The sequence below is a fragment of the Pristis pectinata genome, chromosome 7 (assembly GCF_009764475.1).
Source record: "Pristis pectinata isolate sPriPec2 chromosome 7, sPriPec2.1.pri, whole genome shotgun sequence".
Classification (NCBI taxonomy): domain Eukaryota; kingdom Metazoa; phylum Chordata; class Chondrichthyes; order Rhinopristiformes; family Pristidae; genus Pristis; species Pristis pectinata.
The window spans coordinates 73,241,806-73,362,626 of record NC_067411.1 but is presented as its reverse complement, the minus strand read 5'-3'; the positions used below and the strand labels follow the sequence as shown (position 1 = coordinate 73,362,626).

The 120,821-nt window shown below is 39.1% G+C and overlaps 1 protein-coding gene across 1 annotated transcript; it reads right to left on the bottom strand.

Annotated features, from left to right (window-relative positions):
* Positions 1 to 1,525: 1,525 nt before the first annotated feature.
* On the bottom strand, positions 1,526 to 70,536 carry LOC127572910 (terminal uridylyltransferase 7-like). The gene is given in 33 exon segments (XM_052020637.1): positions 1,526 to 3,043; positions 5,879 to 5,912; positions 6,090 to 6,172; positions 8,688 to 9,046; positions 12,701 to 12,816; positions 14,192 to 14,283; positions 14,369 to 14,416; positions 16,330 to 16,507; positions 16,690 to 16,767; positions 19,058 to 19,171; positions 20,394 to 20,483; positions 20,768 to 20,871; positions 23,134 to 23,191; positions 23,972 to 24,075; positions 25,271 to 25,357; positions 36,420 to 36,570; positions 36,781 to 36,809; positions 36,811 to 37,114; positions 37,116 to 37,330; positions 37,669 to 38,061; positions 41,024 to 41,204; positions 41,296 to 41,409; positions 41,812 to 41,931; positions 45,544 to 45,670; positions 47,450 to 47,518; positions 48,613 to 48,668; positions 49,411 to 49,499; positions 50,109 to 50,140; positions 50,142 to 50,284; positions 51,553 to 51,669; positions 52,651 to 52,805; positions 58,056 to 58,590; positions 70,397 to 70,536. Coding segments are annotated over 32 exon segments (4,422 nt in total). The 5' UTR covers positions 58,567 to 58,590; positions 70,397 to 70,536; the 3' UTR covers positions 1,526 to 2,972.
* Between the last annotated feature and the right edge of the window lie 50,285 nt (positions 70,537 to 120,821).

Sequence of the window (120,821 nt, the reverse complement as noted above, 5' to 3'; positions counted from 1 at the left end):
AATAAACATCATTGCTCCCTTTTCTTGGATATATTTGTGTTACGGATTTGGCCTCTTCTGTGCTTCCAATGCATAAAATTTAGAAAGAGACTATGTTACAAAACAATTTTCACATCCTTGGGATAGTCAGTCTTTTTCCCAGGCAGGGAGTGTCAAATACTAGAGGGTGTAGCTTTAAGGTGAGAGGGGGAAAGTTTAAAGGAGATTTACAAGGTAATTTTTTTTTAAAACACAGAATAGTAGGTGCCTGGAAGATGCTGCCAGCAGAAGTGGAGGCAGATACAAAAACAACACTTGAGGCATTTAGACAGGCATGTGAACAGAAGGATACAGACTGTGTATAGGTAGATGGAATTAGTTTAAATTGGCATCATAGTCAGTGCAGACATGGTGGCCCAAAGGGCCTGTTCCTGTACTCTACTATTCTATGCTGCATATAACAGCAGCCAATTTATGCACAGGGAAGGCCTACTAACTGCTAAATGTTGTACAGGATATGAAAGAGTACTAAAAGCAACAGATGATGGAAATGCTCAGCAGATTAGACAGCTTCTGTGCAAAGAAAAACTTTCCCCAGATGCTGCATTGCCAGCAGTTTGTATTTATTTCAGATTTCCAGCATCTGCAGATTTTTGATTTTCACTTACAATGGAAGACTCCTCAGTCTTAGTAAGATTTGAATATTCACTCTTCTGATTTAAAGTGCATGTTCAAATGCAGAGTTCCAATGATTTTAATAAAGTTTATTATATAAATATTATTACACTAGTTGTTTTCAAGCTCAAGACCACCACCAAAATTGGTGATAAATGATTTTCCATGAATATTACACAGCATTTGAAGAGTAACTGAAGCTAATTAATGTAAATTTCAAGTTTACAGGTTTGACATGATCAATTAGGGATAAGTGAACAGACAGCTTCAGCATCTGGTAAAATTGTTCATTTTTTAAAATTAATTTTATTACCATATTTGTATATGGTAAAATTATTTCCATTGCATACCAAATTTTGTTTAACTGTTTGAAAACTACAAATAAAAATGATACAGGCTAAGTTTTGGAGAATCAACGCCATACTAATGTGCCTAATAACTTCTGTATTTAAGAGACAAAAACAAAATAAATGAATCTAAAATTTAAATTATACAAGTTTTGTCAAGAATATAAATTAATTATCCAGCTGCATGTCTGAGGAAAAAGATAAGCTAATGTTTTGGGTGAGGACCCTCGGTGGACCAAAGGTCCACAGGCTGTGTGAATGAGATAGATTGTTGATTATGAATAAGCAAATAAATACTTTCCTTTAATGGGTGTGGTCTGTACATGTGGGGGCAGGGTGAGGGACAGATAGAAGGATCACAGGATCAAAGTGCTAATGTATTAAGTACTAGACTGGAGAGCCATGGTCAGAGCATAGATTTAATAGACATAGCATACCATGCCTTGCATTTGAACATTACTTCAATTGACTTGAAACACAAGGTTAACATGACATTTAATTAATTAATTTGCATAATAGTAATCAGAAAAATCTAAGCAAGTTTCCAAACAAATCTATAGAAATGGTCCAATGACAGAATGTCTGTGGTACAATTAATACTGTTGGACCTACTTAACATCCTCTTTTTGCCATTCAATTCAGGTTTATGGGAGAGTATCTCTTGAACCCAAAGAAATGTGTGTTCCCTGTTCACAGGACTGATTTACAACCTACTGTATCCCCATTGAGAAAACTAAAATAGCCAGTCGAGTATTTATTCTAGAAATAATATTTATACACAAATTGTTCATTATAATTCAGATACTCATGTTTATAACAAAAAGTGTGAATATAATTCAAGATTATATCCCAACTTTTCTCACAAAAACCCCACAAGTTTAGGTTTTTCTAAGAATTTTATTTTTCTTCACAAGACTTTACGCACAGCAGTTGAGAGATTTTGAATGTACATTTACCACATATGTACAAACACAAGGTACCTGTCCACATTTCTTTTATACAAGCATTGTTTCAAACATCTCAGTAATTAAAGCAGCAAATCCTCAAAAACATATCTATTCCAAAGCAACAAATCACAAATATCACAATCAAACAGTTTCAAGCAGATTCAAGATTCCTTTCTTCTGGTGTGCCACTTCAGTGGATTACACAAACATGTGACTGTATAATTTTCTTGGACAGTACTTCTCCACCCCCCCCCCCCAAAAAAAATCCAACATCACAAAAATACCACGGATAAAATAGTTCAAATTATATATTTTTTGGCTCAATTTGTGGTTCAAGCTGAATCAATGGAAATTCATCAATTTGGTCTTACCAAAGAAGCAATATTCAAGATTGATATTGTTAATAAACAATGATGCATTTATTCTGCTTTGCCAATTCATACCAATTAAAGAACTATTGAGTAACTATTGTGATATTTATGTTTTTATAAATGTACCAAAATGACTTTGTATAAACTGCCCCTCCTTCCCCATCACAATGATATGCAAATATGGCACTGCAAAACAAGAACAAAATAAAACTCTGAAAATTTAATGTTTTCCCATAGAACAATATGCATATTTTCCTGAACTATGCTATTACATTAATTGCTTCGAAATAATTTAACAGTTAAGGTGCCAACTTATCTATTTTATTTGAACAATGATTAGTAAAGTTGGTGATTTACAGAAGAAAAGGCATTAGGTCGGTCAAAAGATTAAAATAATACTCAAAATTATGCTTAGTATCACAACAAAATATTTTAAACATAGAACATGGTCTAATTAAAAACATTTAAACTCAATAAGATCAGGGACATGTGACAACATTTTATGGAACATAAAATCACTATTCTTTCAAGAACAAGCATAAAACATTTAGTAAGTTGTCTTAACTATGGGAGAATTGAGGATTTGCACAAAGGGGACAGTTTATTATCAAACTAAAATACAAATTAATCAATTTTTCAGCATCCTTTAATATTCATTCTGATTGCATCTTTTTCTGTGGAGATCTTCCCTGAGTTGAATTTGTTGAGACTTTGTTAGCAAGACCTGTAAATAAATTTACTTTTTATAGAAATATGATAATTCAAACAATTATGGCATCAAAACTGTTACCCAAAGGAAAATCCAGTGGTGGTTTTGAGTGAAACATGGGGTACTTTGTGATCAGAGCATACTTCACGTCAATGGAGAACGCAAGGTTATAGGTTACAAATATCAACTTTACAATAAAATTTAAAAAAATTAATGTGGGCATTTCAGCTGAGTGAAAGAAAGTCAACACCCAAACTACAGCTTCTGTCCAGTCTGGGTGGCGAGCCAGAGCTATACTTTCTCCTCAAAACACACTACCTAGGAATAATGAGCATTTTTATAAAACTCCCAAGTACAAATACTCCCTCTGCCTTCTGTTGGCTGGATTAAAGTATTAGCTATGAAAGCTAATGGATTTTTGTTTGGAGCATCGGAGGCTGAGGGGCGACTTAATAGAAGTATATAAAATCACGAGAGGCACAGAAAGGGTAGATAGAGTCTTTTTCCCCAGGGTAGAAATGTCAAGTATTAGAGGGCATAGTTTTAAGGTGAGAGGGAGAAAGTTCAAGGGAAATTTATGAGGCAAGCTTGTTTTTTTTAAAAACACAGGGTGATAGGTAGATGCTCCTGTATGTATCAATTTTGCTGAGGTGGAGATGTTTGAGAGGTTCAATTTCCTAGGTGTAAATATAACCAGTAGTTTGTCCTAGTCCAACCACAAAGATGCTATGGCCAAGAAAGTACACCACTAAGGAAATTGTTCATGTCCTTGATGACCCCACCAATTTTTACAGATGCACCATAGACAGCATTCTATCGAGTTGCATCATAGCTTATGGCATCACAAGTATGGCAACTGCTCTGCCCAAGAATATGAGAAATTGCAGAGAATTATGAACACAAACTAGTCTATCACGCAAACCAGCCTCCCTCCCATTGAGTCTGTCTACACTTCCCAATGCCTTGGGAAAGCTGCCAACATAAAGACTCCTCCCACCTCAGTCATTCTCTCTTCTCCCCCCAGCCCCTGTTGAAAACACACCCCCAGGCTCAAGGAAAGCTTCTATCCCAGTTAGAAGACTCTTGAACAGACCTCTAGTACAATAAAGATGAACTCTTGATCTCGCAACCTACTTCATCATGGCCCTTGCATTTTATTTGTCTACCTGCACTGCACTCTCTGTAACTGTAACACTATATTCTACATTTTGTTATTGTTTTTCCCCTTTGTACTACCTCAATGTACTTACGTTTGGAATGATCTGTCTGGGCAGCATGCAAAACAAAGTTTTTCACTGAGTACTTGTGATAATATTAAACCAATTACCAATTAGATACCTGGAACTTGCTGCTAGGGCAAGTAGTGGAAACAGATATGATAATATTTAAGAGGCATTTAGACAAGCATGGAATGGAAGGTTATAGACTATGTGCAGGCAGATGGAATTAGTTTAAATTGGCATCATGGTCGCCACAAACATCGTGAGCCAAAGAGCCTGTCCCCGTGCTGTACTGTTCTATGTTGTGTGTAACACAGCCGATTTGTGCACAAGGATGTCTCTCTAACAGAATATGAAAAAGGACTAAAAACAACAAATGATGTAAACATGAAGCAAATCAGGCAGCTTCTGTGCAAAGGGATACAGAGTTAACTATTTCACTTTCCACCGATAGTGCTTGATCTGCTGAGCATTACCAGCAGTTTGTTTTTATTTCAGATTTCCAGCATCTGCAGAATTTTGATTTTCATTTACAATGGAAGAGGATTCCTCTGTTTTAGTAAGATTTAAGTCTTCATCCTTCTGATTTAAAGTGTATAACTGCAAAGCCAAGGGCAAGTATAATTAAGTTCAGAAATAGGTATGTTCAAATGCAGAGTTCCAATGACTTCAATTTGGTTTATTGTTTTTACATTAATTTTATAATTATTATATTTGTATATGATGAAATTATTTACATTGTGTACCAAATTTTGTTTCAATGTTTAAAAACCACAAAAATAAAAATTATATGGGTTAAATTTCAGGTGTTCAACTTTACACAGATGTGTATAATAATATGTATTTAAGAGATCAAAACAAAAGAATTTGAATATACAAGTTTTGTCAAGAATATAAATTAACCAGCACCATGTCTGAAGGAAAAGGTTACATGTTTTGCGTGAGAACTGTTGGTGGACCAGAGATCCACAGGCTGTGTGAATGAGATAGATTGCTGATTATGAATGAGCAAATAATTACTTGTGTCTTAAATGGATGACCTCTTATTTTTAGTGAGACCCATATTTCTAGATTCTTGTACAAGAGGAAACATCATCTTCACATCTGCTCTGTTAAGGCTTCTCAGGATGCTATAGGTTTCAATCAAGTCACTTCCCACTCTTTATCCATTAACATCCTCCCTTAAACAAGGAAATCAATACTTCATCCAGTATTCCAGGTGTGATCTTACTAACACCTTACTAAAGATCATCATTCCCACTATTGTATTCAATTCCCCAGCAATAAACAATAACATTGTTTACTTTCCATAATACTTGCTATATCTACATACTCGCCTTTCACAAGCCACGAACTAGGATACCAAAATCCCTCTACATCTCAGAGTTCTGCAACTATTTAGATAATGTACTTTTTTTTTATTTTTCCTGCCAAAATAGACACTTTCACATTTGCCTCACATTATTTTCTATCTGCCATATTTTGAAATTGAGGAAGCAGAGATAAACTAAAGAAAATGTATGATAATGAAGAAAAGCCACCAGTGGTATGTAATTTAAGGTGCACACAATCCTATTACACATTTTGATGCACTATTCAATTAGTAACATTAAAAACGAAATGTCCGAACCTGACTGGGAATTTCCTTTTTGTTTTTTCTTCTTCTGTAATGAGGATAACAAAAAAAAACAAGTTAGCGGACAGTTAAGTTTTCTTTCTAAGCTTCACCAAACCCACTCCTTTCTTAAGCTGGCATTTTGAACTCTCAAATCTTTGGTATCAAATGACAGCTTAAATTTTTTGCAATTAGTGTATTACCCACCATTTCCTCTGTCACTTACCACATTTCCTTTGGTGTTCTCATTCCCAATGTTGGATATTGAGGAGGAGGATGCACTTGCAGCAAATTCAGCACTTTTTTCTCCTGTAGCAAAGCAGAACAAACAACTCATCAGGCAAATATCAAATACAAGGACGTTAGTTCTATATCATGACATCATCACCAAAGGCAAGTCTCAAATGCAAATTTTTCCTCATTAGTTGATTACCACTTAAAACCAAACCAAAATTACCCTAAATAGGTTGAAAAATTATTTCAAGAAAGGCAAGTGGTGACAGTGCAATCCAACGAGGCAGTGTCATTTTCTCCAGAAATGGTGACCCACCTTGAAGTGGATTACTGCAGTGCCATTAGTTGCCACTTACACTGGCAATAAGCTGCTACAATGTTTTCTAACATTTGGTCAACTCAATGGCTAAGCCTTCCATAACGAATGAATTATCTATATAGATTCTTCATCATCTGATAAGTAAAACGAAGTTGTGATCTGTGACTTTAGAAATGAATATGAAAGTGTAGTTAGTCATGTTGCAATCTTACTGAATCCCATTGGTGCTGTATTATGGTTATCTAGCAATCAGTGGAATTGCTAATGACAGGGATTCAAATTTCACATGATAGCTGGGGAATTTGGATTGTTACTTAAATAAATATGAAATAAAAACAGCATCAGTGAGAGTGACAATGAAACTGTCAGGGTTGTTGTTAAAAAAAAACCTGTTTGATTCTTTAATAACCTTTGGGAAAGAAAATCTGCCATATTTGATCTAGTACTTATGTAGACATGCAGCAAAATTAAACATCTTTCCAAGTCAGTTGTGTGAAATGATTACTACAAAAATAAAACCAAATGGACCACCTGGCATCAAACTTGGCAGTGAATTTGAAAGAGACATACCAAGCCAAACTGATCCTGTTCATTGACATCAGGTGACTGTTCCAAAAGCTATTCCATGGTCAAGTGAAGCAATTAACACATTGTACTCAGAGAATACCATTTTAATGTTCCAAACTCCTGCAGCAACATTCTGTTCCATAGCAAGGCAAATCAAACAGAGGTGGTACACAATTCTTTTGATGACTAAGCCCCATATTCAGGGAGGACAATCTTCCAACATACTATGGGGTTCTACTATTGTGCTAAATGGCAGACTCAGGATAAATGCCACAGCTTCAATGAGGAGTGTCAGTATTGTATTCCACCAAAATCAGTAACTCGTGACCTTTCCCTCATTCTATATGCATCATCAACCCAGATACCAATTCTGATTCAATGAAAAGTATAGAAGAGAACATCAGGAGCAGCAACAGACCTAGCTGAAAATGAGGTTCCAACCAGACGAAGCTTCTATATACGATGATGCAACCACAACAGTAGAAGGACAGCTAAGTGATCTTACAGAGATGGATCAGATAAAATGCCAGTTCTCTTCCCAGCCTCTTTAAATCATCAGCAAACTGATCAAAAAGGTAATTGACAATACTATAAAACACCACTTAAATCACCAATAAATCTCCATGACAATGCTCAGTTTGTGTACAGCCAAGACAACATAGCTCCAGATATTCAAACACAGACGAGAGCTGAATTGCAAAGGTGGAACGCAGTTTCAAGGAGGCAATGGGAATCAAGGGGAGAAGTCATACACAGGTTGAAATCATACACAGGTTGAAATCATACACAGGTTGAAATCAAGGTCAAGTAACCGGTTGTAAGTGTTGGAGGGGAACCATCTCAGCCCCAGGATGCTACTAGCAGTGTTCTTCATGACACTATTCTAAACCTTCAATCTTCAGTTGCTTTATTAATCACAACCTCCCCATCACGTTAGATGCAAAGATTCTTTGGTGATAACTGCATATTGCCGCACGTTATTTGAATACATGCTTCACTACAGCAAGAACTGGACAAAATTCAGACTTGGGTTGACTCTTTAATGGCGAGTGCCAGGCAATTATCATCTCCAACAAGAGTCCAACAATCTTCCAATAACATTCAACAGCATTAACATTGCCAAATTTATCATCATCTTTATCCTTGGGGAGGGGGCAGGGGTGGAATTACCATTGGCCAGAAATCTAATTGTGGCCAGAGAAGCTGGTCAGAGATTGGGGAATACTGTAGCAAGAGACTCATCTCCTATCCACTATCTGCAGGATTTAAACCAGCCTGGAGGAGAGCAGTTCCAACAATACTCATAGAACTTGACACCATCCAGGACAAAACAGTCCCCATTCATTCATCCTCTCCACCACCAACACATCATGGCTGATGTGTACACCACCTACAAGGTGCACTTCATTAACTCACTAAGGTTTCTTTCACAGTATCTCCCAAACTAGTGACTTCCACCAAGGACAAGAGCAACAAATAAATAGGAACAATGTCTGTTCCCCTTCCAAGTCATATCATTCTGACTTGGGTAAATAATCATTATCATTGGGTCAAAATGCTGAAGCTCACTGACTAAAAATACTGAAGATATATTTAGAATATTAACGTGGCAAACATGCTGGCCTTTCCACAATGCAAAACAAAAAATTCACTCAAGCTATAAGCAATAACAGCTAAAAATGAACCTTAATTTCACATCTGTACCTTTGTGCCGAGGACATTCTTTTTTGATGTGGCCTTCCTTCCCACAGATAAAACAACGTTTATCTCTCTCCTCCTGCTTCTTCCTTTGTTCGGGATACTGCCTGGGAGTTCTGTCCCTGAGCATTTCATTTGCTGCTCTTTCTTCCTTTGACTTCCTAGGTGTACGAACCTCTGAATGTGACTCTCCTCCTTTTCCCGGAGTATCTTTTAAAGCTTGCCGATGCAGCTTTGGCACTTCCTTTTTTGGAGAATCTTTTTCGATAATTCTTCTTGTCTGTTCCAAGATTTTTTCCCATTTGCCAACGTTTACAAAATGGGTTTTAAGATCATCGAGATTTTGTCGTTGCCTTGCTTTGCTGCTAACATTCAAAAAAAAAGTTACAAAACAATTATTTTTGGCAAATTGAACTGACTGTATCCAGTGCAAGAAAATTACTTTTGCAAGATTGGTGGTAATGTAGTCTTTTGTCTCTGAGCAACACAAAGATTAAGAACTGCAATCAGGAACCAGATCTGCATGGGCAAACACCCTTTAATTTATTACTGAATGGGCAAAAATCTATTTACTATGGCAAAACTTATCTGCTCCCATGTGGAAGAATGTGAATAACATTTTAAACATCGATTGTAACTGCATTTCCATACTAGAAATAGGAGGAGTAGGCCACCTGGCCCATTGAGTCTACTCAGCCTTTCATCAAGACCATGGCTGATTTTCTCTCTCGGCAACATTTTTCTACACTATTGTCACATCCCTCATTTTCCTAATATGCAGAAATCTATTGATCTCTGTTTTGAATGAACTCATCTAAACTGGGCCTTCACAGTCCTCTGGGGAGAGAATTCCAAAAATTCACACCCTCTGCATGAAGAAATTTTCCCAAATCTCAGTCCTAAACAGCCTACCTCTTATTCTGTGACTGTGACCTTCGGTTCTAGACTCCACAGAGGAAACATCCTCCTTGCAACCAAATTACCAAGCCCTGTAAGAAGTTTCAAAGAGATCTTCTGTAAACTCCTGAGAATATAGGCCATGTCAACTTATTTTCTCCTCATTCAGCAAATCCACCATTCTTGAAACAATTCCACTCCCTTTATGGCAAGAACATCCCTTCTTAGATATGGAGATCAAAACTCTATACTTAAGGTGCAGTCTCACCAAGGTCCTGTACAATTGCAGCACAACTTCCTTACTCCTGTATTTAAATCCTTTCATAATAAAGGCTAACATACCTTTGCCACCTCAGGTTGACAGGCTCCAACCAGTGGGGTACTGCAGGGACAGATGCTTGAGCCCCAGCTATTCACAATCAATATCAACAATTTGGCTGAGAGGACTAAATGTTGTATTTCTAAATTGTTTTTAATTTTACATCATGATCCGCAGTGCCAAGATCATTACCTGCAACCAGACCAAACTCCTCCCCTATTAATAAATATCATTCCAAAATATAAAATGTCAAAGAAAGAGTAAAGCAATTTTGTGACCATTACACGTTAAATTGAAAACCAGTATGATCTCCCTTCAATCTGCGAAAATTAAGAGATGTATAAATGATTGATGAGATACTGCCCTGGTTCTATTTCTTTCAAAAAATAAAATTAGCACATTTTTTCGTGAATGAGTCTAATCTCCTACTTGAGTCACGTTCCCTGGGAACCCACTCCAACTGTGACACTTGCATATATCTGTTCGAAGGTTGGCATTCATGACCCTGAAATTGTACCCTTTTATGTGGCTTCTGGAAGTAGCATTGTATGATTAAATTTCTATCCTCCTATCATTTGTCTATGCATCAGAAAGTTTGGCTTTGCAATATCTCTTTTGAAAGTTGAAGAGTTCCAACTATTAATACATTGTTTATTGTCCTCCATGTACGGCCTCAGACTACAGTATTCAGAAAAGACCCAGGACATCCATCCTTTCTGCTCGGTATACCATTGCAATTTCAATAATTTCTTCAGAGATCTCATCTGCTCCCTTTCCTGTACCTTTAGCTCCTTTTGGTAATATGGCTACCATTACTGTACAGAGCACTTGAAATGTGGTAATAACTAAGATTCAACATATTTAATATAACTTTTCCACTTTTCAATTCTACCCCCTCTAGAATTAAACTCTAGTGCTTTTGTTTTAGCATTATTTACCTGTGCAACAGATTTTAGTGGTTTGCTCATTTATACTCCCAGATTCCTGTGCTCTTACACTTAGTTTTAGATTCTTATTTTCCAACCTGTTCTAGTAAGGCTTCACAATTACTGATTGGGCTGCAGCTGGAATAATGTTATCAGTTTTGTATCCTAATTTTAAAAAGGATGTCACAGAAATGAAGTACATCTAGGCAATACCAAGGTGGCACAGCTAGTAGAGCTGCAGCATCACAGCTCCAGCATTCAGGGTTCAATGAATCCTGACCTCTGCTGCTGTCGGTGTGGAATTTGCACTTTCCACGTGTGAATGCATGGGTTTGCACCAGGTGCTCTGGTTTCTCCCATGTCCTAGAGATGTGCGAGTTAATAGGTTAATTGGCCACTGTAAATTTCCCCTAGGGCATAGATGAATAGTAGAATCTAGAGGGAGTTGATGGGAATGTGGGGAGAATAAAATGGAATTAGTGTAGGATTAATGATAATGGGTGTTTGATGGTTGGCACAGAGTTAAAGTCGAGTTTATTGTCATATGCACAAGTACATGTATGCACAGGTGCACTGAAAAACTTACTTGTAGCAGCATCACAGGCACATAGCATCATATAAGCAGCATTCACAAGAAAAACATAAATTACACACAAATTATACACAATTTTTACAAGAAAAAACACAATTAGAACAAAAATAAAGTCATTTTAGTGCAAAGTTATCAGAGTGGTCATAGTGTTGCTAAACTGTGGTGGTGATTTGGTTTTTGCCAGTTGGTTCAAGAACCGAATGGTTGAAGGGAAGTAGTTGTTCTTGAACTTCAGGCTTCTGTACTTCCTGCCCGATGGTAGCTGTGAAAAGATAGCATGGCCCAGATGGTGGGGATTTTTGACAATAGATATTGCCTTCTTGAGGCAGCACCTCATGTAGATACTACCAGGAGAGATGTGCCTGTGATGCATTGGGCAGAATTAGTGGCTGAAGGGCCCATTTCTGTGCTGTTAATTTATGACATTCTTGAGGATGCTAGGGATGGGACTTTCTATCATGTATAGAGACTAGAGAAACAGGGACTGTGAACAGAACAGATGTGGTTAATGAAGGAAATGGCTGTATAGCTTTTATGCTCCCTGTACTATAAATTGAGACCTGGATTAATAATTGAGTGAACACAAATTCAAATTTCACCATGGTGCTCTAAAGATTTGAAAATTCAGTTTAAACAAAATTCCGGAAATAAAAAGCAGCTATTGGTAAAAAAAGTAAACAAGAAATTATTGGATTCTGAAAGTCTTAATGGGTTCACCAATGTCCATGAGTGAAGGAAACAAGCTATCCCTGATGCATTCAGTATTCAATTCCAATTCATTGCTAGCATTGTTAACTCTTAATTGTCCTGAAAAGAGGTCTAAATAACCATTCCATTCATTACAACACAATTTGTTCAAGTAAATAACCACATATGCCTACTCAATCATTGAGGTAATGAATTTTGTACTTGTCTACATTTGAGGAATAAATTTTTAAAGAATGTTTCCCAGCAATTTCTTTGTTGTTGGTGACATGAGATTTTCAAATCATCGCCATAAAAAGAAAGTGAAGAGAATGGCTAGATTTGTCTTTAAGCACAAAGATGTGTTCATACATAGGAAGTCCTAAAGAAAGTAGTAGAAGCTCAATGTGTTCACAAGTATAAAATATTTTCCCTCTTAAAATGAGAAATTCTTTGATTTGTATAATCAGCCATTATGCATTGAAACATAACATTTAAAATCAAATAAATTAAACAAGAATTGGAATTTTGAAAGAACTCCATTAATAACAAATGTGCACTTGAACTCCACGGTAAGCAATCCAATTTATTTCTCTCTTACCCTCTCCGCATTGGACAATCTTTCATAAAATGTCCGATTTTTCCACAAATTCTGCAGCATCTGTCATTTGGAGCTCCCTTCCCCTCAGTCAGAATTTCTGGATCAAAGAAATACTCCTTCAATTAAAAAAAAGTTAAGTTACACATACTGACAATCATAGCATCTGCAAAACTGGCAGTATTTTTGGTAACAGTGCTTCTGGTAAAAACCAAAATGAAACTACTTAGAAATTAATGAACTGAAAATTTCAAACATTTTCCTGAATATCAGATAGGCTTTTTGTGTTAAGGAAAGCTTTACAGTATGCTCATGTTTGATCTTCTTGGAGTTGTTGCCATGATTACCAGTATATTGCACCATTCAACTGTATTGCAATTCAATACATTCATGTGGATTCAAGCATTGCCACCTAGTTCCTCTTTCTATCTTGCAGATGTTCAGTCACTTCTCTTACTGCTTGGATTTTCAACTCTGTGGCAACCATCAAGAACCCATTTTCATTAATCCTACACTAATTCCATTTTATTCTCCCCACATTCCCATCAACTCCCTCCAGATTTGACCAACACCAGGATTTTTCTATCTTTGTGAAAGCAATGAAGTGGTGGCAATTACTTTTCAAGCTAAGATAACTTGAGTTTGAATGCAAGCAGCAAGGGACCATCTCGGCATACAGCCATAGTGGATACACAAACGTCCATGAGCTCATGTCAAAGAAAAACTGTCAGCTGTTGTCCCACATTAGACTACACTGTTTTCTCTTAAACATTTCACAGAATTAAATACTACTCAAACCCTTCTTATCATTTTAGGCCAACTGTACCTCAAGGCTGAATTCCCTCTAAGGCTGAACTCTTGCTGAGGTTAAACTCCATACTCTTAGCCTTTTGCACTTCCTTGGTCTCTCGCTGCTCAATGGCGAAAGGACTGGTGGCATACCAGATGGCACTAATTAAAAATTAGGATATTAGAAATAAGAAGGGAAATGGAATGTCTGCTTTTAATGTCTAAAAGATTTGTGCATTTGGTTACCAAGGAAGGCCACTAAATCAGATACTGTATAGTGCTTTTATGGAAAAGGGATATGATCAATTTTGTAAACCAGGTTGACCAATAAAAAATGGATACATGTGATGGTTTTCAATAGCTTACAAATCTTTGCATTTCTTTTGATGCTAATGATAAATACTCAGCTGGAATTTTGGGAGAGGATATTTTTGTTTAATTTTTAGATTGATCTCTAAGAATGGGCAGTGAGTACAAACAATAACTTTTTGAAATAAAATAACATCACTTTTGAATTAAACAATGATTTTCTTCCCTTTTCCAAATTAAAAACAATAACCAATTACTTTATTTAAAAATTAAAAAAACTTATCTTACTTGTAACTAGATTGATATCATAAATATGGAATAAATTTACTCCTTAACAAAAGCTCAAGTGATGTTCAGAAAGTATGCGAATTACCAGACACAAATATAATAACATACCATAATCATGGGATATTGTACTGGGATGTGTTTAATTGGTGTTCCAAAAACTTTCCTCCCATTGATGAAAGCTTTCATGATAAAATTTGTCACTGAGAAAACAGAACAATCAGCTTTAAATCAGCGGCACATCTCTGATAATGGAAATCATTTGATGAAGGGCAAAGTGAAACTTACTCTTTCGAGACAATCCAGCTCCAAGATTATGGTTGAGGTCAAATGGATCTATTTTAAACAAAATCTATTGATTACACTTTGAGAAAACTACTTGGAGTTTATAATTAAAACAAACTCTAGATTTTAAAAGTTCAGTATGAATATTACATGCTGAAATACTGTTCAAATAAATTATGAAAAGGTCAGAACTACTTAGCACATGAAATAGTAGAACAAAAGAAAGAGGGGCAATTAAAGGACATACAGCTGGTCTCAAAAACAACAATAACCTGTTTTTACAAAGCATTTTTAATGTAGCAGAATGGCCCCAAGCTACTTGGCAGAAGCATTATTAAATTAAAAGCAAAAAGTGCAGAAAAATCAGCAATAAAAAAAACAAAATGCTTTCAATACTCATCAGGTTAGACAGAATCTGTAGACAGAGAAACACAAACAAATCCATTTCTCTCTCTCCAGATGCTGTGTCGCCTGCTGAGCACCTCCAGCAATTTCTATAATCAAACTAAATTTGATACCGAGCCACATAAGGAAACATTAGGGAGGACAAACAGAAGTTTGGTCAAAGAGGAGGGTTTTAAAGGATCATTTAGTGGAAGAGAGAAGCAAACATTTAGGGAAGGAACTTTACAGCTATATGCTTTGGCAGGTGAAGGCATGGCCAACAGTGGTTAAGTGATTAAATCTGAGGATGATGAAAAGGCCAGAAATGGAGTCATACAGCTACTTTGGAGGGTTATAGCAAGAGGTTGCAGGATGTCAAAGAACAATTACTGGGCATACTAAAGGAGGAGTATAAACAGCTAGTGGTCCACAATGGTATTAACAACAAGAGATTAAAAAAAGACATTATGATCTGCAACATGAATTTAGGGAGCTACATCACACATTAGACAGCAGGATCTCTAAGACTGTCATCTCTAGACAATTTCCAGTGCTATGTCCTAGTAAGTGAAAGAATTGGAGGATAGGTAAGGTAGGTAGGTAGGTGGTCAGTTAGGTGAAGGAGCAGAGGTGGGGTGCTGTGGGGGGGGGGGGGGGGAAGAGGAAGGAGAAGGAGAGGGTAAAACTGGTAAGGCAGGGATAGAATTTTCCATGAGAATGAAAAAACATCATAATACAGTCATATAGCGCGGAAACAGGCCCTTTGGCCCAACTAGTCCATGACGACCAAGATTCCCATCTAAGAGCAGGAAACACATCATGGTGGGTCCCATCCAAAGTTGAATGGCAGCATGAAATTTCAAATACCTACAAGAACCAAGAAAACATCACCTTGCCCTGTCTGATTGCAGCCATTACCCAGGACAAGCTTGTAATGTTCTAGCCTTCTCTTTCACACCTATCTATCTGCTGTGATTTTTGGCCTGGCTCTGTGCCATCTCCACCTCAGCATCTAACTGGCGAGACAGGGAAGGATGCAATGTAGCAACTTTGCAGTCAGTAGACTATTTTGCCCACCTGCACAACATGGCAGCTCAAGCTATGCTCAAGTCACAAAATTGTAGATTCCAGCATCTGCAGTCTCGTGTCTCCCACACTAAACTGAAGCCTTTACTGCTACAATTCCCTCAGCACCTTGTTCAATTCCACAGTGGATCATAATTTGCAAACATAGACAGTGTGCTCCATCCAACTCCACCGCTGGTTATAGGATCACCACTGAATTGCTTGGTACAAATCCAGCAAGAAGGCAATACGCAGATAATTTATCTTTTAAAGCCATATTTATTTGCCATGGTGCATTAAAATAGTATTATTAATGCAAATGCCAAATTGGATATGTTAACAGCTACTAATTTACAGCCCTACTTTTAACTTATTTTCCCAGTGCTGTTCGAATAAAATTACTATCCACGACATTTTCCAATATATCTGCTCCTCAATGAACTGACCAACTAGATTAACTAAAATCTATTATGTAACCACACAAAATGACAATAAATCATACTTGCAAGTCTTACCTTCTATTACAATATATTTAGATGTCCACTGCTTCTTAAAGGTTGTGAGTAGAGACTTTCGCCTGATGCTAATGACGTGTTCTTTAAAGTCAAACTCCTCTGTGTAGAATCTGAGAAGCCCCAGCCACAACTCTCCAAGGGATTCTTTATTCTTTCCATAGTCCGACCATTTATTTTTCTACAATTGTAAAGTAATAGGACATCATTAATTTTCAGCCATCTACTGGGCTTCTTCGAACACAAGCTTAACAACAAGCCCCACCAAAAAAAACTTGAGATGTCACTGCACAGGAACACCGACTGAAGATAAGAAACTGAATATAGTTTGTAAAAATAACCTGACTGTTTAAAGTGACTCACCAGTTCATCCAGTTTATCAAAATAATACACATTCCAACCATCGACAAACTGTTCTGGCTTTTTTATCCCATGATATATCTGAAAATTAGTGAAATGTTGAATTGTGTTAATTCTATAAAACAAAATTAGTTTCCCAACAGGGATTTATTATTACATTAGGCGTAGCATTTTATGAGCAGTAAATCGGATGCTTATTTTATACAATTTCAAAAATATAAACTACATATATCCTTTTGTACTCACTACAAGGTTTTTTGGCCCATTGGGTCCATGTCAGCTATCACCAGGACAATCTCTGCACTCCCATTACCCCCTTACTCATTTTTCTGTATCCTGGAACCTATTCTCTCACACATGCCCATCAACTTCCCTTTGATTCCTCTGCCCCTTAGCTTAGATCAAGCGTTAATTTACAGTAGCCAATTAACCTACCAGGTCACCTTTGGGATGTTGGAAGAAACCAGACCATTCTGTGGAAACCCACAGGATCACAGGGAGAATATGCAAACTTCACATAGACAGCAGCCGAGCCCAAGACTGAACCCAGGTCACTGGACGTGTGAGGCAGCAGTGCCAACTGCCACAACATTATCTCCCGATTTATCTGTCTTTTTAATATACTGCTCCACATATCTATTGAATGTGTCCACTGGTGGGTGGGAAGCGAGAACAAAGAATCCTATTGTGGTTCTGGGAAAGGGGGGAAGGGGAACAGCAGTACAGGTAATGATGTGGCCATTGTTGAGGGTTCCGTTAACCCTTCAGGAGTGAAATCCTTGATTAAAGAAAAACACCCCATTGATTCCATTCACTTTTTCCAAAAAAGTTGTTTTTGGAATCCATATGGGTCCGAGCATTACCCACCTTTCATTCTTTATTTCAATCTTTTTCAGATTCTGCCCTTCATTTTACATCTGGTATAGTGAAGACATTGACAGAGTGTTTTCCATTTTTGTCTCAAATGAAAAATTTTACCAACTTTGCTTAATTTTCACCTTTCAAATAGTTAAGTGAAGAAGGGAAGAATCAGAGTTGGACTTGCTCTCATTCTGGGATTGGCCATTGATCAAATCCACCATTAAGCCCACTGACTCTCCTATTCGTCTTCGTTACACTTCTATCCACCCATCTTTCCCCATGGACTCAATTCCATTCACTCAGTTTTTGCTACCTCTGTCATATCTGGTCTGCCAATGCCACCTTCCAGATCATTGTCTTTCATGTCGTACTTTATCCCCATCGAAAGATTCTCCTTCACCATGGGCGGTATTGGTTATACCTCATACACTTCCAACCTTATTCCTTCCCCTTCTTTCCAGAACCACGATAACTTATTCCACAATGCTCCGGTCCACTCTCCAATCACCCCAAAATACCCCTTCTCTTTGGTACCTTCCCATGCAAGCACAAGAGATACAAGACCCAAATACCACTTCCAGCTGAAACAGCAATTTACTGTAATTCTTTCATTTGCTGCTCAAATGTTGCCTCTATAAATTGGGGAGACCAAACACAGACTATGTGAAATAGACCATCTGCAAAGGGATATTGAGATTCCAGTCACCTAAAACTTTTAATATTTGTAACTGCAGTTTTTCTTTGCACCAATACTGCCTGATCTGCTTGGTGTTTCCAGCTTTCCCTTTTGTTTCAGATCTCCAACAACAGTGCACTACATCTCACAGTTCCAGCATGTCCTTTTTTTTCTCCCATTCATCTGTTAACTGAAAAGCACTGAGAGCAATAATGTTACTTGGGCAACCTTGATCTGCATCCGATTGCAGATAACCATCTGTTTGTACCACCCATCAGACTCTCTGCAACTTAAAACATATTTTTCCAGTTTTATGACGGGTCATTGACCTGAAATATTGACTCTCTTTCTCTCTCACTGCTGCCCAAATTGCCATGCACTTCCAGCGTTTGTCTTTGTTTCACTTTACCCTTTTCATTTACCTTGCCCTATCATTTCTTCTGTTCTGTAATCTCTCCTGCAATTTACTGCAACACCGTTCTTTCTCCACTTCCTCCTTTTTATGGACTCCATACCTGCTTAAAACTGGGTACATTCAACATTTGTGTATTTTATTCAAAGGTTATTCCCTCAAATGTTAACTTCTTTCTCAACGGACTAATCTGTTCTGTATTTCCAGCATAATCTGTACATATTGTTCAATTAATTCCAGTTACATACACAATTCAGCTTTGCTCTAATATACAAAAATTCAACCGATGTTCACACAGTAAGATACTAGTGACACCTTGCAATAAACAAAATATATCCCCCATACAACAGTTTGCAGCAAAAAATTACATCTAAAACACAAGCTGCTTGTTTCGAAAATAAGGCAAGTTCATTTTTGCATACCTCTTGAAGGACAGGAATTACTGGTGGCTTCCTTTGCTGTAGGAAGTAAAGTGCCATTAAAGTATATGCATACGATGAAAGGCTGCCTCTGGATGCATCACCAATATCGCACATCTATATAAAATGAAGAGAGATTTCTTGTACACTACTTGCAGTCTTTTGACACCAAAAACAATGGCTCCAAGAGAAATAAAATGTAGGTTTATACAATGGCTTCCAGACAACATGCATAATTCAACTGCCCATAGATTCCATTTGTCTACTTATGGAATGTGGGCATCACTAACAAGCAGCATTTATTGATGAAGACACGAGAGACTGCAAATGCTGGAACCTGGAGGAACTCAGTGGGTTGAGCAGCATCTGTGGGATGAAAGGAATTGTCGATGTTTCGGGCTGAAACCCTGCATCAGGGCTGACTACTCAGCCTTTGAACTCCTCTTGCAGCCTTTAGACTGCAATATCCTGATAGTTAGCTACACAAATGTTTCAGCCTCATCACTGACATCCATGTTTGGGTTTGATAAATAACATCAGCAGATTGTTTGCCCAGATGCAGGGTTTCGACCCAAAACTTCGACAATTCCTTTCCTTCCACAGATGTTGCTCGACCCACTGAGTTGATCCAGCAGAATGTTTGTTGCTCCAGCATTTATTGACCATCCTTAATTTCCTTTGAAAAGCTGAGGGTAAACAACCTTCACAAGAGGAACCTATGACGGTGCTTCCACAGTACTGCTGGGTAAAAACTTCCCACAGTAAAGTAGGAACAGCAATACAATTCCAAGTCAGCATGATATGCAACTTGATAAGAACATAAAAGTGGTAGTGTTCTCATCGGTCTTCTGACCTTGTTCTTCTTGGTGGTAAAGGTCATGGTGCTGGTAAGCAGCAGTAACCAAGTTGAGTAACTACAGTGCATTTTGCAGATTTTATACACTGCAGCCATAGTGTGCATGTGGAGGGAGTTAACATTTTGGATGCCAATCAAGTATTTTTCCTGGACGATAAGTGGACAATATTTGATCAAGTGTTAAGTCATCTGCCACAGGTTACACAGCCTTTGAACTCCTCTTGCAGTCATTAGACCATAACATCCTGATAGTTAGCCACACAATTGGTTCGGCCTCATCACTAACACTCATGTTTGGGTTTGATAAATAATGCTATTATTTTTTGCATTGGACTTAAAATATTTGCATGGAATACCATTCAACTAAGTAACTAATTTTAATATTTAAAGCACAAATATGTCAAATGATATAGAGCCTCAAAGTTCCATCTCTAAAAACACACAAAATTTTAAATCAGTTCTGATATGCAAAAAACCACTTACCTTGGCGAAAACCTTCATAGTATAGCCTATATATTTCACCCTTGGATCAATTCCTGCATAACAAGCTAACAGTCCAGTGTTGTGCAAGGCCTGCAGAAGGAACATACATTTGTTGAATCAACCAGACTGCAATCAACTAAGATTGCCTCAAACATAAATACGAACGTGCATTGTACAAAAATGCATAAGGTTGGTTTGTCCTAAAAAAAAATGCTAATGGTGAAAATGATTAAAATCCCAAATTTATTTTAATTTCATGGTCTTTCGTTAAATGCCTAAGATCAAATGTACAAAAATAAAGCATTTAAACCTTTAAAGGACTACATAACACTATTTACTAATATTGCATTTAACTGAATTGTCACATTTCTTACCAGAGTGTTATATAAACTAATGTCTCCCTCAAGGCCACTTCTTACATGGTAAAATTTAACAATTGGAACTTTTGCAGTTGTAATGGGCAGAATGTTCTTTAAGCCTAGTGTTATAAAATGAAATCAGAGATTAGAATTTCAAAAAGCCAAACAATGCAATTATCATAATTGATAAGGTGCCAAAAAAATGAGTGCTTGAAATCTGATCAAAAGCATAGATATGTAGAAATATACAGAAAATCAGTTTGAATGTAAAGAACATCAAGCAAGTCTATATTTTTAGATAGATCTTTCAGTAACCAACCAGCCGAGCACAGTAGAATACCTGTGATGGGTAAATACAATAGGTTGAAATGAGATTCTTGGTTGCAGATGAATATGCAAGTAGAGTCCCTAATAAGCAGAATGATCCTAGCCAAATCAAGTGACATAATTTGACAAGATATGTGCTACTAGCAAGCTACACTACAAAATGCTCAGAGGGTAACATACAAACAAGTTAATGGTACACAGAGGAAGACTTTAAGGGGACCAGATTTAAGAGCTAGATGTAACAAGCAAGATTCTTAGAGTAAAAGCTGACACAGGGAAATGACCTGTCCAATCGCTTGTTTGATTGTCATGATTAGGAAGCCTCAGGGGAATGAAGACACAGAAAAAGACAAGATTGAGGAGCAAAACTGTGGACTGAAAGTTCAGTTTGGAGCCAGTAAAAAGCTGAAAGTGGTTAGCACAACACAATGCAATCAAGCAACCATCGAGGAATACAAGGATGCATTAAATGCTGAAGGAACAAACCCACATAAGACAAGCAAAGGAATGGAGGTTGGTCCAGTAACATAATAGCACATTCTAATTTCAGAAGGCATTGGTGCATGTTCCACATTAATGGAAGTTCAAAGTTTGACCCAGGGGACCAGCAAAGCAAAGCCAAGCCCAGGAATTCACAGTCAGGATCTAGTCCAGAAACCAAAAGAGCAGAGCAAAGCCCATGAACTAGCAGTATGGTAGTTCATGGTATCACACCCCAAGAGAAAGATCAAGGAATGGGGAAGAAATGGGATCGAACAAGGGGTTGTAGAAGCCAACCCAAGGAAACTCATGGGCAGTCTTAGAAAGCACTTAGCAACAGAGATGTTGATGTCCTAGACTTTATTATGAGCAATGAAAGCATGTCAGAGCTTGGGACAATATTTCCCAGTAGATGAAATATCAGTCAACAGATGAGTGCAGAGTCTGAGATTGAGTTGGATTAGCAAAGATCTTTGAAAGAGCTGCAAAGCAGAAGACAAACGTGTTCTGCTCCCTCCAATGGTAGAGGCAGCATTTCATTAAGGGCTATAATAATACTTCAAACTGCAGGTAAATTAAAATTAACTTGTTACCTTTACCTAGAGGCAGAAGAGCAAGGGCAGAGCTCTGGGTGTGTGGTGCAGGGGTGGCACAATGGAGGAAGACATAGAAATACTAACAGGTAACTGCAAATGTTCTACAGAAGAGGAATTCCATAAAGTTCATTCATCACAGGCTGTGAAGTTAAGGTGTTATTTTGTTTCTCTGACAAGATTATGTATAATTTTACAAATTTAATACAGGTTAATGCAATGAATTCAATCGTATTTGCAAATAGTTTTAATGCATAGGCTTTAGCAGACAGAGAGAGGATTTTAATCCAGGTCCTAAACAGGAAAAAGTAACTAAATTCTTAAGTTCTATCCTAACTGAGCCTAATGAAACGATTATGGTTTGTGCACTGAATTTAGGATTTCTTTGCTTTCTTGGCCCTATGCATCCCATGTGGCAGGATGTGCTCACATGACCTATCAAAACCAAGTAGAATTTTGGCTATCTAACCCTCAGTGAAAATATTTTCTAGCATTGTGAGGGAACATATTGAATTTGATTATTCTAATCATGAGAAAAGATTAAAGAGGCTTGGCTTATTCACACTGAGAAAGAGGGACCTTCAAGATAATGTGCCAGAGTATAAGATTAATGAATAGATTGACAAAGTCCAAATTTAAAGGACAATGTTAAACATTAACAGCAATAAGAACATTTTATGAGGACATTTCTTTAATTGTGTCATTAATTTGTTTTTTTTTACTTTAAATGGGACATTTGATGAACCATTTCTGCATTAAATATTCAAGGTGGAGAGTCTGGCCCATTCCAATCCAACTTGGGGGAGCAGAGTGAAAGTAGATTTGTTCCGATAACCTGACAACACTATACCAGAACTACAGAAATGTAGCTAAAATTAAATGAACGACATTTCATTTTCCACTATAGAGCTCTCTCACATGGATGAGTAAACTTTTCTTATTGAAAACAGCATTTTAAGTATTAACAGATCTGTACAATACCTGGATTCTTTCTGAGCACTCTTGCCAGATCCTCAATAATCTTGATACAATTTAATCCCTGCAAGATATTAAAAAAGATTAGTTAACTTTTCCCTTTTGTCCTTTTCTGCTATTTTTCATAACCATCACTAACATGGTTCTCAGATGTTCAACATTATGGATTAACAGGTATGTGGAGTCATTTAAGAGATAAAATATTATGGTCAATTAATAATTTTTAAAAATATGCACTTTTTATAGATGCAACCAGCATAACAGCCAAAACAAATAATGAGAAAATGCAAAGCAATTCAGGTTATTGCCTTATTGATGTAAATGTAATTAGTACAGGAGCAAGAAATCAAAAGATGGAACCTGCATTGAATAGACAACTACACCGCATGCAATTATAAACAAAGGGTTCGGGGATATTTTGGATAATGATTGACTGCAGTAAAATGCATAATACAAAAATATCAGGTTACACTAGCAGAGTAAAATACAATTCCAAATGTAATAACACTACTGGACAATGCATTGGTCATAACCCATCAAAACTGTCCATATTTCTGGTCAATTAACCTGATGGAGAACATAATCCAGCTTTGGGAGGTATCACATTGAATTTGATTACTCTTACTATGAGAAATCAATTCTGAGCAAAGATTAGTGAAGCTTGGCTTGTTCTCTTTGGAAGAGCAAAACCTTCAAGGTGATATACTGGAGTTTAAGATTATGGAGCAGATTTATGAAGTTCAACTTTAAGGATAAAATTTAACATTAACAGCAATTAGAACTTTTCGCCAAGGCAACTACTCTAAATGTATTTTTAATTTAAGAAAACCATTAATAAACATACCTCTGCTGTTTCCCGGTCTTCAAACGTCATACAAATGTCAAGATCACTTTGCCTAAAACCAAACCCATTCTTGGAAGACCCAAACAAGCAGAGTTTTGCCTTAGCTGTAAAATAATAAATTGCACTATTTTTTTTTCAAAATAACATTTGGAAAATTGAAAATAAGATGTCTTTTGTACGAAATACCACCACGAGGAATTCCATTACTTCTATTTGCAGTATCAAGCACAAGGTAAAGCAAATCAGGACAGTTTCTGCTTTCAGCAAAATGTGCAAACACATCAAGCATTACTTTTAAAGATAGTATAAACATACTTCAATAACATACTTTCCAAGAGAACTTTATTTTATTGAAAGACATAATTTCTGGGTCTTATTCAACAAAAAGATTCTTAACTTTAGAAAATATGCACGGGCCAAATTTGCTAGTTCATGCAATAGGGGAACTTGATCTTTTGCAGAGGCAAAGATCAGCAAAATGGACAGGCACAGATTTCAAAAGGAACAGGTCAGATGAAGCGATCTCTATAAAGCAGGAAAGTGTTTCTACTCTTTTCACAAATGCTACATATATTTGATGTCCAGGTATTTATAGGATAAATGCTGCAGTGTGTCTTTATATCCCTGTTTGCTGAGAGTCCAGGAGTATGTTCAGACCACAATCCATTTTGAATTTTTGCATTTCAAGCAGTCCCAATGTCCGAGATCAAAAAGACAAATGAATGTTGGGACTGCCCTAAAGCATTTTATAGAAATGAACTGTGAATGTTCCTCTTCAAGTCAGCAGCCAGACATAAGGGGCAAGAAAATTAAAAATCAGTTGCCTCCATTAAGGTTGACATTTTTCATGAAATTATGTTAAGTTTACACTGCAGCAAACAGTACAACTCCCAGTATACCTTGCATCAAAATAAGTTATTTTTCATATTATTTTCCAGTAGTAACTGCAGGAAGGTTAATTTGCTCTTTTATTAAAATTCATTCATTGGTTTCTGGCAAGGAGAGTCTGACAATACACAAATTGAATAATGATGGCAGAATTACTTCCCTGAAGAACCCAAGGAAGCCCGATGTATTTTTAAATGACAATCCAGTGGTTTTGTGGATAGCATTACACTAGCTCTTTATTCCTGATTTAATAACTTCAAGTGAAATTTTCCAGCAGCCACAGTGCAGTTCAAACCTATCTGCATCAGGCTTTCGAATTCCAGTCCAATAACTGAAATATTATGCTGATGAAGTTGCCTCTATTATGCATACACTTGGTGCATAAATAAATAAAATGAATTATATTTATACCATCAAGTTCTCTCCTGATAAACATCTGCAGGTCCACCAGAATATGTTCACGTGCCTGAATTTCCAGACGATCTGGGGAAAAGTCAGCTGAGTTGAAAAAGCAAGAGGTTTAGTTTCAATTAGTTATTTGATGCCTTGACAAAAATCTTTCAACTTCCAAGGTTATCAATTAAAGACATATTACACTGCTGATACCTCTTAACAAATCCAATTCCTCTGTCAATGCTGGCACATTTCTACAGATGTACAGTGGAGAGCATTCTGACTGGTTGCATCACTGCCTGGTATGGAGGCTCCAATGCACAGGATCGAAAGAGGCTGCAGAGGGTTGTAGACTCAGCCAGCTCCATCACGGACACAACCCTCCCCGCCATCAAGGACATCTTCAAGAGGTGGTGCCACAAGGTGGTGGCATCCATCATTAAGGACCCTCACCACCCGGGACATGACATCTCCATGTTACTACCACTGGGGAGGTGGTACAGGAGCCTGAAGACCCACATGCAGCATTTCAGGAACAGCTTCTTCCCCTCCACCATTGGATTTCAGAACAGTCTATGAACCCATGAACACTCTCTCGTTATTCCTCTATCGCACTATTTATTTATTTTTATAACTTATAGTAATTTTTGTCTTTGTCTTACACTGTACTGTTGCCACAAAACAACAAATTTCATGACATATGTCAGTGATAATAAATCTGATTCTGAGACATGCTTTAATAAGCATTAAAAAATGTTTATTTTGGGGAAAAATGTTTAACCAATAAAATAGTCCTGCTTAGCAAATAGGACAAGTTTTAAAAACAAAAAGATCTTTTAACTCTTTTCCGAGAATCATGATCTTCATTGTGATCCTATAATACATGTAGCTCAGATCAAATTCTTATTACTTTACATTTTAAGGAGCTTACTGAATTCATCCCACTCACACAGCTAAAATTATAACTAAAGCTGGTGAAGTTGACTGATGTCTCATTCTACCATACAATCAAGCTGGGAATCAACCCTTTTTAAATGAGGGGTGCAGGAAGGTTTGGTTAGGCCACATTTGGAATATTGTGCGCAGTTCTGGTCGCCATGTTACAGGAAGGACGTGGAGGCTTTAGAGGGCGCAGAAGAGGTTCACTAGGATGCTGCCTAGATTTTAGAGCATTAGCAGCAAGGAGAGGTTGGATAAACTTGGATTGTTTTCTCTGGAGCGTCACAGGCTGAGGGGCAAGCTGATCAAAGTACATAAAATTATGAGAGGCATAGACAGGGTAGATAGTCTTTTTCCCCAGTAAGGAAACGTCAAATACTAGAGGGCATAGTTTTAAGATGAGGGGGGAAAACTTAAAGGCAAGTTTTTTTAAAAAACACAGAGAGTGGTGGTGGCTGGAACATGCTGCCCTGGGAGGTAATGGAAGCATTTATGATAGCCACATTTAGAAGCCATTTAGATAGGCACATGAACAGGCAGATGGAATTAGTTTTAAACTGGCATCATGGTCAGCGCAGACATGATGGGCCAAAGGGCCTGTGGCTGTGCTGTAATGTTCAATGTTCTATGAGTGCAGAAGGATATGCCACGAGCAGCATTAAAATCCAAGGGTCAACGTGGTGAATCTGTCATATTAGATTATTACACGTGCAGTTTTTGTTGAAAACATACAAATTTTGTTGAAAGCGTACAATAGACAGAGCAAAGCTATTCCAAAACCAATGGTTCAGATCAAGGCTCTGCAGTGGAATGGTGGTGGAAAAATAAGCAGCTGACGTGAGTAGAAAGACTTCAAGAATATCCCCCTTCTCAATGAATTTAGGACTTAGCAGAGTGCTGGAGACAAGGCTGAAGGCACTTGCTACACAAGATCTGAATGGATGATCATCTTGACTTCTTCCTGAGATCCCAACCATGAAATAAATCAGACTTTAGTCAAAATGATTCAATCCATGTGTGGTATCAAGAAACAGCTAAGAACACTGGATATAGCAAAAGTTATGGGCCAGACAACATCACAGCTGTGGTACTGAAGATATCCACTCCAGAACAAGACATGCCACTTTCCAAGCTGCTCCAGCACTGACATCTGTCTAACAACAGGGAAAATTGTGCAGGAATGTCTTGTTTACAAAAAGCAGAACAAATCTAAACTGGTTATTGCCATTCAAATATTAACCAAAGAAGTGAATTCAGAGGTGGGGTATAAGTGACTGTTTTTGACAGCAAGAGAGCATTCAACTAAGTGATATCACAGCTCTCTGGTAAAGATGAAGTGAATGGACATCAAACATTGGAGTGTTTACCCCTTGAAGTCACAAAAGACTGTTGAAGTTGTTGGCAATCAATCACTGATTTGAAAATATAATCACTATTCTTTAATCATTACTCAGTATAAATCCTAAAAAAAAATCCTACCCTTTAAGATTGTGTAAGCACCTTCATCGGAAAGAGTGCAGAGGTTTAGATGGGATCCACCACCACCTTCTCAATGGCCATTAGGGATGAGCAATAAATGATAGCCTTATCCATGATGCCCATATCCCAAAAGAATAAATGAAAAAACTGCAAGGGTAGAATAAAGCAAAGCCACAACAGTTCTCAATGATGGAGTGGGAAATTCATCTTGAGGTCCAATATGGCACCAACATAGTGAACAATCAGATTCAGCCTTATACGGTTACATTTTAACATGTAATGAAACAACAATGAAACCAAGCATGGCCACAAGACATGATTGCTGTTCATTCTGGTAGCTAAGCTAATTAGACCAATAATCTGGTGCTCAGTTGTGTCACTTGATATGTCCAGGTCCAACTGTTGTATATTCATGAAGTTAAGCAGAAATTTATAAAATTGCAGAGCACTCAAAAATTACCTAAGTGGACACAGAAAAGAAGCAAATTAAGGACAAAAAGTTACAAGCACATACGGCCATTGAAATTCAGGTTAACAATAATTTGATTGCTTCCCCACCTCCCCCCATACTCATATTAGGATAATGCCATATTACTACCAAATTTGACAGCATCAATTATGATTTAATTTTGAAAGTTTGGCTTAATTTAACATAGACCACATTTTTTTACACCATTAGAAGTCAGAATGATACCAGAAAGTATAATAAAGTCTTGGCTGGTTCATACGCTGATTATAAACTAACAAAAAACATATTCCATCTAAGTTAATAGGCTGCCAGACAGCAACAACAAATTACTGGAATGTTATTTAAAAAAACTACACAACTGCCAATAAGCCAACCTAAATATATTTCCAAAAATATATCCAAAATATTAATAGAATGACGGAAGATGACGGAAATGCCATTAATTTCCAGCATTTTCTACCTTAATTTGAAATTTCTCTTCAAAGGCACTCTTATAATGTCTGTATGACTGCAAAGACATGTAGTGACTGTGTAGTTCAATACCAAGCAGAAGTCAATGAAAACATTAGTTGGGAATTTATATAGAAATAAAGTGTAAAGTATTTCCTGTTGCCTTCCTCAGGTTTTAAGGCCAAGCCTTCGACATTTTCTTTTAATTGTAATTTGAGGAGAATCTATTTCAGCTAACATCAGCAGGTTTGATTGGAACTTATCCCAATTCTTCTAATGGTCTGTGTGTCCTCCTCCCATTTGACCCCTCAGACAATGGTCTTCTGTCTGATCTCTTTCTCATACAACTACAGTGGCATGCAAAAGTTTGGGCACCCCTGGTCAAAATTTCTGTTACTGTGAATAGCTAAGCGAGTAAAAGATGACCCGATTTCCAAAAGGCATAAAGTTAAAGATGACACATTTCTTTAATATTTTAAGCAAGATTACTTTTTTTATTTCCATCTTTTACAGTTTCAAAATAACAAAAAAGGTAAAGAGCCCAAAGCAAAAGCTTGGGCACCCTGCATGGTCAGTACTTAGTAACACCCCCTTTGGCAAGTATCACAGCTTGTAAATGCTTTCTGTAGCCAGCTAAGAGTCTTTCAATTCTTGTCTGGGGGATTTTTGCCCACTCTTCCTCGCAAAAGGCTTCTAGTTCTGTGAGATTCTTGGCCATCCTGCATGCACTGCTCTTCTGAGGTCTATCCACAGATTTTCGACGATGTTTAGGTCGGGGGACTGTGAGGGCCATGGCAAAACCTTCAGCTTGTGCCTCGAGGTAGTCCATTGTGGATTTTGAGGTGTGTTTAGGATTGTTATCCTGTTGTAGAAGCTATCCTCTTTTCATCTTCAGCTTTTTTTTTAAAGACAGACAGTGTGATGTTTGCTTCCAGAATTTGCTGGTATTTAATTGAATTCATGCTTCCCTCTACCAGTGAAATGTTCCCCGTGCCACTGGCTGCAACACAAGCCCAAAGCATGATTGATCCACCCCCGTGTTTAACAGTTGCAGAAGCATTCTTTTCATGAAATTCTGCACCCTTTTTTCTCCAAACATACCTTTGCTCATTGCAACCAAAAAATTCTATTTTAACTTCATCAATCCACAGGACTTGTTTCCAAAATGCATCAAGCTTGTTTAGATGTTCCTTTGCAAACTTCTGATGCTGAATTTTGCGGTGAGGACGCAGGAAAGGCTTTCTTCTGATGACTCTTCCACGAAGGTCACATTTGTGCAGGTGTCGCTGCACAGTAGAACAGTGCACCACCACTCCAGAGTCTGCTAAATCTTCCTGAAGGTCTTTTGCAGCCAAACAGGGGTTTTGATTTGCCTTTCTAGCAATCCTACAAGCAGTTCTCTCAGCAAGTTTTCTTGGTCTTCCAGACCTCAACTTGACCTCCACCGTTCCTGTTAACTGCCATTTCTTAATTACATTACAAATTGAGGAAACGGCTACCTGAAAACTCTTTGCGATCTTCTTATAGCCTTCTCCTGCTTTGTGGGCATCATTTATTTTAATTTTCAGAGTGCTAGGCAGCTGCTTAGAGGAGCCTATGGCTGCTGATTGTTGGGACAAGGTTTGAGGAGTCAGGGTATTTGTAAAGCTTTGAAATTTGCATCACCTAATGATGACTGTGAACAAGCCATAGCCCTAACAAGCTAATGAAGGTCTAAGACCTTGGTAAAAGTTATCTGAGAGCTCAACTCTCTTAGGTTGCCCAAACTTTTGCATGGTGCTCCTCTCCTTTTTTCCCCCACTCTAAAATTGTACAAAACAAAAATAATACACTAATCTTGCTTAAAATGTTGAAAAGAATGTTTCATCTTTAACTTTTGGAGATCCGTTCACCTTCTACTCACTTAACTATTCACAGTAACAGAAATTTTGACCAGGGGTGCCCAAACTTTTGCATGCCACTGTATGCCTCATTTATTTCTTCCCTCTTTGATAATTTGCTTCCATCTCCCTATCCATCACAACTTCTCTGTATTTCTACACTACTTATTCATCTACCATCTGTGCCTACATAAGAAATAGGAACAGAAGTAGCCACTCTGTCCCTCAAGTCATTCAACAAGATCCTTGATCTTCTACCTCAATATCACTTTACTAACCCATCCCCATATCTCAATTCCTTTAATAACCAAATAAAAATCTACCCTCAATTTAAATGAAATAGAAAAACTCACAACATGAAGAAATTTCTCCTCATTTCAGTCTTAAATAGCTTCCACTTTATTTTGAGACTGTGGTTCATAAGTTATCTTTATTAGTCACATGTACATCAAAACACACAGTGAAATGCATCTTTTGCGTAGAGTGTTCTGGGGGCAGCCCGCAAGTGTCACCACACTTCCAGCCCCAACATAAGCATGTCCACAACTTCCTAACCCGTATGTCTTTAGAATGTCGGAGGAAACCAGAGCACCCAGAGGAAACCCACACAGACACAGGGAGAATGTACAAACCCCTTAGACAGCAGCCGAATTGAACCCAGGTCGCTGGCGCTGTAAAGCATTACACTAACCGCTACATTACCATGCTCGTTCTAGACTCCTCAGCAAGAGGAAACATCTTCTCTGTGTCCACCTTGTCAAGCACTCCAAGAATTTTCAATGAAGTCACTTTCATACATATAGCTCTCATGAATAGATGCCAAGCTTACTCAGTTTCTCCTCATACAAAAGACCTATACTGATCTGAGAATCTTCACAGCACTCTTGATAGCAAGCATATCCTTTTTTAGGTAAGGAGATCAAAACTCTACAAAATACTCCAGGTGTAGTCTCACCAAAGTTCAATATGATTGGAGCAAGACATTTGCCTTCCCAAGTCCCTGCCAAGAATCTGCACATTAGCTTTCAATGAGTGATGTGCAAGGAAGTGCCTTTGAACGTCAATACTTCCTCGTCACCTTTCAAAAAAAATACTCAGCATTTCTATTTCTAATCTACCAAAGTGGATCATGTCACATATCAGACGTGTACATTGTTGCACACTCGCTTAACTTGCCTATATCATCTTAAAGCTTTTTTGCATCCTCATCACTACTCACATTCTATCCTAGGTCAGCCAACTTGGAAATATTATGTTTAGTCCCCTCACCCAAACCATTGATACGAACTTGTAAACAGTTGTGGTCTAACCACTCATCCCATGATACCCCATTAGTCACAGCTTGCCAACCTGAGAAGGACCTACTTATTCTTACTCTTAGTATCTATTAATCCACTCAAAATTTAAGCCAGCATATTACCCTCATCAGCAACTTCCTGCATGGTACCTTATGATGAGCCTTCCAAAAAATGCTAATAGTATCAGACTGTTCAGAGAAAATCTTGTTAATTTGGCATCTGGCTCACTCATTAGTCTGGAACGTGAGTTGGGGTGGGTTCAAAGTACAAGCAGGGAGTGCAGCCAGAGTCAGGGGCCTGGACTGTAAGTTGGGTACATGGTTGGATCAAGGTTTGGGATCTGGAATACTGGCAGGTTTACAGTCAGAGCTGGGATCTGGAATGCTTGATATTTCCTGCTCCCTTTATATTCACTGGGTTCACTGGAAAATTTACTATACTACTTTATGTGGAACATGTAAAGAAAATTAGCTAAAAAAAGTGTGCTTGTGTGTTAATAGGGCTAATATGCAATAGTCTAGAATATCAGCTAGTCCCAAGGGTGCCAGATGATCAGTTTGACTGTACACCTCATCTACTGGCTCCTTCTCATCCACTCTACTTGCATTGTCAAAGAATTCCTATGGATTACTCTAACATGATTTTCCTTTCATAAATCCACCTTGACTCTGCTCAGTCATTATTATTTTCTGCCAGATAGCATATCCTTTATTATGGATAGTAATACGTTCTGCAATCTCCAATATCAAGCCAAGAGTTGGTAGTTCCCCATTTTCTCACTCCTTTCTAAAAAAAAGTCACATTTGCTACTCTCCAATCTGCAAGAACCTTATCAGAATCTACTGAATTTTGGAAAGTGATGACCAGAGAATCCTCTATACCATAGCCAACTTTTTCAAAAATCTTACATAGATTAGGATATTCCTTGGATTTATCGGTATCAGACTCATCAACTTCTTTCTAGTATTTCTTTATCAATACTACCTTCTCTTACTTCCTTGTTTGCCAGGACTTCTAGTTCTCCAGTATTTCTGGGAGGTATGTCTCTCTGGGCATTCTCTAGGTATTGTCCAATTGAGGTACTTTTTGTCATCTCCTTAGCAACAGCCCAATTCTCCTCACTTATGAAACTTCCTGTGATCACAACATGCACAAATATTCCCTTCAACTGTTGATCAAGAATAATCATCCCTTGCCATATTTAGATCCAACACGTTCTCTTGCAATCCAGACATTTGCATTCACTTTCTAACTTTGACTGAAACTTTGTTAAAGGGGATGAGTGGGGATGAAACTATCTTCCCTTATTTGGAGAAACAGTGTCCGTTTGTATTTCCCATCACTTACTCCAATCAAAATATCAGGTTGGTAATGTGTTGCTTATCATGAAAATTGCTCCCTGATCACTTCTCCACTCCTGTGGCTCTTAAAACTGCATTATGTTGTTCAATCATTCTTGACCTACTCCTCCCTGGCTGCATCCTGATTTTGCCACTGATAGATCTGTCCCATCTTTAGCATTGTACTGAATGACTGACTCCTTGCACCCTTGAATCAATTAAACTTCCCATGCCTTGTTTTCGCTAAACTCACTGCTCTCCTATCTTCCTAAAACCTCTCCATTTATATAAACTTGACTATCTATATTCAAAGCTATAATCTTCATCCTGCCATTTTTTGTTTCCCGTCTAATCCCTCGATGGCAGCTAACACTACTTAACCCCTTCCTTGCGCCACTCACCATTCCACTTCTGGACTCAACTTTCTTCAGCATCCATGCCTGGAAAAAACCTCTCCAATTTAACTACTAACGTATGTAAAACTCTCGTGTGTCCAATCTTTCACCTTCTACTTGCCAGAATAGGTCAACTTATTTGAGTGTTCCCTCATCTCGACAGACTTGCTCTAATCCAGTGCAGTACTTCCTACAGGGTATCAGTGAGCAGGGAAGAAACAGCAAGGCTATTCAAACTATCACATTAAAGAATTGTCACATCAGATTTTGTGAAACTCCATGGATGCTTTTGTTGCGTTCAACACTATAAATGTAAGAAGTTATTGTTGAAAATGCAGTCTAAACCAAAAACCATATGTATAAATTAGATTTAAATTATATACAGAAAACAAAAAAGGGTTTGGAAAAAACAGCATTAAAAGAGAACTATAGAAAAGACAAAAGTAAAAAATAAACATCTTAAACAAAATTTAAAAATTAATTTCTGGGAATTATATACAATGCTAATAAAATTATGTTTTTAATAAGGTCAGGGGGGTTATTTAAAAGTAAATATCAATTATCATGGCATTAAAAACTCACTTCCCCGTGAAAGCACTGACCTCAAATTTTTTTCTGTTAAATCTAGACACTTTACGACACATTGGATTGATTTCAGTGTAGTCTATTGGTGAAGACAGGTAAAACTTACCTCAGGAAATGGAAATTACCCCCGGCAGCTACTCCTAGAATTCCAAGTTTAAATATGCACTTTGCAATTGCAGAGGATGCTGCCCAATTCACATCATAACAAGTGCTCTAAGCCTCACCACCATAACTGATGTAAAATCCAACCCATAGGTCTACTTATTACTGTTGCTGCTTTTAAATACAGCTCCTCAATTAGCCTTCAATCTAACAGAGAAACGTTTTATTTTACAGATCTGTAAAATAAAGGCAACATTAGGATACTAATTTTAATATTCTGTTTAAAAATCTGAACTCATGTTTTTTTTTCCTGTTAGATAAAATTAGTATGGTCAATTAGAACAGACATACAAAACCACATCTTCAATCCAGAAGGGTAGTAGTACTATGAGATTACAGATCTCACATATTACAGATCATCTGTGAAGAATTATGCTCTGGTTTTAGAATTATACAATTGTTATGGCATAGGAGGTGGTCATTCAGTCCATCAAATTTATGCTGGCTCCTTGTACAGCAATCCTGTCAGACCCACTTCTCTGCTCTTTCTCCATTGCCCTGCACATTTTCTCTCCCAAGTCCTTATTCGATTCCCTATTAAAGCATTGAATGATCTGCTTTCACCACCTTTACAGACAGCAAAATTAAAATACAAATTACTCTGTGCAAAAATGATTTTCTTCACGTTCTCCTTTATCTTTTGCCCAAAATTTTAAATTTTTGTCTGTCTTTTAATCATCTGCTAATATGAACAGCTACCCTCTCTTTACCCAGACCAGTCACAATCAGGTAACTGCCTTTAAAATCTGCTCTCAACCTTCTTTAATCCAAGAACAACAACCATCATCTCCATTCTAACCTTATAGATGAAATCCTTCATTGCTAGAACTGTTCCACTACCCCTTCTCTGCATCCTCCCTGACATTCACAGCCTTCATAACTGTGGCAACCAGAATTGGACGCAGTGCTCCAGTTGCAGCTAACCAATGTTTCTGCACAGCACTGGCATTAGTTACGGGCTTTTGTACTCTTATGCCTCTATTTACGAGTACCTGGATTACATGTGCTTTACCAATCACTCCCTCACCATGCCCTTGCACTTACAAGGATTTATGTACACATGAACTCAGATATCTTAGTTCCTACACACACTTTAGAACAGCTTCATTTGCCACATAAAGACATATGAGGAGGTAACAAATTAATGGGAATACAAATATTTTTAATCAAAAAAAGGGTAAAAATTGCTTTTATCTATTTTATCTCGTATATCATAGAAAACCAAATAATGATAACTATTTTAAAAAAAAGTGAGAAATTGGAGAAACTGGACTCTCTCTCCTGAGAACTTTAAATCCTTGAAAATGAAATGGAGCAGGAGCAGGCGGGTTAACCAATGAAGAATTTGCCAAAATAACTGGGTTAAAGCATCACCATTCTGACATATAGAACTTGAACATTTTCTATGGTTACTCAAGATTATTCTCCATAACCATCCACTGGGTAATCAATACAGCTTTCAGAGAATATTGATATATGGTAACTTTGAGCTCCATTTCAGTCTTGGGTTTTGAGGGCATCAATTGCATCTGCTGCACTAGGCTGGTTTATTTTGGAGGAGAGTAATAATGGAAGCTATTTGGATAGCACAGTGGCATTGCACACTGTTGCCTCCCAGCTCCAGCAACCCAGGTTCTATTCTGACCTCTGCTATTGCATACATGTTGAGTTTGCACATACATGGGATTCTGCTGGCTGCTCTGGTTTCCTCCAACATCCCTAGATGAAATGGCTATTAGTTTAATTGGCTACTTAAAATGCCCCAGTGAAGATGGGTAACAGGAGATTCGGGGAGGGGGGCGGGGGGGAAGAGGAAGAGAAGGGGTTGTTAATGGGCAATTTGAGAGAAAGAGGGAGGTAAACAGGGCACTGGGATTGTTCTGGGAGTGGTATGGACTTGATGGTCTCCTTCTATGTCATAAGAAATATGAGAAAACAAGAGATAACACTTTTCACAAACAAAATTATGACAATAACTTAAAATATGGAGATATAATTCTATGATCTATTTACCAACAATAAACAAGTGGAATGTTACAGCATGATGGTGATACACTATGAATGATGGTGCACAGCTTTAAAATGGAACATTTTTAAAATGAGGAATCTGAATTTTTTTGAAATTTTGAAGAATATTTCAAAAAGAGGAATAAAAATATTATATACTTACAGTAACACTGGATACAAACTTTGTTAAGTTCTTCCAGAAATTCCGGTGTCATTTGTGGCAATGGATCAAGATCAACTTTTTTGAAGTCCTCTGGACAATCATGCTTTAAGTGGCCTTCTCGCTTGCATAAGCTGCACACAATTATGGAAGCCTATTTATGAGAAATTTGATAGTAATTTTTTTCTTAAAATAAACACAGTATACTTAATTATTTAATATTCAGCAGTTGATTGCAATGAGCTTAACCAAATGGTGAAGGTTTATGCAGATTATTTTCATGTTCTAACTCTTCTGATAAATAGTTTCCAATGTGATTAAAATGCAGCAGTTTTGAGAAAAAAAAATCTGTAGGTGCCATTACCTTGCCCTTTGTAAAAGCTGCTTTACTGAAACACATAAAACATGTTGTCCTCGCTCCACCGTGATTCGCATCCATGCAAGGTAGGGTCAGTTTCTCCAACAGTAACTTCCTTATTTATTTCACTTTGAACTTCTTGTTTTTGTTTCTTGCTTGGAGCACATTTGATTGTTTGAAAAGTCACATCAGTTAGGCCATCAAGCGCATGTTCTTTCCAGTTTAGCATTTCATCATCAATTATTCCATCTTCTTCAGACTGATTATCCTCCTCACTAGACTCTGTTGATAAAGTCACAAATTCCTCTTCAGCTGTAAGACTGTCAAGAAGAACTCGGAGATGTGATGTTCAGATCCATCTCATCATCATCAATGTCATCTTCCTCCTCATCCTCTTCATTCCTGTTTAAAGTCCTTTTCTCGTGCTGCATTGCCTTTTTAGGGAAATTGTGTAGTTCATCGGTACTGTTAGAGCTTTCTCTAAATTCATTTAAAGTGTTTTCTTCATCTTTCATTTCTAGTTGATGAGAATCTTCAATATCAACATCATCACCTTCTATTATTCTGAGGATTCAGAAAAGTCTCAGAGTCTGAAAGACTTCTGAATTAATAGTGATCTCTGTAATAATTCATGTGGTTCACACAAGAGCTCATTTCATCATCACTGGAGGTCTCATTATCTGCTTCTATTGATTGTGCAAATTTGTCTTCATTTAATATCCTGGCTGCAATTGTTGAATTGTCTTTCTGTTGTCCAGACATATTTAGCAGTTCTTCATCAATTCCACTTTTAAAAAGTTCATTACCATCTTTATCTTCACTTTCTGGTTGATTTCATCATCCTCAAATAAATCATCTCCAGTAATTCTAAACTTTTGTATATCAGATATCAGCTCTTCCTCTGTGAAACTTTCACTCTCACAACTCTTGTAAGGTTTCCAAGTTTTCTACAAGAATTTTCAGAAGATAGTTTTTCACCATCATTACATGGAGCACCATCATGGAACTGTTGCCATTCTCTATCAGGAATTTCTGCTAAACTAGCAGTTGTTGTCTCTGGTAGCTGTACCCTTGAAGTACTAAAATCAAGCAATGTCTGTTGATCTGCTACAATAGTAGATCCTGCTTTAGAATCAGCTTTCTCTTCGTCTCTTTTGTTGAATTTTGCTGACTTGTATCTCGGCATCGCAAAGTACTTGTACGTTGCTCGTAAACAATGAATGAGATAGTCAAATACAATCTGACTACTTAAGGTTCGGGCCACATTTCTCTTTACAGAGTATGGATCTGGAGAAAAGAAATATATAATTAATTTTTTTTCATAAAATAACACTGCATTCATTGTATAAAGAACAGTAGGTTTTTATAGGCTGACATTATTGCATTTAGGAAGAGAATAGGGCCCCTTAGAGACCGAAGTGGACATCTATGTGCAGTGCCGCAGGAGACGGGCGAGGTCCTCAATGAATATTTCTCCTTAGAGGGATATTGGCCAAACACAGGCAAATAGAAATAGCTTAGATGAGCATCTTGGTTGGTATGGACCAGTTGGGCAGAAGGCCCTGTTTCCACTCTGGTTGCTCTCAGTTCAACCTGCAATCTACAAACACTCAAACTGGCATGAGTGACAATGGAAATGAAAGCAATCACCTCCTTTTTCGTAATGGCTGTATATTTCAGGACATCACTGTTCTCTTTCCTGAGCTTGAAAACTTCCAGCCTTCTCCACGGTAAATACAGACACGAAGTATTCATTTAAGACCTCGCCCATATCCTGTGGCTCCACACTTAGGTGACCACAATGATCCTTAAGAGGACCTATTCTCTCCCTGGTTACCCCTTTGCTCTTAACTGTAGTTACAGAACTTGTTTAGGATTTTCCTTTACCTCATTCTGCCAAAGATAACTATAGATAGTTATCAGATATTTGAGGTTTTCTGCAGTTGTATCGATAAACTATATTATAAGGAATAGGAAGAAGCATTAGTGTATCAACTGTTCTAGTCTCCCTATGCAGCTCACCTACAGCTGAATACAGTTAGTTACAGAAATACAAACAATCAGCTCCTTGCTATGCTGAAGTTCAGCATTCTGAGCAAAAGCTTAAGCCCCAAGTGTCTATTTGGCTGACTGTCATGGCAGTCAAGAACATTGGAGCCTGACCCAATCAGCTTCAATTGCATTGCCAATGGATTTTTCTCAATTACAGTCAGGAGTGCTTGCTGAGGATTCAGTTCCAAACATAACTCCTCCATTCAAAGCAGTTCATGCCAGAGTCTTTAGCAGACCTACATAATACCCAGGTCTGGAATTAATACCGATTATGTTCCGTAATGCCTGCCATTTTTGACGGGCCCTGACAGTGTACCGGCCGGGTACTGAAAACTGACTGGACTATTCTAGGACATCTTCAACCTCTCACTTCTGCAGTCTGAGGTTCCCACCTACTTCAAAAGGGCAGTAATCATACTAATGCCAAGAAGAGCAGTTGTGAGCTGCCTCAACGACTATTGCCCAGTAGCACTCAAATCTACCGTAATGAAGTACTCGAGATGTTGGTTATGGCTAAAATTAACTCCTGCCTGAGCAAGAACCTGGACCCCTCTGCAATTTGCCTACCACCGGCAACAGGTTCTACAGTGGACTTAATCTCACTGGCTCGCCACTCTGCTTTGGAGCACCTAGACAACGGCCAAAACATAGGTCAGGCTGCTATTTATTGATTACAGCTTGGCGTTCAATACATCCCCTCAGTAATTAATCACTAAGCTTCTAACCTGGGCCTCTATCTCCCTCTGCAACTGGATCCTTGACTTCTTCATCGGGAGACCACAGCAAGGATCGGTGATAACATCTCCTCCTCACTGACAAATCAACACAGGCACAACCTCAAAGATGCATGCTTAGCCCATTGCTCTACTTTCTCTACACTCATGACTGTGGGGCTAAGCACAGCTCAAACACCATTTATAAATTCACAGATGACACAGCTGTTGTTTAGTAAAATCTCAGATGGCAATATGGAGGCGTACAGGAGTGAGAGTAGATTGGCTGGTTGAGTGGTGTGTTTGCAACAACCAACCTCACACTCAACGTCAGCAAGACTGAGGAATTGACTGTGGACTTCAAGAAGGGGAAGTCGGGAGAACATGCACCAGTCCTCATTGAGGGGTCAGCAGTGGAAAGGGTGAGCAGCTTTAAGTTTCTGGGTGACAACATCTGTCCTGGGCCCAACACACTGATGCAATCATGAAGAAGGCACGCCAGCAGCTCTACTTCATTAGAGGTTTGAGGAGATTTGGCATGTCACCAAAGATTCTTGCAAATTTCTACAGATGTATGGTGGAGAGCACTCTGGTTGCATCACAACCCGGTAGGGAGACTCCAATGCGCAGGATCGCCAGCTCCATCATGGGTACAACCCTCCCCACCATCGAGGACATCTTCAAGAGGTAGTGCCTCAAGGTGGCGGCATCCATCACTAAGGACCTTCACCACCCGGGACATGGCCTCTTCTTGTTACTACTGTCAGGGAGGTGGTACAGGAGCCTGAAGACCCACACTCAATGATTCAGAAACAGTTTCTTCCCCTCCGCCATCAGATTTCTGAACAGTCCATGAACACTACCTCATTGTTCTTTTTTTTGCACAATTTATCTATTTTGTAATTTATAGCTTTTTATGTCTCTGCACTGTACTGCTGCCGCAAAACAACAAATTTCATGGCATACAAGACAGTGATAATAATTTTAAATCTAAACTTAACAAATTTCTGATAAGCAAGGAACTGGGAACAAAGGGGGAGAAAGGCAAATATATGACTAGTTGCAGATTAGGCATCATCTAACTGAATGACAGCAGACGTAGAGCTCATAATGGCGTTTCTAACCATTTCAAGAGCACTCCGAGAATAAGGACTACAAATATTGAAAAAAAAAGCAACTGACCACTACTTTTTCCCAATGCCACCTGGGGTAGACTGCCCTCACACTAATAAACATTAAAATCACCATCCAAATTTACTCTTTTGCATAAAGCAACAAATTAACTTAGAGACATGAATATGATGTAATTAGAAATAACTTGGCTTTCAGAAAATGTTTGAAAGCAACAAATTTCAAATGTCCAACAATACAACAAATTTACATTCCCCCACCAATTCCACTGGTGTGGGAGAGATGGGAACAGGAAATGGCATGGGGACAATTAGGCTCTCAATGAATTTCAAAAATAGTATTTCTTTGCAGACCTTCCACGGCAATTCTCCTTTTGGGCCAATCTTTAGCTTCTCGAGAAAGTGGTTCTCTGATTCGTATATTAATAACTAAATAAGTCACTGAAAATTCAATTGCATAAAATCGAAGTAGTTCAACCCACAGCTGTCCTACAGGTACAGAACTTTGTTGATCTCTTTCAAAGACGAGTGGAACCTACAAAAGAAAAATGCTTGATAAAATATTTAATAATTTGATCAGATGTCAAAATAAAATCAATGAAATCCATCTATGCTAGAAAACATACCTTTCCTTCATATGAAATATCATCCTCACTTGATTTGTGTTCCCAGATAACCTCATTGTTTTCTACCCCTTTAAGACTGAAGTTGGCCAAGTTATCCACCAAAAATCCTTCAATCTTTAAAAAAAATAAACAATATCCATTACACAAGTATTGAAATTGTGTTTGTACATTTCAAAGAACTTACCAACAATTATAATGAATGCCCAAATTTTAAGGTGCCACTGGATCAGGTTTCTTTCTTTTTAAAACACAGGTTGTATTGCCCTGATGAATATTTTGATAGGGCCTTGATTTTAATCAAAGTTTTCTTAAAAAAAAGACTTCCCTGATTATATTTATAGTGCTCTCTAAATAGTCTCTTTTTGGCAGAGCGAAGATAAAATGAAGCAAACTAGACTAATAAAGCAACTATTTCACGTCTCAAATGTTTCTTGCAATTATGTTGATTCACCAGATGAACACAAATAGGAAATAACAAAACTCAAGATTGAGAGATTCTAATAAACAATATCTTACCCATAATCCAAGATACACAGGTAGCACACATTCGCTCCTTTGTTGAAGAAAGAATATTACCATTAAAGCAAATGCATAGGGTGGCAACCCGCCTTCTTCTGGGCTATCGATATGACAAAGCTGAAAACATCAAGAAGTTGGTTTGATTTTTAAAAAAAAGTTCATAGATCATAAAATCATTTAAACAGTGCAAAGTTCTTTGAATGTTCCACACTGTTTCTTTTTAGATATAACCTTGTAAAATCATCATTCTTCTATTATTTATGGAATCAACTTTCATCACCACTTTAGGTAGAGCTTTATAAATCCCCACAACCCGCGTGAGAACAAAGATGTTCCTAATCTCCCATCTAGATCTTTAGCTGGTGATTTTAAACTTATGGAACCTCTTCATTAATCCACTTACCAAAATGTTTATTTCTGTTTGCTGCATCAAAACCTAATATCATCCTGAAATGCTCTCAGGTCACCTCTCAACCTTCTGTTCCTAGAAATTAAAGACACTGCTAACTTTTCCATGCTTTTCTTGTAGCTGCAATTTCTCACCTTTAACAGCATTCAAATTTCCTGTTCAACCTCCTTTATGTCTTTGCTGAAGCACGCAGCCCAGAATTTTTTTTAGCTGATTCATAATGTTCCAACAGTAACTCTTTTTTTTACATATACATTAAGGCTTTTATTTATAAATCAAATTAACATATGTTTGTAAATCACTTTTATGAACCTACTATCCATCTTTAAGGATTTGTAAACACAGATACCAAGATCCCCCATTTATAACATATAAAAATCATATGTAATTCATGAAACGCGGTATTTCAATGTTACACCTCCCAAATAACATCTCTTCAGTCATATCCTGCTTTCAGAAATTGAACACCATCTGCATTGCTTCTGCTCATTTAAACATCTTATTCAACCTTTAAGTTCAAAGCTCATTACTATCAACTATATTGACAAGTTTCACATCATTTATAAACCTGCTCCACTTTGGACCTGAAACAAGAATCAGACGAAAACTGACATTTTTGAAACGGCACTGCAAATTATCTTCCAGTCTGAAAATAATCTCTACACCTGCACCTTCTGTTCCTGTCCATGGGCCAATTACACAACTTTAATCATCAATCTCACACAAAATATGCTCCCTGATGTGGCAAAATGACATACGAGGGCAAGACAAGGTGGCGAGTACTTGCTCAGTAGATCTTCATAATTTTTATTCACCAGTCTCTGAAAATGAACCTTGTGGATAAATTTGTGCTCTCTTTGGGTAAAAACATTACATGCTTATTGATTATAATGTCAGGACTGCACATTCCATTTTTCACTATGACGGTAATGAAAGTTGCTTAGGCATTATACATGCAATATGATTTGGAAAAAAATTACATGAAAAATTTTAAAAAGATCCCACCTGCGCAGTGAATGCAAAAATTGGAAATCATTCAAAACCAGCTGATTGCTGCAATGACATAGAAAAATACAGCATAGAAATTGGTTCTTTGGCCCACTGAGTCCATCTTTCCTTCAAGTACATATTTACACTAATCCTACATTCATGGTTGAACAATAGTTGTTTGTAAAACATGAAGATAAATGGTCATCTTCATCTTTATTGCTATATCTACAGTGAAAAAACATTCTATCTCTGGCTTTAAAAACAAAAACTACACAATTGGCCAGCAGGTCCTTTAAGCCCACTGCTATTCAATAAGATCATGTTTAATCCTCCATGTCAAGAACACTTTCTTGTCTGATCCCCCATATCTTTGGATTCTCTTCAAGGCCAAAAACCATTAATCACCACCTTAAGTATAGTGACTGAGCTACCAGTCATCCGGACTGGAACATTTCAAAGATTCACAATGCACATACATACCATTTGCCTTTCTCCTTGCTGTAATTGTATGTTAACTATGTACTTGATGTGCGAGGTTAGCCATATCAAACCAAACACCAGCATTTATCATTTTCACTCCATTTTTAAAAAAAGTTTTGATCTTCTATTTTTCCTACCAAAATCAATACCTCACATTTCCCCATTTTATAATCCATCTATCATTTTCTTGAAAGTTCATCTACTAGTCTAAATCCTGTTCAGACTCTTGCATTCTCCTCAAAGACAACAAAATTAGGTGCATGACACTTATGCCCTTCCATTGACAAATTTAACCCTTATCCCAGGAGTCAATTTAGTGTATATATTTAGCACTGACTCCAAAGCTAGTGTAGGCTTAGAGGTAAAAACTACACAGAACTACACACAAGTTCTCACCAAAGCCTTGTAATTTGTCATCAAGATTTCCTTACTTTTATGCGTTAACCCCATTGGAAAATTACTTATTTTATTCCTAACTGCTTACTTCATACTGCAAGTTTACTTCCTTCAGTGTGTGAACCAGTACACCAAGATCCCACGAAACTACTAGCATTTACTAGCTTCTCACAATTTAAGAAATACTGTTTCTATTTTTTGTTATAACATAATTTTCAACACGATCCTTCATTTGCTGTTGTCTTGGCCTCTCAGGTAACCTATCCATATCCCTCTGTAGACTATGAATTTCCTGCTCTAAGCTCATTTTACCACCTAGGCTTTGTACCAAGAACAAATACTTAACAGTCTTCATTTAATCCACAATTACTTTACTTGCTCCTTTTAACGTTGAGACCAATGGAGGGCCATTCTCTTCAAGGTTAGGTAGCTTCTGTTCGGATCCTAGACTAATCTTTGATGTCTTGCCTTGCTTGGGAATATAAAATGTCATCGGTAATGAAAAAACCCTATCAGAACATTTAAGAGATTCCCATTCAACCTGGCAACATCTGCTTTATTTTCATACTGCCATTTCCTAAAAATTACAGGATTCGCCTTCCTCTAGTTGCAGCAAAAGTAGCAAATGTCCCCAGTAATAGAATATACCATTAGATTGATTCTCTCATTTCCATGTCTGTGGATCCTGGAATTCTCAATCATTTTGCCAACTGATTTCATTACTTTCAAAGTCTCCTCAAATTAAATTTGCCCTCCCTTCATTTTTTACCTTTGTCCTTTTCACCCTGCCTTTATTCACCTCTTAGTAAAACATTTGGGGACTGTTTAATTGTGTGAATGGTAACACACAACATATACATAAATTATGTGCAGGATGTCCCTGTGCAATAAACAAGTTGATTTATCCACAAGTTAATTTTGTCTGTAAGTTGGAAAATACACAAAAAACACTCGATATGGTAATAGTATTATAATGAATAGCATCAAAAGCACAGAAGACTGATAAGAACAACTACTAAAGTGGAGTGAGAGGGGAAGGTAGTTCTGCTGTTCGTGGGAACGAACATATGTGTGTATGTCAGACTTTTGAATTTAAAAATACTATGGGAGCTAACTTGCACTTACAAGTGCCATAAGTTGGGCGTTCATAGCCTGGGGGTAGCCTGTATTGTTCTAAACAATGGAGAGCATTAGTTTGCCTTAAATCTCAAATTTCATTTAAATAATTTGATCATTTCATAACCAGTAGCAGAAAAAATGTGCCAGATACCTGAAAGTTTTCACACTGAAGTATATTATTGAAAATGAAGTCAAGAGCAAACTAAATTTCAAGGAAAAGCAGTTGTCAAAAATAAGGGAGGAATAAAATAGCAAATAATTACTGATATTGAAACATATTTACTTGTACTTAACAAACCACTACTTTGTTCCAGAATAAAAACTGAATTTCTTACCTTTCCCCAAGATCTAAAGGCAATAACCAGTGGAGTAAGAGAAGGTTCAAACTTTGCCAAGGCAGCTAAGTGACAAGTTGTGAGCCATGCATTTTCATTGCCTGCACTTACTTTACATAAAAGGCCGCTGAAAGGGGGTATGGGGAGGGGAAGGTTACATAATGATACAGGTTAATTCATAATTGTACAATGCTCTTCTGAAATAAAATTTACACACAGATTAAAAACATAGCTTCTTTCTTCCTAGCAAAACTAACATTACCTGATTCTGCTAGATGAAACATTAATCAAACTAATTTTCACATCCCAAAGGCAGAGATGTCAATATTTCAGGAACACTTTGCCTTACATAATTTGCTTGCTACAGTTGCAGGTTGAGAGAGAATTCTGTAACAGGCCTTTCAAAGAAGTTGGCATATACCATGAATGAAGTCTAGCAATACAATTTGCAATTGCTATCCTTCCGGGGTCTATGGGGGTCTTGACTGACGATTTGTCCTGATAAAGACTTGACACAGGGCACACAATGTATTTGTAATACTTTTGTGCAATTGAAGACTTAGGCTTGGACGCTTACTCAACATGTCAGTTTGAAGCAATTAGGGTCAATTAATATGTAGATTCCCAGCAGAAAGTCAGTGACCCTCACAAAGGACAAATTTTATTTAAGAATTAGTACAAGAGATGTATCTGTGCTGGTTTAGAACAGAAGAGGATACAATACTCAAACAACCATCTACACAGAGGATTATTTGTTTACTCATTTAATGCTGTAATTCAATAGATAACTAGTCTCTGTTTATGAATGTATATCCTTCTGCCTGACAAAGTTAAAGTCACATTATACTCACAACTTAGGTCATAGTACCTGACCTTTGGTAGTGATTACACTTCCCATGGCACACAAAGGTGTATTCTAGTCCAAAGGAGATGAGAGTCTGCTTATCAGCATGGTTGATAATTTGCAGTGTGAAATCCTCAAAGCATTTTTTTTAAAAGGATAAAACAGCCTTTCACTGAAAAACTCATGTTATGCAACTTGACAATTATTGCTGAAAACATGGCAATTTCTCTACATTTCTACTTCCATACATATTATGACACTTCAAACAAAATCTATGGATTCACAGGTTTAATTTCAATATCTCAAAACCTCAACAAATATGTCGCAGGGTTTTGATTCTCCGCTGCAAATGAAACTGAGAAAATGTACATCTATGAATACAACTTATCAAACTGCTCCTGTTAAACTAAACAAGTTTATAACAATGGCGAAAAAACCATTAAGGCTAATAAATCAAACCCTTTTTAAATTTGTGCAAGTGCAAGAAAAATGACATCGAATTAAATAAAGATTACACCCAAAACAAACATAACAATCAGAAGTGATCGGAATATCTGTTTTAAGCCTATTAAACACTGCATTCAGCATGAACCTATATTAAGAAAATAAGACAGATGAAAGTGTTTGTTTTTAAAATATCAATTGAAATTGCAAGTGTAAATGTAGGAAGACTGGTAATGGTTTAAGGGTTAAACATCATTGACACTTGACTTAATTTAGTCTCCAATCAGTTACTCCTTTTCATATGCTGTGACATTAAATCATACACAACAGAAGAAATTATGTACTATAAATGAATACAAGTCTTCCTGCATATCAACTCAAAATTGATCAGGTTCAATGCTAAAGACCCCTTCCCAGAGGAGGAGAGGAAGGAAAGAAAAAGATAAAATAAATACATCAAAATCTTAAAAGGAAATAAATTTAACTTAATTTTTGGTATGTTGAAAAATACATTGTTAGATTGATTAGCACTCAATGGTTGTTTTATCTTTTATAAACACTTCACATTACATGTAATTATGGTAATTACATTCAGATTAAGAAAAAGTACCAACACACCTTTGCTTGTCTCTGCACAGTATGACAGGCACTCTGGCATGGAACTCCGCCTCAACATCAATGAAGAAACTGAATAAATTTGGAAGAGCAAAAAAATCTATTTAACAATTCTTCTGTCTATTACTACTGTTCTTTCTGCTCATCATTGGTGGGGGGCAGAGGGAAGGTTTATACTTTGAATCAAGCTATAACTAAACTAACCTGAACAAGCTCAGGGCTGTGCTGGCATTCAAAATGCAGATTCTTCAGAAATTATCACTTTCTCAGGCCCAATTACAAGTCCTTATATCTGGCAGAACATTAAGCATAACTAGGTATGTAGTCACTGTATAAATGTAGTGACTCACTTTCAGTGGTCAACAGTCACTTACAAAGTTTTGGAGAGACCTTATTTCGATTTACTGGAACACTAATGAGTAATTTTATTTTTTGTAAAGATGGGCCTGGTTGTGACCTTTGAGATTTCAGCCTAGGCTCTTCTAGTTTTGACCTATAACATCCGAAAATGAAAAGGACAAAAATATTATGAGATGTGACCAACTTTTAATCTGTTGATGGTGTTAGTTTCAAAAAACTTTACATCCCTACATGGTCATTTTGACTCATATTAGAGATACAGCACAGAAGCAGGCCCTTTTGCCCACAGAGTGTACACTGACCATCATTCACCCATTTTTAATGTTAATCCAATGCTAATCCATTTTATTCTACCCATATTCCCATAACTCAGCCCACAGATTCCACCATTCATCTACACAATAGGGGCAATTTACAGTGACTTGTTAATCTATCAACCTGCATAATTTTGGGATTTGGTAGAAAAAACCCACATGGCGACAAGGTGAACCTCAAACACGCAGCACCATAGGTCCGGATTGAACCTGTGTCGTCAGTGCTGTATGGCAACAACTCTTAGTTGTGTCAGCATCCACCTATATTGTGCATCATAGTTTGTGCACATTCTCTTAAGAGGGCAAGGCAATGTCTGCTTTAATTACAAGGCAAAATAGGAGTAAAAACAATTCGAAAATTGAGATGCAAACTGGCTGCACAATAACTATTATTCTATTATATGCAACACCATTCTAAATAAGGAATTACTTCTTAAAGTCAGGATAGGCTAATTATGCATGAAAAATAGGTTCCCATATAATTTGAAAAACTTACTGCTATTCTTAAGGCTTTCCTGAACTAGCAACAGCACATCTGGTTGGTTCATCTGAGGAACAAAAAAGAGAAATGCTAACTAATGAATCAAATTCCTTATTTATACTGCTTTCAAATAAAACACCTTCTTTGTTTACATCATTAAAGATTTTAAGCATTACTCCAATTTTCAAAAAGGTCAGGCTGTTTGCCTGCTTTCTGATATACCTGCCCCATACATTTATGATTATATATTAAATGTATTCATATATGGTGAATTGATCAAAACTGAACTATTCAATTTTTTAAATTTTATTCCAAAATTCCAACAGGTCACATTTTTTTTGTTGATATATAGGCTAATTTAGTTACATGACCCAGTTAGAATCCTGGCAGGACTGTTTTTAAGGGAGATTAAATAAATCTGACATTATAACTAGATGCATGGAGCAGGTGCCAGTGGTTTCAAAATGTCAGATGCAAAGCTAACAGGCTTGCAGGAGAAAGAACCCAGACCCAGCCAACTATTAAACACATCTATGCTGTTAGAATCTGTAACAGAGATCAGAAGCCCATGCTTTGGTGGCAAGGCAAGCCTGCCTTAGAGTAATAAGAACTCACAAAATATATCAGATGAAGTGCAGATCAGAAATTAGGTGCATATTTTCAAATGAAGAATTTGGTATTCAGAGAATTAAATAACAAAGAACTTCTAATCAGCTTTATTGTACCAACTGTAATAGTTTATTTAAAACCTGATTGTATACATAGTTGATGTACAAAGTTTTCTTAAAATTTAATCTATAATAACTTACATGAGCTGGAAATTGAATATCAATGTTAAGGTCAGAATCTCTAAAGCCAAATCCTGTACATGAGGACCCATACAGTCTAAGTGAGCAGTCTGGATGATAAAAAAAGAAACACCAACATATAAATATTGTATTTATATTATATATTTATATATAAATGTTATAATATTGCTTTAAGTCAACATGAAATAAAACCAACATTATGGCATATTTCTAAAGAAAAAGATTTTATAGTGCGCCTGAAAAAATAATGTAGAACTGAATTAAGGCAGCCTTGTGTCTACTCCACATATACTGAGAACATGGGCCATTTTCCTGCATTAATCACATATCCCTCGATTCCATTAATATGTAAAAATCTATTGATCTCTTTAATATGCTCAGCGACTACGCTTCCAAACAGCCCTCTTTGGTAGTGAATTTCAAAGATTCACAAGTCCAATGCAGAAATTGCTTCTCATCTGTTTTGAATGGCCAACCATTTATTTTGAGATTACCTCTCAATTCTTCTATACCTACGAGAGTGCAAAGCTAGCCTAATTAATCTCTCCTCATATGACAACCCGCCATTCCAGGAATCAACATCAGGTTGACTGGCCTACGGTTTCCCATTTTCTCTCTCCTATATAACAAAAAAGCCCCATCCAGCCAACAATTTGTAGCAAGGTAAAAACATTACATTAGAAAAAATAATACCGCACCTGGCAATAAATGCTGCAGAACATTTTCCATTTTCTTGTAATTCATGCCTTTTTTTCACGTCATCTTCAGTTAGGCCATCCTCCTGAACAATCTTGTTAATGGCAGCATCAATTGCTCTGACTTGTGAGGGACTTGGAGGTGGAAGCATCGCGAGCATTTCTTCTTCTTGCATGTCCTAACAGCAAAAACTCCAAATTACTAACAAAATCTTTTAATTGTCCCAAATGCCATATTGCTCTCTCTTTATTCCAGGAGCTTCCAGAATTACTTCTTAAATAATTCATATTTTAAATAAACTTTTGATTTCCAATAATTCACTACACTGAGCCAGTTCTCTTGTTATTCATCAATTTTCAGGTTGTGGAGTTCACTAGCAAGACAGCATTTATTGCCCATCCCTAGTTATCTTTGGGAAGGTGGCAGCAAGCCACCTCCTTGAACAGCTGCAATTCTCCTGGTTAAGGTATTCCCACAATGCTGTTGGGTATGAAGTTCCAGGAAACACAATGAAGGAACAATATATTTCCACATCAGCAAAGTGTGCAACTTGGAGGAGAACCTGCATGTCATAGTATTCCTATGTGCCTGTTGCCGTTGTCCTTTTTGGTGGTAAAGGTTGCAGCTTGGGAGATGCCATCAGTGTAGTCTAGGCAAATAACTGTAATGTATTTTGTAAATATATACTACAGCCACAGTTCATCAGCAGTGGAACAATAACATTTAGTGTGGTGAATGTGATGCCAATCAAGCTTCTCAAGTCTTTTTGGAGCCGTGCTCATCCAGGCAAATGGAGAGCATTCCATTATGATCACACCTTGTTGATGTTATCAGGAGGCAAGTCACTTGTGGAGGATATCCAGCATGACCTGCTTTTGTACCTCATACCTCCATCTACAACATAAGTATACACATGTTGATACCAAATTCCCTTTGCTTTTGATCCTTTTCCTCTATCCCTTGCTGGTGTTTTCTTCACAAACAGTGGAATTTACAGGCAGAATACAGGGCAATGGTCCACCAAAGACATATTTTACAGATTTCGATGATGTGTAATAGAAGTATTCCAACGGCTATATTGAAACAGAAGCAAATTATGGAACAGCCTTACATATGCTGCTATAATCTCCTTTTCTCTTTACTTAAGATGTTATCTTGTACTTCCCATGGTCCTTATTACCTCCACATGTAATTCACCAGTATCAGAAAAGTTCTTTACTCATATGGCTCGAGGGTTTCTATAATAACTATTAGATATTATGGTTATTGCAGTCAATTTTATCAGAATACATTGCTGCTAATGTGTTTTCCTTGAAAATGTTGTAGCAGTGATTGTATAGCTGTAATTCATAGAACAGTTCTCTAACTCACTCCCACTTCCATTCAGTAAGCAGCAGATATCTGAGTAGACAACCAACAATATATAAAACCTTAGTACTGGCCCACCTTTAGGCACTTCTTGTGTCTTTTCTCCTTAATGTGCTTACAAGCAGATGGCACAGATTCAATCAACACGTCACAAAGTTTACACGTGTACTTTGCAGTTGGACAACTTCGGGCACGCTGAAAACAAAAACAGACTTTGAAAAATGAGAGAAAATACACCGGTCTGCATCAAACTGGGCTTACAAAGGAATTCAAATGTGACCACTTTTGGAGAGGCAAATTAAACATACTTATTGTACAGATATGCACAAGTGCCCAGGACCTAATGAGCTGCGCTGGAAGGTTTTGAAAGAGGTAGCTATGGAGACAGCAGATGCTCTGGGAGTCATCTTCCAAAGTTCCATAGATTCTAGAACAGTTCCCAGAGTGGAAGGCAGCAAATTTAACTCCACCATTTAAAAGGGAGAGAAAACGTACAGGACGCTAAAGACAAGTTAGTCAGGCAAGAGTGGTAGTAGAAGTGCTAGAACCTATTACAGTAGTAGTAACAAAGCAATTGGAAAATAATAATAGAATTGGGCAGAGCCAACATGGATTTAAGAGAACAAATCACATTTGACAAATCTGAAGAGAGTGTTTTTGAGGTTATAATTAGCACAATAACAGCAAACTAGTTGATGTAATGTATTTAGACTTTCAGTAGGCCTTTAATGAAGTGCCACATAAGAGTTTATCAAACAGAATTTGAGCATGTGGAATTGGAGGCAATATGCTGATGTGGATTGAGAACTGGTTAATGGACAGAAATCACAGTGGAGGACTAAACAAAAAATGCTATTTTTGGGTTGGGGTGAGGATGGGGAGAGGAGGCATGCAGAAATGCCCTGTTCCCTCCCAGCAGAAGATGCCTGCAGCTCCAGAGCAGCCATCAAATCCATCCCACTGGTCTCTCAAAATGTGTACACAGAAGCAGAGGAAAGGCCAAAGGTTTTCAAAGTCCTTGAAACAATATATTTAAAAAAAAATCAGCAAATAAAAATACCATTGTATTGTGTCACTACTTAAAAAAATATCTTTGCATAAGCAAATTGAAATGTTTTAAGTATGCTAAAAATATTTTCTCCATAATCCAGTCTACAAAAATAACTACAATGGTACCTTTTTGAGTCTAAAGATGGAATCTTCTTTGAGCCATTCTTCAGCCAGATGTAGTCCTAGTTGGGCTTCTTTTGTTAATTTGGATTCATCTATAACTAATGTATTAGAGTCTTGCATTTGTTCATTTCTTTTCATTCTCTTTGACTTCTTTTGGCCTTCAAATAAAGTGTAGTCTTTGATCATTTTAATTGCACTGGGGTAGTTTACATGGTTGTAAATAGTTCCTTTACTAAACAATCTAAAAACCTAACCAAGATCTTGCAGCACCAAAATATTTTCATTTAGAAATTGAGCAAACAATACTGATTCTGCTTTTAAAAGTCACCCTTTAAAGCATTCATTGATTCAAAAATAAAAAGTGCACATTTAAAATAAACAATACAAGTTTTCATATCAGTAAGAATTGCCAGTTTTCTAATTTTGCAACAGTTCTAAGCTTAAAATTGAGTACTGTGTCAAATGGCATTTATCCATGAACTAACACCTAAAGCAGATGAAAAAATGACCATTTGACATTTCAGGTCAGCGATCTTTCATCAAATTAGGAAAAGATAGAATTGATACAAGTTTAAGATGCAAAGAAAGGAGGAGAGGATGGAAAGTTACCTGTGCAAAGGTATGATACCTGGAACGATACAAAGCACTACAGATGAGGTCGACCAGCACTTTGCACAGGTGACAGTGGGCTCCAAATCTGCCACTAACGTTGCAGTTAACAAGTAGTTCAATTTGGAATTTGGAAACATGCTACTTATTGTGACCTGATAATCAAATCTCTACTTGCTGCTGGGTGCTACAGCACAATAAGATGGCCAGAACAGTGGACTGGCTTGTCTATTGCCAAGCTGGCCACCTTTTAAACAGCCTAGTCGCCAATAAAGCCTGATCCTCTGTGCACCACCTGGAGCACAAACCTACCAGCCTTTATATATATATATATGAGGAAGCCCCTGGCATTCCAAGATCCAGCTCCGCCAAGATTTCTCAGCACAACTAGACAGTTGAGTGACAAGAGGCCTCTACCCGAGTGAGACTGCTGCCTTTGTTAAGTCTCTGGCTCAGTCTGGTTCTTCTGGGTGAAGAGTGGCAAGCAAATGAATTTGGTTAATATTGCCCACACAGTTGGTCGCCCAAAACACCAATTAACAAGGCACAAGCTGGTGCAATTTTTGAAGTATTTAAAACACTTTTCAAGCTGCCATTTCCTTCCTGATGATTGAAATGTAAACCCGTGATATTTCTCAGCTCTCCCCTTTCTGGAGTAGGGACTGAATAGGAGGTCACACACTACCTCAAAGAAAAAAACATCCATGAAACCTTTCCACGTCAATTGCTTTTGAAACAAAAGAAGTGACATCATCAGTACATTCAGCCAGGTGCTCGATAAACCTGTCATTGTGTGGCAAGCAGTGCACATTGCGGCTGCAAACTATCAGGAAGTTATGGGCAGAATCACAATCAGACAATCCAATCAAATGGAATGGTGACAAAATTTTAGGTAAGGGAAACATTCAAAAAAAATGTGGCGCAAAATTTGTAGTATTTGGCAACTGGTACCAATCCAGCTTAAACAGGAGAATGGGAGTGCATTTAAAATAATAAAGGTAAAGAAAGGAGAAAGGGACTTTTAACTGATAGGGCTATAAACAAAAATCTTAGAGCCATGCAACAACAACTACTACTTCATTAACGTGACACTTCAAATTTTGCAATGACCACTCAAGGAATGTCATGAAAGTGACATCAAAATAAAACTTAGTGCCAAACCACTTAAAGGAAAGATTCCAATAGCTTCATCAAGTGAGTAGGTTTTAAGCAGCACCTTAAAGGAGGGGAGGTAGAAAGGTGGACAGGTTTTTGAAAAGAATTCCAGAACTTAGGCCCTTGGCAGCTGAAGACATGGACAACAACAAGGGAGTGATTAAATTCAGGAACACTCAGAATTGGGAGGAGCCCAGATGTCACATAGGCTGTTATAGCAGCTTTAGGGATAAAGATGAGAAGAGTTTTAGGAATAGGGATAAGCACCATCAGAATTTAAAATCAATGCCTCACTTAATTGAGAGTCAGTGCAGGTCAGCAATTACAGGTTTGATGGGTGAACAAAACCAGATATTTTTCAAAGACTACATTGGAATAGCCATATAGAATAAGCAAACGTATCAGATGCACCAAAATATGACCCAGAACTGTGTAGAAGGGAGGGTTCTTGGTTCAGTTCAGGTATTGGAAAGCTGCTCAGACTTCCAGGTTTTATTTAAAGTACACTCTCCACTTGGTACCAATCCAGATTAAGCAGGAGAATGGGAGCATGTTTAAAATAATAAACGTAAGGAAAGGAAAAAAAGACTTTTAAGTTGATAGGGCTATAAACAACTTTAACTCATATAGTTAAAAAAAATCCCTCGTGATGTTTTTGGCCCGGGGGGGGGGGGGGGGGGGAATACTGTGACAAAGAGGTTAAGCTATTTATCATTCCTCTGATAACTAGTGACATTTCAAGTATGTTGCGAAGAGCCTTGGGTGATGCAATAAAAATCTCAGAAACTAGATTAACTGTCAGTGTGTTCAGAAATGACAGCCAGACCGAAAAGGAAGTGGAATAGTTTAAATGTTTTGCTTACCTAGGAAATAAGGGAAGTAGACATTTTGATAATAACCTTGTGAACAAGAAAATCTGTCTGAAAATATGCAAAGCAAAAGGCAGCAGAGAAAAATGCATTGCAATGACTTCAAAATGTTGAATGCCTTGAGAAGAAATGTGCCCCTGGATAAGGTAATAGTATGTAACCCAGAAAACATACTGAGAATAGGAATTAGTGGCACCCTTTGGTGACATTGACCACTATGAACAAAGTTGACATAATTTAATACAAATCAAAATGGTAGCTTTATAAATTTAAGGATAATTTCAAAAAATATGGATCAGGGTTATAAATAGGGACACGTGTTCAAAACTCCAGATGAAAACTAATGTATTTTTTTTTAAGCCCACAAAGTAAGCAAGGGGATCGATTCCCGTTGCTGTCTGTAAGGAGTTTGTATGTTCTCCCTGTGTCTGCGTGGGTTTACTCCAGGTGCTCCAGTTTCCTCCCACATTCCAAAGACATTTGGGTAGGTTAATTTGGGTTTAAAAAAAATGGGCGGTGTGGACTCGTTGGACCGGAAGGGCCTGTTACCACGCTGTAAATAAAATAAAAATAAAATAAAGAAAATACATTCTAAAGAGCAATGAAAAGATAATAACAATGTAATCCAATAGGGAACCATAATATAAAACAGATATTTGAAATTATATAGAATGGGATATACTCTACAGATTTCAGAAAAATAAAGGAAGATCTTGTTGAAATGTATACAATTCTCATTGAGTTTGACCAGATAGAGATGGTTTCCCTGGCTGAGGGATCGACTTTCAAAGAGCCCAGATGTCTCAAAGGGCTAATAAGGCTGGAAAATATTACAGAGGCTATGGAGAAATTTGAAATGTTTGAGCTTTTTTTTAAAATTGATGCATCACTTAGTGCAGATTAGCAAATTCAGGGATCGGGAAAAGGGATTATGGCACAGAATTTAGGACTGAGAGAATGAAAATAATCTCTGTTTAGAGATAATTTCTGGAACCCACAGTGCTCTGAATGCTCAACAGTTGAGCAAAATTTCTCCATTAAGGAACAGAACAAAAGTAATGGTTAAGGTAAGGGATCAGCCATAATTTTTCAGAAGCAGAGCAAAGTCAAAGGATTATTTGGGTTAGCCTGCTCCTATTCCTTAAGTTCTTAAACCATGCAAAACAAGTCGGACAAGGCATGAAAAAATTTTAAAATGGGAATCTCCGAAACAAACACTGAGAGAAAGAGAAAATAGAAATTTCAGATTAAACACAGCAGAGAAGCCGGAAGAAAAAGCAATAATTATTTCAAAATAATAATTCTTGGTCTGAACATGAACGATCCACCCTAATGAGAGCCAAGAACAGTCAACAGTAGAGAGAACACTTTCCAGATAAGGGAGATGAATTCACACCAGTATTACTATTCCACCATTTTTTAATCCTTTGGTGGGATTTTGCCTGCTGTCGAAGCTTCCTTGTTCTGCAGCTGTTGAATGGTCTTTTCAACCTTCTGCAGGCTGGAATAGCACTAAGATTTTGCTATATAGTATGCCAATCAAGGACATTCACATAAAAAGACAGTATCTCAAAGTGTTGCTTTTTATCCTAGATAAGCTCTTGGCTCTCAGTAGGGTGGATCCCTCATGTTCAGATCATTTATGGTTTTGGCAGTGATTAAGAACTTGGGTATGTTGTGGTTATCAACCAGTTGAAGGATCTCCTGTAGTATTCCACCCATCATCTGTTGCTCCAGAGTTTTGTTTTGCTGGATTTTAGCCTTCAGATGCCTGATACATTCTAGTATAGTCCCACTAGGTAGAAAGATGAGATTGTTGGACGGTAGAAAGAAACAAAAGATTATGAAAAATAGGTGCTTTCATCAAACTCCTGGTCATCTACTTAGATAGCTCCTTACATAGCTTATATAAAATTTTATTTGATAATGCTGCAGTGAAGCACATTGGGAAATTTTGGTAACTTAAAGAAACTACATAAATACAAATTGCTGCTGGAAGTACAGAAGTAGTTTTGCAGAATCGTTTCAAGGATGAGGGATTACAGTTATGAAGAAACACTAATGATCTTTAGGTTGTTGGCCTTTGAACAGAGAAAGGTACGAGATTTAGCAAGTATTTTAAAATGACAGGTTGCTAAACTTTTGGACTGAGACGGAAATATGAAACAGAAGTTCTCAATCAAAATTTACCTGAGCACAAGATGTATCCCCACTGCCTGTCTAATCCAAAGCCCACTCTGATCATCTGCTCAACACCACCACAACTATTCATCTACCCCAATTCTCCTCCACAATCTTCTCCACAATTCACTTCCCCTGCCATCTCCAACCCCTCAAAAGGGCAGGAGATTGCAAAGCAAAGAACTACTCCATGGAACACGAGCTTCGGGCCTCATGTGTGGTAGAACATTGGTGCATGCCCTTCAGCGAACCAGCCACGACTTGCTGTAGGCCAATTTGAGCAGGGCAATAGTTTGGACATCTCTGGTCAAGAAAACATAAATAGATCGTTTCTAGTGTAGAAAGATCAATAACCAGGGGACATCGGTTTAAAGTGATTGGAAAAAGAAACCAAAGGTAAATAGAAAATAATTTTTAAATGCCTAATGCAGATTCAACTGTATTCTTCAAAGGGAAATTAGATAGCTAAGCAAGCAATTGAGGGATAGTATGGAGGAGGGAATAGAACCAAATGGTTACTCTTCAAAAGAACCGGAACAGTCTAAGCTGAACCAGTTTCCATGATTTAACAAAATGATCCTTAAATTAATGTACCTTCTGTTTGTTTTCCAAATAGTTCATCATTCAAATATTCCTTATGTAGTTGTCTTCTAGCATTCCTGACTTTATCGCAATTACTTTGAGACCTGGTCCATTCAGTTTTTCTGTGCTCAATGTCTTTTGGTAGAGATTTATATCTCAACTCAGAAGCATTCTCCTTCCACTTCCTCTCCTTGTTCTGAACAACAGAACCCTGTTCCATACCTGACATCCACTTCTTACTTTTTTCCTTACGCCCATCTTTGGACCAAGTGCCTGGGCTGTAGCCAGCTCTCGTGACTGTGTTTGGATTGCTCATGATAACTTGAGCACACTTCCTTGCATTAGGACTGTTGTTCTCTTGTACTTCCCTTTGCTTCTGGTTTTCTGTTCTTTTGTTAAAATGTTTTGAGTGGCTTCCGGGTACAAAATGATTTTCTTGGTGCACTGTATTCCTCCAGTTAGTTTCTTCTTTGCCAATGACCAGCTCTTTGCTCCTTTTGGGAAAATTGGGCTTTTCTTCCATTTCACTTCATTAAAATGCAAGAGCCTATAAATTAAGCAAAAAAAAGATTTTTCTGTAAAATAAACACACAAGCTTGTGCAGTAGCTTCCAGCAGATTAATTGATTGTGGGGAATTATCACAGCAGAGCCTTTGCATGCCTGAAGCCCACCATGTGACTTTCTAAGAGTTCTCAATGAAGACTGATCCCAACTAAAGGCCCTGCCTGAGTTTTTCCTGTCCCTAGTCAGCCTGTTGAAATCAATCGTGAAACAAACCTTTTACAAATCACATAAATCCTAGGAGCACAATAAGTTTTAATGATGATGGAACCTTATCGCAATATACTAGGAACATGGGAAATGTAGATCATTCATTCCCTTAAACCTGTTACACCTTTCATTTAAACCATGGCAGATCTGCATTTTAACTTCATCTATCTGCTTTAGTTTCACAATACCTATGATTAATAAATATCTATCTCAGTTTTGAAATATTCAAATTTTCTCAGTATCAAGAATTTTTTTGGGAGAAAGTTCTAGACTTTCACTATGCATTGAGTGAAAATGTGCTTCCAATGTCTTCCCTGAATGGTTGCCTCTATCCCACCAATTGCTTTTGTTTCTATTCCTCTAGGCTTTACTTATACGCTGCATTAAACATACTTCCCAATTTTTTCTGCCACCTTCAAAGATTCATTTAAATACAACCTACACATTTCTATTTCAGCACACTTTTAAAATATTCCATTTAGTTTACATTGCCACTGCCTCTCATTCTTCCTACTGAAATGTATCAAATTCATAGCAGTTTTAAATTTCATCTGCCACATCCAGATCAACAGGGTGTGTGTGTTCTCCTTTAGATCTGTAAAGAATCTCTTCATTGTTTATTTAATTCCAAGCTTTGTATCTGTAAACCTTGAAATTATATTTCAAATACCCAAAGTCATGTTTTAATATCTCATGCAGAATAGTTCTACCACAAGATACCTTCTTTTAATCTAAAACAAAACAACTGCTTAATACTTACATTTTTTGTCCCTTTACCAAAGTGAAAGAGTGAAAGGCAGGCACAGTAGTGTAGCAGTTAGCGTAACGCTATTACAGCACCAGCGACCCGGGTTCAATTCCAGCCACTATCTGTAAGGAATCTGTACGTTCTCCTCATGTCTGCGTGGGTTTCCTCCAGGTGCTCCAGTTTCCTCTCACAGTCCAAAGACGTACGGGTTAGGAAGTTGTGGGCATGCTATGTTGGGGCTGGAAACGTGGTGACACTTGTGGGCTGCCCCGAGAACACTCTACCCAGAAGATGCATTTCACTGTGTGTTTTGATGTACATGTGACGAATAAAGATATCTTATCTAAAATGTGACACTTCAGGCAAACACTTCAATTTTATCATTTTTCTTTAAAACATCAGATGATATTCAGTTCCTGTGAACAATGTACAAATTTGCAACCTCCGCTTTAATTCAAACCTGCAAGTTTATTATACATCCTTGATACCTTATCAAGATCATTGTAATGAATCATGCCCAACAGCATAAAATCTATCATCCATCACACTTCACTTGTTTTAAAAAAATGACCACAATTACTCATTAACCTACATTAGGAAGTAAAAACATCTTAGGTAATCAATTTCAAGATAATATTTGCATCATATTTTTCAGATAAGCTATAAACCAAGTGAGCTTCCTCCTATGCCTTATCATTCCCAATGGAGACCTTGGACTGGAATATTGTGTGTAACATTGCAAAACAATCATTCATATCACATGGGGATGCCATCACTAAAATGACAAATGAAAATCCGTAAAGTTAATGTCGTATCATAGAACATTAGAGCACAGTACAGGCCCTTCAGCCCACGATATGGTGCCAACATTTTACCCTGCTCAAACATCTAACCCCTCCTTCCCATATAGCCCTCCATTTCTCTATTTTTCATGCAACTAAGAGTCTCTTACATGTCCCTAATGTATCTGCCTCCACAACCTCTGCCAGCAGTGTGTTCCATGCACCCACCACACTGTGTAAAAAAACTTACCTCTGACATCCCCCTTATATCTTCCTCCAATCACCTTAAAATTATGCCCCCTCATGTTAGCCATTTTCGCCCTGGGAAAAAGTCTCTGACTGTCCACTCGATCTATGCCTCTTATTATTTTGCACACCTCTATCAAGTCACCTCTCATCCTCCTCCTCTCCAAAGAGAAAAGCCCTAGCTCAGTCAACTCCTCATAAGACATGCTCTCCAATCCAGACAGCATCCTTGTAAATCTCCTCTGTACCCTCTCCAAAGCTTCCTCATCCTTCCTATAATGAGGTGACCAGAACTGAACACAATACTCCAAGTGTGGTCTAACCAGAGTTCTATAGAGCGGCACATTACCTCGCGGCTCTTGAACTCAATACCCCGACTAACGAAGGTCAACACACCATACGCCTTCTTAACAACCCTATCGACCTGTGCGGCAACCTCGAGGGATCTATGGATGTGGACCCCAAGATCCCTCTGTTCCTCCACACTGCTAAGAGCCCTGCCATTAACCTTGAATTCTGCCTTCAAGTTCAATCTTTTCTGGATTGAACCCCAGCTGCCACTTCTCAGCCCAGCTTTGCATCCCATCAATGTCCTGTTGTAATCTACAGCAACCTTCTACACTATCCACAACACCACCAACCTTTGTATCATCAGCAAACTTACTAACCCACCCTTCCACATCCTCATCCAAGTCATTTATAAAAATCACAAAGAGCAGGGGTCCCAGAACAGATCCCTGTGGAACACCACAGGTCACCGACCTCCAGGCAGAATATACTCCATCTACTACTACCCTGTCTTCTATGGGCAAGCTAATTTTGAATCCACACAGCCAAGTTTCCCTGGCTCCTGACTTTCTGAATGAGCCTTCCATGAGGAACCTTATCCTCATGCCTTACTAAAATCCATGTTCACCACAGCCACTGCTTGACCTTCATCAACGTGCTTTGTCATGTCCTCAAAGAATTCAATCAGGCTCGTGAGGTACAACCTGCCCCTCACAAAGCCATGCTGACTGTCCCTAATCAGCTATGCTTCTCCAAATGCCCATAAATCCTGTCTCTAAGAATCTTCTCCAGTAATTTGCCCACCACTGAAATAAGACTCACTGGTCTGTAATTCCCAGGGTCATCCCTACTCCCTTTCTTAAACAAAGGAACAACATCTGCCACTCACCAATCATCTGGCACTACTCTTACGGCCAGTGAGGACACAAAAATCATCGCCAAAGCCGCAGCAATCTCTTCCCTTGCATCCTGTAGTAACCTTGGATATATCCCGTCCAGCCCCCAGTGACTTACCTATCCTAATGTTTTTCAAAAGTTCCAGCGCATCCTCTTTCCTCATGTCAACATGCTCTAGCGTATCAGCCTGTCGTACGCCATCCTCACAAATGTCAAGGTCTCTCTCACTGGTGAATACTGAAGCAAATTATTCATTAACGACCTCCCCTACCTCTTCCGACTCCAGGCACACGTTTCCTCTTTTATCCCTGATCGATCTTACCCTCATTCTAGTTCGCCTCCTATTCTTCACATACGTGTAGAATACCTTAGGGATTCCTTAATCTTACTCACCAAGGACTTCTCATGCCCCCTTCTAGCTCTAAGTCCACTCTTAAGCTCCCTCCTGGCTACCTTGTAACTCTCCAGAGCCCCGTCTGATCCATGCTTTCTAAACCTCAGGTAAGCTTCTTCCTCTTGACAAGATATTCTACATCTCATTAACCACTGTTCCTTCACTCTACCATCCTTACCCTGCCTCAATAGGACAAACCTATCTAGAACCCCATGCAAGTACTCCCTAAACAACCTCCACATTTCCGCAGTGCACTTCCCCAAGAACATCTGTTCCCAATTTACGCTCCCAAGTTCCTACCTAATAGCATCATAATTCCCCCCTCCCCCAATTAAATACTTTCCCATATTGTCTGCTACTATCCCTCTCCAAGGCTATGGTAAAGGTCAAGGAGTTATGGTCACTGTCTCCAAAATGCTCTCCCAAGAGATCTGAAACCTGATTGGGCTCATTGCCTAGTACCAGGCCCAGTATGGCCTCTCCTCTAGTCAGCCTGTCCACATACTGTGTCAGGAATCCTTCCTGGACACACCTAACAAACTCTGCCCTATCTACACCAAGGAGGTGCCAATCAATATTAGAGAAATTGAAATCACCCATGACAACAACCCTGTTATTTTTGCTGCTCCTCAGTGTCTCTGCTGCTATTGGGTGGGGGTGGGGGTGGGGGTGGGGGGGGGGGTGGTGGTGGTGGTCTGTAGAATACTCCCAATAGAGTAATCGCTCCTTTCCTATTTCTGACTTCCACCCACACTGACTCAGTAGATGATCCCTCCAGGACGTCCTCCCTTTCTACAACTGTGACACTGTCCCTGATTAGCAAAGCCACTCCCCCATCTCTTTTACCTCCATCCCTGTCCCCTTTGAAACTTGCTCTCATCACCCTTGTTCCTGATACTTCTCGCATTAAAGTAGACATACTTCAGCCCATCCAACTGACTGCAATTTTGCCCTTTCAAATGCCTATCCTTCCTCATGGTCTTTCTAAACATTGTATCTACTTGTACACTAAATGCACCAACCTCTGACCTATCAGTCTGGTTCCCATCCCGCTACCAACATCCCCCCCACCAATCATTACTGCTATTCTGCAAAAAAATTTACTCAGTGTGTACTTTAGAGAGTTTGTGCATTATAATTTCATGAACTATATCACTGCCCATTTAGATCCTAAAAACTAAATAGAAACAGCATTAAGGATAATGCAAACAAACACTTGTGATTTGTCATTGTTTTTTATCTCGTGAATAGACTTGCTTCACCCATGACATACAAGGACTAATCCCAAGTTTGCAAAATTTAGTTGATCCCAGCTTGTAGAAATGAAAGAATTGGCTTTGGCAACCTACAGTTAAGGAAGAGAATCCACCAGAGCCAGCTCATGACTACTAAGTGGTTAGCAGTATTCTGTGTTTGTATGCTTTTAGGGCAGAATTATTTTTGGTTATCATATACTGACATCGCAAATTATCTGCTGATATGAACTCAAGACTCATACTTGAAAAAATGGCCTAGACTGCACATTTGAGTCTGCTGTGTGCTTCTACCCACACTCTTCTGACTCAAAAGTACAGAGTCAAGGTTTATAATAAGCTAATCAATAGGCAGATCTATCACAAAAACTTGGTTCATAGACCACCAAAATGTACAGGATTTCAATCTAGACACGAATTAGGCACATAAGTGAGGACAAAAATTCTACACAATTATTTTCAGTTCATAAGCAAAATCTTTACCAAAACTATGCTTTCACTAGAAGAGAAATCCTAAGCTCAAATGGAATTTGGAACCTACAGCATCATTGAATCCTGTGATCTCTGAAAAGAAGGCAAGGGCTTAAGGTGCACACCACCTGCAGATTCCTCTCCAAGTAACACATCAACCCAACTTGGAAATATGTCACGGTTCCTTCTTTGTTGCTGGGTCTCAACCCTGGAACTCTCTTTACTTTGTTAGTACTTTCAACAGAAGGACTACAGCAGTTTAAGAAGCTGGCATATTGGCCTATACTCAGCAGACGAGGGAAGAGAACCTCAGAGAGCATACCTTCTTGGGGAAAGCAGCATAATTTTCAGAAGGAAAGGTGCAGCAATAGGAGATGGCCGATTGGTCAGTGCAAGTTGATTGTGGTAACTACATAAGTGACTGGTGGATAGTTTTTTGTTTCATTTTCTTTCTGACTGGTCAAGAGTTTAAAAATCAGGGAATATTCACGTGTGCAAGGTCTGTAATCCTGAAGTGGTAAAACATAACATAAACTAATTCAATTAATAAATACAGCTAATTAATTAGAATAGATGGTGGGCCACATTGTGGTAAACAATGACCATATCTGCAGTAAGTGTTGGCTGCTTGAGGAACTTTGGCTCAGGATTGATGAGCTGAAGTCCAAGCTCTAAGACACATCAAGGAGGGGCAGAATTACCTGGACACACTGTTTCAGGAGGCTGTCATACCACTTAGATTAACTGCCTCTAAATTGGCAAATGATAAGGGACAAGATGGTGTGACTGCAGATGAGGCAGGTAGGGGGATCCAGAGGATAGTTCTGGAGGAGGCCCAATCCTTACCAACATGTACAAGGTCTTATTTCCTGTGCAGAAGAGGATGGGGACTGCAGGGAGGATATGCAAACTGTCCATTAGGGGAATGGACAATGTTCTCTGAAGCAAAGAGAGTCCCGAAGGCTGTGTCGCCCACCTGGTTCTAGGGTTAATGACATCTCTTCTGGAGAAGAATTTGGAGGATCCAGTGGTTGAGGTCCACGTTGGCACTAACAACATAGCTGGGATGAGGAAGGAGGTTCTGCTGAAGGATTATGAGCTCAGAGCATAATTGAAAAGCAGAACAGGGGTGATAATCTCTGAATTATTACCTGAACCATGTGTAAAATGACAAAAGGTAAAGTTTAATGAGAGATAAATGCATGGTTTAAAGCTTGGTGTGGGAGAAAAAATGCCAATCATGGGACACTGGAACCAGTACTAGGGAAAGAGAGCTGTTCCATTGGGATAGGCTTCACCTGAACTGTGCTGGGACCAGTATCCCGACAAATAACATAACTAGGGTTGTGAATAGGGCTTTAAACTAACTGGGCTCCAAGGAAAGGTTTCATAAATCAGGATGACATTAAAGAGTGGGATAGTGAGGGGGGTGTGATAGGTCAGGGCAGAAGATATAAATGAAAATATGCAAAACAGAGCAAATACAGAGTTATAAATAACTTAAAAAAATGAAAGGTTAGTGTTCTTTATTTAAGTGCACATAGCATTTGCAACAAGATAGATGAGCTGATAGGCAGACAGCAATACATATGAATGATGTAATAGCTATTACAGAAACATGGTGCAGGCTGACTGGGAATGGGCGCTCAATATTCCAGATCATACACTGTCCCAAAAGAACAGGCCAAAGGAGAAAGGAGGTGGGGTGGTGTTGTGAATCAGAGCAGTTCTGAGTCATGACATAAAGGCAGTGGATATGATGAAGAATCAGTTTGCGTTGGATTCAGAAATAGCAGGGGAAGGAAGACACAGGTGGGAGTAGTCTATAGACCCCCCCAAAATGTGAGCTCTCAAAATAAATTACAGCATAAATGGGGAAATATCAAGGGCATGTTTGAAGGAAACTACAATTATCATAGGAGATCTTAACATACATATTGAATGGGTGAACCAAACTGGCAAAAGTATCACAGAAGAAGAATTTGTGGAATGCGTCAAGAATTGCTCTTTAAGCAGTACATTGCAGACCCTACCTGGGAATGGGTTATTTTACAATTAATCTTCTGTAATCAGGAATGATTCTAAAGGGAACCTGTGGTTAAATATCCCTTAATGGATAGTGACCACAATATGATAGAATTCCAAATGCAATTTGAGGATGAACACCATAGGCCTATAACGAGTGTCTTCAATTTAAATAAGGGCAATTATAATGGTATGAGTAGTTGCTTAAGGTGGACTGGGTAAACAAGAGACAGATCAGTAGAGGGACAGTGAGATATTCAAACAGCTGGTCTATAATGCTCAGAATTTATCACAATCAAAGAGAGGAATTTCATGAGAAAGAGTCACAATCCGTAGTTAACAAAGGAGATAAAGGATAATGTTAACAGAATAAGTATTAGAAAAACTCAAGAGGGATAAAGGCAAACAAATTCACCAGGACCCTATGGACTGCACGCTAGGTTTATAAAGGAAGTGGCTGCAGAGATAGTGGACCCATTGGCTAAAATTTTTCATAAGTCATTGAACTCCGGGAGGGTACCAGAAGATTGGCAAACAGCCAATGTAACTCCTTGTTCAAAAAATGGTGAAAGGAAGAAGGCAGGGAACTACAGACCAGCTAGTTTAACAGCTATTAATGGCAAGATGCTAGAGCAAATAATCACAGAGGAAATCACTAATAATTTAGGAGAGCTGAATTTAATTAAACCATGTCAACATGGCTTTATGAAAGGCAAATTGTGTTTGACAAACTTACTTGAATTTTTTTTTGAGGATCTAATATGGAGAGTTGATAAGAGGGGAAGCTGTAGATATAGTGTATTCAGATTTCCAAAAGATATTTAACATGATGCTACACAGGAGGCTAGTCCATAAATTAAAAGCCCATGATCTCAGAGGAAGTGTGTTAGAATGGACTGAAAACCAACTGTTTCATAGAAAACAGAGTTGGAACAGACTGGAGGGAGGTAACTAGCAGAGTACGGCAGGGATCAGTTCTTGGCCTGTAATTGTTCACGATTTACATTAATGACCTGGAGGAAGGAACAGTACACAAGGTTTCCAAATTTGCCAACGATACGAAAATAGTTGGAAGAACATGTTGTGATAAGGATACTATGATTCTGCAATGGGATATAGATAGACTGAGCAAGTAGGCAAAAGACTGGCAAATGGAGTTTAATGTGGGGAAGTTCAAGGTCATGCACTTCGGTAAGAAATCAAAAGGCAGATTATCTAAATGGAGAGAGACTGCGAGTGAAATAGAGGGATGTTCTAGTGCATGAATCAAAAAAGCTAGAAGACAAATCCAACACACATAGTTATGAAGGCAAATGGCACTTTGGTCTTTATTGCAAAGGGGTTGGAGTTTAAAAATAAGGAGATTTTGTTACAACTGTACGGGTTATTGACGAGGCCTCACTTGGAATACTGTGTACAGTTTTGGTCCCCTTAGGGAAAAAAAATAGTAATATTGGAGGCAGTACAAAGGAGATTCACCAGGCTAATTCCTGGTATGAGAGGGTTGTCCTACCAAGAAAGACTAAATAGCTTAAAAGATAAAATAAGATATCTTTATTAGTCACATGCACATCAAAACACACAGTGAAATGCATCTTTTGCATAGAGTGTTCTGGGGGCAACCCGCAAGTGTTGCCACGCTTCCGGCACCAACATGGCATGCCCACAACTTCCTAACCCATACATCTTTGGAACATTGGAGGAAACCCAGGCAGAATGAGGGGTGACCTTATTTAAACATACAATATCCTAAAGGGAATTAACAGGATAGATGAGGATGTTTTTTCTGGTCGAAAAGTCTTGAACAAGGGGACACAACTACATGAGAAGAGGCCAGTCATTTAAAACTGACGTACATAGAAATTTCTTCTAACATGATGAATTTCTGGAATTTTCTGCCCTGGAGGATGGTGGAAACTGGATCATTAGAAGGATTTAAAGTGGAGATAGATAAAAATATGATGGATCGAGGAATATCGGAGTATGGAGAAATGGCAAGATAAAAATTTGATGGATCGAGGAATATCGGAGTATGGAGAAATGGCAAGATAAAAATTTGATGGATCGAGGAATATCAGGGTATGGAGAAAAGGCACTGAGGAGGAGTTGAGGCCAGCATAGTATAGCCACGATCGTATTAAATGGTGGGGCAGATTGAAGGGCCTGATGCCCTTCTCCTGCTTCTATTTCCTTGTGTTCTTATGTTCTCAAGGGGAACTGGGGTCAGGCAATAAGTGATGGCCTTGCTAGTTATGCCCAAATATGGAATAATGAATAGCAAAAATTATACCGTCCACCAAAAAAAGGGAGACATCAGCACATACAATGCCAATCAGCTTGAAGCACCAAGATGACAACAGATCTGCTACATTCAAGCTCAGTGGTGCTGTCAACACTGCATATTAACCTTACACTACTAAATAAGTCTTCAACAGTAGGAAAGAACTCCAACTAGCTCAATTGAAAAGAACCAATTTATTTCCATTCAGTGCTGATTCAATTTTATTTGTGCTTGAAGCTTCTGGACATCTTTAAAATTGCTAAGTTTTATAGGGACTGAGTGGCATGTGTAGAAGTTCCCATTGAATTCAAAACTCAGATATATATCAATACATCTTGCCTCCTACAAATCTGTGCTGGCCGTCCTTAACTGATTTATTTCTTTCCAAGTATTATCCTAATCCCGTAACGTTCTTCCAAAGTTTATCCACTACCAATCCCATTGTTTAGACAACCCAGAACTTCCTGTTACTTGATGATACCAGGCAATCCATTTTTAAATACCGTTAGAAATAAAATCATTGAAAATTTATGGCACAGGAGGCAATTCAGCCCATCAAGGACTGAATGGCCTCCTGTGCCATAACTGTTGCTCTCTCTCCAAAAATGCTGTCTGATCTGCTGAGTGTTTCAGCATCTTCTGGTTTTATTTTACATTTCCAGCATTTATAGTTCTTTGATTTTCAAAAACATATGCTATCTAGCCTAATCCCAGTTTCCAGCATTAGGTCCACGGCCTTGCACATCACAGTTCTTCTCACACACAGACAAGTACCTTTCAAATGTTTCCATCTCTACCAAACTATAAGGAAATAAGTTCCAGAAGTCTACCACCCTATCAGGAAATAAGTTCCAGAACTCTACCACCCTCTGATCAAAGTAGTTTTCCTCATCTCCTCTCTAACCCTTCCCCAAATTATTTTAAGTCTATGCTCCCTGGATATTTATATATAACAATAGCACTTTAGTAACAACTTTGTTCAAATTATATTTTGAAGGTTATGAACAGATGACAATGAAAGATAGGAAAAGACTCATTCACCCATCTAGCCTGTTTGAGTATTACCACTGGAATTCTGACCCCATTATTTACTTTGACTCTAAATTGGTAAGTGAGTTTATCCAATGAGTAACAGTCTGCTGGAGGAACTCAGCGGATCGAGCAGTATCCTGATGCAGGGTTTCAACCTGAAATGTCGACAATTCCTTTCACCCCACAGATGCTGCTCGACCCGCTGAGTTCCTCCAGCAGACTGTGCGTTGCTCCAGATTCCAGCATCTACGGTCTCTGTGTCTCCATTATCCAATGAGTAGTTCTTCCACAAAGATCCCAATATCCCAGGGCTGACCCCACTCTGTACTGGGTTAGCTAATCTCAAATTGCGAAACTATTACAAATGGCTCAGACGTAAAATGAAAACGAATCTAAACACAGACCGCTTCTAAATGCCTATGTAGAAAATGACCGAGGGACATCATTGGATTTGGCTACCAAGCCTCAGCCTTCGAGTGGTTCCTCCGAAATTGAGTCCAGACACGCAGTCAACAGCCACGTGCAGACAGTACCGGAGGGCACCAGCGCCTTGAGAACTGCACCCTCTTCAAATAATGACAATAACATACATAAAGACAGCGGGAACCGCACAGTAATACCGTAGAGAGCATCAAGTCTTTGATCGCTGCCTCCCTTCCAGATAACTTAACACAGACCACAGCCTTCCTCCCCTCTCAGTAAGTGTAACGAGGGACACTTCGAAACAACCATAAGATAACCCATTACCAATTAAACATTCAGGATGTTAAGATCGCAGATTTTCCTGCTCCTCTGTTCATCTGTGCCAGTATCATTCACTAGAATGGGACACCAAGGTAGATTTCCCTGACCCTCTTGCTCCCCATAAACGGCAGACCTCCAACTCTTTCATGCAGAAGTAAAGACAGTTTTGGTCTCTGTTGGGCGCTCTTGTTGAGCCGCGTGGGGAGACCCTCATTAATCCGCCTCCTGAGAAGTGAGGAGCACAAAACAGGATGGCGCACCAAGTGTAAGCAGTTGGGGGGGGGGGGGGGGGGGTAGAAATCAAGGGCCCGGGCCTAGCGCTCGCACAACAGTCACCGGCCTGCCGTTTAAATCAGCCGCCCGCCACCCTCCCTTAGTCCGAGGCACTGGAGATGAGCTCGGGGGAGGAGAAGCGCTAACCTGCAGCTCCAGTCCTAACGTCCCGTCCGCTCCTCGTCGTCCCTCCTCCGCTCGCGTTCGCCGCGGACCCCCCTACTGACGAACTCCAGCACCAACCACCGCAAGACAGGGTCTGGAGAAGAGCTTTCCCCTTCAGCGCCAACCTCCAGACAGGCTGTCCCTGCAGGCCACCCGCCGAACTGCAAGGGCCGAATACACAAGGGAAGGCACCGTGGAAAACATCTCACCTCTAACACGGAGTGCGAACGCACCGTGATCTGCATTCGCAGTTCGTTTTTATTGTGCATGTTGGCGTATTCATGGTATTTTAAACTCAACTTGGATCTTGTTCCCGAGTCAGAAGTGTGCACCCCAGAACTTCAACGCATGTACAATTTGCGATGAAATGTTTTTGGATAGTTGGCTGCGGTCTCAGTTCCAATAGCTCGCAATATTTATAAGAGAGAATTATTTTCTGAATAATAATATTCTGCATCGTCAGGACCGAAAAGGTGCACGATAAAAGTGTATGTTGAAGGTCTGATAGCAAATTGATGACATCAACTACCGGTAGATGGATTGTTTCATTTCAGTGCAAGAGTTTGCAATGGGGCTGATTGCAGTTACCACATTCACATAAGGCGGATTTGTTCATTCAGTGGGTACACCTTCTGTACCTCATATGAATTCAGCCAGCACCACCAATCAAATTCCCCTGGTTCCATTCTATCACAGGCTTTCCCCGTTCTCTTCATCATACTTCTCCCTTTCCCCACCCCCCTCATTGCAACATAAAACCTATTTCATTTATAATTTTTTTCCCAATTCTGATGAAAGGTTACCAACCAAAAGAAAACATTAACCACCTTCTGCTCTCCACGGATGCAGCCTGGCCTACGGGGTATTTCCAGCATTTACTGGTTTTATTGCAGGAAGAGGGTGATTGGAGTGGACACTTCTGGAGTGGAAGGGGGAGTTGAGGACATCACAGATATTAAGGAAAAGTGTAAATTAATTTAATTTATAGTTGATTGTATCTGTGAATATTTAACCTAATATACATGAATGTAAAATTTTAATTGATAAAGATTAATGATTATAGATATTTATTAGTAGGATTTGTTAGTTCTTTTAAAGGGAAACTATTATAAATGACCATGTATATACCACTAAGAAACTGTGGTATGTGGTATGTCTTTCGATATTTTGTTGCATCAGGGATTGTTGTAAGTGGAACATTGACTGTCTTTAATATAGGACATGTTATCCTTGTTAGTTACTGAATACAACACGAAAAAGCTGACAAATGTTACGAACATTGCCCAATATTTGTAGGCAGAAACCAAGAACTCAGTGATCAAATATTTACCAAATTTTTATTAGTCACTGATGATCCAGAACAAATTTCACAGCATTGGCTCTCAGCACCCAGGCTGTTTGATGAAAGTCCAAGCGCACATGAGCAGAAAGGTTTCCTTGACTTAAGTTATTTCTTGCTGGTGGGGTGAAATTTTCATTCGAAAAAAGTTCAGGCCAGCCATGATCTTTTTCTTCTTTCCAAATGTCAATAGTCTTCCCCAGTGCAGTTACTACCAATCTCAATACTCACCAATTTACTATTTTCCAGTTCTAACTTGTTTTCCTCAACTTTCCAAATTTTCCAAACTTGCCACCTTTCTCCACATACCTTTACTAACTTTCCAAGATGTCCACTGCCAAAAATTGTAGCCTCTGTATTGGAGAAACTAAACACAGGGTGGGTGATTGCCTTCTGGAACATTTGTGGTTAGTTCACAGGAGTGATCTTAATGTTGCCTGCCACTTCAACTCTCCATCCCATTCCCACTCTGACCTTTCTGGCTGTAGACTGCACTGTAATAACAACACCCAATGCAAGTTTGAAGGACAATACCTCGTCCCCCACCTGGGCATTTGCAGCCTTCCAGACTCAAGATCGAATTCTCCAACTTTGGGTTTCTCTGGCTGTGTCAAATTGGCCATTCCTGCTGTAAGTCTGTAACATTGTTTAAGTTTTTCTCTTTCCATTACTACAGCCTAACCTGCCAGACATCTCCTACAGAACTGCTATTGGCAACATACAACAGAGACAAAGAAGTGTAATCATCATCCAGCTGTCCACATTAACCCATTTAATGTCTTCACCTTAAGAAAGACATTCCCTTTGTCCTGTTCATCATTGCCAACTCCCATCTTCTCTGCAACTTAAAACTAACTTGGTTTCCTCTCTTTCCCAGATCTGACAAAGGGTCTTTGACCTGAAACAATAATTCTGTTTCTATTTCCATGGGTGCTGGATGACCTGCTGAGTGTTTCCAGCATTTTCTGTTTTTGTGCCTGTAATATAGAGTTGGATAAATTTGATTTGAAGTATTGACATTTATTTCTACCCTGTTCAGATACAACCCTGACTTAATGCGCTAGACTTCATGAAAGAAAATTGAAACTAGCATCAATTTATTTATATATTAAAGTAAATAAACTACATTTATATAAGTTAGAAACTACAAATGCAAAACAGTGATTCCTCTAAAGATATGTAGAGTTAACTTGTTAACAAGCCAAAGCCAATATTAAGTATTTTTGGAAGTGTTTTCGGTTTCATTTTAATTTTTCAGTTTCCTGAAAATATGGTGCTAAAGATAAATATATCATAATAGCCAATGAACCACAATTTACCCAAACTGTCTTTTCTACGTAGTGGATCTTAGCAACAGCAATCATCTTTACAAAACAATCCCCATTCAGGAGCCTAGGACTGAGTTTTATTTGTTTCCTGGAAACGTGGCATCTTCTGCTTGATGCTGTTATCCATTCATTTTACTTCAAAATTTACATTCTATCAAACACAAGTGGCTCCTTAGCACACTCACAATGCACCTCATATTAGAATTTCCTTTATGTTGTATCCTGCAAAGAGGATTTTAACTTAAGGGTATGTTTATTTATTTTCTTCAGCAGGATTATTGCCAGATCAATGAGTTTGGCTCGTATTGGAGAGCAAACACTGCAGAAAAGACCACAAAAGAAAATATAAGAGGCCACATTTGAGGAACGGGTAGGTTTCCAGCTGTCAAGATGGAGATCTTAAGGCTGGAATGCTGGAAGTTGGGTAAAATGCAGAAGATTGTTGGATGAGTATGGGGACTAAGGGGAGATCATGGCTGCAGGGTTGGTGGTGGTGGGGTGTGGGGGGGAGGGAAGTCTTAGCAAGGGGACCCCTGACCAGCATGAGGTAGCTCAGAGGGCTTGGATGCTGCACTCCTGCTCTTCTAGTCCCGCAAGAAGTTCTGTAGATATATTTATTCCTTCCATGTAATAATTATCATCTCTCTTTTGTTGCCAATTTTCAAGAGGCTCCAGAACCCAAACCAGCCAACATCCAAGATATGAGAGAATATCTTTGAAGCATGAAGGCTCATTAAACTGTCTATATTTATCTTCTGTGAACGAGTTAGTTGCCCAGCCCTCATTCCATTCCAGTAAAAAGGTACTAGATTTGTCCAAGGAGCTGTGTGTTCAAGTTTGAAACTATTAACGTTTTAATAACCCAAATTATCTGTTTTGGGGAGTCGGGGCAGCATTAAAAATTACTCTGTATGTTAGAAGACTCTAAGTATGTCATTTCATATCTGAAAGTGCATAATTATACTTAACATTCCAAAGCACCATCTCTGAGAGTCACTAGTTGAGGTGAGCAAATTAATTTAGAAGGATACGTGCCACAGGGGCTCACCAGGAACTAGTGAGCTGTAGTCTGGCACCAGGCTTAAGAGGCTTGCTCAAAGGTGAGAGTCCACACAGTCATACTAGCCAGGAAGATTCAGATGAGTGCCAAGATCTGGACACTTTCATGACAAGCTGATGCACCTGATTCGATGAGCACATTGGCAGGTTCCCTGGCCAAATGCAGGAAATGACAAAGAAAGCTTCCATCACTACATTCTCAGGGAAGGTTGTGCAGAACCTGGGGACCACTCTGGAGGTCATGTCCACTTAGACAAGGGTTCTGTGATAATATAATCACACAGTACCTACTCGAGTAGGTGGCAGCTGTTGTGAAAGCACAGAGACCATTTGAAATCTTTTTTTGCCTCAATGCAGTCTCATTATGATCCAGCTATGGGTCTGATTTCTGGCACAGGGGCACTTGAAGGTTTAAATAAAGAAACATAGGCTATCATTCAACCAAGATGCCTTCCATAAGCAAGTTTGAGTAAGATAAGTTGCAGGGGACAGGCTAAACAAGGAGAGGAGAAATGGGAATAAAATGATTGATCCCTGGGAACCAGTGGGCTGAATGACCTCTTTCTGTGGCGGTACAAGAAAAGAGAATAAGATTGCAGGTGGTATCATAGACAGTGAAGAAAATTACAGGGGGCTCTTGATCAGCTAGGTAAGTGGGCAGAGGATTGGCAGATGGCTTTCAATTCAGATATGTGCGAGATGTTGCATTTTGGCAAGTCAAACCAATGTAGGACTTATACAGTGAATGCTTGGGCCCTGAGGAGTGCTGTGGACCAAAGGGATCTAGGAGAACAAGTACATAGTTTGCTGAAAGCAGATTCACGGGTATACAGGATGGTGAAGAAGGTATTTGGTATGCTGACCTTCAACAGTCAGGGCATTGAGTATAGGAGTTGTGTCACAGCTGTACAAGATGTTGGTGAGACCGCACTTGGAGTATTGTGCACAGTTTTGGCCACCCTGTTATAGGAAAGGCATCGTTAAACCGGAGAGAGTGCAGAGAGGATTTATGAGAATGCTGCCAGGACTCGAGTGTTGCGTGAAAGGTAGAGGTTGGGCAGGCTAGGCCTTTATTTCTTGGAGTGTAGGAGATTGAGGAATAGATATATAAAATCATGATGAGTATAGATATGGTTACGCGCACATGATCTTTTTCCCATTGAAGGGGAACTTAAAACTAGAGGGCAAAGGTTTAAGGTGAGAGGTGAAAGATTTAAAATGGACTCAAGGGGCAGTTTCTTCATGCAGAAAGTGGTTTGTACATGGAGTGAGTTGCCAGAGAAAGTGGTTGAAGCAGGCACAGTAACAACATTCAAAAGACATTTGGATAAGTACATGGATAGGAGAGGTTTAGGGGGATGTGGGCCAATTGCAGGCAAATGGGCCAAGTATGGTGGGCACCATGGTTAGCATGGACAAGTTGGGCCGAAGGGCCTGCTTCTGTGCTGTAGTACTCTATAACTCTAAGATAAGATTGCTTCTCTCAGTAAACACAGGGTTGCAACCCAGGAACAAGAGGATGCTGTGCATCAGCAGATTGCTCGCCACATAGGCAGAGATATTGTACATGAAAGCATCTCCCTTCCTCAGGAATAATGACATGTGCAACCTTCCTCCATCCCATTGCCCCCTTCCCTCCACCGTCACTCACAATCCTCTGGATCTTCATCAGAGTGGATCGGGTTAGACAGAGAGCTGACTGTGAAGAGAGGTCAGCAGGGACCAGGAACTTTGATTTATCATCTGTCTGCTGGGTTTGGAGTCTTAAGACAACAGTTCAGTAATCTGAATGCCAGCAGATCATTGCTTGCAGAACATTAATATTCCCCTTCCTGAGGATATCAATTCACCTCCCAAAATATCCTCTCGGTTGGCCCACTCACCCATGGCACATGCCAGCTGCCCCAGACATCGTCCTTCAATTGGCCCTGTTCAGCAGTCTAAAGCCAGCTCATCTTCTGGATTCAAAGGTAAAGGGAGCTGCCTTCCAGCAGCTGTAATATAGTCACATGGAGGACACTGCAATTCAGGGATACACAACCTACACACAATTGATGTAATACAAGAGGTGCAAGGTGGTATGTAATTTCATTGACAAATGTTATGATTTTCCTTGAATATATCATTTGATGTAACTTTGTTATTTAGTATTTTCCAGACACTAACACTGTTGAAATCCATTCCCATTTAGAGCAAATAACCTACCTAATTGTGCACAGATAAATCACACTGTTGTAGCGGCTGCTGGCATTGCCACATACATAGTTGTGCATTACCTAGAATGTTTGCTAATGTTATTGAACATGTGAACATGCGCAAACTAAACTTTGATTGCAGCTAGGTACTGAGTAATGCTTAAAAATTAGTTTTACTGCAATGGACTACATGATTATGAAATGCCATAGCTACCATGCTATTCTGGTAATGATTGCATATGGCTCCAAATGCAAAGTTGATTACTGTCTTATGATTGTCCCTGCTTGATCTGCTCTTACAGTAGTTAGCACGATCACCTCCAGGGTGATATCATTTTTCAGAATCTGGACATTGTTAACAATACCACCATTTATCGCCCAGCTCTATTCGCCTTTGGGAAATGTCCCCAACAGCAATGATTTTCTTTGAATAGCAAAGAAAGCAGCAAATTAGCACAATATGTTTATAGTTCCAGTAAGACTGTTTAATGACAGCCATTATTTGTAGCTTTCAGCTCCAATTTATGTCAGTACACGTGGAGAAGCACATTAAGTGAATACTGATGTCAAGTGGTGCATTCATGTTGTGGATCTCACCTGGAAGTAGTCTGGTCTAATTTCATAACCAATTTGATTCTCCTCGGAAATTACTTGAGTTGGTAGCTACTTTGGGTAATTTTGAAATTGCCATTTTTTGCTCATTTATCTGTATTGTACAACTCATTGGCATTTATAAATTGCCTCTGTCAGTTCCAGTGTCCTTCTTTATTCGGTATGAACAGCAAATTTGATTATTCTTCATTGAGTTGCCAGTTACACAAATTAAAAATAGTGGTGTCCCAGCATTATGCACTCACTACCTTTCCGTTTTTGGTATAACTCTTCCAGTGAATAGAAATTACATGTATAAGCTAAGATTTCCATGCTTGGCGCAAGTGTAAACTATGTGGTAATGAGCTGCATTCAATATGTTAGTGTTAGTCAATAGGAAGTGTTTATATTTTTAAATCTGTTGCATTTTCTAGAGCTAAAAGCAAATTTTGTTGGAAATGGGACCAACTTAACATCTATTAAATTGTCTTTGTTTATCTTTAATAATCATAGTTAATACTGCAGTATCTGTAGGTAATTAAATTACACGAATATATACTTTAAAGTTACTAACAATAAAAAGAAGATTAGACCATTTCAGTCAATTGCGAAATATTCTTGAGGTTTTCCAGTTAGTTCTTCTTTCATTTTCCTTTTCCCATAAATGCCCTTGCCAACAGAAAGTCCCTGATATTTGGTCCTCACTTGTTTTGTCAGAGAAATTATTTCGAAATTTGCGAATGAGGAGAGGCACAATTCCAAAAGGGGTGCAGGAAAAGAAGGATTTGTGTGTAAATGTTCATAAGTTGTTAGAAGTGGCAGGGCAGGTTGAGAAAGCACTTAAGAAAATTATGGAGGATCTTGGGCTTTTTAAATAGATACAGAGGTTACAAAAGCAAGGAAGTCGTGACGTACCTTTATAAAAAACTTGTTCAGTCACAGCTGGAATATTGTACCCAGTTCTGGACAGCACGTATCAAGAAAGATGGGAAGGCCTTACAGAAGGTGAAGAAAAGAGTTACTAGGCTGATTCCAGTTGTTCTGGAGAAACTGCTTTTGTTCTCTTTGGAATGAACTAGATCGAGAGGGAATCTGATAGAGATATTTGCAATCATGAAGGACCTGGACAGAATAGATAGCAAGAAACTGTTGCCATTGGTGAAGGAGATCGGGAAACAAGAATATTGAATGAAGGTAATTAGTAAATCAATGTGACGAAAATCTTTTTATGCAGTGAATGTTTAGGATTGGGAATGCACCGATGGGGGAGTAGTGGGAGAAGATTCAATCGTGGATTTCAAAAGAGAACCGGATAAATACCTAAAGGAAAGATGGCAGGGTCATGGGGAGAAGGTGGGAGGGTAAGACCAGCTGGATTGCTCTTGCATAAGTCTTGCACAGATTTATTGAACCAAATGGCCTCCTTTTGTGCTTTAACCATCATGTGATTCTATGATTTCCATCTTCAGTTCTGTATTCACTCATTATCTCCCTTGTTCCTTTGCTCCCCCCCTCTCTCTCTTTATCTAAAGCCTTCTGAAAATCCAAGTACATGGCACCTATTGGTTCTCCCTTATCCATAATATCAGTTACATCCTCAGAAAAATTCGAGAGGTTTGTCAAGTACAATTTCCCTTCCAGGAATCCATGTTGACTTTTCATAATCCCATTGATATTTTAGAGTCCTAAGGTCATACATACAGGGTGGAAACAGGCCCTTCGGCCCACTGAGTCTGCACTGACCATCCAGCACCCAGCTACACTTGACCGGAAATATCACCTGTTTATTTCCCTCCGTAGATGCTGCCTGACCTGCTGAGTTCCTCCACAGTGTTGTCCCAGCTACACTAATCTTATACAACCCCAATTTTTTATTCTCCCCACATTCCCATCGATTCTTGCCAGATTCTACTGCTCACCTACCTCTGGGTCCTGTTATGGCATCCTTTATAATAAACTCCAGTATTTTCCCTGATGTTATGTTAATTGGTCTGTAGTTCCCTATTTTCTCTCTCTCTCCTTTTTTAAGTAGTGGGATTACATTGCCTCTTTCCAATCTGCAGGAACTATTCCATAATTTATGGAATTTTGCAAGGTGACAACCAATGCATTCACTTTTCCCTGCTGTCCCTTTCAGATAAGATAAGATAAGATACCTTTATTAGTCACACGTACATCGAAACACACAGTAAAATACATACTATTGCATGGTATTCTGGAGGCAGCCCGCAAGTGTCGCCACGCTTCCGGCGCCAGCATAGCATGCCCACATTATCAGGGATTTATTGGCCTTTAGTGTCATTAACTTCTCCAGTACTTTTCTCTTACTAATACTAATCTCCTTTAATTCCTCTGTTTCATTATACTCTTGGTTCCCAAGCATTTCTGGAAGTTACTTGTGCTCACATCCATGAAGACAGAACCAAAGTATTTGTTTAATTGTTCTGCCATTTCTTTGTTCCCCATTATAAATTCTCCTTTGCAAGGGACCTACATTTATCTTTGCTAATCATTTTCTTTTTGCATACTTGTTGAAGATTTTACAATGTACTTTTGTGTTCTGTGCAAATGTACTCTTACACTCTAATTTTCTTCTCTTAATCAAGCTCTTTGTCATACTTTGCTGAATTCTTATTTGTTCTCAATCCTTAGGCTTGCTACTTTTACTAGTGATTTTTCATTTTATATTTTTGCTCTAGCCAGGAAGGTATAACTGTTGCTGCATTGGTTCCTTAAATATTAATCATGTCTAACCACAATCAAGTCTTTTAATGAAGCTCCCTCTTCACCACAGCCCCTGAAGAAGGATCATTATATCTCCACTTTAAGGTTAATTTGTCTTCTAGCATTTATTGAATAGACTTTACTATATTTTGGTGATGAACTCTTCAACTAACAACTGCTCCTTGCTGAACAAAATTAAGACAAGACATTGCTTTTTTTTCTGCTTAAAATAGTGTTGAGCATTCACTGATTAAAAATTGCTGGAGGTTTGAGGAGGATTCTTTAGACAGATTGTGAGGTTTTTGGGGACACTGTCAAAAATTTACTGAGAGCTTATTCCATAAATTCTGTAGCATCTCCACCTGAAAAGAGTGAATGCTTTGCTAGCACGGTAGTGTAGTGGTTAGTATAACACTATTACAGTGCCAGCGACCCGGGTTCAATTCCAGCCGCTGTCTGTAAGGAATTTGTACATTCTCCCTGTAACTGCATGGGTTTCTTCCGGGTGCTCCGGTTTCCTCCCACATTCTAAAGATGTACGGGTTAGGAAGTTGTGGGCATGCTATGTTGGCGCCAGAAGTGTGGCGACACTTGTGGGCTGCCCCCAGAACACTCTATGCAAAAGATGCATTTCACTGTGCGTTTCGACGTACATGTGACTAATAAAGAAATCTTATCTTATTTGGTTCATTATCGGAGTCACTGAAAAAACTGAAAGAGAGTCATTGGCAACTTGGCAGGGCTTAGAAATTTCCTGGTGCCAGAGAGGCAGGCTGAAGGCTCATTGCTTAGCACACCAATGACTGGAAGACTATTTGCTGGTACCATTCTTGCTACTGTCTTTTTTCACTTTTACTCCTCTTTATAGAACTTTTTCCAGTTCTGATAAATGTCCTATACCTGAACCATCAGCTCTGTTTATCTGCACACTGATGCTGCCTGATCCATTGAGTGCTTCCCACATGATATTATTTTGGATCTCCAGCTTCTGCAGTTGTTCACTCCATCTACTGAGTGGGGTTCCCAGTTACAAGCTGGGATATGCTAAGTGACCTGTTCTATTAAAACATAGTTGTTCTGAGAGTGCCCATGACAGGTGAAGCTTGGAATGGAACAATCTAATTTTTGGGTAACACTAAAATTATATCATTCCATATGTGCTTGATCTGGAAATCCTGCCATTCACGGAAGTGTGCCTAATTGAATTTCCAAGGTTGCATTTTTTTAAACCTGAAATTAATTGCATTTGTGTTCTTCTCTGGAAATGAACGTTGTATGCATAGCACAATGGATACAAATTGCTTCGGGCATCCATCACATTCTAATCATGTTAGTTATAAATGAGCTCCAAAACTGCAAACTAAAAGCAGACCTTTGAACTGGTAAGTCTTATTGGCTTTGCTCCTATTTTGCATCTCTTTTCAACCTTACATCAAAAGAACCCTCAAGTTGAAAAGTATAGGATCTGTATGCATTTCCTCAATGTTATCTTACTTATCGTACCACTAACATATGGTGGCCAGAGAGTTCCCTTTTACTTGAAATTGTGTTAATACTTGCACTTTTTGCTCGTACCATTCTTACTACAGACTCCTCAGTTGTATTCTGAATTATAGAACAACCATAATTATCCAGAGTTTACATATGTTTGTGTTTTTACAGCTATGGGATCATAAAAGTAAGCAATATCCCTTGCATTTATTAACAGTATCCGTCACAATCTCATGATGTCCCGAAGTATTTCCTGGGCAATGAAGTGCTTTTGAAGCATAATCACTGTTGAAATGTAGGAATTATTTACCATGCCCACAAAACCACAAAGTGAGCATTGTTTGTTTAGATGGCTGCATTAACAATAATTATGTAGAATTAAAAGAATTCTTTTCCATTAAGATGCTGCACTCGGAGACATCTTGCTTAGAGGTATTCATTTTAGCTACATGCATGCCATTTGGCATATATTAGATCTGACCAGAAGATGTTCAGACTAATGCCAAAAATGACATGCTATAATGTACAACATTCTGATGATAATATCCATTGGTCTCATTACTATAGCAGCACTTTCTTTTGAAGATATATATGAATGCTCAGTGTATTATTAAATTCTTTGCTCTGCTGATTTAAAATGGTAGTAATGCAAAAGTAAACTGGAAAATATTGATACAGTAGCATTGGCATCTCTACAATAGCACCCCAACAATCTGAAATGTGGATCATTTTAGCTTTTCTTTAGCTCATTGTTTGTTTTGTAAAATACAGTGTTCAGTCTTTGCAGACTTTTGGAATTAATTGTTGGCAAATAACTGTACACTCAGTACAAGTTTGTCACTTTGAAGGACTAATAAGTTAAAAGGAAATTTGCCCATGCTAAATTTACGCTGATTGTTGTTTTATATCGTGAAGATAAAGGTGATGTTTTGCTCTCCACAGTGTGTTTTCATGAAGTATATGTTGGTAGACTGTAATATGTAGAAAATCACAGGCTGAGTTTGTAGCATTTTCTGCTGCAAGTACCAGGAGTACCAAACCAGATAGCCCCTCCTTATTTTTCTGGGAATAAGGAACAATTAAATGACATAAGGTCTGATGTCCAAGGCAAGAGGGAGTGGTAATGATAGTGGGTGGTTTAGGGGAAATATAAATGGTAACAGCAGAATCATTATCAGTACTAATTGTCCTCAAAAATATTAGTGGTAGTTATGAATTCTGATGAAAGGTCATCAATTAGCAACCCACTTACTGTCTGACCTGTTGACTCTTTCTGGGATTACTTTTCTTATTGTGATCTTAAGTTGAAAAGCTAACTGCAGACACTGAAAGTCTGAACATTGTGCTACATAATTCAACCTTCCAATCTCAACATTGATTTAGAAACTTATGCTGTTACGACCACCCTTTTCTGAGGAGCACAGGTGTGAAATGGATATGTAGAGTGGTTTTACCTCAGGCAGTAACCTGTTAATATTGATAATAATTTTAAAATGATATATTTAATAGTTATTAATAAAAAAGGGCAACTTTTAAGAAGAGCAAGTGAAAACCATTCCACGCTTCTCTGGGAGCACAGGAAGACTTAATAAATTTGCATTAGGCATTGTTAACGAGTGCATTTGAATGTTTGGATACTGACCGTGGGGTTTTTCATAACATTGCTACTGCTCTCCAATGCTGAAAGACAGGCAACCCTGTGGTATATAATTTGCTGACATCCTGAACCTCACTGATTCGCAGTTTTTAATTCAAGGTTCTGACTGCTTCCCAAAAACATGGGGGCTAATGGGATCAGGAAAACAAAAAGAGGGAAGGGACAGAGGGGAGTGGTTACCAGAAGTTAGAGAAGTCGATGTTTATGCCTGTTTTTTTTTCCTGATCCCACCAGCCCCCATCACCCCATCTCTTTCCCCTCCCCTACCCTCTCCATCTACCATCACCCACACATTCCACCTACCCTTTATTCTGTGGTCCACTGTCCTCTCCTATCGCATTCCATCTTCTTCAGCCCTTTGCCTCTTCCACCTATCACCTCCCATCATTTCCACACTCTGCCCCCACCCCTCACCTGCCTATCACCCCTCACCTGCCTATCACCCCTCTCACTGGATCCACCCATCACCCACAGCTCTTGCTCCACTCCTTCCCTCCCACCTTTTCATTGCTGGCTATCTCCCCTCTTTCTTTCCAGTCCTGACCCAAAACGTCAACTGTCCATTTCCCTCCATAGATGCTGCCTGACCCTCTGAGTTCCTCCACCTCCTCCAGATTTCCAGCATCTGCAGTCTCGTGTCCCCAATTTTCTGGCAGCTTTTCTAATTATCTTTGTGACTTTTGTTCTCAGCATCGATGAGGTTGCTTGTTAATATCACTGCTGGACTGACCTCTGGAAATGAGTCAACACATAAAGAAATATTCTCCATTTCAGCCGCAATACTGCATCATAATAGGATGCCACAGAGATTAGGGAAATGGGGACAGAGTGCTAGTATGGAGCTCATCTGTGCCTCAGGGCATCTCCTACACAGTGAGCTGATCCCATGGGCCCCAGTGCTGCAAGTGTTTGAAAGCCATGGGCTCAACAAGGGGCCAGGAATAGCAGCATTTCCACTGAGCTGCACATATAGCGATGCTGTGATCTTTGCCAGTGATGTCTGTTGACAAAAATGGAGTGTAGAAAAATACGTTTGACAAAGGCAGTGGTCAAAACATTGATGTTCGTACACAGACTCTTTAATTTACATCTCTTTGCTGACATACTGCAGGGTTTGCTGTGAGTGAAAAACTTTAACAGTTGCACCTTTAACAACCAAATTCTGCTGGTAAATGCAGAAATAACTGCTACACACCTCATGACATCCTTGGATGTGGAGCTGATACTGGAGAAACATCAGATGCACTAAAGTGAATCATGCCCATGAGTAGCAAGGCAAATTTCCTAACAATTGTAAATCTACTTGGAAATGATTGCTAGTATGATCCTATGTGCCCCAAATGGCTTTTATGTTTAAATTACACATAGAAACCATGCATAAATGGATTCAATCTCCAGGCAGAAGTACAAATTCTGATGTTTTCCACTAGATGGCAGTAAATACAAACACATAAAGTGCAGTACACTTATTCCCTGCTCTTTGATTTTTCTGCTTTTAGGTAGTTTTTACAACTATAGAATACAATTTCATGCATCCTTACCTTGGAAATACCCCCCAGAAGCTATGCAAGGAAAAATAATTAAAAAGTGGATGATGAAACAAAGGAGATATTAAAGGGGCTGGTCAAAGAGATGAGTAATAAGGTGAGTCATCTGAAAATAGAGAAGTTTAAAGGTGGAGGAAATTAGGGAGATATTCTAGTGGCATCTAATGGTTGGGTGAAGGGAGGGCAAGAAGCCACACCCAAATTAATGGAGTGTTTTAGATTATTATTTACAAACATAGTGAAAACTAAGGCTATGAAGAATTGGTAACGAAAGGGAAAATAGAATTCAAGTGTAATCTCGTGAAGAACAGAACAAAAGACTGTGAAAGTTTCATAGTTATGCAAAAAAGAACATATTGGTTATTGGGGGTCCCCTACTGAACAAGACAGGAGACATTATATTGTTGAATGAGGAAATTGCAGAGAAATTTATAAAAAATGTTTGTTTTCATGAATGAACTAACTAAAAATCTCCTGGAAATAGTAAAGAAAACACAGGTCCAGGGCAAATAGAAGATGAAAGAAGTTAACATTAATAAAAATGATACTGGAGAAATTAATGGGATTAAAAGCCCGTATATACCCCGGACCTGATGACCTGCAACCCAGAGTTTTGGAAGTGGCAATGGAAATAGTGTATGCATCTTCCAAAGTTTCAGAGATTCTAGAACAGTTCCCACTGATTGGAAGTAGCAATTTAAGCCTGATGTTGGGAGAGAGAAAACAAGGAACAGCAAATCAGTAAGTTTGACATCAGTGGTGGAGAAAATGCTCGAATCCATTATGAAGAAAGAAGTAACCCAGCGCCTGGAAAATAATAACTTGATTGAGCAAAGTCAGCATGGATTTATGGAAGGGAAATAATTTTGGACAAATCTATTAGAGTTGTTTGAGGTTGTAACTGGCAGAAAAGATAAGGCCAAACCAGTTGATGTAATTTAATTTATTCAAAGGGTACCATTGTATATGAATCACTGAAAGTTAACTGGAGATACAGCAATCAATTAGGAAGACAAACAGTATGTTTGCCTTTATTGCAAGAGGATTTGAGGATATGAGTAAAAATGTTTTACTGAAATTATGTAATTGAGATTATTTTAAGTCTGTTTTTACTGTTTATTGACCGTCCTGCCTTGGGAATAATTTCTCCTAATTGACTTGATCAAATCTTGTTTTGATTTTGCATGCTTTTATCAAAATCCCCTTTAATCTTCTCTGCTTTAAAGAGAGTGACCCAGCTTCCCTAGTTCCTTGATACAGCTGAAATCCCTCGTCCATGGTGTTGTCCTAGTGAATTTTCTCCACAGCTTCCGCAGACCTTCCTAATGTCTAGCATTGCAGACAGTGCTCCAGCTGAGGCTAAAACAGAGCATTATAATAGCTCCCTCACATTTGCATTAATGCATCTGTTAATGTTAAATGTCTGAAGTAGCTGGGGATAAAACTGGAAGACCTAAGTATCTTAAAATGCTCAGTACGCTTTAACATGGAGCAGGATTCAGACAGCCAGGTGTGGGGGCATGTTGAATGCCAAGCATCCCCAATCATGGCAGCATGACGCCCAGGCAATCTGTGCCTCGTCTGCATGCTGCTAAGATGACCACGTGAAAATAACGGGAAATAGCAGCTGGAGAGTGGGTGGGAGTGTAGATTTGGACAGTGAGATCAATTCTTGTGCTGAATGAAGAGAAGTTTCAGAGAGGGGAAGTCTGAATTGTTGTTGTGAGCCCATGGGGATCATTCCTGCTGCTGAAGATGCACTACGAAAAGAGTAAAGCTCACCTTAAGTCACCGCTACTGGTCCCAGAGCCTCTTCCTGCTGTCTTCAAGTTCATCAGGTTACGTATTAAAAGTAAACACCTCTGCTTTCAGATGGGTGGGTGCCTTTACTGCCTGCTTATTAGGACAGATTAAAATTGAAGGTGATGATATCCAGCCGATATACCACCCATTAACTTTTAATGCCCATCCATCAAGCTTACACCAGGTACTCTGGTGCTTTTTCTCATACCAATCGGTAAAATAAATACAATTTTGAAATGCATAATAAAGACCATGGAGCACATTAGAGGGAATTTTGCTCAACTGTCTAGTGCCTGCTCAGATTACTCTTCAATTACCATGTGCCCTCTGATCATGAAGATAGAAGGGGTACTTGTATGCTGTGAATGCAGTTAAGAGAGAACCACGCGATTGATCCCCTATGTTGGAGGGCTGAGGTGTGAAGGAAATGGGACGAACATTGAGTCTTCAATTTTGAAAGAGATAACAGAAATATGATGTTGCAAAGACTTTGGGGAGACTGGAAAATTACTTCAAACTCCATCAGGCAATTTTTGACATTCTGAGATTTCACTTTTTACTGATGCTTGCATTAGTGAAAAGTGAATCTCAAAATGTCAGGAAGCTTTCTTTCTCTCAAAGAGTGTTCAAAATAAATAATGTATGTTTGGATAGAGTAAAAGTGAAGTAATTGGAACCCATGAGTGCGGAAAGGGATATAGAAAGAAAGGTTTATAGAGACAATGGTTGAGCTCAAATTAGATTTATAATTCATCATCTTATTTGCACACTTATATTCATCTGGAAGCCATAAATATTGAATAACTTTCTTGTACACATGAATGTTGTAAGGTTAATAAAATGTTACAGGAACTTTCAGCAAATGAAGGTATGTAAGTACCGGCCTGTGTATGGAATGATGAATTGCTTGGTTGACAGGCTTCACTTTCTCAGCAACAAACAATCTGCTGGAGGAACTCAGCAGGTTAAGAAGCATCCAAGGGAGGAAAGGAACTGTTGACGTTTAGGGTTGAAACTCTGCATCAGGACAGATCCACAGATGCGGCTTGACCTGCTGAGTTCCTCCAGCAGATTGTTTGTTGCTCCAGATTCCAGCATCTGCAGTCTCGTGTGTCTTCTCTTTCTCAACCTTGTAAAGACAGAAAATCAGCCAGAGGGCACAGTGTGACACCAGAATAATTAATGGCGAGTGGAACTAGAAGTATTCAGAGTGATGTAAGAAGAATCAGACTAAATGATGGATAAATACAAATTATAATTTGCATCCAAATTATTTTTATATTTTCACTCTCAGAATTCAGTTTGGTTCAGTTGAGTCCTTTTTAATGGACTTTTTTTGAAGACGTACATTTAAACATTAGGAATAATGATGGTTGTTCTCAGTGTCCACTTTATGGCATACTCCAAATCTTAATTACGCCCTGCCATGCTGCTGTTCCCTCAGCTGCCATAGTCACAGTGAGAACCATGGCAACTTTCCCAAATAAACTTCTGGCACAGGGAAAGATTTGTAGGTTTGCAATTAAGTAACTTTGCAATGTGGATATTTCAGCAACCACCAGAGGTTTATAACATATAAGTAATAGACAGGATGGAGTAGAGTTGGATAGATGCCAGCCAAACATCCCTACCAAGAAACATATCATTTTAAAGGACAATTTTTTCATTAGGATATGGAAACTGTGTCTTGGGCAGTAATTTGCCAGACAGCAGTAATCATCAATGCAGGCTCCCTGAATCTGCTTGGGGAAACCCTTAATTCCACTGCAAAGATCTGGATTGCAGTTTTACAACAGTCTTTTGATTATTTTGTTTTGAAATCAAGCAAACCATTTTGGTTTAGGGATCTCATGATAATTGTTGATGAGCTGCTGGAACAAAACTGCATTCTCTATAAGCCAACTTGCCCACCTGGACTTGGGAAATTGGGCTGGGGCAGCCAAGTTTGAAGATTTCGCAGCAGTTCTTTAAAAGGAAGACTGGAATCATGGGACTGAAAGGAAACAATGTTAGCAGCTGACATTTTTGCATAACTACAGCAGCAAGGTCATTAAATGTGGATGCCATAATAGCTTAAATCCCATAAGGGGTCTGCAGTAAAAATGAGTGCCAAACCTACATCAGGTTCTCCCTGCCTGTGTTTGAAGACCCCTTTTTAATAGGTAATAAAAATAGCGGTCCTTGTATGTGTATAACCCATGTTTGCTGATCCCACCCAGCAGACGAGTGAGCAGGGATGGGAAATGTCATGAGGGTCTTAACTGTTGGAATCCGATTGATTAATCTTCTACTTGCTTCTGGCAGGGTCTCTGGTTACCTGCACTGGAGCACAACCTACTCAAAACTTGTCATGGGCAGGTACTCACAATAAATAGACACATAGAGTCATAGAGCAACACAGAACAGATACAGGCCCTTTGGCCCAATGAGTCCATGACAATCATGGTGCCCACCCATCTAGTCCCAATTTCCTGCATTTGGCCAATATCCCTCTAAGCCCTGCCCCTGCATGTACCTCTCCAAGTGCTTCTTAAATGATACTATTGTACCTGCTTCAACCACTTCCTCTGGCAACTCGTTCCATATACTCACCTCCCTCTGCGTGAAAAAGTTGCCCCTCAAGTCCCTTTTAAATCTTTCCCCTCTCACCCTAAATCTATGCCCCCTAGTTTTGGACTCCCCTACCCTGGGGAAAAGACTGTTATCATCCACCTTATCTATGCCCCACATGATTTTATAAACCTCCATAAGGTTGCCCCTCTTTCTCCTATGCTCCAAGGAATAAAGACCTAGCCTGGCCAACCTCTCTCTATAACTCAGGCCCTCTAGTCCTGGCAACGTCCTCGTAGACCTTTTCGGCTGCCTACAGAATCACTTATGCCGAGTGCAGTATTTTGACCCAGTAACCACAAGAACAGTAAAGTAAGCAAGAGGAAGAATCACCCTATCAGCCCTTCACAGATTTAAGTGGTGCTAATTCTTATAACTAATCCATTCATAGTCAATAGATGACTTTCACTTTTGCCATTGCAGCACAAGTTATTGTTTACTAGTTTTGCATTGTGTGGATGACACAGCTGTGTACACCAGGCCTGGTGTGTGGATATCCACCTATAACCGAACCTCTGCACCACTGAACTTCCGGCCTTAGTGGAGAAGGGGAGAAAAGCTGAGTGTTTCCCTGCAGGTTCGAATGGAAAGTGGTGAAGATCTGTTCCAAGAATTCCTCTCCAGTGATGGATGCAATGTGAGACCCAGACCTTACCACCTTGTGGCTGCAGATGGTGCACAGTTGGGAGAGATCAAAGGGAAAAAGCGAGGAAAAAATTAAAAGTTAAACACCAAAAACAAAAGAAAAATTCTTGCATTCCTTTGTTCCTCAGAGATTAGCTGATAAACTGAGAACTGGAGTCATGCACAAATTACTTTCATATGTCCTTGTGGAATGAAGGGCCCCAAATGTTCTATTTGTGCTGATTGCATTACATTGTAATCTGGAGGTGAAGTGCTGCATTTTCATCTTTGAATGAAGTCCTCCACAGAATTTTAAAACATAAATATTTATAACTTTAAGCGAAGGTGAGGGATTTGTATAAAGCAATTAATTATTGTTCACAGCTTCAGTTATAAAACACAGCAAACCTCAGAAGGCATCCTCTGTGACATCCATCTGAAATGTTCAGCTCCCCTAATACTGAAAGTTTTGTTGTGTACAACAGTAATATCCATATATTGCTAACTTTAAGTCATGGTCTGTGATTCCACAGAGTTGACTGAGAAGAATCTGAACTAATTTCCCAAATGATCTATTGTGGTCCTAATTACAGTCCTAATGCAGGCAAATGGGATTAGTGTAGATGAGCAAAAATGTTGCTATGGATGTGATGGGCCGAAGGACAGGTTTCTGTGCGTACAACTATATGAGTCTATGAGAGGTGTAACACTTGCCGCCCTACACCTCATCCATCATCACCATCCAGGGCCCGAAACAGTCCTTCCAGCTGAGGCGGTCTTTCACATGCAAATCTCCCGGCGTTACTTATTGCATCGGGTGGTCCCATTGTGGTGTACTCTCCATCAGTGAGATCAGACACAGACTGGGCGACCACTTCGCCAAGCACTTTCGCTCCATCCGCCATGGCCACCTGGATCTCCCAGTTGCCAGGCATTTTAATTCTCCTTCCCAATCCCGCACTGACATATCTGAACTTGGCCTCCTCCACTGCCAAGTTGAGGCTAAGCACCTATTAGAGGAACCACACCACATATTCTGCCTGGGTAGTCTATAACCTTGGAGCATGAACATTGGTAACTGCTACCCTGCTGTCCCTTTTCTCTCTCCTCCTGATCTACCTGGCCCCATCACCAAGTCATTCCCCTCCCCCACCCACTCCATCTGCCCATCATCACTCACTTGTTCCTCTTCCCACCTCCCTCCCTTTATTCCAGGCTCCACCCTCCTCTCCTATCAGATTCCATCATCTTCAGCCCTTTGTCACTTCAACCTGTCACCCGTTAGCTTCGGACATCATTCCCACTCTCCCCTCCTCCATCTGCCTCTCGTCACCCCCTCCTCACCTGGATCTGCCTATCTACAGCCCCTCCCCCCCACCTTTTTATACTGGTTATCTCCCCTCTATCCTTCAGTCCAGATGAAGGGTCTCGACCCAAAACATTGACTGTCCATTTCCCTCCTAGGTGCTGCCTAACCCATTGAGTTCCTCCAGCATTTTGTGTGTTGCTCCAGACTCCAGCATCTGCAGTCTCTTGTGACTCCATGACTGACTGGCTCATCTGGCCAACAGAGAGAGGATATAAAATAAATAGAAATAATTAACCAAAAGAGAACTAATCTTCCCAGTGTTTTATTACTTGGCCATTCTACAATCCCCACTGAATTCAAAGGGGCCACAGATTCTAAAGAGACTAGAGGCAATTACCCTTGTAAATGCTGTGAACCTTTACTAAGGTAAAGCTCCATTAGTTGGGAGCAGGTGGGTTTCCAACAGTGAAGTAAACTAACAGATAAGAGATGACACGAAGGTTGGGGATGTTGTGGATAGTTTGGAGGGCTGTCAGAGGTTACAGAGGGACATAGATAGGATGCAGAGTTGGGCTGAGAAGTGGCAGATGCAGTTCAACCCAGATAAGTGTGAAGTGGTTCATTTTGGTAGGTCAAATATGTTGGCAGAATATAGTCTTAATGGTAGGACTCTTGGCAGTGTGGAGGATCAGGGGGATCTTGGGGTCCGAGTCCATAGGACACTCAAAGTGGCGGCGCAGGTTTACTCTGTGGTTAGGAAGGCATATGGTGTATTGTCCTTCATCAATCGGGGAATTGAATTTAGGAGCCATGAGGTATTGTTGCAGCTACATAGGTCCCTGGTCAGACTCCACTTGGAGTACTGTGCTCAGTTCTAGTCGCCTCACTACAGGAAAGATGTGGAAGCCATAGAGAGGGTGCAGAGGAGATTTACAAGGATGCTGCCTGGGATGCGGAGCATGCCTTATGAAAGCAGGTTGAGAGAACTCTGCCTTTTCTCCTTGGAGAGACGGAGGATGAGGGGGGACCTGATAGAGGTGTATAAGATAATGAGAGCTATTGATAGGGTAGATAGTCAGAGGGTTTTCCCCAGGGCTGAATTGATGGCCACAAGAGGACATAGGTTTAAGATGCTGGAGAGTAGATATAGAGGAGATGTCAGGGGTAAGTTTTTTACTCAGAGAGTGGTGAGTGCGTGGAATGGGCTGCCGGAAATGGTGGTGGAGGCTGATACGTTAGGGTCTTTCAAGAGACTGTTAGATTGGTATATGGAGCTGAGTAAAATAGAGGGCTATGGGTAAGCCTAGTAATTTCTAGGGTAGGGACGTGTTTGGCACAGCTTTGTGGCCGAAGGGCCTGAATTGTGCTGTAATTGTTCTACGTTCTATGTTCTATTTCATGTTCTGAATATGTCATTAACTTTGGGACCTGTGTTTTAAAATGCATCTATTTCTAATTAAACAGATAAATATCAATAGTTCTGTTCAGGATTGCCAGCATTTTCCAGATGCAGAGGGTCAGCTTTTGTGCTACTCTGCCGCTCCCACAAACACTTGGTTTCTGCTTCCATATTGTTCATTTAAGGTCTTTCACTTCTATCCCATACCATACAGTCTTTGTGAAGCCTGGAAGATGTTTTTTTTCCTCCGTCAATAAGACATGAACTGGCAGTTATTTTTAATCCCTAACTGGCCCTGAACCAAGGCAATTCAGAGTCAACCACATTGGTGGTCTGGAGTCACATATAGGCCAAATTGAATAAGCAAAACAGATTTCCTTCTCTGAAGGGGATTAGTGATCTAGTTGGGTTTTTATAGCAATCCAGTCACTTCATGGTTACTATTTTGAAGAGGTTCTTTCTTTTAAGTGAGACTTTAAACTGAAGTCCCATCTGTCTGATCAGATCACAACTGATTCTATGCCAGTCTCTGAAGAAGGTAAAGAGCTGTTCTGGTGCCAGGTCCAATGTAGATCTCTTTATCATCACATTACCCAGTAATTTATCTTCGAGTTGTTTGTGGGACTTCATGGTGTGGTCATTGGTTGTTCACTAGGATTCTTTCGAACTTCTACAGACGCGCAATTAAGAAGTATCCTAACAAGTTGCTTCTCAACCTAGTATGGCAACTGATCTGCTCTGGGCTGGCAGAATCTGCAGAAAGTGTTAAAACAGTGCCCAGTCCATCACAGGCTCATCACTTCCTTCCATCCAGTCCATCTTCATGAAGGTGAAGTTGCCTCAGAAAGGCTAACAGTATCGTCAAGGATGCCTGCCACCCTGGCCATTCCCATTTCTCTCTTCTACCTTCTAGGAGAAGATACAAGAACTTGAAAACCCAGACAGCCAGACTCAAGAAAAGCTTCTTCCCTACTCCTATCAGACTTCTGAACCAATCATCTCTTTCACATCCCTCTTTCTGGTGATGCTGCCACGTTCTTGGTCTCTTAATTCTAACTCACTTGGTTATTTCCATTATTGACACTTTAGTATTTCTTTCTGCACTACTGCAGATTGCACTGCAATGGTACACCAATTTTTGCACCATTGTGATGTACCTTGTACCATGCTGTTGTTTTGTTCTTGTCACTGTATTTATTGTTGTATTTATTATTACCATGTGTACTGTCTTCTCTGAAAGCTTCACGTGAACAAGAAATTTTAATTGCACCCTTGTGTACATGACAGTAAACTAATCTGAATCTGATTGATTCATTTGTCTACAAAGTAGCTTTAACTACAGTTCAAAAGCAGTTCATTTTTGCTAAGTTTTTTTTGACATCCTATGGACAAGAAAGATGATATAAATATAAATCATTTTTTACTTTAAAATGGCTTCATGATATAAATACTCTGAGGCTTTAAGGGTCGTTGCAGTGAAATGTATATCACACTCCTATATAAATTACACTTGCTGTGTTAAATAAAATTTCATAAAATAGACTCACATAATCATAGGTCAGTATTTAACAAACTTAACGTTCAAATTAATATTTTGCATTCTGACTTTTTGTGTGGATAAACCAGATATGGTATGAATTCAATGTTGCTTGGTGAGAGTGCAGGAAAACAGTGAAGACTATCAGCAGTATTAGCCCAATGAGCTGAATTACTCCAGTATGTGGTTCAGAACACTTTGAAATATGTGATACTAATGAATAAATTATTAGAATTTAACATTTTACATAATTAAAAATTATTCTTAGAGGCAAAATATGCCTAACTGCAAAAATGAGACAAACAAAGCAGAGGGGGATATTATTTAATCATTTGTAGAGCTTGACATTCGCGCAGCTACCCGAGGAAAAGAAAGCAGATTTTAATGTTTAAACTATACCAAGGGTGTAACCAAAGTAAAGAGTCAATTTATTTATGGTCTCTAACTGTCACTTCATGAGTGACACAGATTATATATATGGCATATAAAGCCGTCAGTGGTTAATTGAGGTCTTTCTATTGTAATCTGTCACTGGTGAACATATGGAATTCTTTTAGTCCTAGTTTTATTGCCAAGCCTCCCCACACATATCTTTCACAAGACATGTCTGTGGTTATAATTTAAACCTGGGCTCTGAGAGAAGTTAACAACAGTTATGCCAAAGTTCACAGTGGCCAATATTCACAGTTTGATAGTTTCATAATTCTGGCATATTTCAGAAATAGAAAAATGACTGGGACAAGCCATATACAGATAAAAAATGCAATGGCAACCCAAGGGAAACATTTTACAATTGGCTGACCTGATTTTTAACTCCATTCTTAAATGACACTCATACACGGGGAGATTTTCACTCTCTCTGCTTAGTAGAAACAAAGGTACAACCAAGTAGCACTTTTTCCTTTCACTACTCCAACCAATCAAAATGCTGGATGCCCAGCAGAGGAAGATCCATGGAAAGCAACTATGTAGGCTTTCAGAAAGCATTTGATAAAGTTTCTAATAAGAAGCTAAAGTTAAAGTTCATGGAATTTAAGACACACCGTTGATTTGCTTAGGAAATAAGTATAACAGCTGGAAACACAAAAGGGAGCTCGTGGAGTTAAGTCCACTCTTGCATGTGAGTGACCATTATAAGTGGAATTAAAGCTTAGATCAGCCAATGATAAATGCCTGCCTTGTGACAGGGCACATTGACAGGATGTGACCAGCAGTATCCTGAAATGATCTGTGTTCAGAACTTAACATTTCACCATAACTATAAATTAGCTGAGCTAGAAAAATGCACATCCTAGTATTCTGATGACACAAAGACAACTCACTGTTGCAGTTACTGCATTCTCACTCTTCTGAAACTCCATCTATAAACCCTCCCTGCTTACGAATTCTGCCACAGAACCCTTCTGTTTTGACTGTGGTTTTGTCCCACATTTGCAGTCTGCTTTTAACTAATTATTATATTTTCCACTCGTTTTCCTCTATTGCCTAGAAATGTTTCTGTATAAGAGGAAAGCATGGAATTTGTCACTGTAATGGTTTTATGCTTTAATTGTGACCCCAATATTCATTCTCTGGTCAGCAAGAACTTGATGTGAGACACAAGAGAAGTTGATGCAAGTTTGCATTTGCCTATAATTTGTTAAAAGTAATTGGCTAAGTAAATGTCCTGAACTTGCTGCTGATACATCATAACTATTTGTGCATTTGTTTACTCATGATGTGAGCAAATCCTAGAAGTTAGTTGGTAAATTAGTAGTGACAGATGTTAACTATCAGGCTTTCTAATTTCATGCATTCCCAAAATGATGTGACAGACACGAATTGGTTAATAACCTGACACTGTCAACAAATCTCTTAACTCAATATAAACATTTCTTTTCTTTGTTTGACTTAGCTAGAATTAAAAATCAAATAAAGGGACATTACTAAGCCCTTGTAAAAACAGTCACTGCTAGAAAACAGACTTGACTAACTTTAGTCCCAAGGTGACTGTTCTCTACTGCACTCATACGTGAACTGCTGGATTCTCACATATAATTAGGCACCTGTCAAACTTGGCAGGCGGGCACTAAAGGACAAATAGACCCATAGAACCTCAGTTCAGCAGAATTGACAGAACAACCACCCTTAAGACGTGATTAATGTAAAATTAAGAATTTAAATTTTATAAGAACTTGCTTTTACCAAGGATTGTTAGACATACACACTGCATGGAAGTAGAATTGCCCTAAAATCTCTTGTGAGAGTTATTTACCAGAACACCACAAGGTGGCAACATAGTAAAACAGTTTCCCTATGGCAGTTTAAACATATCAATAAATACTTTAAAAATTATGCATTTAAACTCATTTTAGATTCCCTGTTTCACATAAGTTATTCCTTAATGCCTGTTCTATGAATCATACTGGATCTTAATTTTAAGGGACTTGTTTGTCCTTCATGCTGCGTAGCTCTGCTTAGTTTGATAGGTGTCCTGTGCTATGTGAGAATCCAACAATTCACATGTTGTTGGAGACATCCGTGATCAAGGGAACTCAGTCAGTTACTTACAGAAATGTAGGTAACATAAAAATTAATAAATTAGCAAGTAATTCATTGGTGTTATTGGAAACAATAAGTACTATAAAATATATAAATAAGTTTCCCCATTTTGTAATGTTCTTTGAAGAAAGCAGTAGGAAAAGTTGCATAATGCAAGTAGGAATCAAACTACTGAGACTATATTTCTAATTTAAAATTACAGTTAACACCCATTTTCCAAAGATGGGACTTTGTGATGCAGAGGCAGATGTCTTATAAGATGTCCAGGTATGATATGCAGGATTTGTTAATGTGGGTTCAAACATTATCCCTCAGATTGCATCTGCATTTGTTGCCCCTGTAAACTTGTCTTCATCATGGAATCCAAAATAACTCCTTAAAAGGAGCAACTTGCCTGCCACAAATTCTTTTGTAGTAGCATCAACCAATATTGCGCAAAAATTAGGTTAAAGAAAAATATGTTGAGAAGAAAAAATTGGAATCATTCACACCAGTGGAAATATGTGCAGGAACTCAACTGCAACTCAATTCAAAATATTTCCACACTTTTTTATTACACTTGGTAAAGATAATTAACTTTAGGAATCCGACCTCACCATTACTATTCTTTGTGTGAGGAGAGCATATACAGATTACCCAAGTAACATATACTTGGGTAATTACATTAAACCCTCCCTGTTGCAGCCTTTATTTGTTTTTTTTCTCCTGCTGAAAAATCACCATCTGCATCTACTTGATTCTATGATAGTGATGCAGCAGTTAGTGCTGCTACCTCACAGCTCCAGGGACCTGGGTTCAATCCGGACCTTGGATACATTCTGTGTGGAGTTTGCAATGTTCTCCCCATGACCAAGTGGGTTCCCTCCAGGTATTCTGGTTTCCTCCCACATCTAAAAGGCTGGCCACTGTAGATCAATGGTAGAAAGAATAAAAGAGGGGTTGATGGGCATATGAGAGAGAATAAAATTGCAGGGGTACAGGAAAATAAGATGAGAGAGAATGGGACTGATGGGATTGCCCCCTTGGTAGCCAGCATGGACCTGACGTGTCTTTATAAGTAGAAGGTATCCAAAATTCCAACAGTGCTTCCCAAATCTGGGTCCTGGCCTACCAGTAACAGGTCTTACATGTCAAAAGTCCAAAGCTATTCCAGTTCTACTTAAAGCCAGAAGCAAATACAATGGAACAATAAGTGTTCCTGTGTCTAGCTGCATTGAATGAATTATTAGTACTTTGCTTATAATTTGAAAATATGGCTATTCAAAGCTACAGAGCTGTCAAGCTGAAATAATTCACACAGCTGAGGAACAATTTTATGAAGAAAAATCACATTCAGAAATTTCACCCTCAGTTGAGGGTCTCCTGGCACCATTTGTCTTATGATCTAATCACAGTCTTGATACTGACTTGGGAAAATTAACACAGTGGCAGGTAAGAAGTGGTGTAAGTGATGGCCCTTAATATGAAGGCACAACTGGTCTACATTAAACAGAAAATACTAGAATTACCCAACAGGATGTTTAGCATCTGTGGAAAGAGAAACAAAGTTAAAGTTTTGGATCAACAACCATTCGTCAGAGAGTGGCTGAGTACAGTACACCGAGATGAAAGCAGAATTGCAGTCAATGAAGGTCAAAAGGAAAATCCTAAATCATTTCAATCTAAACCAGCAATATAAAAGGATAAATGGGGTGCTGGTTTAATGCCTCACGTGACTGGTTACTCAAGTCAACAGCTGTAGAGTACCACTGCAAAAGTTCCACAGTGAAGTGCCTTGGCGCAACCACTACATCTTCTTTATTAACGACCTTCTCTCCATTGTAATAGTAGGAGCAGGCTGTTCATTGAGGATTCCACAATATTCAGCTCCATTCACAACTCCAGAAATAGAATTTAGAACATAGGACAGTACAGCACAGGAACAGGCCCTTCGGACCACGATGTTGGCTGGACTAATTAAACTAATGATACCTAATCCTTCCTGGCTGCACATAGTCCATATGCCTCCATTCTTGGCATATTTATATGCCTATCTGAGAGCCTCTTAAACACTTCTATCATATCTGCCTCCACCGGCACCCCTGGCAGTGCATTTCAGGCATTCACCACTCTCTGTGTAAAAAAACTCGCCTTGCACATCTCCTTTGAACTTTCCTCCTCACACCTGAAATGCATATTAGATATTTCAACCTTGGGTGCATGCCCTCTAATATTAGATATTTTGACCTTGGGAAAAAGATATTATCTATGCCTCTCACCATACTATCCATGCCTCTCATCACTCTATCAGGTCTCCCTGCAGCCTCCACTGCTCCAGAGAAAACAACTGTAGTTTGTCCAACTTCTTATAGCACCTGCCCTCTAATCCAGGCAGCATCCTGGGTAAACCTCTTCTGCACCTTCTCCAAAGCCTCCACATCCTTCCTATGATGGGGCAACCAGAATTGAATGCAATACTTCAGATGCAGCCTAACCAGAGTGTTAATAAGCTGCAATGTAACTTCCTGACTTTTGAACTCAATTCCTCGAATAATAAAGGCAAGCATGCCATACACCTTCTTTACCACCCTATCAACTTGTGCGGCTACTTTCAGGGAACTAAGAACTTGAACTTGATCCCTCCATATATTAATGCTGTTAAGGTTCCCGCCATTAACTGTGTACTGTCAATTTACATTTAATCTCCCAAAGTGCAATACCTCACACTTACCTGGATTAACCTCCATCTCCCATTTCTCTGCCCACATCTGCAACTGATCTATATCCCATTGTATCCTTCTACACTATCCACAATGCCACCAGTCTTTGTGTCATCTGCAAACTTACTAACCCGCCCATTCATGTTTCCATCCAAGTCATTTATATATAACACAAACAGCAGAGGTCCCAGTATGAACCCCTGCGGAACACCACTCACCACGGAGCTCCAGAATAAGACTCATCAATTACTACCCTTTATCTTCCATGGGCCAAGAAATGGCCAAGTCACCGTGGATCCTTTGCATCTTCTGGATGAGTCCACACCAGCTTACAGGAGCAATAGTTAACATATAAGCTTGAATTGACATGAGGCAGGTAATGTCTGAGCTACAATTATGACGAATAATCTTTATCAAGAGACAGGTCAGCCCTCTCCTTATGACTTTCAACAATATTCCCCATCTGAGCAGCTAGAAGAGGGGAAAAATGTCTGTTGAGCATTTTTGAAAGCACACTTTAATGATGAAATACGTTAGACTTGAATCAGGATTTTCTATTTAAATATTTTACTTGGATCTTGAATTGAGTACAATAGGGACTGTGAATAAGAATGTACAGGAAATGGGTTGTTATGATGAAGTTCCACATTTGGATTAGGTACGTACTCATTAACAGAATAAAACTTGCACATGCGTAGCACCTTTTGTGACCTCATGCACCATTGAACTATTTTTGCCATGAAGCCACTTCTGTAATGTAGGAAATATGGCAACCAATTTTTACAAAGCAAAGCCCCATAAACATCAATGAGATAAAAATTAAATGATTTATTTCACTGGTAGTGCTTGATTGATAAATACTGACCAGGACGCCAAAGGGAGTTCCCCTCTAATTCTTCAAATGTTCTGGGGGATATTTTACAACAACCTAAGAGGATATATAGGCACTGATTTATTGTCTCAGTTGACAGTACTCCCTCAGTTCTGTACTAAAACATCATTGTTCATTTTGTGGAGCAATATTTGAATACATAACTTGACTCAGAGGTAAGCGTGCTACCACTTAGCCACAACACTCAATGGCTAAAATTGTCAGGGTAATTTCAGTAAATGCATGTCCATGAATTGCTTACATTATTATTTTAGCACATTAGTTAAATTGTAATGAATAGGCTGTGAGTAAAATGAACACATTGCATTGATTTACTTGTAAGATATTTTGTTGATTTTGATGGCTGTTGTATTTTCAGCATTAAAAGAATATGAACAATTCAGTAGTTTTCATTGTTCAGTCACTTTCTGTTGTGCAAAGACTTAGGATGTGGTAAATAGATCAGGCAGTCTACATAGCATTGACTTTGGCAAACCTTACTGCTCTTTGGTGCTGACCTGACAATCTCACTGAGCCACTCCCATATCTCACATATTTTTAAAAGCTCACTTTGATTATTGTTTTATGTTTAATACAATGGACTATGATTTTTTAAATTATTTGTGTAACAGTTTCAAAAGTCTTAAAATTGCAGTGAGCTTTGAATTTAGTGCATCTAGTAGAGCTGCTGTTTCACAGTGCCAGAGACCTAGGTTCAGTTCTGACCTTGGGTGTCATCTGTGTAGAGTTTGCACATTCTCTCTGTGACTGAGACTTTGGAACTAGGAAAAGTAAATGGGAAGGTCTTGGGGAAAGTCTGCATTACAGTAGACGAGGTGCGGTATGTATTAAAAGATATGAAGGTAGACAAATCTCCCAGGCCTGACCAGATATATCCAAGACCACTATGGGAGGCTAGAGAAGAAATTGCAAGTGCCCTGGCTGAGATATTTGTATCATCGTTAGCTGCAGGTGAGGAGCCGGTAAGCTGGAGAGTAGCAAATGTTGTGCTGTTATTTAAGAAGGGTGGCAAAGAAAAACCTTTGAACTATAGGCCAGTAAGTCTAACATCTGTGGTTGGTAAGTTATTGAAGAGAGTTCTGAGCGATAAGATATATGTATATCTGGAAAGACAGGGGTTGATTAGAGGTAGTCAGCATGGCTTATGAACTTGATTGAGTTTTTTGATGAGGTGACCAAGACAGTTGATGAAGGTAGGGCAGTAGACATGGTTTATATGGACTTCAGTAAGGCCTTTGATAAGATTCCACATGGTAGGCTGCTCTGGAAGGTTTAATCCCATAGAATCCAGAGAGAGCTGGCCAATTGGATACACAATTGGCTTAATGGTAGAAAGCAGAGGGTGATGGTGGAAGGTTATTGCTCAGACTGCAGGCCCGTGACTAGTCATGTGCCTCGGGTTGGTGCTGGGCCTGTTGTTTGTCATCTATATCAATGATTTGCATAAGAATGTACAGGCATGGTTAGTAAGTTTGCAGATGACGCTAAAGTAGGTGGTATAGTGGACAATGAAGAAGGTTATCAAAAATTACAAGGGGATCTTGATCAGCTGAGTAAGTGGCCTGAGGAATGGCAAATGGAGTTTAATTCAGCAAAGTGTGAGATGTAGCATTTTGGAAAGTCTAATCCAGGTAAGACTTTCATGGTGAATGGCAGGGCCCTAGGGAGTGTTGTAGAACAGAGGGACCTGGAGTACAAGTACATGGTTCACTGGCAGTGGAGTTACAGGAAGACAAGGTGGTGAAGAAGGCTTTTGGCATGCTGCCCTTCATAAGTTAGGGCATTGAGTATTAAAGTTGGGAGGTCATGGTGCAATTCTACAGGACGCTGGTGAGGCCGCACTTAGAGTATTGTGATCAGTTTTGGTCCCCCTGCTGTAGGAAAGATGTTATTGAACTGGAAAGAGTGCAGAAAAGATTTTCAAGGATGAGCTTCAAGGATTTTCTTGAGGGACTGAGTTATTGGGAGAGGTTGGACAGGCTAGGACTTTATTCCTTAGAGCGTAAGAGATTGAGAGGTGACCTTATAGAGGTGTATAAAATCATGAGGGGCATAGATAGGGTGAATGCACTCAGTCTTTTTCCCAGGGTTGGGGAATCAAGAACTAGAGGGCATTGATTTAAGGTGAGAGGGGAAAGATTTAATAGGAACTTGAGGGACAACTTTTTACACAAAGGATGATATCTATGTGGAATGAGCTGCCAGAGGAAGTGGTTGAGGCAGGTACTGTAACAAGTTTAAAAGACAGTTGGACTGGTATATTGATTGGAAAGGTTTAGAAGGTTATGGGCCAAACACCAGCAAATGGGACTAGCTAGGATGGGAGATCTTGGTCGGCATGAGCCAGCTGGGCCGAAGGGCCTGTTTCCAGGCTCTACAACTCTATGACTCTATGACTGCATGGGTTTCTGTCAGTTGCTCCCACATCCCAAAGATGTGCAGGTTGGGAAGTTAATTGGCTACCATAAATTGATCGTAGTGTGTGGATGAGTAGGAGAATCTGGGGGGAGTTGAAGAGAATATGGGGAGAATAATAAATGGATTAACGTAGGGTTAGTGTAAATGAGTGTTTGATGTTTGGTGGGGACTCAATGAGCCAAAGGACCTGTATCCATGTTATATCTCTCTATGACTCCAAAATAAACCAGTTTCTGGTGGGATGGCATGGAGGATCATGGCCTTCAGATGATTATGCCCAGTAACCTCACTGAAAGGTATAATACTTGAGATGGTTCTGGAGTCTTGACCCAGAGTTTTAAAAACATACAGTGATCTATTATTTTCTGTTCCCAAACTTTTGTATTCTCCACACAGACTGAAGGCTTCCTTTTCCCATGCAAAGTCAGCCAACTAGTATAGCGTGAATGTAATACATAAAAAGTTCCAATTCCAGTCTATCTAGCTCAAGTAATAGCAAGTCCAGAATTCTATTCACTGTTTTGATTCCACGAGAAACCTGGCAATCTGCACTGGCAGCTGCTTGTAATGATTTCTATGGTAACTTGATCCAGTTTTTTGGCATTATGTTAAGAGGATGAATTACTTGCACTGCAGATTATGTTACTGAAGCTGGAGCATCTCTGTTCCCAGGGCAGTACTGGCATGGCATTCCCTAAAATGAACTGGTGCTAAACCTGCTGGAAGGGAAATGTAAAAATGGGTCTCCCTTCTTCAGATCCTGATGGATTCAAGGGCAGGATTTTGATTCAGCTCTCCCTAAAGTTCAAAGGTCAAATTATTAAAGACTACAGGAACAGGAAAAATAAGGAGACAATATGTTACAAAACTGTAAAAAGAAAAAGAAAGAAAGCAATAAAGATTATGCAAGTCAGAGAGAAAATGTAAGGCAGCTGAGAACTTTGCCTTGCATTGCAAAATATCAGTGCCAGGTAAGGGAATGACCACTTTTCTAATTTACTGTATACAACTGCAAGGGAAATTGACTGGAAAATACAATAAATTTGTTTTGCATCTGCTTCCCCCCTAGTGATCATCATCAATCATGTCTTTTGATGACACTTCATTGGGTTTATATTTTGCACAATCACACCTGGAGTGGCAGACCTTTTATTGCCAAAGTGAATTACTTTGCTTCACCGACTCTCAGAACGATTTTACTGATTCTTATCGTAACTTACATCCCTTTCACTTAAGTTTCCAGATTTGTTGTGGATCTGCACCCATCAGGCACAGGAAAAATTGTTCAAACTCTTTTCACTCAGGCTCCATGTTTCAAAGCTGTAAAGATAATTTTCTCTCCTTCCCCATATATTTCCAGGCTGTAGGCTCCTTAAACACCTACCCTGTTTTTATATATATTCTAAGGTTACATTTCATATTATATTTTTCTCTCTTGTTTCTTCTTTAAAATTACATTCCTATCTTTTTTAATCTTTGACACATATGCGTAGGTGTTTGTGAAGCCTACAGTCTGGAGACGAATGGGAAAAGACAGAATGTCTATACACCTCTGAGACATAAAGCATTAGTGAAAAGAGTTTGGATAATTTTAATCCTGTACTGTGGGTGAAAATCCCCAATAATTATGATTGTCAGACTTCTCATGGAAACAAAATAGTGAATAGAAGTTAGATTAATGCTAAATCAGTATTTTTACAGACTGTCACAAAGCGAACCCTTACATGAAATAGAAACATTTCACATGCAGTAAGAAGTGATTATCTGTTAGGGGTTTTCATATTGTTGAGGAATGTAGAGGAAGCTTTACTCTTAGCATCAAGTATCTTTGTTTACTAGTGACGATCATACAAATGTGACCTATCTCATTATTAAAAATAAAGAGCTTCACACATCCTTACCAACTGGTACAGAGTTCTGTGTACCTTTTTTTCCTGATGTTGCATAGGTTCATTGCTCTAAACATGTCAACCTATCGAACTTTCCTATCCTAAACCACAAATTTCAAATTTTCATACTCATCTACAAATCTCTCTGTACTTTACCCCACAATTTCCTTTGTTGCTTTGACACAAGATGAATTTTCTCATTGATCTATTACACACCCCATTTCTCTTTATGTCTATGCCTTCACAACACTCATCAAGAATTTTCATTCCAGTGATATGTTTTGTCCACTCTTCTAACTTTTCTCTTTGCTCTTTGTCATAGCTTTTCTGTGAAGTCAATTGTGCTATATCTGACTTCAAAGTAACTACAGTGACACCACCTAAAATGAATTCACTGCCAAAAAATGTTCGAATTGCCCTATCAGCAGTATCTTCTATGAAGATAATTAAATTTTTACGGTGTATTCAATTTTAAGATTGCATAGTTTGAATGGCCAGAGGGCTGACTTCTACTCTTTGTTCCTGGTTTCTTGCTGTGTGATTAACAGAATCATGGAGGGATACACAGCGGTCAGAGTTCAAAAGCTGCCTATTCCTTCAATTAAGTTCCACTGTATTTTCTTTCATATCTTCACAATGAATAGGTCCAAAGAGAAAACTTTGTAAACAAGGCTGTTGATATCACTGAAAATTAATTATTGACAGAAATCAATAATTTTGTGACAAAATGGAATGATCTAGAAATTTGCTCGCAAAACTGCAAAGTAAATATTGTGCTGTTAATAACTTGTTAGCCTGGAGCAAAGTATATTTGCACACATTTCTGACTGCTTTAATGTTCATCTGGAAATTCATCGCCTCATTTGTCAGCATGATTTTTGTTCTCCCTAGTACAGTGTACCCCTGTGTTATGACATTTTGGGTAATGGAAATTTGCCCTTACAAAATTCACAAAAGACAATGAAAAATTCTGAGATATGGAAGAAAAATTCACTCTTATTGAATTTATGTGAGAAAAAATAACTTAAAAAAACACAAAATGCAAAAGAAATACCAAATTTAAAAAAATGTTGTCAAGGGTCTGCTTAACTGAATGGACAGATTTCTAGTGGGAGTGTACTGTACTCTTCTTCTAGTGCATGACCCCTTCAATGTAAACAATAGTGCAACATGCAAAAATCATCTACACTGAGATTTTAAAGCTCACTAATCTGAAAAATCACAATTCTTGTTTATTCATGAATCAGCCATGTTTTACTAATCTCATTTCCCCACTGAAACCATGCTACTTAAAGGGACAACATTCAAACTTCATTCTTTCTCTTCACTGAAATCTCTGACTTTTCAATGACACCAAAAGTGTTCTTGGTCTGCTTTGCCTGTTGATGCTCAAGTTATAGTCAATTTCGGGTTTCTAGCCTCATGGTCATTCCAGGCTCCTACTCATCTCTGCCATGTCTCAGAGTTTGCTGCTTACAGCTGCATTAGGGAGATTATTCCAGTTCTCTACATCTAATTTTACTCAGCCCATAGGAACAGGCAGAGGTGTTTTCCTGATTGTAAGCTTCCAGAAAGGACAGGTAATCTTTACAGAAACCTTCAGCCAGGAGCACGTGGCTGAGGTCTTAGAGGGTGTCCATGACCCCAGGCACAAAGAACATGCCTCCTTGCAGGCATTTACTTCACCACTGTTAGGTCCCTCTGAATCCCTAGGAGCACTCTCCCGCCCTTCTCCCAGCATCCATTCATTCAATATCAACACTCCCTAGTAGTTGGAAGAGTGTTGCTTGCATTGTGATATGTCCCTTTGAGAGCTGCTTGTAAGATCACACCTACTGAGTTAACTGGTTATAGGTGCTGGAATATGTCTGTACATCAGTGGGGAATGCTGCACTGAGACTGAAGATATCTTCAGTGCAGCATTACACAGAAACCAAACAATGCTTTTCTGTATGTCCTGCAATTGAAATTTTTGCTCTTAGTGTGACTTTTACATGTAGTGTCAAGTGTGACCCATAACAATGACACATAACATAATTAATATCATAATAATGACAAACAGCAACATCTAGGCTGAGGTGTAAGACATTATTTTCATTTGAAATGAAAAATTTTAAATTTTAAATGAAGAGTTATAAAATAGGTTCATAAAACTAAAAATAAAGTTTATACAACTTGCAACAGAAATAATTATATAACAAATTAATAACCACTCTTTTTTATGGAAAGAAAAGATTTTGAATTGAGATTAATTCCTGAACTATCACTGTAGAGGTGTTAAGTTCAAAGGTAACAGTAAAAACAACGAAGAATACAAATCTGATGCTGCTTTTGGCCTGATATTTAGATTTTGTCCTTCTTCGTGAAGGATTCACAAGTCAACAGGGTCATCAGCTTCCAACATTGACCTGAGTCTCTAAGGGTTAGTGGTTAAACTCTTGGCCACTGCTATAGGCAACTGGGAGAAAATCCATAGTGATGTTCAAAACAATGGCATTCTTTGTTGCTTTGTATTTTGTTCATTGGTTAAAGAAACTCAGAGATGGGACACAGGCTGTTTGACAAACAAGACTCAGACAGTTGGCTTATGAAAAACTTATTGGTTTTCCAACTGGTGTGGAGACATAGTGTGTCACAAAGACATCCATCCTGTAACTTATAGCAGGATTGTGTGGGCTAGTCAATTCAAAGTGTAAGATCATGCAGTAAAACATCCACAAATACATTGGCAGCAATGCAGGACATAGTGGTCTCCGTTTGTGAACATTCTCCTTTTGTGGGTCCAGACAATGAATCTCCAAAGGGAGAATGTGAGCAGAACTGGGCTGCACCTACTTATATAAGGACAAGGTGATGACAGGGAAAGCAGTCATGAGAGAATAAGAAATTCCATACAGGGCCATTCAATATGCATTTTGAATTTGTACTCAGACAATGGACCTCCTATATGTTAGTTAATTTCTTTACCACAAGATGAGCCTGACAGTGTATCAGGTGTTTGCATGAAGGCCCAACTTTCCAACTTTTGCCACAGTGGCTCCTCACAGTCATCGCAATTTCAGGTTTTAAGTGATGGCAAATTATTAAACCAAGAGAAATATTCCAGTATGCCGGATATTCCAGTCCAATCTAAGTGTCCTAACAATAATGCTGTTTCTGAAATTTGAATACTTTATAAAGCAAATTCCAGAACTTTCACTGAACTCCATCTGCCATGTATTGCTTTATTCAGGTCAGGTCACAGCAAGCCTGGTTCACTTCCAGCAAGCCCCTGGCAGAATGGACTCATGAAAATCCAACTGCCATGACAGATGACAACATCTTTGTCTGGATGTTAAAAGCCACCTATTAACTCACACGATTCAATTCATTTACCATTAATTTGCAAACTCAGGAACTCAGCTGCCAAATTCAAAATAACCACAGATGCCACAGGAATGGCAGATTATTTAATTCTTTGTAGTTTTGCAGTGTGCACAGACAGGTAACTCTGATTCTGTTCCAGAGATCGACATAAATCTTTCAGATATCTGTCAGGAATATTCATTCTCTTCGTTTTTTCCCATGGCTTGTCACTCAGCTCCTTTGTAATGATGTGATTGCACAGAACAGGAAAAGATGTTTCTTTATGTATCTAGTTCTTGTGATTCCCAAATACCAACTTGACTTTAAACCACATCAATAGAGTTAATATTCTGCCATAGAATTAAAATCTTCATGAGTGATGTGGCAAAGGAAGTAACTCAGAAATTGACCTGTTGCAAAAGCGAGAAAATAAACAACGTGCACAGCTCCTGTGACAGCGTAATGTCGATTTTGTTTATCCCGTTTTTGACATTCTGATCAGCAAATCTCACCTTTGTGCAAAAGAAATAACTACTATTTGTTTCATTAAAAGCAATAATAATGAATCTGCAGACAGTAGTTAAGACAGCATTTAAATCAAATTCAAAGGCCTGACCTGAGTAAAACAAACTATCTCCATTATTGGTATACTCAACAAATCACTTTGAAACCTATGCCATGCTGAATCACATATCTCCCATAAATATTCCTTGAGTAAAACAGCTCTGAATTACCGAAGTATAAAGATTTATTTGCACACACTGTGACTCAATTTCACAGGAATTTGTGAATTTTGAAGTAGTCTATGATTCTTACTGTAAATGGAAATCAAATTAAACCTTTCCAATTGATTGGCTGAAATATTTTAGTTTGCTTGGAGAAAAAAGTTTTCAGCTTAATCTTGATGGAAAAAGGTGTAACAAAAGTATATATTAAGATTATACATTGTTGATTATTATATGCTCTACTTGCTGCAAGATGAAGTGATTTTTATATTAATTTGTTAAGAATCTAGAAGATAAAAGAGAGTGGAAGAAATTAGTGCACAACAGAAATTATACCTGAAGATACGGGGTCATCTTTCAAAATGAATTCTTGGAGAGGTATCTTTGTTGCTTGTCATTTAAACCAAAAGAACATATACCAGTCTTTATTGAGGGGACAGCGGTGGAAAGGGTGAGCAGCTTCAAGTTCCTGGGCGTCAACATCTCAATATCTTGGGCCCAACACATTGACATAATCATGAAGAAGGCACGCCAGTGGCTCTACTTCATTAGGAGTTTGAGGAGAGTTGGTATGTCACCAAAGACAGTGGAGAGCATTCTGACTGATTGCAACACTGCCTGGTATGGAAGCTCCAATGCACAGGATCGCAAGGGGCTGCAGAGGGTTGTAAACTCAGCCAGCTCCATACGGGCACAACCCTCCCCACCATCGAGGACATCTTCAAGAGGCGGTGCCTCAAGAAGGCGGCATCCATCATTAGGGACCCTCTTCACTTTACTACCATCAAGGAGGAGGTACAGGAGCCTGAAGACCCACACTCAGTGTTTCAGGAACAGGTTCTTCCCCTCCGCCATCAGATTTCTGAATGGTCCATGAACCCATGAACACTACCTCAATATTCTCTTTTGCACTATTTATTTATTTTTGTAACTTATAGTAATTTTTATGTCTTTATGTCTTGCACTGCACTACTGCCACAAAACAACAAATTTCATGACATATGTCAGTGATAGTAAACCTGATTCTGATTTTCTTCTGAAATGAATGCATATTTACCCATATTGCTAACAATAGTGGCTTGGAGGTGGATGTAAAATATTACAGCCTAAAGGTTGCTCTTAATAAATAGCTTCAACGTGTGAGTGTTAGTATGCTCAATCTTGGAGAGCTTTCTTGACATTTCATCATTGACTTGATGACATTAGCCGTGGTGTACAGTTAAGTGGTATTCTGCTTAAAATGCAGGCTGAGAGGAAAGCTGCCATCTTAAACCTGCCAATGGTAAAGATGAACTTGCTCTACCACCTGAGACTCATATAGTTCCTTGGGTTCTCTGGTGTTCTGGATACTGTGACGCAGAACAAATCAAGTGAGAGACAATTGTCCTTGCCATCCCAAAGCCAGAGAAAGTGACTGATGACTCAGAATCAGAATCAGAATCAAGTTATTATCACTGACGTATGTTGTGAAATTTGTTGTTTTGCAGCAGCAGTATGGTGCAAGACATAAAAATTACTTTAATTAAAAAAATAAATATATAGTGCAAAAGAGGAATAACGAGGTAGTGTGCATGAATTCATGGACCGTTCAGAAATCTGATGGCGAAGGGAAAGAAGCTGTTCCTGAAACATTGAGTGTGGGTCTTCAGGCTCCTGTACCTCCTCCCTGATGGTAGTAATGTGAAGAGGGCATGTCCCAGATGGTGAAGATGATGATCTGAGATTTTGCCAACAACAACAACAACTCAAAGAATTATTGGCCTTATTTTGTTGCTCTACATTACCTACAAGCTCAAGGAATGGCTTATTTTCAAAGACTTGGCCCATGGCTCATGATTATTCCCCCCCCCCCCCACCCCTCCCATGAGTGTAAATTTGTGGCAGCCAATTTCTTTTGTTGATGATAAATATTGAAATTGGTTTCCACTGGAGTCACAGGACAAGAATTGCTCTCCACGGCCCATCATTGGCCTAAATCATGCTTTGGAATCAAGGGCTTATGCTCAAGCTCTCCAAGTTGCTGCCATGTATAAGCTGATCCACCCACTGTCAACATTTTTAAGAAACTGTGAAATGAAGGTTTACTTGTGGGATAGGATCAGCAAGCATTGACCCCTCAACAATGTACCACCCCAAAGGAGTGGCTTTGCTCGTACGCACAGTATCTTTATGAGCAATATGGCTGCCACAATGTTACAGACACCTACCTACATTGACAATGTGGCATTTGTGATACAGGCAAAAACCCTCAGAGAGCTGGAGGATACTCTGATGACACTCTGATTTAATGGCTGAATACTTCCAGCTATGCGGGTTGAGACCAAACCCATTTGCCACTGTTTTTTTTCAGTTTATGAAATAAGATACAGCTGTATGACTTTTTCCCTTGGAAAAACATATGTGAAGCATTCAAAACTATTTAACAACATTGCTGAAAATAAATTGCAAAATAATCAGTCCTGTCACTAAAAATATTTCCAAGCATCTGACATTAACCACTGAAACATTGAATTTCTTGCTCTTAAAACAAATTTGGAGCCACCAAGAGCAAGGCATTATCAAAAGAAGGTGAAAATGATGATGTATCATATAAATGGGGTAACCATGTAATCCCAGTACTTCACTGTTTGGATCTGTGCTCCTTAACCATTCCTCTACATATGAGATGGCCCTGAATAAGAATGAGTTGACAGGTTTTTGGTTGATACTATTTATAATATTGACCACATTTTGCACTCAGCATACTATTCATGATGTACAGAATTATTGAGTTTGGAGGAGGAACAGTTTCAATGCCAAGGAGCATCTAAGTCACAGCTTTGTACGGAGCTGGAAGGTGCCAACTGGGTCCTTAGATCCTGCACAGATCAGCTGGTGGGGGTATTTGCAGACATTTTTAACCTCTCCCTACTCCAATCCGAGGTTTCCACTTGCTTTAAGAAGACCACAATCATTCCGGTACCTAAGAAAGATAAGATATCATGCCTTAATGAATACCATCTGCTGGCTCTGACATTCACCATCATGAAGTGCTTTGAGAGGCTGGTCATGGCACGCATTAAGTCCAGCCTCCCAGGCAACCTCAACCCACTGCAATCCGGCTATCGCTGAAACAGGTCTATGGCAGATGCCATATCCCTGGCCCTACACATCTCTGGAGCATCTGGACAGAAAAGACACCTACGTTAGACTATTGTTTATTGACTACAGCCCCGCCTTCATTACTATAATTCCAAGCAAACTCACCTCCAAACTCCTAGACCTGGGACTCAACACCTCCCTTTGCAACTGTATCCTTGACTTCCTGACCAATAGACCACAATCAGTCAGGATAGGCGGCAACACCTTCACCACAATTATCCTCAACACTGGTGTCCCACAAGGCTGTGTCCTCAGCCCCCTACTCTAGTCCCTATACATTCGCGACTGTATGGCCAGACGCTGCTCTAACTTCATCTACAAGTTTGCAGATGACACCACTGTAGTGGGCCGAATCTCAAATAACGATGAGTTATAGAGTATAAGAAGGAGATAGAGAGTCTAGTGGCATGGTGTCATGACAACAACCTTTCCCTCAATGTCAGCAAAATAAAAGAGCTGGTCACTGACTTCAGGAAGGGGGGCAGTGCACATGCTCCTGTTTACATCAATGGTGCTCAGGTTGAGAGGGTTGAGAGCTTCAAGTTCCTAGGAATGAACATCACCAGTAACCTGTCCTGGTCCAACCACTTAGATGTCACAGCCAAGAAAGTTCACCAGCGCTTCTAATTCCTCAGAGGGCTAAAGATATTTGGTATGTCCCCTTTGACCCTCACCAATTTTTATCGATGCACTATAGAAAGCATCCTATCTAGATGCATCATGGCTTGGTATAGCAACTGCTCTGCCCGTGACTGCAAGAAACTGCAGAGAGTTGTGGACACAGCTCAGCACATCATGGAAACCAGCTTTACTGTCTCAGTAAAGCAGCCAAAATAATCAAAGACCCCACGTACCCCGGACATTCTCTCTTCTCCCCCATCCCTTCGGGCAGAATATACAAAAGCCTGAAAGCATGTATCACCAGGCTCAAGGACAGCTTCTATCCTGCTATTATAAGACTGTTGAATGAACCCCTAGTACGATAAGATGGATGCTTGAACTCACAATCTACCTTGTTATGGCTTTGCACCTTATTGTTTGCCTGCACTGCACTTTCTCTGTAACTGTAACACTTTATTCTGCATTTTGTTATTGTTTTCCCATGTATTACCTTAAGGCACTGTTGTAATGAAATGATCTGTATGTATGGCTTGCAAAACAAACGTTTTCACTGTACCTCGGTACATGTGACAATAATAAACACATTTACCAATTTACCAATTGATGCCCACCAGTAGGTAAGGCCAGTGACTTCCTCTTCATTCCATATTCTATCAGCTATACTGGTCCCAGATTGCACAATTCATCACATCCCTCTCACTCACATACCAAAAATATAACAAATTGGACTTGCATCACATCCAGAGATTCATCTTACCTCATTCTTACTGCTGCCATGAACATCATCTCAGTGTTTGTCCACACTGGCAACTATTCTAGCATAACAGCTACATCCCCTAAATATATTGCACAACACTCACCAACACACCCAATTCTCTTTTACAGAAGACTATGGCTCTGCACCAGAGGCAGCAGGGATTGTTAGAATGCTTCCTGTCTAACTGCAGTGGGCCATTGCTGAGGTCATGGGCAGTGAAGTTATTGAAAATGATAACATCTACATAATGAATCCCCATTTTCATGTCTAACTTCTCACACATAATAACATAAATGGAATCCTTGTTTTACAAATAATGGAATAAATCAAAAAAGAAGCTAGGAAATTACCTAAACCAATTAAAAGCATTCTAATTTTGCCCCATTTTGGGTATTTTGTCCATTTTTGGGCACACACTTGAGGAAGGACATAAAGGTTTTCGAGAGGACACACACACACACATGTACACACACAGAGTCAATCTTTCTCTACCACCTTCACTCCATACCTCCACCCCTCCCAATCTCTCCAGCTCATCAATCCTCACACCCTCACACACAGCTTCCACAAACCCTACTCTACCAATCACCCTCTCCACCCTCATTCCATATCCTCACACTCCCCCCAATCCACCCACCCCACCAATTAGCCCCTCCATTCTCAGCCACCCTTAGGCATCTTCTCCTTCAACTTCCTGCACATGGATCAAGCCTCTTGATGGAGCATACGAGGTTATTCAAAGTCATTCATCACTTCATTTAGGGTAAACGGCAAGGAATCGGTCACCTGGATGGAGAGGTGCCCTTCCAGCAGAGCGCCTCATCATATTGGAGGACAGAGTCCTTCTTGTGGTTAGAAGGGCCATAGAAACTGAGGCCACCTCAAAAGCAGAGGCTACACAAAATCTTATTAACAATGCTCCATTTTGACTGGTACTTCCCCTTTGGATTAATCGAAAAGAAACACCTCTATCACCATGCATGCTGCCACATTCCATAAAAGTGACTTGTGCAGAGCTTATATTTCTTCATTTCTGTCTGTATCAGTCATCCATCTGTGTTAACGGTTCAGCTTGTTTGTTTTTTTCCCTTTTTTTTTCCCCTTTTTTTCTCTGGAAGTGGAGGACACACCCAGTCTGACCTTTCAGGTTTGTCCTCCTGCTCTACATTTTGCAACTCCTCCGTTCTTTTGTCCATTGATGCTTCAGGACTTACGGGTGATACATCAACCCTACCCTGCTTTAACCTAATTTTCAACAGCACAGCACCATTTACTATGATGTAACACACAAGACGCTGGAGGAACTCAATGGGTCAGGAAGCTTTTATGGAGGGAAGTGGACTGTCGATTTTGGGTTGAGACTCGTCATCTGGATTGGAAAGAAAGTGGGGAAATAGCCAATATAAAAAGGTGAAGGGAAGGGATGGAGCAAGAGCTGACGGGTGATAGTGGATCCAGGCAATGGGGGTGGGGAGCAGGGGTCGGTGGTGATAGGCAGATGAGGGAGGGGGAGAGTGGCAATGATATAAGAAACTGGGAGGTGATAGGTGGAAGTGACAAAGGACTGAAGATGATGGAATCTGATAGGAGAGGACAATGGAGCATAGAATAAAGGGAGGGAGGTGGGGAGGGGAGCTAGTGGGAGGAGTGTGTGGGTGATGGGCAGGGGGACAGGGAGAGGAAGAAGGTGAGGGAGAGGAAAGTCATAGGGTGATGGGGGCCAGTTAGATCAGGAGGAGAGAGAGAAAAGAAAAATGGGGGAAAAGAGACAGAGGGGGAAGTGGTTACCGGAAGTTTGAGAATTCAATGTTCAGGTTGCCAGGTTGGAGGCTGCCCAGGTGGAATATGGTTTGTCTCCAGGTTGCTGTTTCCAGATGATGTTTTCCAAATCACACTTCTTCTCAGTGAGAATGTTTTTCCACAATTCTGGAGTTTTATTCCTGTTTGTTCTCCATCCTTTGCATAACAATGCTCAATCTGGATGAACTATTTTCAGTCCCACCAAAATCCTTCCACGTTGATACCGCTCAACTGACCTGCCCACATGCATTACCTCAGTTTATACCTAGAACTAACCCAACCACACCCATTCTCCACTCCCCACCCCTCTGCCCCACCCCCTCATCTTGTGTTGATGGGCTAAAAATATTCTGCATGCTGTAAGGCTACTGCCTTCTCCATAATGAAGCAGTCAAAATCCCCTCCATTTTTAATCCATTGTTAGGCAACCTCAGGAAGTTGTTCCCAACATCATGAGATGCACAGCTACGATCTATGCTTATCCCCTTGGTGTAGGTTCAAATGCTTAGGCCTACACCTTGTTCCCCTGTTGGTACCAAGTGCTGGGTTTCATCACCATTGTCTGTCCACACCAGTTTTCGCTACCCTGGATATGGCAGTTTTAACTGGAAACAAACCATGTAACAGAAGAGAAAACAGGTGACAGTGCTCAGGTTGGACAGTGACAGGACAATGGGGCTTCATCCCAAAGTGGATGTAGACTGACACCCGATACAGGGCTCCCCTGGTTACAAATGACCTGACTTATGGAAATCCAACTTGACACAAATTCTCCAACACGTTTTTAAGGTATTTTTCAAGCTAGTTGAAATAATAAAATGTTACAAGGTATCCATAATGACTCAAAACAGTATATATTCCATGAGTTTAATTATGGGGTAGTGTTAAGGTGATTATTCAATGAAATGAAAGAATTATAGCAAGAGTATGTAGAGTGATATGACATGGGTTGTTACAGAAAACAGATGTTTCTGACTTCTGGAGAAATTGGCTTGCGGAGAGTCCTCAGGAATGCAACCCTCACGTAACCTGGAACAGCCTGTACTGGTACAACTGCTAAAACTGCTAGAATAGTAATTTTATGAAATAATCACTACATTATAAAATAACACCCGGGTTTGAAAAGTGAACTGCTGCTTTAACTTCTTTGATGTCAGAAAGTTGCTCATTAAATATTGAATATTGCATCATTCTATGTTCAAGTTCAGAACTAAGGCTGCACTTCATCAATGTCCTGTAATTTCACTGTTTGCTCCCTCTGGTAAATCCCAACTTTCTTTCTTTTTATCTCCCTGGAACACATCTTCTGGATCTGGCATCCCTGCTTTGTTTTCCTGTCTGTCCTTATTTCCTCAGGGAATAACCCTGTCGGATCCGGTTATTTTTGAATCCATGGGTTCTTTCAGGAGTCCAGGAATGAGTTGAAAACAACTTGGTGCTTCACAGAGTTTTATTGGAAAAGTTTAAAACAAAGAAACAGTCACACAGCACATGGCACTAGCTAGGGCCGGTGGTGGGGGGGTGGTGGTGGGTGGGGAAGAGAGCAAGAGAGAGATTAACAAAAAACGACACCTTTTATACCTGAGATAAGAGGTACTCCTTAGCTAACAATAGTCCAATCAGGAAACCTATTAGATACCTGTGGCCAAACCAACCAATGAAAAAACACATATTCACCTGAAGCACGAACCAATAACCTAGGAAGTGGCCATTCCTTGTGCAGCCACTTGAGGTGTATTAAACACTATACGTATTAAAAAACTAATTAAAACAGTTGATTCCAACAACCCCTACCCTTTGTTCTTCTGCCTAAGTCTTGCCACTCATTCTTTTCAGATCTGGAAGACAGCAACTGATCAGACCCTATGGGAAAGCTGGGAAAAGGGATCACACCTTGGGTGGACACAAAAATACAAATGTAACAAGTCACAGATAGTGATCTCTGTTGTGTGCAGTTCTGGTCGCCCCACTACAGGAAGGATGCGGAGGCTTTGGAAAGGGTGCAGAAGAGGTTTACCAGGATGCTGCCTGGATGGGAGGGCATGAGCTACAAGGAGAAGCTGGACAAACTTGGGTTGTTTTCTCTGAAGAATCAGAGGCTGAACAGAGACCTGATAGGTTTATAAAATTATGCGAGGCATAGATAGGGTGGACAGTCAGAATCTTTTTCCAAGGGAGGAAACATCAAATACTAGAGGAAACGTATTTATAGTGAGAGTGGAAAAGTTTAAAGGAGATGTGTGGGGTGTTTTTTTTACACAGAGAGTTGTAGGTGTCTGGAATGGGCTGCTAGCGGTAGTGATGGAAGCAGATATGATAATGCCATTTAAGAGGCTGTTAGACACATGAATATGCAGGGAATGGAGGGATATGGATCATGTACGGGTAGAAGTAATTGAGTTTAATTCGGCATCGTGTCAGCAGACATTGTGGGCTGAAGGGCCTGTTCCTGTGCTGTAATGTTCTTATTCTTAGGGACGGATGCAAACACTTCAGCAACCAGAGCCATTTATGCATCACCTTTAACTTGCAAGCTGTCCACAATGAACGAGTATGAAGAACAGGTACCAACTCATGGGAGAAAATTTAGGGAGAGTAGCAGAAGGCCAGGTCATAATTTTGGTTTTTCAGTAGCCAGGTTACCAAGGGATAAGTATCTGTATGCAGCAAGTTCTTCTGAAGTGGAATTAACTTCCTGGAAATGTGATGAGGCAGATTCAACCAAAGTAAATTCTTGAAGACTGTAAGATTTTCAGAGCTGTAGGGAAAGAGTAGGGGCAAGGGGACTGACTGGGTGTCTCTACAAAAGACTAAATGTGCTGTAACAAATCTCTGATTATAGAGATATGGGTGACAGGGAAGAACAATTTATGGTAGTTGCCGAAAACAATTGCTTTAGTTTTCCTAGATAAAGGAGATTCATCCAACACCTGGTGTTGGACAAATAGTCCAACAGCACAGAAGTACTTGCTCAGTTGAGAGGAGTGATGGAGGCCTCGGCAGAGTAATCAGCAAACATACAGAAGCTGAACCCATGCCTGCAGATGGTGGAAATTCCAATCCTGATGGCATGCTGAATGGCATCATGAACTTATATCTAGGTCACCGCGACCTTTTAAGGAACAAAATGAATCTCCCCAGGGTTCTGGCCTCTTGGTGACATCATCATCAAAAACCATTGCAATCAGATAAGGGTACTTCATCAAGACACTACTGAAAGAGCAACAAAGACTCGTTTATCTTCAGAAACTGCAGTGACATACTGAACCAGATTAGCTGAAACAACAGAAGCATTATCTATTTAAATAAGAACACCATTAATTATTAGGTGAACAGATGATTGATTATAAAAAGAATTTTTCCTCCTTTCTGTATTCTAAAATATTTAAATAATCTACTCCTTGGAATCAATCCAAGCATGCAGGTGAAGCACTGAGAATGTATTTTATCCCTCGAGGAGTTTGCACATTATTTATATTACTGTGAATTATTGTACTGTTTATGTAAACTAGAATATCTTAATAAATGGGGCTAAGTGCATTCCTAATTCAACACACATATTGGTTACCCAAAGGTGTTTCTTCTTCATATCCAAACTGTTTGAGGTGATAGAAAGGATAGAACCCATTGGTAAAATCTTACAGAAATGAGATTAATGACAAATTACATGCTCTCTGCTTCTGGGAATGATGGATGATAACCAAGCAATAGTAGGGAATAATATGTTTACATTTCAACTACTGCTTTAATCTGCCTTGAAAATTCTCCATAAATCCATTGAAAGTTGAATCAGTCACAGGGCAGCAAGACAGCAAGGTGCAAAATCAAAGGAGCATCAGCGATCAGATGTTGACTATATTTATTCTGTGATAATGTACAGATCCACTATTTGATGCAGTATCTGAAAACAATATTGATATTAAATGGCTGAAAGATTTTTAGAGCTATAGGGAAAGAGTAGGGGGAAGGGGACTGACTGAGTGTCTCTATAAATGGTGTAAAATTCAACTGGATCTCCTTTATCCAGATGAATATATGTTGATATTAGATAAGTTCAAGAGCAGGATGAGCTGTACTTCGCTCCATGAATGAATAGTTGTTACTTGTCATCTGCCATTCCCCAGCATGTCAGAGTCTCCAGAACAGAAGGAGAAAAAATGAAGGAACAAACAAATAGTCTAAATTTCAGTATATGTCACAAAATCAGTGCATGTAATACAAAGCAACGTTTCCATTTGATGTTGCACAGATGATTTTTTTTCACACTGGCCAAATTTGATAGATTTTGCAAGCAATTAAAAAGAATGCAAGCTGTAAGGAGTTTTAACAGGATCTTCTATATTGTAATTGATCTAGTTGACAATGGGCGGCCCACATCTGTGCACGTAAGTCTGGATCCTATTGGACATTGTTGGAAAGATTGGACATACTGCAAAAGAAAGATGGAAGGAAGTTGTGTACGAAGAACAAAGTAATTCCCATCACAGTTTGGTTGAAGTAGGAGTGCATTGGGCTTGAAATTGTTATTAGAGTGCATGCATAGTCCATTCTTTTGGCTGGCATGGTGCCCTGTTGCTTATGGGAAGAGAATTGAACTGTATGCTTCAATGGGACTTACTCTGTAGTAGAGGATGAGTTGATCAAGGTTGAGTGAACTTTGAGCAACAATTCGTATCTGCTGTGAAAATTTCTATTATCACATCACAGCTACAGACACTGAATAATTAAGTGAGTGATTTCTTCCAAATCTCTTTCTTTGAAAAAAGAGGAAATAAAATTACTAGAAATACAAAGCAAATTGATTGGTGTGATAAGGAATAAACAAGACCTTCTTCTCATTAGTCAAAGCTGAAGTCAAACTCAGATTCAAGAGGTGAATAATTACTCAGCTCATACCAGGAACACAAACAGATATGGATGATAGAGGTAACCTTGCAACAGACTGGATGTACCCGGATAGCCCCTAAAAGAGAAGAAAGAGCAAATCTCTTCGGAAAGTATCCACAGATTATGCTCAGAATTATGATTAAAAACCCAAAAAGCTGCAGATGATGGAAGTCTGATATAAAAACAGAAAACATTGGAAACACTCAGCAGGTCAGGCAGCATCTGTGGAGTGAGAAATAGAATCAATATTTAAGGTTGGTAACCTTTCACCAGACTCTCTCTGGAGATAACTGTCTGCTCTAGGGAGTTCTTCTTGTTTTGATGCCAAAATTATAAGGTTGAATTGAGTTTAGTGCTTGCTGTTGGTTGCAGTGGGAGGGGATCCATTCCATGAGCAGCCTAATTGACAGCTTGCAGCCTTTTCAATAGGAAGTGTGCTTCACAAAGCTGAAGCTTATGAGAGATGAAGACTTACTGGGGAGCTTAAAGAGAAAAAGGGGAGGGGATCTGGACTTTGGGAAGGATTTTGAATCACAGAGGGTAAGAATTTTTCCTGTGATAGACAGGGTTGTCCTGTCCACAGGGGAGGAGGCTTGATTGTAATGGGTAGGGATGGAGGTGGTGCAATGGAAGCTGGCTGGATGCGATTCCAGTTGCAAGGCAGGATGTCCAATGGTGATCGGGGGCGGGGGGGGGGGGGTCCAAATGCACAAGGTGATCATGGGGTCTGACTGTATTCAGGGAGAATAGAGACAGGGATCTGGTAATAGGTAGTGTGGGTGGGTGGGTCCAATAATGGTATCCAGGTTGGGAGTGGGGGAGACTACTGATGGTGTTGGGGGGGATGTTTGATTGGTGGTGAAAGGAGCAGATGTAGAGGGTGGGGTTACTGATAGGCTACTTGGTGATTACTCCTGTTCCTCCTAGCCAAAAAACACCAATGGGAAAACACTCACTATATGGATACAGACCTTCTTGGCTGCTTTGAGCAGCCATATTTCCATGAGGCCTGCAAAATCTGGCTGTCTGCAGTTTAAAATAGAATAATTTGAAATGAAGTCATGCACATTAATTATAATAATACAATAACAAAACTGTTTTCTGGAAGTGGATTGGTTATCTGTCCCTCATCCCTGAGCCATTGAAACTGGAAGTAGGTGGGTGTGATTCCTGTTCACCTGATTCATTTTAACTTATGTCACAACTCCGACCCTACTGTTCTTAGGAGTTAAGATTCAGTCCTATTAAGCCAATGTCAAAATTTCAAAGGAAACAGCAACAGCTTAGGAAGTCTTGCAGGACAACCAATAATAAATTTTAGTGTAAAGGAATCTTGAACAAAAGATTTTCTGCAGTAATGAAAAGTTAACCAACTTTTCATATTTGGACATTGAATGGATTGCTATACTTCTCCAACATCTTTTGAGTTTTACTCCTAAGTGGCTCAATTCAAAGCTCTCTTGCACGAGTCAGGTATTT